The sequence below is a fragment of the Xiphophorus couchianus genome, chromosome 21 (assembly GCF_001444195.1).
Source record: "Xiphophorus couchianus chromosome 21, X_couchianus-1.0, whole genome shotgun sequence".
Classification (NCBI taxonomy): Eukaryota; Metazoa; Chordata; class Actinopteri; order Cyprinodontiformes; family Poeciliidae; genus Xiphophorus; species Xiphophorus couchianus.
The window spans coordinates 19,484,336-19,628,514 of record NC_040248.1 but is presented as its reverse complement, the minus strand read 5'-3'; the positions used below and the strand labels follow the sequence as shown (position 1 = coordinate 19,628,514).

Genomic DNA, 144,179 nt, shown 5'->3' with positions numbered 1-144,179 from the left:
CATTTACACATGTGAAAATGGCTCAAATTTAACCGTGCAATGCAAGAAGTGTTTGCCGGCTATCAAGAACTTGTCCACGTCGAAGCAATCTTTGTGAAACCTGAGGAAACATTTAGAGGTAAGTGCAACTCACTGATAGACGAAGCGTATTGTTTTACGAATATTTGACTGTTTGGTGTTGATGCATGACAAACGTTGGAATCTATTCTTTCCCATGAGACATTGTATGCAATGTGCTAGTGTTGTGTTTTTCATGATGAACATAAAGTAAACTAGAAAATTCCTGAAGAAATTTAACTGGGGCCAAAGTGTGCCCGTTGGTTTGGACCCAGCGTTCTGATGCTAAAAATTAGCATCAATGCTAAGCTTAGCTAAATAGTAGTCATTAGCTTGTGGTAGGGTGACCATATTTTACTGTGGGAAAACCCGGACAGTTTAGTGCTCTTTTAAGGTTCCCACTCAGTTCTCAAAAATTAAATGTTGAACATGGGTCAATACTCATTAAAACCTCAAAGTAATCAAAAAGTAATCAAAAGTAATTAGTTACATTACTTTTTCAAAGTAATCGAAAAAGTTACACTACAATTACATTTTAAACAAGGTAACTTGTAACTGTAACGGATTACATTTTTAAAGTAACTTACCCAACACTGGAAATTGACCACTCGTAGCTGACTTGCTGTCTAAGACGAGTTTTTGTTTTGTTTTGTCTTATTTCTTGAGAAGGAGCTTTTCGCATTATTTTTTTTCCTCACCCTGACTGTGTTCGGGATCATCTTTTGTGTGTTGTGAAACTGGACTTGGTGAGTTGGAAGTGTATTTTGTTCTTTTGTTTTTTTAGATAATGTAAACATTTATTTAATTTAAATGGAAAGCTGAAGCGGAGGCTGATCAGCGGAGGCGTTGGCTGTTGCTCTTGGTGCTAACAGCAAGCCAACTGAAAGTCAGCAGGAGTAACAGCTGATCCACTGAAGCTAACAGAAATTTAACGGCTTATCAGCAGAGGAGCGAACTGTTGCTAACTGTCGCTCTTTGTTGGCAACAGGCTTTTTTTGTTGTTGTTGTTGTTTTGGTTTTTTTCGTTCGGCTGGGATTTGGACTAAGGAGTCTCGGATCATCACTGAATTGGATCTTCCTAAGGAGAACGAGATGGCGAGCCAACCCGGGAGCTTAATGACCATCTAGTAGGAGCTACACCTTCTGCTGGACATTGCCAACCCCGCAACTTGGTATGACCTGCCTATGTTGTTGTGCGCATTAGCAGTGGGTCACTGAAACAGAATTAACTGTTGGATCATCGGAGGAAACAAGACATCAATCTGAAGCACAGTTTGACCTGTCCTTGCTGAATTGTTCTGCTGTGTTGTTGTTTTGCTGTTATTGTTTTTTTTTAACTCCTTAAGGGAACACCAAAGAACTAAAATAGATTAAACAGATTAGAACAAACTGTAAATTAAAACAGATAAATAGTATCAACTAGAACTTAAATAGAACTATAACCTAGGTAAAATAAATAGTATCCTTAATTTAGATTTATAAAATATTCTGAAAGAAACTGGAAACTATTTTCTTCTGGAAATTGTGTCATTTTGTGTTAATTGTATAACATTGTTGTTGTTTATTCTTTTATTGTTCTTTCAACAAATAATAAGCCAGCTGTTTTTTAACTTAATTTTTTGGGTCTGTGGTCATTAATTCAAAATACACTTCTCACTACTCCAGTAGCCGAACCTAGCTCTGGTTTTATTACGAGTTCATTAACTGTAAACACATAGTGAGTGTTACAGAAAGTGGTGAGCCAGCCAGGAGAAAATAGAAGCATAAAATTTATTTCTAACCCTGGTCAAAAAAAAAAAAAAAAAAAAAAGCCAAGTTCAGCAAGAATAGAAAATATGGAAATAGTCAACAGAGAAAACGTCAAGGTCCCGAACTCGGTCATTGTCTGCGGTATTGCCGATACGGAGGCTGATGAGGATGTCAACAGAATACGGATGCAGACGGTTTGTCTCACCGCCCACATCCTGAACCAGTAAATGATCTCGTCTCCCTGAAAGAACAGGAGCGAATTCGCCAATTTGTACAACATCACTTACCTGGCACAGATCCTTTCACTCATGTTCCTTCTTGTGCTGTAAATGCAATCTGTGAAAAACATCTAGTATTTCAGTCTTTTGATGCAGATCTTTATGATCTTACCTGTCCCCTTGTAACATCTCTGTCTATGACTGCTAACGCGGTCCCTGACAGTTTTGATCAGTGCAGCGTTTTTCCTGTCATCCCAAGCATGTCAGAAGAAGAATTGAGTCAAAGTCAAAGAAGCGATCCTGCTATCAATGAAATCATACATCAGCTGGAAACAGGTGAAACACCATCTCCTGTGGTGCGAGAAGAAATTCTACAACTTTCCATCTTTCTGCGTGAGCTGAACAAACTTGAGCTGCAGAATGGGATTTTGTACAGAAAAAGGCAAGTAGGTGAAGAAATCCAGTATCAACTTATTCTCCCTGAAAGCCTCAGATCTATGGTGTTGAAAAGCCTCCACGATGACATGGGTCATCTTGGCTTTGACCGAACCCTTGATTTGATCCGAACCAGATTTTTCTGGCCAAAAATGGCCTCAGATATTGATCAAAAAATCAAAACTTGTAGCCGGTGTGTTTGCAGAAAGACTCTGCCGGAGAAGGCAGCGCCTCTAGTAAACATTCAAGTAACCAGACCTCTCGAGTTACTGTGCATTGACTTTTTGACAATCGAACCAGATCGCAGCAATACTAAAGATGTCCTTGTTATCACTGATTTCTTTACAAAGTATGCTGTAGCAATTCCTACACCGAACCAAAAGGCTCGTACTGTAGCAAAAGCCCTGTGGGAAAACTTTATCATCCACTATGGCTTTCCAGAAAAATTGCACAGCGATCAAGGAGCAGACTTTGAATCAAAAACTATTAAAGAGCTATGTAACCTAGCCGGAATACAGAAAGTCAGAACATCACCCTACCACCCCAGGGGAAACCCAGTAGAGAGATTTAATAGAACCTTATTAAACATGCTGGGTACACTCACCGATGAGAAAAAAAAACATTGGCGTGACTTCGTGAAGCCCCTTGTACATGCGTACAACTGTACCAAACATGAAAGTACTGGGTTTACACCATACGAGTTAATGTTTGGTAGGCAGCCTAGATTACCCATAGACCTTGCTTTTAAGGTTACTTTGAGTCATCGCCAGCAACAATCCCACTCGCAGTATGTCCAACAAGGGCGTAGGTTTGGTCTACGTTTTGGTGGGACCTTACAACTTACTCACCAACTCACCAGCATTTAAAATGAATGCTACCACTGCGTAGTATATTGAAATATTAAACTAATCAATGTAGATTTTCGTTTATTTATTTTGTTTTTGTTAAAAAATACATATGTTCTTTTTTTTTATTTATATGGCAAAATTTGGTCGGGACTATTTTATATCCCTTGAATATTGCTCGTGACATGTCACGACCGTCCATACCCAAACCTACGCCCATGATGTCCAAGCTCTAAAATCTCACCTTCGAGAGAGTTACCAACTGGCTAGTAAAAATGCTGCTAAAGTGGCTGAACGGAACAAAATCAGATATGACCAACATGTAACCGAATCTGTCTTGGATGTTGGTGATCGTGTGTTGGTAAGGAATGTTAGGATTAGGGGTAAACACAAGTTATCAGACAGGTGGGAATCCGTTGTCCACGTAGTTGTAAATCAAAAAGACAACTTACCTGTATATACAGTTAAACCTGAGAACCAGGATGGTCCGACCAGAACTCTCCACAGAGACCTTTTGTTACCTTGCGGGTTCTTGCCAGCTGTCCCTGAGAATCCTGCTGTGGTCCAGGAGAATTCCAGCCGCTCAAAAACACACCAATACCACACTACTGATCATGATGAACCTGAAATTGAGTACAACTCAGAGGGGGAAGACAACTATCCTTTGTATAACACTCCCGGCCCTCTGCAAGAAATTTCTAGGGTGGTTGAAGAATACAAGGTTGTCGTTCGTTCTAAAACTTATCTGAAACCTGTTGTTGAGCAGCTTAAATCAGACCATACTCATGTCCCAGAACAAAACACATTACCTGATAATGTGTCAGCAGACAACAATATAAAAAAAATGGACAACTTACCTGAAATGGACAACTCGGTGGAAACACTGAGTGTATCTGAACCTAAAATAGTCAGGTTACCAGAAACTCACCTTGATGAGATGGGAAATGCTTCAGACCTTAGTCAAGATAATACTATGGAAGTGACTCAGACTGAAGTGAATGGGACCGAACCTATGACCAATGAGGACAAAGGACATGACCCTGAGACAGAGCAAGCTGCTAAAAGACCTTCCCAACAGAAAACAAAACCAAAATTCTTAACCTACCCAAAATTAGGGAAGACTCTTGTCAGTGTAGTTCAATCCCTGTTCCAAAGTTTAAGTGAAGCTGTCACAAGTTCTATTGAAATCCCTGAGATCCAGTTAGTTTAATTTGGATAGTATGCAAAACGGACTTGCATAGATTTAAGTGGGGAGGGTGTAACCCAGGTTGAAATAGCCTCTTCATAAAAATAATAGTAAATTAGATAAATAGGAAATAAATAAATAGGAGAATAAATAGGGAATTAATCGATCTTAAAATTGTTAAATATATTTATATATATATATATATATATATACATAAAAAGAGCAACAATTAGAGACATTAAAATTGCTGTATTTTGATTTTTTGATATTTTAATTGATTAGAGAAACTGTATAAACCAGTTTTGCTTTGTCAGCAACCTCTCTTATTCTGAAGGATTACATTTATGTGTAATCCATGTGACTAAATTCAGCCAATCGGGTTGCTGCGTTCTCTGACGTGAGAGAGAGAAGAAGCAGAGAGCGAAAAGCAAGCAGAGAGCGCAGAAGCAAACGGGATTGTGCTGGAAAAAAGAAAAAGAGAGACAGATAAGAGACCACTCGTAGCTGACTTGTCTAAGACGAGTTTTTGTTTTGTTTTGTCTTATTTCTTGAGAAGGAGCTTTTCGCATTATTTTTTTTCCTCACCCTGACTGTGTTCGGGATCATCTTTTGTGTGTTGTGAAACTGGACTTGGTGAGTTGGAAGTGTATTTTGTTCTTTTGTTTTTTTAGATAATGTAAACATTTATTTAATTTAAATGGAAAGCTGAAGCGGAGGCTGATCAGCGGAGGCGTTGGCTGTTGCTCTTGGTGCTAACAGCAAGCCAACTGAAAGTCAGCAGGAGTAACAGCTGATCCACTGAAGCTAACAGTCGCTCTTGTCAACCGAAATTTAACGGCTTATCAGCAGAGGAGCGAACTGTTGCTAACTGTCGCTCTTTGTTGGCAACAGGCTTTTTTTGTTGTTGTTGTTGTTGTTGTTTTGTTTTTTTATTTTTTTTTCATTCGACTGGGATTTGGACTAAGGAGTCTCGGATCATCACTGAATGATGATCCGATGATCTCCTTAGGATCTTCCTAAGGAGAACGAGATGGCGAGCCAACCCGGGAGCTTAATGACCATCTAGTAGGAGCTACACCTTCTGCTGGACATTGCCAACCCCGCAACTTGGTATGACCTGCCTATGTTGTTGTGCGCATTAGCAGTGGGTCACTGAAACAGAATTAACTGTTGGATCATCGGAGGAAACAAGACATCAATCTGAAGCACAGTTTGACCTGTCCTTGCTGAATTGTTCTGCTGTGTTGTTGTTTTGCTGTTATTGTTTTTTTTTAACTCCTTAAGGGAAACACCAAAGAACTAAAATAGATTAAACAGATGTAGCCCTCACTTAGGCAATATTAGTAAATAAGTGAGCTTTGGGTTCTTTACTTCAGTATACTCTCTACTATTTAATTTGAATCTCTCTAATACTTTTGGATCAATCAGCATTTGAACACTACTACAGTAAATTACACTACACACTGTGTAAAGTAGACTCAGTAACCCTTTTTTAATTAGGCAAAAATAATAATAAAATAAGGAAATGGCAGGTTTTTGGGTTCCAGGCAAAACAGAGCATTGTTCCAACAGTACAATGAATCTGCATATACAGTGTAAACACCAGTTATATAACCCACTATTGTAAAAACCTAACCTAATGCCGGCAGAAAATATACTCTACGTTGCAGGCCTGTTCAGATGCTCATGCATGTAGGAATCCCACCGACTCAACAGTGCAGAGCCTCTTCACTCAATGAGCAAAATATTAAAGTACAAATCAGTACCTTGTGTAATCGTGATTTTACACAGATGAATCCGGGCAATACGTCGTCCTTTGTTCAGAAGGACCTTAAAGCGATCCGAAGAAACAGCGGTTCAGGAAGGATACAGTTGTGTGGTTCCCATGTGCTCTCCACGTGCTCCAGATCTACTGGCCCTCAGTTCCCACGTTGCCAGAGGTACTCTGAGCGACGCGGGCGCTAAGAGTGACTGTCTAGAGTCCGGGTCCTCGTTTCCCACGTTGCCAGAGGTACTCTGAGCGACGCGGGCACTCAGAGTGACTATCTGGAGTCCGGCTCTCGTTATCCAATCCGGTAACGATCTTCTGCAAACCCTTAAGTTCCACTCTAGCAGCGAAACGGCAGCCTACAGTAGTCCATGTTAGCGAACAGCTAGGTTCTAATTTGCATACTGTATATTATAACTTCTCCTTACGACAAGTCTCAGCTTACTTACTTCGAAACCAGCTAACTGCTCCTCCTCCGCTATCACCTCTCTCGCTCAACCAACTCTCTCCTCTCCGCTCTTCTTCGCTGTTTTTTTCTCTTCACACCTGTGCTACCTTCACAGACCGTACTCCCGTAGGAAAATACAATTTTCACTGGCAATTCCCCACAAAGTAAAGATCACTTATTTTAAACAATGCAAACATATTTTTTATTAACTTTATATGAACTTTGAGATGTTACTTGAAACAAAAGGATATACTAAATGAACTTATCCTTGCTATTTATTATCTTATACATCTTTTATGTTTTTACTATCCAGGTTACACAGATTAGAACAAACTGTAAATTAAAACAGATAAATAGTATCAACTAGAACTTAAATAAAACTCTAACCTAGGTAAAATAAATAGTATCCTTAATTTAGATTTATAAAATATTCTGAAAGAAACTGGAAACTATTTTTTTTCTGGAAATTGTGTCATTTTGTGTTAATTGTGTAACATTGTTGTTGTTTATTCTTTTATTGTTCTTTCAACAAATAATAAGCCGGCTGTTTTTTAACTTAATTTTTTGGGTCTGTGGTCATTAATTCAAAATACACTTCTCACTACTCCAGTAGCCGAACCTAGCTCTGGTTTTATTACGAGTTCATTAACTGTAAACACATAGTGAGTGTTACAGTTGCACTGCGTTTTCCTTTTTAGTGTCTCAAAGTATACAAATGCTTGCCGACCTCTTATTTGTAGAACATTTTGCAACCTGCTACTTTCTGTTGGTTTATTATTCTATAAAATCACGATAAAATACATTAAAATGAGTGGTGGGAATGTAGGATTTTTTTTCTTCTTTAAGTTCAAGAGGTATAAATCCTGTTTCGAGGCACTGCAATACTCAGTTTAATCTCAAGCACAATAAATCCCAGATTTTGAATAATTGTTTGTTGGATCTCTTCTATTTTTGTATGAAACAGCCACAGCTTTCATCACGTTTGTATGGTTCAAAACCATTAAAAGATTAATGCGATCTTTTAATGCGATTTTTATAGTTTTCAATCAAGTTTTCTATTCGCTGCTTCTCCCAACACCTGTGTTTTGATATTCTGCTGCCCCCTGGTGACAAAGAATGATAACCGCAGCCTCATTTTCTATTCCCCCGCCTAACATCAGCAGGCTGGTACTCTGAGGAAGACAACATTAAGACATGACGTGCTTTTCATTCGTTGAATTTTATGCTGTAACAAGTTTTATTTTATGCTGTTAAATGCAACTTCTTTTAAAGTTGCTTTCTACTGACTACTAAAGCAGTCAGTATGTATATATATATATATATATATATATATATATATATATATATATATATAGGCTTGTCAGATTAATAGTACCTTTCGAAAATAACTTTTTAGCAGGTATTAAACATGCTATGAAATATAAATATGTTAAAACATCTAATTAATCATATAATGTCTTACTTGGTGATGGAACTACTAACAAAGAAACTTTTCAGTCATATTCTAATTTATGGAATGTGTATTTGCTGAGTATATTTGCTTTAATATAGCAAATATTAAAGACCCAAAAACCTTGTTTTATCTCTGGTTTGGGGCTGTCAGTGAGTAAAGTGACCATCGATGTTACTGGACTCTATAAAATGTGGCTTAAAGCTGAGATGCTGATGTTTGGACATGTAAAATGTATATATTCTCTCTGCATATGAATCTATAAATAGTTTGGTTTCTGTCAGTTCTGTAAAGATACAAGAGAGAACCAAAGCGAATTTCTCTTTTACATGACCAGTACTTTAATTTTACTTTGCTGTAAAAATAACCATTAAATGGTTTCAAATTTAACAAACTCTATGCTTTAGGAAATATTTCGCCCTATTTGATGTTTGATCTGAATTGATTAGCTACTTAAGCACCTGAACTTCTGATTATCTGTCAGAAAATGTGTGCAGTTCACCTTATTTTGTATTAATTGAACCGTCACTGCGTGTGACGTTAAGCTGACAGCTGACATAAAAAACACCCTGTTTTCACCTGGACAAATTGCATCATTTGTTCATAGAACGTGGCAATATTCAGATCAATCATCAAATAGGATGAAATATTTCATAAAGCATAAAGAGCCAAAGTTTGTTAAATTTTAAACCACGACTCCTGCTAAGTAAAATTAAATTATGGGCCATTATAAAGAGAAATTGGCTTTTTTCTCTCCTGTTTCTAGAGCTGACAGAAACCAAACTTTAGATTTATTAGCAGAGATAAAATATATTTTACATATCCAAACATCAGCATCTCAGCATTAAGCCACATTTTATAGAATCCAATAATAACTAAATAAAGAGTTAACTGCCCCAACCAGACCCAAAAAAGGTTTTGCGTCTTTATTATTTGCTATATTAAAGACACATCATATCTTAATTTATTGCATTCTCGTGTAAGTTTTGGCTTTATTCTTAGCACTAGAAAAGAAAAGGTCGTCCAGTGACTGTGGGTGCATCAGCACTCTAACCCCCCTTCATTCCCACCAACTTGCAACACAAAGTTACACCCTTAGCCTAAAAACTTCTTTTCCTGAATAGTCAAAATAATCGGGGCACCAAGAGAAAAACTTTGCATCCAATCCAATCATCAATCCATTCATCCAATTATCCAATTGATAGTTGTTACCGTCCCTCATCCTGAGCAGTCAAGTAGAGAGGAACAACTCCCTTTTAACAGGAAGACACTCCAGCTTAGAGAGACTGATCATATTCTATGACCTGTTCAAAATTAAGACGACTAAGAAAACAGAAAATATAGAAACATTAGGACTGGAAGCCATTTTATGAGGCCATGTAAGGAGTGTGTGCTAAAAAGAATCTGAACTAGATAAGTTCATATTCTTTGTATCTCTAACAGTCAGTGAGTGAGACACAGAGGTAAATTTAAAAGACACCAATTGACCTAATCACTTTTTCCCCGAAGGTAGAAGAAACCGGAGCACCCGGAGAAAACCTATGCATTGAGTTTAAAGTGTGTCCATTTAAAGAATGTCTCCAAATATTAGTGAGTGAGAGACTAAGGTAAATTTAAAAGAGACCAATTAGCCTAATCACTTTTTCCCCGAAGGTAGGAAAAACCGGAGCACCCGGAGAAAACCTTTGCATTTAAAGAGATGGGATGCATATCAGGAGGCATCCTAACCAGATTTTCCGGCTCAAGAACTCAATGGCCTTGGATTTGGAGGCACCGATCCTCATCCCGGCCACTTCGCACTCGGCTGCGAATCGCTCCAGTGAAAGCTGTAGATCACGACCTGATGAAGGCAGTAGGACCACATCTTCTGCAAAAAGCAGAGATCTGATCCTAAGGCCACCAAATCGGATCCCCTCAACACCTTGGCTGTGCCTAAAAATTCTGTCAATAAAAGTATTGAATAGAATTAGTGACAAAGATTAGCCTTGGCGGAGTCCAACTCTCACTGGAAACGAGCCCGAGGTACTGCCGGCAATGAGGACCGGACTCTGGTCTGTTCCTGAGCTTCTGTAGCTCAGGATCAGATCACCAAGGTCCCTACCTTCAGCTGCCATCCTTTTGACTCTGCACCCCACCAGTTTGTCTCCCCCAAAGGTGGTGAGCCTGTGTGAAGAGGGAATCATGTCTCCTCTTCGGCTGTGCCCGGCTGGGCTCCATGGGTTAAAGCCCAGCCCCAAAGTGTATACGCCTCTTCTATGTGATGCTCACAAATGCACCTCATAACATCTTGTTGCCTTTAACCTCTAATGAGGGAACTTTAACGTTCCCATCAACTGTGGCACGCCTGCCTGATTGACCACTATTTTTTCTCTGCTCAGGTTCCCTGAGGACAATCTTCCTGCCTGAACGTGTAAATGTTGGCATTTCAAGCTTCTTCTTGCTAGGGGGCATTGGGCTAAGGTTTAACTTATCTATCGTTATAAGCTTCTCTTCTTTCAGTTCTGGCTCTAACCTGCCTCCACCCAGAGGCAAGGTTCCTTTATAATGAACTGAGTTTCCATCAATGGATGGAAGAAATTTGGCTTCCTGATTGTTGGTCTGAGTTTTATTTTTGGGTATTTTCGCAGCAGCATTATCTTGTATCCTTGTCTGTTTGCTCTGTATCGATTCATTTAAATCCTTGTATTTCTTCTTCTCCCAGTAGTTCTTAGTTTTCATTGTATTAACTTGTTCAGTGAGATTCTTAATGCACTCTTGATCCCTATGTCTGTTTAAAGTTAGTGCCTGTATCTCACCATTTAAGGACTGAATTTTCTCCTTCAGCCTTTTCCAATCATATTCTGTGCGGTAAAAACTTCTTTCCTTACCCATGGCTTCTTGCTGTCGTCGTGAGTCTTCTTCCTGTAGTTTTACATTTTCTTGCTGTTGTGAGGCTGGGAGCGTTGAGTGGCTCTCGGCCTGCTTCTTCAAGGGTTTTCCCTCCTGGAGAGCTCTTGCCTTCTCATATGACTGATTCCTGTCGGACCTCTGGTTCTTTATCTCACTTTCTAACTTTGGGATTGTCTTATAGTTCAGGTTTTCGTTTTGTCTTTGAGACTCATCTAGCTGTTTCTTGAGTGAACCAATGTTCTGATTTAGATGCACAATTTCTTCCTGAGCTGCTTTCAACTCTTCCTCCACTGCGGTTCTACTCTGATGCTTCTTATCTATTTTTTTAAACCTTTGTATGAAATCCAGAATCAAAATGATCAATTCATCTCTACTCATTTGTTTAACTTCGCATTCTGTTAAATAATAAGTGTTAATTGGCAGCATTTTGGCTGTTCGACTGATGTATCACGAAAGCTACGAAAAAATGCACTGTTCAATCCAATATGGTAAACCCAACGTCCGAGCTGCTGCTGCTTGACTTCTGCAAGTTTGATTCAGACGCTGGATATTCAAGGCATCTGTTCCTTGTGATGTCATAAGGGACAGATGCCTTGTCCCTTATGACATCATAACACTTTGGCATCATCAGATTACATCAGTGGAATAATGTCATGTATGCTATGTTGCCAGGCAACAGCAAAGCCAGCTCACTTTCCACCATATTCCTGGGAGGCTTACTGTGTGAAACGATTCTAAAATTCATTAACTCTTATTTGAGGAATTGTTTAAGAGAAGTAGTACTGCTCAGCACGCCACGCTGCCAGAACTCTCTATTCCTGGGAGGCTTACTGTGGAAACGATTATGAGTCTTACTTCCGGCGCCCACCGGACGTAGCGGCATTTTACTGTAATTTGTAGGGTTTTTTGTTCATCTATATTCATGATAGAAGTTACATCTCTCTTTTCAGTTACTGTACAATGTTTGGTAAAACTTGTTCACGGAGACGCCGTCTGCCATCAGAGAGCTGCTCAGTTCAGAGGACAGTTTGTGAGTTTAATCACGGGGAGCGACAGGAACACAGCGTTAAGTTTGGTAATGGAGTGACGGTGAATTAGCAGCGCTGCTAGCAGCTCGTCTCTCTGAAGAACCGACTTTAACAAAGAGAAAAGCAGAGAAGCTGGTCAGAGTTCTGAGCTGCAGGTTTGTGCCAACAGTGTAAAACAGCAGAAATACATAATATTAGCTTGGTGTGATGTGAATTTGAGTTTTCATTTGGATTTAAAAAGTCATAAAATTCATGATCTGAATCTTTATCATTATGTTTGGGCCAGCAATACATTTCTATAGTACAAAAAAATATATATCTGGGTTTATTTAGTCCATCACAACCAGAACGTCGAGGTTCTCCGTTGCTGAGTGTCGCCTGCAAATAAGCGGAGAAAAGACCGCAGCTGTCCGTAACCCGGAGAATCTCCCCACTGGACCGGAACCGAACTGAACCGAACCGAACCACACATTAATCTGTTCTAGAGAACAACTTGCCACTAGAAAGGGCCGTAAGATGCCCCTGTGAAACTCGGGTAACTGCTGTGCTCTAATAATTAGACCAAACTTAATTTGTGGCAGCAACAGGTGTGTTTTGAACGAGCTCCCGAAACCAAAAAGACAGTGTTTCTGTGATAAGAGGTAGTTTTCATAGCCTACCGACAGATAAGGAAACAAAAAGAATTCGGCTAAAAATTCTAAACTTGGAGAGAGAACCCAAAATGCTTTATGTGCTCGTTTCATTGTGTGGACAAAAAGCCAATGGAAGAAAACCCGCATAGGCATCCGAAGCAATTGAGTCAGTGAAGTAGCTAGATATGCTAACATTGAGTGAAACAAATGAAATGTTCGTATTCAACATTATAAACAAACAAAAAAAAGCTCCTTGAATAGAAAAGAAAAAGAAAACTCAGTTAAACTGATTACCACAAAATGATGTTGAGCAGCAGGTCCTGTTACAAAGTCTACATCTCCACCTTAGTCAGTTTAGGTACCTTCCAGTCCGATTTGGCCTCCATCAGTAGGCCACCTTCCCGGCTCCCCTGGCTTGATCAATCTGCAGCCACAGACGATTTCCCTCCTCCCAGGTTTTTTTGGGTAGCATTTTAGCAAATCGTTAACGAAGGTTGTGTGTGAATTTGAACCCGTATGTATCATTGTAACCCTGTTTTGATTACAGAAAATTCCTAAAGAATTCAACTGGTGTGCTCAATTTTTGACTTACTTTCTTTTTTCTTCTTATAAAAGTTGCGTATTGACATTTAATCACTGCTCGGAGTAGGGACAATTTAAGTAAATCATTAAGAATAAAGCAATATATAGGATATTCATGTCCGTGCAGGAGTCCACGTTTATGTCCTGTACCAGGTTGATGGCTCCCCCGTGTGTCAGGATCTGGCAGTACATCCAAATTTAGTTACATACATTGTAACCTAGTAAAAACAAAACACTTTTAGTATGGGGTGCCAAGAGGAAGATTTGAATGCAAAAAAATGTTATCAGATTTTTTTTTTTTTTAAATGTTTAGTTTACTTTTCTCTCATTTAGCTCACTTTAATAACATTTTAAATGGAAATGTCTAAATAAAAACAGTCATTGACAAACTATTAGCAAATCTAAATATTACATCTAAATTTAAACATTAAATATGTTAAATGTATCTCTAAATGTATGTCTTTGTCTCGGTGTTAAATCTATAAATTCTATATCTAAATGTTAATTGTAAATATCAAATTGCTGTCTAAATGCTCAAATCTAAATCTAAAATTTCAATCTAAATCCTAAATATATCTATATGCTAAAAAAAACAACACTTTCTGCTAAATCTTTTGCATTTAAATTTTACATTTCGCAGCCCTTATATTTATGAAGTGGGATCCATTGTGCGCTAATACACAGAATTCACCTGGAGCTTTTCTAGTCACACCCACCTGTCAGTGCTTTACACTACGGCCATAGTTGTCTGACCTCCCACACAAAAACACACACATCCGCGTGGATTAGTTCCATAGCAACACTAGATAGTAATGGCAATAGAAACTGCTTCTCTCTAATATGTAACTTTCAGCACTATCTGCAACATTGAAGGGACAGTCCGCCAATTTTACACGTCAAAGTCCTTTTATTAGAGGCCGCGAGGAGAACAGCCTGGTTATTTGGCTCTGAAGACTGAAACAAAAACGTTTAAATGTAGTGTTTAAAAAAAACAACCCACAACCCTACATCACTGATCATTCATCACGCTAGATTGTTCTGCTCAATATTCATCCATTACCATCCCTGTGACATCATATCCATCACGGCGCGCGGGCGGGGCTGTTTTGTTGGGTGGGAGGTTCGCTCAGCACGCCGGTACCGGGCCGAATCTGGGAAAACAGCCGGCGCTTCGGATGAAAGCAGTCAACCCACCACCCACCACCCACCCGCTTTTATGTCCACGTCAGTCAGTCAGAGGGGAAACTAAAGGGACACTGTGTTCCACTCCTGCTGGGTTTTTGGTGGATGCGGTGGAGGAGGCAGCGGGGGGTTCGGTGTGACTAAACCACAGAGAGCGGGCCACTTATTTAATCAGCGCTCGCTCCCAAAATGATCCCATTTTTATCCATATATATATATATATATATATATATATATATATATATATATATATATATATATATATATATATATATATATATATATATATATAAACACCAAAACAAACAAACAAAAAAAAAAAACCCATCGTGATCTATACGCAGGATTAATCACGCTTTATGTTCTGGATGTTCTGCTTGGATCAAACTCGGATGACCCACTCGACACGTCGCACAGGAACTATAACGTTTCGTCCTGACGGGGCTTTTTTTAAAAAAAAAACAAAAAAAAAAACGACGGCAGTTTTATTCACCAACATCCGGTGTCAATAAGAGCTTAAAAAGTCCGACACTGAACTAAATGGCTTCCATGTTCTTTGTATACAAAAGTACGGCGAATATTTCACTTTCACTTACTCATTTTGACACAAATTGGCAAAAAAAAAGTATCCACGCCATGGAAACTACGCATATGACAACCGTAAACGTGAAAATATTTTACACGATATTTACCCCAACAGAGTGTTATATAACGGTGTAATGGATGGACAATAATAAATACTTTTCAAACTTATTTGGTGATCTGAATTTTTTAAAACCAAATCCACCTGCGTGTAATTTCCTCTCAGTGGAGCCTCAGAGGGAAGAAGGAACTCAGGTTGAAGGAAGTCCAAACGCTACAAGATGGCGGTGACCGCATCACAAGGTGGGCGGATTGATAAAAAAAAAAATCGATTAAGAAGTCAGTATCAGAATCAGATTGATACTTTAAGTTATTTAGTTTTGCATTGCAGTTTCTCAACTCTACCTCAAATAAACTTTTATTTTGATTTCGCCTCAAATGATTGGTATTTGCACTTTATTTAGGAAAAACACAAACCTATGTTAAAATGTTATGAAAGTGTGGTAGATGCACCTAAACGTCTATATTCTGTGTAAGAATGTTGACTTTACTCAAACTAAAGATTGGATTTCCCAGATTTTTCAGTTTGAGGTTGTTTTCCTCAATCAACAATTTTCTTTTTTGTTTTGAGGTATTTTAAATTGTATTTATTTATTCTTTTTTTTTTAAACCAAGAGTTCCAATAAGTTAATTTGGAAACTTCTTTAAGGAAATGTTTATTATGTATTTACAGTTGCGTGACTTAGTATCATGCAACCTCAAGTCATTCCAATTAATTTAGACCATCTTCACTTTAACTCTTAATGCAAAAGTTCAGTTCAGTCAAGTGACAAGTCAGAATTGGACCTTTTGGAGAAAAGGCTGTGCTGTGCTGGTTTCACCACTAGATGGAGACACACGGTTGTGCCAGAGTTGTTACACTTGGAGTAAAAAGGCAAAAAAAAAAAAAAAAAAAAACAAGCCACAGGAGCCAATTTCTTTGAGTCAGAACCAAAAGTTTTTAAAGAAATCCACAAAAGATGAGTAAAATTACTCCAACCTATTAGTTTTCTGTACAAAACTCTTTTTGATAGCCCTTTTGTGCTCTAGAGAAGAAGTATTTCTTGCCTGATGTCGTTTCTGTAAGGTTTACACGGCTGATTTATGCAGCAAACAGATGCACATCTGTGCTGAACCCAATGGAAGTTAAATTTTACTGTGCGAGTGTAAAGGAACCGAGTCAAAGCGAAGCCCCAAACTATAAAAAAAGAAAAAGAAAAAAACCCTCCTGTGACCACCAAGCGTCAAATCAAAGGCAATGCTCCGTGGGGTTACAGTGTATCATCCCATGCCAGCACATTGGGTTAATTGGGACCAAACCAGATACATTTGTAGCAAAAATTTAAAAAAGAGCCTTGATTAAGGGCCCCTAAAGATGTGAGATCATGTGAACAGACCACCTGTGGGGCTTTCTTTGCTATTTCAGCATCATTCATGTCAAGGCCCCTGCACTCACTGACACAGCTTGAGCCGAGAGAGAGAGAAGATGTTTCAATTGAGCCGCTGTAAGGGAAACGACACAAGAAGCAGGGGCTCTGGCAGGTTTCAGCTCCCACAAATACCTCCCCTCTCTGGAAAAAGAAGAAGAAGGGGTTTCAAAAAAACAAACAAAAAAACGCTCTCAATTGTAAGACGTCCATCAAAGCGTCCAAATGGGGACGTTTAGGGGGAACCTTGGGCTACATCAGACAGACACTTCTAATGCTCTCCACCTTTATTCCAGGCTGTTAAAGAAAAGAAAGATCAAAGTTTCTGCAGATGAAAAGGGTCCGTTCCCTGCATTTATACCCCCCTTACCCTCTGCCACCCACCACCATTCACCCAACTCCCTCCCTCCTTTACTAAACTAAGAAAGCAGGCTTCAGCAAGCATGTGAAGAGGACTTTTAACAATTATGGAGATGCTCCAACTCAACCCCTGCCTCTAATTACCAGCCTCTGATGGTTAGAAAGGGCTTCCCTTTTCTTTAGCTCCCAGGAAGCTGCCACCCTCGACAAGGAGTGACCATCAAATATTCCTGCAAAGCAGCGCGGGATGCAGAGGGTTCCTAAATGTCCTGGGTTAATGGGGCAGGGGGGTGAGGACCACCGATAACTTTGGTTTTTAAGACGTTTTACGAAGTTGTAGTACTTTTAGGGACGCAAACCAAGAATCAGCTATGGATGTTGGAATGTAGAACGCCACAAAGTTCCACCCCTTAACTGTCACCCTTAAAACTTTTGGATTTTTAAGGGTGGGTGAACAATGGATCCATGACAAGGATGGCGTTCAAAACAAACGCATGAATGCTGTAGTGTGCTTCTTTACATTGATTTTTAGGTAAACAAAATTTAATACTCAAAACTTCAGCACTTCGCTCAAGTACGGTGGGAAAAACAGCGCAAGCTTGACATTTATCCAATGTTTTATTGTCAAAATAAAAGTCATATTTGCTTTGTCAGGAAAAAAAAACAAGAGGCATCTCTACACTTTGTACACATTTACAATATCTTATAAAGGTTTCCTTTATACACAAATATACACAGTTGTATTTTACATTAGCTTTATATAAATACATTTCAAATTACAAAATAAAGGACCCGTAAAAAAAAAAAGAAAAAAATACTTGGGCACGATTAAGGCTTTAATTTACCCCCCTCCCCTACTTTTTCCTCTCTCTCTCTCTGTGTGATTGAATTCTGCATTTTTATCTGCCAGAAAGTAGATAAAATCGTTGTAAAAAAAATTGCTTACACTCAATAAGTAATGCCCTGTTTTCTCAGTCTGTACCTCTACCAGAGCCGACCCAAGGTATATGCAAACCAGGACCGCCGCCCTTCCCCCAAAGAGCACTTGACTATACACAGAACCAGCTTGCAAACACTTTAATAATTTAACCAGTTTCATATTTTAATTAATTTCTGCAACTTCAACCTTTCTGTGACTTTTTGTCCGTACGTCTACCTTTCTTTATAGTTTGGGATCGAAACTTTAAACTTTACCCCAAGTCGCTCCAACTCACTCAAGTGCATAATAGTTGTGATAAATGTGATGGAGCCCCCACTGCCCCCATCCTCATCCTCGAAATGAAATTCTGCCTTGGGCCTCACATAACCTTGGACCGGCCCTGTCTAATACATATAAACAGAAGGGAATTAGCTTGGTGTGAATGCCAGGTACAGCTCAGCAGCAGTTCATTACAATGCAAATTGTTTCAGAACACCATGTGATGGGTTATCTCCCAAACAATTAGCAGTCCTCCATAAGCCGCTTTTACACCCCCCAAGCCCCTCACCATGCTACCCCCTCCCCCTCCCCACATTCAGACCTGGGACAGCGGCATCTGCTTGGGGCAGGACACGGAGCTGGCCGTGCCCGATCTCCACGTCAGTCCCGTGCTGACGTCGCTGTACATGGAGCCCCCCGTGCCCTTACTGCCCCAGCAGCAGCGGGTGCAGAAAGTCCTCCAGGAGTCCACGGTCTTCCCGGACCAGATCCACACGCCGGACGTGATGCCAACCAGAAGGCACATGAAGTACTTGAGCATGAACACCGCGTAGTCCGGGCTGCGGCGGTCCCGCTCCAGCAGGCAGTTGGAGCAGTTGTGCGTAATCTCCCAGCTCTGCCGGTTGTGCTGCTCGTAAAAGTAGCAGGCGACGATCACGGTCGCCGGCACCGTGTAGAGCACCGTGAAGATCCCGATCCGGATCATCAGCTTCTCCAGCTTGTCGGTCTTGGTGCCGCCTTGCTTGATGACGCTGCGGATCCGGAACAGCGACACGAATCCGGCCAGGAGGAACATGGTCCCGATGAATAAATAAATCACCAAAGGCGCCAGGACGAAGCCGCGCAGGTTGTCCAAGTTCTGGTTCCCGACGTAGCAGATCCCGGCCACGGAGTCTCCGTCCACGGAGCTGAGCGCCAGCACCGCGATGGACTTCATGCTGGGGATGAGCCAGGCGGCCAGGTGGAAGTACTGGGAGTAGCTGGCGATCGCCTCGTTGCCCCACTTCATCCCGGCCGCAAGGAACCAGGTGAGGGACAGGATGACCCACCAGATGGAGCTGGCCATGCCGAAGAAGTAGATGAGCAGGAAGACGACGGTGCAGAGCGCGGGGCCGGTGGTCTGGTAGTGGATGTGCTCCAGCTCGAACTCCCGGTTGCACGCCACCTTCTCGTGCCCAGCGATCAGCCGTACGATGTAGCCCGCCGACACGAACATATAGCAGGCGGACAGGAAGATGATCGGCCTCTCCGGGTACTTGAAGCGCTCCATGTCGATGAGGAACGTGGCCACGGTGGCGAAAGTCGACACGAAGCACAACACGGACCAGAGTCCGATCCAGAAGGCGGTGAACGCCCGCTCGTCGTGCGTAAAGTACGGGTTGTGGCACGGCATGGCGCAGTTGGTGATCTGGCCGGTTTTGACTCGGTTGTACAGCGGGTGGCGGTCGGTGTTCACCGGCACCATGGGCTCCAGACACTTGCAGCCCGGCTCGCACGGAGCGTTGGGCGGCTTGTACTTCCCGAGTCTGCCGGGCTTGCTTTTAGCCGGGCTAGACCCTTTCCCCGGGTGGTTGGTGGGCTTCGACAGCACGGGGGAGACCGTGGTGGAGTCCGTCCGGTTGTAGTCCATGCACAAGGTGTCCGGGTTCCCCTGCACCGGCAGCAGGTCGCACTTCATCCTGTCCGGCCAGGGGAAGCCGTACTGCCTCATGAGCGGCGCGCAGCCGGCCCGGGCTCTCTCGCACACGCTCCGGCACGGCGGAAGGGGCTTTTTGTAGTCCTCCAGGCAGATCGGGGTGTACATGCTGCAGAGGAAGAACTTCAGGTCCGGCGAGCACTGGATCTCCACCAGAGGCCAGAACTGGTGCACCTCCAGACCGGCCTCGTCCTGCGTGTCGTGGTTGAACTGATTGGGCATGTAGGTGTAGTTGTAGCCGATCCCCTTGCACAGGGGCACGACTATTTCCTGGCAGGTGATCTCCTTCGCCGCGGTGCCGCTGGATCGGGGAAGGAGAGCGAGGCAGAGGAGCAGGTAGATCCCGAGCAGGTCCATGACTCCGGCGAGTCGCGTCCCCTCCCCTGTGCGGCTCGGATGGGAGCGAATCGGGTCAGATGTCGCGCGCCGAGCCCATCTCGTCTGCCTCGGGATCCTGCATGGAGTTGCACGCGACGTGCAAGCCGTGTTTACTTTGAGCCGAGGAGGAGCAGCAGCAGGAGGAGGAGGAGGGAGAGGGGTGGGGGTGGGGGGTAGTCAAAGATGGCTGAGATGAGATTTCAGTTCCACAGCAGCTGCTGTCAGTATCCAGTTAGTCCTCCAAAAATAAACATAATTAAAAAAAATAAAAATAAAAGAAAGAGATAAGGGAGAGAGAAAAAAACACAGCAACCAGGGCGCGCGGCTGCCCGGACGACGTAAAACAGAAACGTGGCGGCCTCCTTTTCTTCCCGTCCAAAAACACGATGACTGCATTCAGTCTGCTCCCCCCCGCCACAACGTCGCGCGGCGCTTCCATACAAATCATGAGCTCCACGACGGAGCGTCGCTCGTTTATACTGGAGCCTGGCTGGACACGCCCCCCGGCGCGACTCGGCGAATCGCAGAGCGGCAGAGGCGGAGCTTGCCCCTCCAGTCACTCACTGTTTACATACTCAAGCCGTAATGATACACAATTTCAGCTCTACTCCCATACATCTGCTAAGAAGAATATATTCTCTGTGGTTAAATAAGCGCTTTCTAAACATACACATCATGATGAAAAATATATAGCTATATATATATAGCTGGAATTATGAAATCCTTTCTTATTAAAGGGGGTATTGTGTAATTTTATAGCATAATTAAGTAACTGTTCAGATGTTATAAAAATGCTCTCTATATAAAAAATGACAAATAAATAGGAGTTTGCAATGTAACGCTTTGAAATAGGGTCTCTCTCCCTTTAAGAAGTTGCTCATTTGCCGTTAGTGTATCATCACTTTCTCCAGTAAGGCTTTAACTATGTTCTTACCAGCGTTGCACTCACAAGTAGTTCATATGAGAAGCCCAGCAGATATTCAGTTCCGTCAGGTGTTTGCTAATTGCTATTGCCACTGGTCTGAAGGAACTGCGTCACGGGAGATTAAAGGATTTCTCCAGCATGCATGAAAAAAAAAAGAAATCTAGGCAACACGTGACTTATGTTATTGATGATGGAGTAACATTATAACATGACGTAAAGCTTAAAAAGTTTTACATAATACTGCTCCTTTAATTAATTAAGGAAAAGTGCTGAGAGCAATGCCATTCTGTAAGAAGTCTAATAATAAGTCTTGTTTACAATGAACAATTTCCTGGCTATTTCATAGCTGCAAAGCCACGACGTAGCTATTGCGTAATTATAACTCAATTGATATATTTATATCTCAGTCAACTTCACTTTAAATCTCTGTTCGAAACAGGTTTCCGTACTGAGGACCGTTTCTATGAGAGAGAGAGAGAGAGAGAGAGAGAGAGAGAGAGAGACTCTGCCGGTTTGGTAAATTGGCTAATTTGCGCATGATAAGCCTGCCCAGGGAGCTGTCTGTCCCCGTGAAACGCTGTTTTTAAGATTTTAAATGAGGTGCTAATGTTTCGTTTAACGCTTGTATGGAGCTCCGCGGGAGGCGTAATTGCGCGAGGCAAAGCCCAAGCGGCAGTGCGCGCGGACACGGCGGCAGAGCCCTGATAACAGCGCGAGCACGCTGGCAGAGCCTGACAAGGATCTCGGCTGTGAAGTGACAGTAATCCCACTGTAGTGAATGCCTCGCCCTCCCCTCCCTACTCGGCCCCATCTCTTCATCCAACCTACTTTAGCTTTTAAAAACAAATAAATCAAATGACTTCCTCCAGAAGCTCCGCAGCTCAACTCGGACTCTTGATTCTACGATGTCTGAAATAACCGCGTCATAAATCTAGACACAGCTGGTTACGTTCTTTATTCTCAGCATGTGCGCCTTTTTTTTTTTGAGTCGTTTCAACAATGGTGGAATGTTTTTACTTACAGCGCAGTGATACTTTTAGCCACTGGACCCAGAACTGGATAAGAACCCAGAGTTTGGATAAGAACCCAGAGTTTGGATAAGAACCCAGAGTTTGGATAAGAACCCAGAGTTTGGATAAGAACCCAGAGTTATCTTGCCGCCACACAATGAGCAGGATGGTAAGGAAGTTAAAAACAAACAGCTGTGTAACTAACTTTTCATTTTTTCCAATCTATTCTTCTATTTTTCACCTATACATTTCCATCTGTAAACAAACTTGTTCTTCAGCCAAGACATAGTCTGTTTATTTTTTTTAATTAATCATAAAATACATAATTTTTCATATATAATCTAATTCAGCTGTATATTATTATTATTATCTTAAAGCTATCACTATCCGTTTCATATTTATTTTGGTTCTGACTTCTGCTTAAGCCTGAAGGCATGAGTAAAGTATGAGAACTTGCGACCCCCTCACCAAAACTAAAAATAACTCTCCCATCATTCTGCTGAAAGTAATGGCTGAACGTTTTCTCATTTTGCAGTGTGACAATACGCTGCTGCAATAAAATTAGAGTTTATGTTAAGACTTTATTTCACGCATCTTCTCCAGAGGTGTTCACAAGGCAGATTGTTTTCAGTTGGCACATCCTCGTAGTCGCAGCTCAGCATTTCAGACAAAAGACACATCAAAATAATACCATCCCGTCATCAGCTGTGGACATGGACGTATGTATCAGATATGGGGATGAGAAAGCAGCATCACATTCTCTAGATAATTAAGTTCAACAAGTGCTAAAGTCTTGAAAAAACAATTGACTCTTAACATTAGAAATAATTATTTCTAGTTGTCATCCAAAAGTTTAGCCTAGAATGCGATTGAGACATTATTTCAATTGACTTTCATGGGATGATTTAATCTGATATTAGAATATAGCTTCCCCCTCGCCAGTAAGCTCAACAGGTGTGTAAATATGATTCGATCGTTGTGTAGTTTTTGTCATTTTAAAAGAATATTTACAAAATACCGTCCGTCAGATAAAATAAGAAAATGAAAGCCGACACATGACACATGTTATACCAGCGATTCCCAAACGTTTCATTGCAAGTTCCACCTTGGTGAACGCTATCGCTTCCTCGTATAACTGTGATAACAGCAGCACTTTTTCTTATTTGATGTACCATGTCATAAAAACTAAAAATACAACAACAGTGAAAAAGCAGTTCTTATCCATGGACTTTGTTTATATGGTCAAAGGGTGTGATTTCAGAGGAATGCTTTAATTTGTATTCAAAAGTTGGTATTTGCAAAGTAACCCCCGCTCCCCCCCCAAAAAACTGATAAAAATCCCTCTGAAGCCAGGATTTCACATGATAAAGTTAGAGGGTTCTCCATAAAGTAGCAACAAGTTCCAATATGGCTGACTCAAGTTAAAAACATAGTTGTAGTTGCAATAAATTCTGCTGGTTTGTATCTTCATGAAGTCAGGGATTGGAACAATTTATGCGACTGACGTGTTGCTAAAGTGTCAGAATGTACAAAAATGCATTATTAGCTTGTGTGCTAGTAGTAGCTAGCCTTGTATCTGAGCACAGACACTATCTAACCTCTGCTAGATCAATATATGTGTAATTTTATCCATTACGTTTTTTCGAGTCATGAAGCAACAAGGCATCTCAATACTATATCTGACTACTGGTAGTTCCACTTTTAACCTGTCAGTCCAAACAACATATTTTCCCAAAGTATTGGAGGATCATCAGGACGCTATTGTTTAAAGTGAGATTGGCTTTGTTCCTGGTTCTCTGACCTCTGGGTCAGTAACTGCTGTTAGTTTTTAAAAATATTCTCCACTGCACTTCATGTAAGAATAGCTTTTGATTGAAACAAATATCAGTGTTCTGTAAGAATTAATCTGTTGGCTGCTGCAGCTTATTAACTCACAGGTTAGCTTGCAGTTTAAAGTTTACCTAGTATTAACCTTGCCGACGCCATAATGTCACACAAAAGCCAGCCCGAGTGCCTCCGGCAGTATTTATGGCACAGTTTGAGAACTAATACACTTAATTATGCTAAAAGGGGGATAAAAAGCAGATGGTGTAGTCTTGTATTATGGCGTGGAGTTGATAGTTTTCTAGTTAAAGTTTAGTTATCTTTATCATGTGAGGCAGCTTTTCTGTGTTTTCCCAGGAGAACATAAATTGATTAAGTGGCTTGCCAGCATGAGATAACAAGGAAGGAGCTCTGTTAATCGGTGTTTGCTTTTGATTAGGAAACAAGAACTGGAGATGCCAGGGCCATGGAGGTATGCGAGTGAGTGTTTGTGCACAGGATGGATATTTTTCCAGATGTGTGTGAAACTCGCGACTCAAAATGAAGGGAGTTGGGAGAGTACGGTGCTGGTCAGAGTGTGGGAGAGAGGCTGTTGGGTCTGTTCAATCATTTACTCAGAGGAACTGCACTCATCTCTCGCACCGCTGCGAGAACATCCCTCCCCAAGGTTGAGGTCTTAAAGAATCCGTCTGTGACCAATGAATAAAATCCGCCAGCATGTCAAGATCCCAAGTTAATGTGTTCAATTTAAAGCCCTTTTACAGAATCAAGTGGCGGCGCTGAAGAAAGGAAGCGCACAAGTGCGACCGCTTGCCAAGGTCCTGGACTCACCTCAAAGATCGCGGAGACAGAGATATGCTAATGCAACTTTATCTTGTAAAAGAAAGCTTGGAAGAGATTTGGCCAATCTGCTGGACACAATTCCAAGAGCCTCGATGGCATTTAGTGGGCTCACGCTAACCCGGGGGCTGCTTGTTAAGACTTCATTAGCTGTGTTTGCACAGGCCTCTCCTCTCCAAAAAGCGGCGGAGGAGGTTCTCCCGGGGCTCCAGCCTCGGCCCCAACCGCAGCCCGTCCATATGGGGCTTGTTTGCTCATGGCTGGCCTGGTAATCACTTTCAGGTGGAGCTGGAGGAGACGGAACAAGGCTGAGGGGATTTTGGACAGACAACCGTCCCCTCCCCCGCCTTGAGTCCCAGGCCCCCACCATCAGCTCCCTTTTACACGGGGGTTACTCCCGAGGTGACAAAGCGTACATCATGTAGCCTGTGAATCAGCTCACCTAGGCCCCATTACCTTAACAAACAAAGCCAGCCCTTCCAATCAGCCTACTGCTGGGAGGACAGAGGCCCCCAGTAAATCCTTCCTCACAGCCAACATCCATCTCTGTGAGTGTGGAGTGAGAGGTATGAACTCAGAGGGAAGAAGGTAACAAAAGAAGTAGAAGGGAATGAAAAGTAATAGTAAAAAAAACACAATCTGAGTTTATACGGCAGAACATTAAGGGCATGCTATGACGCTAAAAATAAAGTTCCAAAGGGAAAGTCTAGTATTCTGAGAATGTAGCAAGCCCCAACCAAATATTACAAAAATAAAGTCGTAGTACTAAGAGAATATATTCGAAATATTACGAGTACAAAGTTGTGTGAGAAGAAAGTCAAAATAATACGAGAATAAAGTTGTACAAGATTAAAGTCAAGATAATAAGAATACGGTGGCTTGAAAAGGTCAATCATTATTTGCGAAAAAAGTTGTGAATCATAATTTTCTCTCTACTTCACAACTGTATAACACTTTATGTTGGTCTTTCACGTAAAATTCCAATGAAACATATTTATGTTTGTGGTTACCATGTGACAAAATATGGAAAAGTTCTAGGATTATGAATACTTTTACAAGCCACCGTATAAGACTTGGAACTCTATTTGCAGTGAAAGGCGATTCCCAAACGTTTATTTTGTCAGGGAGGGTGAATTCAGACTTTTATTTGTGAAAGAATGAAATAAAACACATGTTATCTTAATATTGGAATGAGGGAATATTTGGCAGGACTCTGTATCTCCTTAGCTGCTGATCAATGACGAGAAAAGCTCTCTCTATCTCCATAATCCAAAGCGTCATAAGAACACACCAAAGTACACTGAAAACAATCTCAAACGTATGTCAAGAAGTTTGTTTGTCGCTGCTAATCAATCTGTTTGGTGCTTGGCGAGAAAGACACAGCATATTTTCAGCCATTTTAAACGGCCTACTTTCAGTAGACCGTTCACCTATTCATTTTGAAGTATTTTCGTCCCGACTGGTATTGGCGTCTGCCTTTATAGAAACTTGGTGGGGGAATCAGGCCCCTGAACAGCACTAAGTTTTATGTAAACGACTTGCTCGACTCGACTTTAAATGCACGAAAATGGCAGGCAATCTCTTGGAAAATCGGTAATTTAAAACTAATGTTTAGTTCTTAAACATCTGTGGAAGCCTGTAAAATCCAATAAGGTAGGTATACTTCAGGCTTAACCAATTAAAAACAAAAATCACATTATCTTCATGGAGGGGTTCTGGCTGACTCTCCTGCAGCCAAGAAGCAGACTGTTGTTGGCAGGAACTCCCCGTTTCCCTGAGCCAAGTTGCTAGTGTGTGTGTATGTGTTGCTTTGTGATTGTTTGCTGCTCTTCAGACATCTGATGCGACAGGAATCTGGCCGACCCTGCGCTTGGCCGCCGTGTCTCCAGATATTTGACAGTTAGATTTACCTTCCCTCCTGTTCGACATCGAGCAACTTGTTCTCTTCATCCAGAGAGGCAAGCAGGCCTGCAGAGAGTTCTTCTGCTCAGGACGCGTACACACACTTGTTTACTTTAGCAGCACAAAGTAATGGTTTTTGCTGCATCTAAAAACATGATTTGGAACATGGCAAGTAAAAAATGGCTCTAATATTGACGGGTTTGAAAGTCTTCTCTTTTGGCTTTGACCAAACAGAAGACTTTGGTCAGAGCCAAAGACCAAAGGGCAAAGTCTTTGGTCCAAAGAACGAGACATGACAATGTCTTTGGACCAAAGACATTGCCAACTTCTATCATGAACTATATTCATGATAGAAGTTACATCGCTCTTTTCGGTTATAATACAATATTTAGTAAAACTTGTTTACCCACACACCATCTGCTATCTGAGAGATGCTCAGTACAGAGGATTGTAATAGTGAGTTTAATCACGGGGAGCGACAGGAACCCAGCGTTGAGTTTTGTAACGGAATGACCATCAATTAGCAGCGCTGCTAGCAGCTCTTTTCTCTGAAGAGCTGACAGTAATAAGGAAGAGAGAAGCAGAGAAGTTCTGAGCTGCAGGTTTGTGCCGACAGTAAAAAACAGCAGAATTACATAATATTAGCTGGTGTGATGTGGATTTGACTTTTTGTTTGGATTTTTAAAAATTATAAAGTTCATCAAGTGGCTGCAGCAAGTGTGGTTTATCATTATGTTTGGGCCAGCAATACATTTCTATAAGACAAAATAAAATATCTGGGCTTATTTAGTCCACAAGAACCAGAACCTCGAGGTTCTCCGTTGATGAGTGATGCTGCAAATCAGCGGAGAAAAGACCCCAGCTGCTGCGCTTCAGACCGTAATCCGGAGAATCTCCCCACTGGGCTAGCACCGAACCGAACCACACATTAACCTGTTATAGAGGCCAACTTGCCACTAGAAAGTGTCATAAGATGCCCTTGTGGAGCTCGGGTAACTGCTGTGCTGTCCGTGGCTGTACTCTAATAATCAGACCAAGTTTAATTTGTGGCAGCAACAGCAAATGTGTTTTGAACGTGCTCCCGAAAAAGACAGTGTTTCTATGATATGCGTTAGTTTTCATCGCCTACCGACAGACAAGGAAACAAAAGGAATTTGGCTAAAAATTCTAAACTTGAACAGAAAACTCAAAATGCTTTATGTGTTCGTTTCATTGTGTGGATAAAAAGCCAAAGGAAGAAAACCCGCATCTGCATCCGAAGCAACTGAGTCAGTGAAGTAGCTAGATATGCTAGTGCGGGTTATTTGCGGCCATTTCTTCAAGTTGCCATCCCTCCCCTCTATAGCTGTAGGTTGGGGTAAAACAATCCTGCCACATTTAAGCTGCGATAGCTGGAGTTCTCCCATATTTTATAGCCTAAATCCTCGGACGAAAGCCGGTTGGCGAGTAGCTAACACGTAAACAAATGGCGGTTCCGGTTTGTGGCGGAAGTCGCGCCCATAAATTACGCAAAGCCTCATGGGGGCTTGGAATAAGGTGGCTAATCCTGAAGGTAAAAGGATTACAGGTCATCCTTTGATAGCCTATGCAAAGGAGTCTCCTTACCAAGGTGTCGCACAAGATGGGTGAAACCAAGAGATTGCAACTACCACTAGCAAGCAAGCAAAAAGAAATGGAAAACTTTTTTTAGGTAGGAAAACTGTCACAATTTGTCTGCTGTCTCAGAAAAAAAACCTCACCAGGATGAAGACTGTCAGCATCTTCTCCATATTTGCCTCTCGCTATTATGTTTGTCTTTAACTCTCCTTCCCCGTCGCCCGTCTGCCTCCGTCTCCGTGTGTGGCGTGCTGCGAGACAGATGGCTGGGGCAGGGTTGACCGCCAGACAGAAGGAAGCAGGGAGCGACAGGCAGAAAACGACAAGGTAGAGAAGTGGGAAGCCATATCCAGAAGGTGAGAGACGGAAGAAGCGGCGAGGCAGCAGATGTGTAAAACACAAAACGACCTTGCGGAGAACGCAACTCGCTCTTGGCGGGCTTCGATCAAACCTGCCGGTGGCTCTTGGGGAGCACATCAGAAGCCGAGCGATGGCCCTCGCGAGGTACCCTGAGCACTCCATACTGCTCATTAGCGGTCTAATTAAGAAGTGTTTATTTATGTAAATGTGCTCTGTATTTACAGTAATAATCTAGACTTCACGACGGTTTTACAAGAGAAAACCGTCGGTCAGATTTTTTATTAGAGAAGCTGTTCCTGGCAGGAAGTACATGATGAGAAGCATCACCAGACTTCGGTGAGTCAGGCGTGGGTGTGAGTGTGTTATTTGCGTGCGTGCGGCGGTGATGGTGTCTGTCTAAATATCTAAAGCATAATGGTAGACCACTGATGACCTTATCTGCTCCCAGCTCTCTAATCGAGGCGTTCCTCGTCTATGTGAAGTTCTTACTTCAACAAGTTTCAACCCACCATTCCACATTAGCACTCTGAGACAGCGCTTCCACCTGGTTAATCCATTTGAATTGATGATGAACAACAAGCCATAGATAAATACAGAAGGAGTTCACCCAGTGTCCCAGACACTAGAGGTTTCATCAATCGACGCAAAACTCTATAAATGTTATACCTTCCCTGATTTTTGTTTTATGACACCATATGAAATTTTGACCATAAATCAACATATAAGGTAACTCTCTAAACCTTTGTCTTTGGAGGCTACATCTTCATATGCAAACACTCACACACTAGGAACAAATGAAAGCCTCCAATTATTTAACCTAACTTGGATGTTTTGGAGAAAATCCGAATACCCACAGCATCATAGGAGCTTGCATGCCCCAGCAGATGTTGGGGATCATTGTGAAGGCAGCCGTGATCATGCCGCACTCTTCGCACTTCCTCCCGGCTATTTTTCCGTCTCTTGTGTCCCCACCACATTGTACAAAGCTGGCACCGTCCTACAGTGACTCCACCATGTATGCCTACAGTCACAGCAAATATCCTGGGGAGATGTGGTGGCACAACTCTCTAAACTGTGCACTAGAAAGTTACTCCAGCTGCTAGCATTAGCTAGCCCATTCCCCAAGTATTACATCTACTCTACAGCTTCAAAGAGAGGAAATTGCTTCACTCCAGCCATTTATCAGAGGTGCCAGTGGTTCAAATAAGAACACGTTCGAAACAGATTGTTTAATATCATGTCTTGCAGCAACGGTTTTTGACCAGACACCACTGGACCAGTTTTAAAAAGTGGGGAAAAAGGAAAGAATTTTCAAGGCATGTCTTGTCCTGTTGCCCTTTAGACAACTTGATTAGTTTATTCCAAGTTTTTTCATTCCTACTTGAACTTAAAATTGTAAAGCCCCTTGTTTCGTGACAACTTGGTCAGTGATTACCTCTAACCAACGCAGAGCTACAGTATGTAGCTCTGAGAAACTAGTTTCTCAGCCAGATTGCCAGAAAACAGGAAGCACTTTCACACCACAGACTGATTTACATGATGTAATTTACCTCATCAACTTTGAAGTACAAATCTTCTATGCCCACTACACTTCCATTATCTTAACTGGTCAACTGTTGCATAGAGAAATTGAAAATGTCATGGTTAATATGCTCTCTCTATTGGACCTAATGCCTGCACAGCCAATCTAACTGTGCAATGTGCAACAAAAGCAATAGATTAAAGCTCACTCCTGACACTCTCCTCTACCTTTAACCTTATTGCTTCTACTGCAAATGCTGATTGGATCAATTGAAATCACAATGCTGCTGAAATAATCCAAACAGACAACAGGATCTAGACTCTCATTCAAGGAGCTTTGTTTTACGCCCAGAGACTGCATGAGGACAGTGAGGAACTTGTAATAATAATGGTTCAATTTTTCAGCTGATGATGTTGTCTCTCCTACATAGGCGAAACACATCTTCATCAGCTAGCGACGTAAAGATTGGGATCTTCAGACGATGCAAATGTACTTAGATGGCTGCCAGGCTAAAAGTTGCTCTACGGAAAGGGGCAGCTGTGTTTCCTTTACAAATGTGTGCAAAACTTTGTCGACATTCTGCTAATGTCGCAAAACCGCAGTTTGACAATTGCGGCGTTTCCATTTAAAAAATAAATACAGTTAAAAATCACCCGTGAAGGGGCGTGCCGTTGTGGCGTAGCGGTTAGCGCGACCCGTATTTGGAGGCCTTGAGTCCTCGACGCGGCCGTCGCGGGTTCGACTCCCGGACCTGACGACATTTGCCGCATGTCTTCCCCCCTCTCCTTCCCCATTTCCTGTCAGCCTGCTGTCATATAAGGGATACTAGAGCCCACAAAAAGACCCCCTGGAGGGGTAAAAAAAAAAATCACCCGTGATTAAGTTTGATTTCCGTGATAAGTTATTAAAAGCCGTCATCCTCCTGCCACTTCCTGTTATCTTCTTGGTCTTTTCCGGTTGTTGGTCCCGTGACTCGTGTGGTGCGAAGAAAGCGTTTCCTTTGCAGTTTTGTAAATTACTCTAATTTTGTTATGGCCGGAAAAACCCCGTCTCATCCTACCACAAAAACATTTTTCAAAAATCATGTTTTTTTTCCCCCAAAATTTCTGTTTCCATTAAGCAAATTTATTTTTGTAATTCCAATTTGTACAATTTTGAGGCCGATGAAAACGCCACTAATGACAAGTTTTGTAACCACAAGATTGATTGGTAATCTTCTTAGAGATAACTGATACACATAACGGATACCACAGAACCAATAAAATAGTTTGATATGCAAATCCAACAATAAAAAGGAAAGAAAAAAAAAAAGCAAGGAAGCAGAACTCTGGATTACTCAGAGTACATATTAAAATGCCATGAAAGACATGGCTGTGCCTAAAGCATTATGGGATGAGGAGAGAGGCCAGCGAAATAGAAGGTCGAGCTTCCCCTGAGCTACGCTGTATCACGTCTGATTGACAGCCTACACGCTAAGTTCACCTGAGCCCCTGACCTCCTGTTTCACATCTCGCTGCGCCTCTCCTCCTCCCTCCTTTTTCTTCTTCGCCCCCACGTATTTTTCCGAGAGCTGGGGTGGAAACCTGAGGAGGGCCTGATCCAGGGTGGAATCGCTTCAGGCTGTGACCTGCTCTAAAGGGGATCGGGGTGCCGGGGGGCAGTGGGGTCACAAGAGAAACAAAGGCCATTCAGGTAAAGCGCTCTGAGCTGGCCAAAGCTCCCTGCGCAGATAACACTGTGGCTAATGTACCAGAGTTTGCACAGTTAACGACACCGGAGTCAGTGATCGGGGTGGGGTGAGGTGTGTGTGTGTGTGTGTGTGTGTTTTGGTTCTGTGAAAGAAAAGGAAAAACAGACTGACAGGTGGGTAAACACGACGCACTAAAAGCCCCTCTGAACATTCCAGAAATTTCTATGCTAGTGTTGAAAATATTCCAGGCAAAAAGCAGTAATCCTCTTTACTCAGACTAATCTCGGGCAAATTCGAAACTTAAAAACCCCGTAAGAGAGCTTTCCCCACACTTGTTTGCCCTAACAAGCACTTGTGGACCATGTGAGTATTTTTATTATTTTTTTTTAGACAACCTGTTAGCTAAAATGATAGTGAGAGATTGTTTAAATGAGCCTCTGTTGAGCAGTTAATTCAGTTATTTATACAGGAAACGAAGGCGGGAGTTGGTACGCTACCAATAATCATCCGGTATAAAACATACCCACAATGCAATGTGTAAACAAATGTCTGATTTAAAAAAAGAAAAAGCAATGTCCTATTAAATAAAATGGCATTTTTAATTTTTCATTTTTTGCTACAGCCTGCTGACTAAAAATGCTTTACTGGACTCTTAGTACGTGTTTCTCAGCTGATGTTTTGTTTGGTTGTTCACATTTATAAACGTATGCAACGTTTTTGTGATCTCCCATGTGAACAGCAAACAACCCAAAAGAGTCAGTAACATCACACGTAGTGGTGTTACTGCTCAGCGTTTGAGAAAGTAAACATGGATGGTAATGGTGGGTTTTAAAGTTGTTGGTCAACCGGAGCCAGCACTTTGACAACTTAATCCGGACTATCGTCCGCCATAGGTGATTGACACCAAATTTGTTTGGCATGGGGGTCAGGGGTTTTAGGGGCTGGATGACCTTTCATGACCTGTGGAAACATTTATTAATATTTCTTGAAATCATAGCAGCACAAACAGAAATGTTTGCTGTACAAACGTCTGACACCAATCAATCAATCAATCAATCAATCAATCAATCAATCAATCAATCAATCAATCAAGTTTATTTTTTAGAGCACTTCAACAGTCCAGCTCAAAGTGCTTTACAACATAAAAACACAAAAATACAAAGCCACAAAAACATGACACAGTCACCAACTGAGAAACCAGTAACAAACATTGCACTTTGTCTAGTTCCATCATCAGAATCATCGACTCGTATCAAACATGTTGGTCAAAGTTCCATTTATCATGGTTCTAAAGCAGGTGGGATTTTAGTCTCGATCTAAAGGAACTCCGTGTCTCAGCTGTCTTGCTTAGCATCGGTTTGTTCTGCTCTCCCAATGAGGAAACCTTATCCAGAACCAAACTCACTCACGTTCTCCTCCCCCCTGCCTCCCTTGTCCATTCTTTCCGTCTCCCTCCTCCTCTTCCTCGTTCCTCTGAGCAGGTCTCACTCTTGTGCCCGTCATTCTTCTGCCTTTTGTATCAGTCAGCCTTTTCGCTATTGAATGCTGCTTTCTCCGCCACCCCCACACCGCTCTCTGCTCTCCTTCTCCTACATCCTCTCCTGCTCATTCATTCACTCTAGGGCCTAATTATGAGCTAGCTTCGAATAAATACATGTATTTTTTTCTCTCTCTCTCTCTCCAGAGAAGAAGTGGGGGGTTGGGGAGTTGTGTTCCACTTTTTCCTTTCTCTTGTTTTTTTTTTTTTTTTTTTTGACAGGAGGCTTAAGGAGGTTTTACTCAGCGAGGTCTCTCCGCCGATCGGAGCGGTCACCGGGACGAGAAATTCTATTTTTTTTCCTTTTTCCCCTGGTGCAATAATTGTGTCTCATTAATTCTTACTGTAATGCCAGGTAGCTGAACAGGCTACGCAATTAGGGGGCTGAGCCCTGAATGGGGCGGCTAATCAGGGGACAAAAGCTGCAGCTCAGAGGCCATTAGGCCCGGAGGAAGTGCTCCTTTTGTGAAGAGTGGTCGGCGATGCCTTCATCTCCCTCCAGCCGAGACCTTAAAGGAAATCTGTTCTATTTGTAACGACACCTACCGCTTTTTTTCCCTCTCTCTCTCTCTCTCTTTTTTTTTTAACAGACTGCGTCTTTCTCCAGATTAATGCAGACTCAAAAGTGAATTTCTGCCTACAGGGTCAAATTTACATCTCCGTTTCCCCTACCCGGACCAAGTCAGACCCACTACCGGCCACCTTTATGTGTGTGAAAACTTCAGCATTAACGCCTTTTTTAATGAGAATATCTCAACCGGCTGCTCGCACGGACATCAAGTGCATCCCGAGACTGTCTTCTCTCCCCCGGCTCCCCTGCTGTCCCTTCTCCGTCTCATCCCTCTCCACCATGACAGCCCCAAACGCTCCTCCAAACTGTCGATTCAGGAGTCTTGCAAGACCTTCCTGTCATCTGGGAAAGGTGGAGGAAGGAGGAGTAAAGAGAATCCCAACAGTATCTATCTGCCTATCCCTTCCCCCAGGCCCCCTGCCCCCATGGCGAGTTTTATCTTCCAACCCTGTTTAATCACATTGTGAGGCAGCCGGGCAACCCAGACGGCGGATAAATGAACTCGCCTGGTCATTAAAATTAAGCGCTGAATTATTGACATGCAATTAGCCGGTCTTTTCATAGAAAGACGTTGGAAACTTTATCGTTGGAGATTAAAATAATGCGACCGGTGTGGTTATCTGAACCACCAACAACCAAAATAACGGCTATAGAGTGAATATAAGATGCAACAACAACAGCAAAAAAAAAATTCTAAGAAAATCCTGTTTATCACTTAACAAGAGCAGCAAGCCGGCTCCTTCTAATTTGCCTGTCGGTTTTATTCCCATAAGGAATGGCGTCCTCCACTCGTTATCTCCAGATTTTCCTGTAGAACGTTCCAGAGTCACATGGACGCATTAGTGTGTCTTCCTCCTCTACTTCCTGTATCAACCAAACTCGCATGTTTTAGTTTCACTGAATTCAGAGGGAACTCTTACCAAAACAAACTGTGCTTAATTCACCACGTCTTAAAGTAACAGTTCGGGATTTCAAATGGGATAAAGCATTCCGATCTCTAAATGTCAAAGGCGTGAATACAAGTAATGTTAAATGGACCTTTAGGCTGTGATCACATTGGCGCTGGGAGATTATTTGCAAAGTATAAAATGATTGTTTACAGGAAGTAGAAGTTGGAGGCTGTGCACTGTGAAAAATCTTCCTCTGTGAAACATATGCTGAGAAAGTGCTTAAAGTAACAGAATGGTGGCTCATGTCTAAGTACCATGGAGTAAATAAAAATTATATTGTTACAACAGTTTAACTGAACAAAATTTTACTTAATTTTAAACTTTTTTTGAGCAAAAATCCTATTGCTACTCCATGTTTCATGCGGGACTATTACTGGTGGTGCACCACCTCCAACCTTCATTTTATTATGTGTAAATAATGATCATGTTCTATGTTAATACTGAAAATCTGTAGATTCTCTCAACGTTGATGAACTTTAATTTCCATAAGACGTTTTTACCTGGTGGCGTTTTATTATGGTAAAAGTCTGCTTTAAGTTATGGCTAGCCGTTAGCTTCAGCCTTTCGTACCTTTAGGACTTTTAGGCCTGGTGCGCACATAATGATTGTTTTTTTTTCTCCAGTCTGATCTTGTTTCTGGTCTTTCTAAAAGTGTGATATTTTTTAACATGTCTACAAATGAAAAATTTAGAGAAATCTAAAAGTTCCCATCCCACGAATTATAATCTTCAAATAGTTGCTTAGCTGTCTGACTCTGTTGCTGTACTATCGTTTCTTGAAGAGGATACTTATGGGCATCTGTGATGATCTTCCACCCATCCATTGTCTTCTGCTTATCCTGTTTCCCAGCCAGATACCCGGGCCACCTCAACCAATTTGTTCTTCCTTTCCTAAAACATCCTTTATTGAACAATCATCTTCATCACTGCAAAAACACAAAATCTTATCAAGTATTTGTCTCTAGTTTCTAGTCCAAATCTCTTAATACACTTGAAATAAGGCAAATCTCACTTATAGGTAACTTTTCAGCAAGATATAGCAACTTTTTTTAAGTTAATGAATCTCTAATTTTGATGAAAAACTACCTGTTCCATTGGCAGATTATTTCACTTATGGAAAAAATGTCTTGTTATAAGGGAAATGATCTGTCAACAAGAACATTTTAATCAGTATTAAGAAATTGACTTAAAACAAGCTCTTATATCTTGCTGAAAATTTACGTCGAAGCAAGTTTTGTCTTATTTCAAGTACACTAAGATATCTTCACCAGAAACGAGACCAAAATTATTTGGTATGATTTTGGATTTTTACAGACTTATAAGTGTTCTTAGGAAACATATTAAATAGCAAGCTCAAAAAACATTGATTTAATTTTAAAAAAAGAAAAAGGAAATAAAATACAATTTTGGGCCCCCAGAAAGCCTAACTCTAAATTCTGTTCCTGTGTGGTACCACCAGCTAATCTGGATTTATGCTAAATGAAGACACCCAGGGAGTTTCAGCCTTCATGTACGGTATTAATCACTTTTAACCTTTTAACAGAACCCCATTTATAAAAATCCTAAACCATTCCTGTAAGACAACAACAGACGGAAAAAGAAAATAAATTTCGGGGGAAAAGAAAAGATAAAGCGTTCCCCTTTCACACCAACTTCCAGCTGCTGTAACAGTTGCCTTGGTAATTTCATGAATATCAAGAAACACTTACTGCGCCCGTTAGTCCAATACACACTCTGCCGCCTTTTCACAGCAGCCGAGCAGAAGTCTGACAAGCTGTTTACGCTAAGCCTGAGTAAATCAAATTCAGAGTTTGCCTTCCCTCCCCGCTAATCTCATTTTGTTTACCGCTAGCGCTAAGTGCATTAGCATCTGCAAGGCCTGTCTGTATTTACTCTACTTGCCCTTACTCTACTGGCTCTAAGCCAAACAGGGACTAATATGTTAGAAATTGCGGGTAACCAGCTGTATATTCATGAACGACTCGCTCCCTAATCTGACAACGAGGTAGGGGATCGGGAGCAGGCAGAGCCGCCAAACTGACAGAAGATGTAGTTTTTGCATAAGAGAGCGAAATATTAAATGGTCTTCAGCTCTGCAGCGTTTTGACTCCTCTGCCTTTGGGTGCTTATTTTGGGGGAAAGTGAGGCATGACCGAAGGGGGGAAGTATAGAACGGCTTCTCTTCAGGAAGCTAAAAGATACACAAAAGGACGCAACTGTTGTTTGGGTTATATCATTCCGGAGCAGGGTTCACGTAGGAAGTGGAGGTAATTTGAACTTTTGTAGTGAAAAGGGAAAGGCAACAGAGTGAGAGCGTATTGTGTGTCCCCGTCCTTGTGGCGTTGTCTCTTCAGGCCCTACAGAGTAAAATGGGCTGGGGTCGGATTTCATTTGTTTCCTGATTCCTCTTGTTTGTCCGCCGTTCCAGGGTTTGACCACAGCCTGGGTTCCCATAACCTGTGGCCTCCACACCTTGGCAAACATTAACTCTGGCTGAATAGCAAAAAGCCAGTTCCGTTTACAATGACACCTAACGAGATGTCAAACCTATGCAGTTTTTTTTTCACTTTTATTATCCCAATGGTCAAGCAGAAAATGACAAACTTTACAAATAAAATGAAGGGAGAAAGGGGATTCTTTTGCTCTATTCGGCAGGCACAGGGACTTAACATAATTTGTTGGGATGATTTATAACAGACAAACACAAACTAGTGCTTATTTGGGCTGGATATCTGAGCAATTTGTTTTATTACCCCAAAACAAAATCCAGTTTAAGCAACTACCTTCAGAAGTCAGTTTATTCGAAATCTGGTCCGGCCAGAGATTAACCTAGATGATTTAGATCACAGTATACATTTGTGTGTTTGATTAGTGTAGTTAAAGTCCAGATGTAATTTCTATTGACAGTCTTTGAGATACTATTTTTTTTCTGCTCTGGGAGTGAAATCTGGTTTCATCAGCAGTCGTTTGCCTGTCCATGACTATTAAAAGAAAATCCAGAAAAACGCAAAACTTGAAGCATTTCATTAGTGCCCTCTGTCTTGTAGGCTCACGAGTTACATTCCCTGTAAAGGGAAATCAAAATATCAGTGCTTAGCTGTGGTAAAGATCTTAAACTTGATGAATTGGTGTTTTTTTTCCCCCCTCATTAGTTCTGAAATCTTCAAATCTCTTTCAATATTCAGGACAAACCTGAACATTTACAGACACGCACAGACACAGATATCTACACCTGCAACAATCAGTGGCACACATGTGGAAACACGCGTCGAATGGAAAATGAGGGAAACCTCCTGAGAGCAGTGTGTGTTACATTTATAGGAGCTTTTACCAACTCTAAACAAGGCCGGTCTTAAAAACATCTGAGCAGTTTATGGAAATTTCACTTTTAACCATTGCCATGTTTGCTCTAGCCAGTCACTTACAGAGAAGCTTGTGGTTATTTATTCAGGAAATGGATTTAGGAAGTGGTGCGCTACCAAATATCTTCCTCTGTGAAACGCAGACTGAGAAAAGGACCGTTACTGAAACGCAAAGAGACATAAAAAGTAAAAAAAAAATGCAGAGTGGTTAAGGTGAACAGAGGAACCATGTTGTGATGATTTCCTGAAGGCAGAGTTTCAGAAAGAACAGCAGTTTTAAAGAGACAGAGTCCCAATTTCAATATGTCAAAATACAAAGTCAAACTTCTTTTAAGTCATATTTGACATATACGGCATTTTTTGTAATAAGAACTGAAAGTAACATAGTTACTTGACTGTGCTATAAATCTGCACTATGTTCCTGGAAAATACGTAATACTGCTCCTTTAAAGAAAACTTGGATAGTAAAATGGAATTTATTGAAAAATGATCATATTAGAAAAAATCTAAACTGAAATATAGTTTTAAAAATCAAATAGCCATATATTACCCTGTCATTTGTTTTGGCAAATCCTTAATTGGACAGCAGTTAAGTCTCAGTCCCAGTGTGTCAAATGGGACACACCGGGACCTATTGCAAATGCTTTCAACCGACTGTGAATAGATAAGTCTCTATGAGGATAACTCAGCCAATAAGAATCCAAGAAGCCAATAAGAACCTGAGTCTGCATGCAGTACAGGTCAGTTGTGTTGAGTTGGCAGTAAAAAAACCAAAAAACTAAAAAAGTAAAAAAATGTATTTTTAGCTGAAAAGCATGAACAAGTGCATACCTCCTTAGGCCATTGACTCAAACATTCTTTGCCCATTTTATATTTCAAAATAAAAGTAGAATTTTTTTTTTTTATAAGCAGACAGAAATATCAAGTCAGAATCTATTGGAGCCAGAAATCCCCATCCTGCTCCAGTGTTTTTACATCAGTCTTTTCATTAAGTCGTGGCAAGTGTCTTCGTAAGCAGCGCTATGTACACATGTTCATCTCAAAAGGGATGAAAGCTTAGAGGAATTCAGCACTTCATGCCTGAGCTTGATTCTTTTTTCTTTTTTTTCCCCTTCTCCTTTCCTACTTCACGGGGATCAAACGCAGCACGACTGCGGCCGCCTCGCGAGCCACATCCATCTCGACGCAGAGCTGCCGAGAAGTTCTGGTGATGGGAGACTTTTAGCCCCGGGGGCAACGCAATCTCTGTATCCCAATGTAATTACGAGGATAAGGCAGTCTTCCTCTGGATTGAAGGCCAAGGCTTTTGCTGCCACGGCACGCGGAGATTTGATTTGATTTAAAAGGCGCTACTTGCTCGGCACGTCCTCGGAGGGCTCCGGGGGGCATTAAAAGCTCCCGTGTCCGTGGACAATAACTGTTAAATGCGTGACTAGTTTCTCTTTCTCTGAATTTCTGCGGCGCCGAATTTTCTTGAGAAGGAACTGGGAGTTCAATCAATTCTCCTGTCCAGGTTTTTATCCTGCTCCGTATCTTCAGGGGGTAGGAAGTGAGAGACGAGCCGTCTATTCCACCCCGCCCCCGGTTTGGGTCGTCTGCTGCTTGTCGCAGGGTCAACGGCGAGGCGGCAGCTGGGTTGGGTACGTCATTGCGTCTACTTGAGGTATTTAACTTCTGTGCTCCAAAATAACAAATGTGTGTAAAAACAAAAACCTAACAAGGAAGGAATGAGTGTCAGCCAAACATTTTCTGGTTCATTAGCCACACAGAAAATAAACCACAAATCAATGGAGCTGCATGATTTAATTTAAAGGGGCAGTATTATGTGTTTTCCAGCCATATAAAATCATTTATAGAACAATCAAGTAACTATGTTACCCTTGAAATTGGGCCTCTGTCTCTTTCAGAAACTCCACCTTCAGGAAGTCATCACAACATAGCTTCTCCATTAACCCTTTAACAATGCTTTTACCAGCATTGCACTGAGAAGTAGCTCCTATAATGACCTCAGCAGGAACAACGTTCCACCAGGTATTTGCGAATTGCTGCTGGCTAGTCTGAAGGAGCTGAGTGGAGGAGCCGCTTGGAAACTGTATCTCTGAGGTGGAGCTTTGTCCTCGGAGGCGGTGGTATGTCCACTAAGGCATTTTGCACAGCTGCTTCCAGAGTTCTGTGAGCAGCTGTCTCCACATAACTCCCCAACTCTGCTGAGCTCATTATATGAGCTACTTCTCAGTGCAACGCTGGTAAAATGCCGTTAAAGGGTTAATAGAGGAGCCATGTTGTGATGACGTCCTGAAGGCGGCGTTTCAGAAAGAGACAGTGGCCCAATTTCAAGGCGTTAAATAATGAAGTCAAGCTTCTTTTAAGTCATATTTGATACGTATGCAGCCTTTCTGTAACATCTGAAGGTTTCTTGATCGTGCTCTAAAATGGCCCTATGTGGTCATCACCTCAACCCCAACCGTTCAATGTTTGGATAAAAATAAGAACTGGATTTGAATTACCACAGACTGACAAGTATTTCAAACTTTTGAACTTAGTTGCACTCTTCAGAATTTAGATCTGAAGGTTCTAATATCATTCCACCTCTGGCCCCAAACGAAGATAAATTACCCCAATGATCAAATATAAACTTTCAACAGGCACTACATGTAATGTAATATTTTGTTGGACTACCCTTAGCTTTGATTTCGAGCCGCATTCACTGTTGCATCATTCTGATATCCAACCAGAGTTGCATTCATTTTTCACCAAGACTGTATCAAATTCTTCTCCGGCACACGATGGGAGCATCGCTTCCACTCTCTTTCTTCTTATCCTGTCAAACTCGTCATTCTGGAACAAAATGGTGAATCTGGACTTATCAGACCACACGACCTTCCTCCATTGGCTCAGAACCCAATCTTTGGTAGTTGATGCAAACCTTTGAGTTCCCATCGCTTTGTGCACGTGGAAAAACTCTTGCTTTCACATTTTTTCCCATAGATGAAGGTTCCCCACTTTCCTTCCAGTTTCTACTAAGGCTTTGGATGATTCTTAACCCAGTTTCAGTAGGAATCTCCATAGAGAGCTGCCAAATAACTGAAATATCAGAATTCATCCATTGCGAGGCTCTTATATCCACATCAGCAGACAATAACAATGGCTAACTCTACCACAAGTTCATTTGGTCGTTTGAATTCTCAGCCATTTCCTGTCTTAACTCAAAACTCTGCCTACAGAAAACAGCTTCTAAAAACAACGTCATAGATTGTGTTACTTTTACACCAATGTTCTTTGTTAAATACGCAACAAATATCACATCCCTTTACCTGTAGTTGTGTCTGGTTGCTTCCATGATTCCCTCCTCTTCTCCCTCTCTCTCTCTCTCCTCGTTCTCTGCTGCGGACTTTGATGCCCGCGCTGCCACTTAATTGCTATTGCTGTCGAGCTTCTCCAAGTGTGAAACAACAGAGCGTCACACCTCAAACACGGCATTTATTCATTATTTTTGCATGCAGTTGTCTGTCAGCAGGAAGCCTTATTAGGTGAGCTAATTTATAGGGTGACGAGCAATCCAATTAGACCTAATTGGGGGCTGATAGAAAAGCCTTTGGTGGTAACCTGCGCCGACTCCGGCCACCACTGCGTACTCGCACTCCTTCCTCCTCCTCCCGTGAATATGGAGACTGCATCACTGTGGTTGGCTTACACAGCCAGCGTCCTGTAGTCACGTTATGAAGGGACTGTGGTGTCGTGTTATGTAACAATACCGATACATTTACGGTAGAAAGCTGACATTTTGGTAAAGCTTTTATTTTGCTCAGAGGAAGTGATAGCGCGTACTTTTAAAATTTGAGATCTAAAACGCGATTGCAACACATTTGTCACGTTTTCTCTGTTCCTGCCGCGTTCGTGCTTCCTCTGTGTGGTCTTGCGAGTGAAACGATCCCAAGTAAACAGACATTCTTCCTTCTTTTCTCAAGCACTGTACGCTAATAAAAAGATCTTCGCGATCAATGAGATTTCTGGGAAAATATATCGATTTATAAGAGAAAAAGGTCAAGCAGATAGTTTTTGTGGAGGCTGTTTCTTTTGTGTTCTTGTTTATCTTGACAATGTCGCTTTTAAGGGTGCATGCTCACCAGATCTGCTAGCTCGCTTTAATCGAACTCTAATGCGCCCGCACATGTGGATGCGAGCGCACCAGAGGCCGCCCCAGAAGCAGGAAGTGGACTGTAGAGCAGGGCATTCTGGGTAAACACAACCAAAACAAACACATGAGTCTAGCACTAGCGGGAGAAATGGCAAAAGATGACAAAGCAGAAACCCTACAGCCACTAAAATCTGATGCCACTCCATTTTTGTTCACATTTTGCGAAGACGGAAGTTGCGCTCGTGTCTTCTTTGGAGGTCTTCGTGTTGTTTCCTCCAGTAGTTCTCACCGCAGGCGAGGGGCGGGAACAGTTCATTTGACACAGTGCAATGTGAAAGAGAACCACACCAGCTGAAAATGTAGCAGATGTTACAATTTTGGTCCCCAATCAAACCCCAGTCTACCAGACTATGAGGTGTGAAAACAGCCTAAAAAGACGGCTCGGGTAAAATTGTCCGATATATTCAAAAATATCATCACTCATCAAACATCAAACGTGTAAATTTATGTCCAAATTCTGGCATTGTGAAGACTAAAATGAAAACAAAGCAAATAACATGGTTACAAAATAAGATTACGACAGAAGAAACACTTTGCCAAGTCTTTCTACTTTAACTTTGCCTGTATCTGTGTCTGTATCTCACGCATTGTTAGTTTTTTCTTCATTTAGTGAAGTTACTCACAGTGGACAGAGTATCCAGAAATCTCCATTTAAGAGTAACTATAGTGTTCATAAAGTATTTTAGCAAAAGTAAGAAAAGGACAACCTCCTAAAACTTCAGTCTTATCCAAAAGGTCACTCAAGTGAATGTAACTGAGTAACGTGTAAGTGGTTATTACCCACCTCTGAGTATAAATAAGTGTAACGTAAGCAGAGCACAAGGAGAAAAACCATGACGCGTCCCGATGGGTGGAAATCAGCTCCTGTCTGACGCGGTTTACGTGAACTGGGAAGACATAAACCTGCCGTGATTTGTTGCTGTCGGACAGGACAGAGTTATGTAGCAGCTGTTTGTGATTTTACTGCCACTGTTCGAACGTTACACATCTTTAAGCTATTTCTCACTGCTTGGGGGAGGAGATGCAGCTACACGTCCGGGGAGCCGCCACGTTCGTTTCTACTCGGCCTGTTGACATGTTTATTGTTTGTTTCTCTCCTAACCGTCGACTCCAAATTAAATGTAGGTGTAACAATTAAATCAAGAGCAAACGTCATTTTCCCACCGTGAGTTTAGACGAATGAAAACAACACGGTGTGGCTCTTCTCTCAAGCTTTTTTTTTGGTTTGTTTGTTTTTGGATCTGCTCTTTTGACAAAACACGTAATAAACTACTATGATCACTGTTGGGAGCCGTGACAGATTCCTCTCCCGCTTTGATATTCAGGCGAGACATCAAAGATCCCACCCCGCCCCCAGCATGCTGGAGCCAAATGCATATGAGGAACAAGAGCAAATCAACTTGGCTCTCAGGCAGAGGCCCCGCCGGAGCCTGATAATGTTTCCTCTTTAGGGACCATCCAGTGTGTGTACACAGCGAGCCTGGGAGATCAACAGGCTAACGAGTGGAGCTCTTCCCGTATCCGATTGGCCCCCGCCCGGCTTTTGGAACGCGATGCGAGCGATCACAGGTTCTCTTGGAAAGGCCCTAACGCGTCATTTTGTGATTTGAAGTATCTCGCTGTGCATTTCTCATTCCAACAGGGATACGAGCGTGTGCCGCTGAGTGTGATGGATTCTTATGCCGACAAATAAGCTGAGCTTGAACACGTGAACGTCCAAGCTGTGCAGGGGAAAAAAGAGAGCTTTAAAAATGCATTTGTCAAGTTGTGATCAATATGTATGGAAGATGAAGAAAATGTTTTGACTTTAATCTCAGGATTCAGACTTTTTTTCCTCAGAATCCTGACTTTAATCTTCTGAGAACAAAGTCGGAATTCTGGACTTAAAGTCGGAATTTTGAGGGAAAAGGTGGAATTCTGCCGTATGCCGGAATGCTGAAAAAACAAAGTCGGAATTTTGAGTTTCAAGTCAGAATTCTGAGTAAAAAGTCGAAACTCCGAGAAAGAAAAATCAGAATTTTGAGTTTAAAGCCGAAACTCTGAATTTAGAGTCAGAATTCTTAAAATTCTGAGAAAATAAATCTTTTTGCTTTTTTTCCCCATACTGGATGGTGAGTGTCTACAAACATCACATTCCTAGTATTCTAACCTAAGGCTGTGTGGAATATTCTCTAATGCAGTGTTTTATATTCCATCCAGTTCCCAGTTATGTGGTTCTCTGTGTTGGACCCAATGAAACACATTGAATTATGTGGTTTTAATGCTACACAATGTCAAGAAATCTTTTGGAATAGACTTTTTATTATTATTATTATTATTGTTGTTGTAGTTATTATTATTATTATTATTATTACTATCATCATTGTGTATTTCAGTACTTTTGCACTGTGTGTGAAAAAGGACACAAGTTTTTCACCTCCGGCCAGCGCCCATGGACAGAGACAGGAGTTCGAGTAAAACTCTTGCCCAGCAAGAAATCTTCACCAAATCTCTGCTTCCGAGTTATTTTCTTCCTAAAACCTTATCAGAATGTACAGGAATATTGAACTGAAAAAAAAAAAGAAATGCCCAGTAACACAGGCTTGTCTTGACTAGCGGGACAGGAATGCAGATTTGGACTGTTTAGCTTCATTAAACCGGCGTCTGGAAACGCCAGCTAGCCCTCGGCCGCGCCTCATCGGAATTCCTGCAGCGTCGGTGTGAGTGGCCCCCCCACCTGCCCGCGCTCCGGCGGACAGACAGGCTGTCAGAATCGTTATCGTCTTGACTTCATCTCGTTAATTTGCTAGATGGGAGCGCGGGTATTTGCCCTGTGGAAACTAAACACACTCACAGGGTTTTTTTTTTTTTTTATTTCTCTGAGCATCCATTCCCTCCCTCCTCTCCCACCACCACCACCACCTTCCTTCACGTCTGATTCACAGAGCAACCAGCGAGGCAGCCTGGGTGCGCGCATAGCCTGCGGTCATATCACACCCGACAGCCTGGCTGGAGTCAATTTGACCGCAGGCGGAAAAGTAGTGCTTGGAGCTCGGTCCCCCTCAGCCTGAGACCTGGCGTGGACGCTCCGTCCCTCCCAGCCCCACACACTGGCCTCCAATCAACACCCATCACCACCTCTCGTAACAAGTTCGTGGCTCCAATTTGACCTCTCGTTTTTTTTTTGTTGTTGTTGTTGTTGCAAGCTGTACATGATATCTTTTTTATGGTTTTATGAAGGCAAATGTTGAAGGTGTAAATGTGGAGGCTTCAGCGTTTCGACATCTAGATTTGATTTGACAGCAGCTGTCTCTCTCTTTTTGTTTTTCCTCATCCTCTCTTTCCTCTCTCTGCTGTCCGGAAGGTGGAAAGGGTTGGAAAAGAGGTGGAGCGGTTATTTTCTCCTCTGCTTCCGAGTGCACCCGTCACGCTGAATCTGTCGTGTTTTCGCTCTTCGCTCGGATGATGAGGATTTATTTGCAGGGATTTTGGGAACGATGAGGACAGCTGCCGAGGGAAGTCCGATCGCAGGGCACGAACACACCTTAAACTTTTTAACACTCTTTCACCTTTTAGATACTAACATTGCCATAGCGAAAATGTGAACTAAACAGCACCATGAAGACTAAGTAGAACAGAGAGTTAAGTTAGAAAACAATGTGCCCATCTTTAAGCATTTTATGGATATTTCCTCTCTCAATTATCTTTAGCCCTATTTAAAGACAACCAAGTCATGTCCTTTACCAAGGAAGAGCAACCTATACTTTGCACTTCTTTGTATTGGTCCATCACATGAAAACCCCATTAGGATTCCTCTTATAAATGTCAAAAAATTCCAAATACATCCGGGGGTATGAATGCTTTTTCAAGACATTGTATCATGTGTTCACTAGAAATGATCACACAGCACTTAAGCATATGTGAAATAATACTAAGTTGCCGTAAATGTCAAGAAATTTTATTATGTCCACAGCCTGCATGTGATGTTAAATTATTCAGCTGTATGAGCCATTATTTTGAAAGGGTCGTCCGTGGGGTCAATCAGAATCCCATCCTAAATTACATATCTGCCGGTATTATTATTATTCATTTGTCTGCTGAATATTTATGACTAAAGCACACATTCCAGGCAAAGCTGCACAAACGCTCCCCTCGTTGGGCCCCGCACAGACATCTCAAAAGAGAATATGCGAACAGAAACTGCTTTATAGACGTGCGCGCGCGCGCGTGTGTGTGTGTGTGTGGGGGGGGGGGGGTGCGCGCGCGTTTGAGAGTTCTGTCAAACGTCTGTTTACCATCTCACGTTCCCAGAGGCACAAACCTCTTGACAGAGGCTACATCTACTTCACCAGCAGAGCGATGTCTTTAAAACAAGAGCGTTTTGCTGCCTCTAAGTTAAAAGGTGGGAACAATGTCAGTCTCACAATCTTAGAGGACAAATTATTGTCAAAGAAACTTGCCTTTCTGAAGGCTGTGTGTGTGTGCTTTAGCGTTTCACGCCTTGTAAGGCGCATTTTCCCAACAAAACACTACGTTGTGAGGACCCACCGTTCCTTATGGGGCCCAAAATCCCAGGCCCTATTAGAAAAAGTGCTGTTTTGGGGGCTAGCGGTCAGGGTTAAGGACTGAGGTATGAATTGAGCGTAGGTTAGGCTTAGTGTTAAGGGTGTGCTGGTATTGGTTAGGTTAAGGTTTAAAGGTCAACGTTGGGCTGTACAAAGGAATGAAAACTGAATGGAAGTTAATGCAAAAGTCCCCATATTTAAAGCAAAATTAGTACAATGCTTTTTTTTTTTGTCAAAACCAGGGGAGGAAAGAGAATGTGTAATGCGAACAAATGCCAGAGTTCAAGGGAAACAATAGGTGCAGGAGAACATCCAACAATTAATAACCAACTCTCACTTTATTTACATTGCCTACATTAGAAGTAGTGGTAGGGCATTTTTAATCGAGTTAATTGCAGGGTCATTTTTGCTTTTTAATTGAAAACATTAAATAAGCATTTTCAATTCAAAAACCGCTTTCGCTGGTAAATTATTGAATAAATGTACAGCTGAGCGCAACGGCAAAGATATTTATTGTTTTTATTGTTATTTCAGTTCTTCAACCATCAGAGTGGAGCAAATTACTGATGAAATTTTTTTTCCTTTGGAAAAAAAAAATACTTCTTTAGAAATGTGGACTGTGGACGCTGACAGTTTGGGCGTTTGGGGAAGTCTGTCTCATGTTTAGCACTGAGATGCTAATTTAGCCTCGAATAGCTTCGCTGTTAGGCAAACTCCTTTTATCTCAACTTGAACACAACAATAACCTTCTCCAGCGTCCATTCACATCGTTTGTTGAATCAGAAATGAACTGCCAGTGGGCTGAGAGAAAGAGAGCTTAGTTATCTGATGCGGTTGTTTCCATATATCGCATGTGCGTGAGGTTAACGGGTGTACCAGAAACACAACATACAAAGGTTCCGGCTCAGAAACTTTCTCTGTAAAAAACCCCCCCAAAAAACAACAATGTAGTTTTAACTGTAATTTTAACATTAACTGCACTCAAATTTTTAACGCGTTACAATCTATGTAACTAAGTAATTGAAATGAAGATAATCAGACACACTATGTAGGTATGAGGATATATTTCAACTGGGTGTTAATGGGCCAGTATTATGTATTTTCCAGGCACATAGTGGCATTTTATAGGATAATGAAGTAACTATGTTAACTTCAGTTGTTATAAAAATGCTGGATATATCACGTATGACTAAAAAGAAATTTCACTTCCTCATTTAACACCTTGAAATTGGGCCTACATCTCTTTCAGAAACTCTTTCTGAAACTCCGCCTTCAGGAAGTCATCACATCACTCCTCCTTTAACCCTTCAGCAACATTTTTTTTTTTACCAGAGATGTACTCGCTCCTATAATGAGCTCAGCAGATGGACAGTTCCATCAGGTGTTTGCTATTTGCTGCTGGCTAGTCTGAAGGAGCTGAGTGAGGGAGTCACAGGGGAGGAGAAGCTTGGCAGCTTGGAAACTGCAGCTCCCAGGTGGATTTCTCAAAAATGCACAACAGAATCAAGGCAACACTCCATATACATTTTTGATGAGGGAATAAATGATAACATTATGCAAATCTTAAACAAAAGTACTTTTTTTAACATAATACTGCACCTTTAACATGAGCGATTATGTAATGTTCAAGTACTGGCTCTGGCAACAGTGAGACATCTGAACTGACATATGATGGCAAAGAAGGTATATAATATATAACAGGCACTGGAAATATGTAAAAAGAGTAGGAATCCACTGAAAAACATTAAAAATAGTGCGTCCTTTTCTTAAATGACAGAGATCCTACACAGTTTTCAGTACATTCCAGGTTTTGATAAACAAGAAAAAGCCAATAAGAGCACAGAAAACTATGATTAATTTCTTCTCATGCTGTCTAAATGTCGAGTCTGTCATTCCCCTTTCCTTATGTTTCCCCCTAATTCCTTCCTTCCAGTTTCTGTTTGTTTTTTTTCTTTTGCTGTGGAAATATCTGCGATAAATTCCAAGATAAATAGGAAAAAGCATGGAGCCCTGAAAATACACGTTTATTTTTTTTTTTTCTTCTGTTTTGTTTTCAGATCCACGGCTCAGCAACACAAATATAGATTTCACTGCCGTCCTTAAGCATGCAAATGATCCGTCTGTGCGGACGGACGGCTTATGGCGGCATTCCAGGTTCCCTCGGTGTAATATCCCAGCTGACGTTGCACTCTTCAGCCCTTTTTGTCGCCCCCCCCTGCGCCGAGCCTCTCGGCAGCCAAGAAAATAATAATAATAATAATAATTAAAAAAAAAAAACAGTCAGTCATTCAGCAGCAATTGATGCAACAAGCATTTTGTGAAGGAAGGGAAGATTTCTATGGAAACACTCCTCAGGAGTATTTTCATTTTCTGCATCAAATGAGTAAAAAAGACAAAAAAAAAAAAAAAAAACAAACAAACAAAAAAAAACGTTGCCGTGATAATTAGCACTGTGTGCGTAGAGTAATGTGTGTGCTGAAGCAGCTTTAAAGGACTTCAAAAAGCCTGCAGGAAAAAAAAGAAAAAAACAAAAAGAAAAAACAGTTCAGTGTTTTTTCACATCTCACCGCCCGCTCCGCTGTCAGTCAGCATTAAGGCCCGCGTTCGCCTCTTGTATTTTTCTTTTGTAATCTAAAAGCGCCGCGGTTTTAAAACAACTCTGCTAATTACTTTATTTAATCAGCGGCCGGCCGAGGAATTATTTCTGCAGCCCGGAGCTAAATTTGAACCTGCAACAATAGCTTTAATATCAGTTTATGATAAAAAAAAAAAAAAAAAAAAAAAAAAAGCTTCAATATTTAATTCCGGAACCGGTTACAATGATTCGCCGTTTCATGTGGACCCTTTAAGATTTCGAGGACTTTGATAAGGTCGTGTTTCACCTGAGGATAGTGCAGAAACCGGTACGATTAGCGCAACCGAGCGGGGAGGAGGATTAGAGCGGTTTAGGACTGCATCCGGGATATGACGTACGACAAAAACCACGTCATCCGCCTTTCTAGCCACACCTGTTCCCCTTCTGAGCGAGTCGGAATTGCAGAACCAAAGCGCTGGGCAGCAAATGGTGTTTGAAAGACTTAAAGAAAAAAAAAAAAAAAAAAAAACAGAGAGAAAAAAAGAAGACAAGGTTGCGGGGTGAAAGAAACAGAAAGGGACAGAGAGGAAAAAAAAAAAAGAAATCAAAGCGAAATCGGCAGAATGCGGGACTTTGAGAAGCCGCAGCACAGTTGAACTAAGAAGGCCCGAGTCCTGCTGAAAAGGAGTCGGGAGACAGGCTGAATGCAAATTAAATCCTCCTCATTCCTGCAAATATTGTCTTAGCCATTAGTGCGGGGCTCGACTAGAAAGGAGTGGTCCCAGTCATTGTCGCTCGGCCAGGGAGAAGTCAGGGGAAGAATTCCATTCAGCGGCCGTCTTGGGGGCTTGGTGCACTTGGGCGCTTGTTTGGTACCATTCAAACACCACAGACCGTGGCAACAAAGAGAGCTTTCAGCATATACCTCACTGTAAAAGCATGTGAAAAAAAAGAAGAAGAAGAAGAAGAAGAAGAAGAAAGGAGGTGGGAACGGGATCAGGGGAGGCAGGAAAGAGGGGGTAAAAGAAAGGGGGAGACTGCTGTGGGGCGAGGAGGGAGAGTGGAAAAGTTTAGGTGTGGGTTCCTGAATGGAACTGTGGGTTGCTTTAATCGTGGGGTTTATTTTTCTGCAGCCTGAGGCGTCTCCTTACCCCACTGGGCGAGGAGATGGCAAACACATAAGTTGTTTATGTGTTTCCATTACAAATGTGCACAAATCTTTTGAGTATTTCCTTTTAATATCGAAAAAATATTAAATTGCAATGTCGCAATTGGGGTGTTTCCGTTACATAAGAAATGAAATTGAAACCACATGCAAATAAGCTGGTTCACGTGGTAAGTTGTTAAAAGTCATGGCAGCGACAGAAGTAACCAGTTACATGATATGTATTCATAACTCAGCCATGGCGCTAGCGCTCATCATCCATCTCTATGAGTTTAGACGTCGGCGTCTTATTCAGGTTTTGGAGCAAGAAGCCCCGCCAATTTAGGAGCAACTACGTAAACGGCACTTTGGAGAACTTGCAGTCTGAGATTTTGCAAAAGAGCGGTGGATTCATCGTTTGAACGACACATAACTTTTTATTAACTTTTTCATTGCTGTAAAAACAAACCGTCATCCCTCCTACCGCTCCCTGGCGTCTTCTTTGACGTTTTTGCCAGTAGTAAACATCCGGCTGTTGATAATGTGACTTGTGTGATGTGAAAAGTGTTTCCATTCTAGTTTTGCTAAGAAGATCTATTTCCATAACACAGAAAAAACACCTCATCCACTTTTTTTATCTAAATTTTTTTTCTGAAATTGTCATGTTCATGTCAAGCAAATTTATTTTCGCAATTGTAATTTTATGGTCAGACCCGTTCACCTGGTCTTGAAAAAGTATTTATTTCAATTTTATGTGATACGCCAATGCAAAGGATAACTTTTTTATTTATTATTTATTTATTTTTACAACAAACACAAATTTGGAAAGTGTGTATCAAACTAATATGAATATCAACTTAGTATTGATATTATTGATATTTTTGGAGCAATCTCTACTGCAAATACAGCTGCTGGCTTTTTGGGATATGCCTCTATATGTCAATTTTTGAGTTTTCAAGTCATCAGCCAGATTTGCCTGTACAGCAAACAGAAGCTGGTTTAATGGTGCTCTGGAATAACAGCAGTTTTCAAAATGGCGGCCCTTCCACCAGTCCACCTTCATACAAGTCAAAGCCCACCATCTCAATTTAATTCGGCTACCACAGCCTTCCAGAGTGGGGGAGAAAAAAACAAAACCAGGTTGACTTTATTTATGAATAATAAAATATCAGTCCAATTACCAAGTCATTTTGTTCTTTTACACCCTTTCAGCTTCAACCAATCAAACTCCAGCTCTTATCGCCTCACTTCCTGTAAAGGAGCTGGGTTTGAGGTGGGCTTCCTCTTTAGCAGGGACCCAAGATGGCTGCCGCAGAAGACACACCCAAATGGTAATAAACATTTCATCAATGCATTTCCATACTCGGGAACTAAATAAAAGACAAAATGTCAAAGAAAACCTTCTTACCAAACCTTTTTGACTTTGTGCCATAAGCTAGCAAAGCTTTAAACTTCTCCCCCTTTCACTGTGACCTTTAAAATGTTTGTTCACCTCTATTTGCTTAGCAATTAGCTGATTCCTGAAGGTAAGTGCATCTTTTTTAATTTATTTTTTAGTTCCGTCAGAGTCCTGGGGGATGAATTTTAGACTTTCACTTGTTAAGCTGCTTTTAACCTTTCACTTAAAATCCCAAAAAATATACACAAAATATTTGGCAAAGCACTGTATGAAGGTAATACCAGAAAAAAACACGAGACTATCTCGAAATACCTCGTAATTTTTATACCTTTAACAGACGTTTAAAAAGACTCACCTTTCCATACCAGAACCTTCTGCTCAAGCAATCGGGTTTTTTTATTTTATTTTATTTTTTTTAAACGATTGATTGAGCGGTCGCAATCGTTTTTTATTTTATTTTTTTAAACGACTGTTCACCGGAGGATTATTTCCTAGCTTGTGAAGTGGGTGAGGTTCCGTAGGGGCGAGAGCTACAAAAGACAATTTACAGGACACGAATGCAGGTCCGCAGGTTCGTGGACCGAGGTGTGTGTGGAAAAAGCACCTCGGCATCTCGATTTGTTTTGACTGTTTGCGTTTTACAGCTGCCGCCTAGGATGACCAAGGAATGGCCTGGCCAAAAGCGAAACAACCACATTCTTACTTTTCGTCTTCTTCTCCTCCTTTCGCTGCTCGCCCTCTGATGTCTTTTGGAGACATGGCTCCCGGCCAGCCAGCTGTACAACCAAGCCCTCCAGTTCCACCATTGACAGATGCTACTCCTGGCCTTACTTGTTGGAGGTAAGGTTTGTTTTTGAACCTCTGTGAAAGATTGAGTTACACAGCGGGGTGATGTATATGCTTCAGAATGCTTTTAATGCCTGGAATACAGCTGCATGCGAGAACTGCAAAAATCCTAAAAACACCCTGGGACTGTAAAACAAAGACAACGTGCAAGGAAAAACATTCATGTTTCAATTTATTTTATTTTTTTACCCAGTGATTTATGAAGATCCATACAATCTAAGAATATTTTTTTTACATAGAGCTATTCATGTTACAGATCCCAGAGGCATGAGAATTTTTTTTATGACTTTCATATTACTACGGCACATTAATTCATTGTCTTTTTGATTGAGATATATTGACAGAAGCAGAAATACGTGAACATCTGGTGAATTTCGTAGTAGTTAGATATGCTTTTTACATAGAAAATTATAAATTTTTGCTCTTTGGACCTTTTTTTGAAGTGACAATAAAACAACAAGCTGATATTTGCTGGTTGATTAGTGAGGGTATCTGCTCACGTATTGGGGCCATCTATTTAACTACATGCCAATTGCAGCTTGTAAATAGCAGTTTTAAGACTTAAAGCTGCAGTAAGTTCTGTAAGAAAAAGAAAAAAAGCTTCATACATTTTATTGTTTTATTTTTAAATCAAGACCTATACCTGCCTGCCTGTTTCCTTTATTTGTGTCCTCATTGGCCCTGACAGTAGCTATGTTTCCATTGACTGTATAAATGAGAAATTGGAATCATGAAAATAGATTTGCTTAATAGAAGTATGTGGATTTTGAAAAAAATTTACGTTTTTCAATTAAGTGAGGTGTTTTTTACAGCCGTATCAATATTTGCGTATTTTGCTAAACTGCAATGGAAACAATTTTTTCGAATCACACGAATCACGTGATGAAGAGCCAGATGTTGCTACTGGTGGAAATGACAAAGAAGACAACAGGAAGTGATGGGAGCATCATAATTTTCAACAGCTTATTGAATGAACAAAGTCATTCACATGTGATTTAAATAGTCTCTTATTTAATAGAAACACCTCAATTGCAAAATTGTGTTTTTTCGACATTAGCGGAATATCTCCAAAGTTCTCCGCACATTTGTAATGAAAACCCGGCTAGTTACTCCCAGGAATTCATCAGCATTCAGTCATTCAGCTCTGCAGAGGCCTCGGTAACGAGCCGTTTATTTGATTCAGGTGTGCATAATGTAAAACCGGAGGCACAGTTTAAACATTCAGTCGTGTTTCTCAACACTTTCTCATTTATTCTTTTGAAACTGCCTCTGAATTACCTATGTGCTGCCTCTTTCCCTGCGAACCCCCCCCCCCCCCCCCCCCCCCCCAAAAAAAAAAACAAAACAGCGAGAAGCCTCTGAATTACCACTTTCGCTGTTTTAGGCTTGATTCAGCTGAGCGCGGCACGGGATGCCAAGAAGACAACCTGAGACGGAGGAGATGGCAGGTTGGAGTCGGTGACAGATGGAATGGAGAGGCTGACTTCTTTATTTTAAGGACAGTATCTTCTGTCTCTTCCTGCCAGCCCTGTCGCGTCCTCCTTTCATCATTCCCTCTGTGTTGTTTACAGAGAGTGGCTCATCTATTCCCTTTTACCTCTGTGAGAGAGCAGGAGATGCATGTTAAACGCACAAACACTGAATAGTGAAAATAAAAACGCCCGATGTAAATTTCTAGATGCTACACAGCCTAAAGTTACGGTACGTGTTGCTGCTTTGACGGAATTGAACCAAGTGTTGATTCATGACCGATTAACCTTTTTTGTTCTTGTATTATAAGTACGAGCCAAAATTCAAATCTGTCCTTTTTATTATGGTTTGGGGAGCGATAAGGTTCATACGTTGAGGATTATTTTTTTTACACAAAAACAAAAAATGGCATTAAATCAGCATTTTTATATCACAGATTATTGATATCATGCCAGCATTTCATAAATTCTGACTGCTTTGCTGTAAACACATGCCCAGATAATTTCTAAGGTAATTTGAAGGACTGTGGTGGCATTGCAGACAATACTACCCTTACAACTTTTTACGTGTGAATGATGTGTGAAAGATGTGAATCACATGTGAAAGCACATATATATGTGTGATTTTGGAACGCTTTATGACAAAATCACATGTGATTCCCATGTGATGCACATGTAATACACATGTGATACACAGGTGCATCCCATGCATATCACATGTGCATTGCGTTTCATATGTGTATCACATGTGATACGCATTGATACATAAGATATGTGAAACCCATGTGGATCACATGGTATGCACATTTGCAACACATGCAACAGGTGTGAAACAGTTGAAAATATATACAATTATAAAATAATGGGGCCTCTTTGTTTAACATGAAAATGTCCAATTTCTTCATATTATTCACTTTTCACAATGAATATAAGGTCACATGTTAATCTCATGTAATTTTCTAAGACATGACTGCATACTAAAGTAAACTTGTAGCTATGAATCAAGATTTCCAAGACAAGTATATATGTACACAAAACAACAATGTATTTACTTCTGTTTGAAACTGCTGAGAACCAGAAACAACTTTTAACACCTGAGCATGACACCATACAGATTTGCCCCAAATTAGGCCCAGACATTAAGCGCACTGATACACAGCGACTTTATCGCATGTGGAGAATGGTCACCACATGTGGTCACATGTGAATTTCATGGGATTTTTTTGTAAGGGAACAGTTTCCATGACGAATGTGGCAAAACTTTGTCGAAATAAACACCATTTTGCATTTATGGTATTCCCATTAAATAAGAAATGTGCTTAAAGGCAATCACACGTAATTACATTTGTTCACGCGATAAGTCATTAAAAAACATGCTGTGCTGTGATCTTACAATTACTACTTGTGGTTTTCTTGTTTGTGGTTTCCGTCAGTGGCAACATCCAGTTGTTGATGTGAAAAAAAGAGTTTCCATTGCGGCTTTGAGAAATAAACCAGTTTTGATACATCAAAAAAAAAAAAAAAACAACAAAAGAAAACGCATCCTAGAGCAAAAACCTTTTTCAAAAAATAAAATTGTTGTTTTGATTAAGCAAATTTATTTTCCATGTCATATTGTGCTATCATACGATCAATGGAAACGCAGCTACTGGGAATCCATTCAGGTTGGCAAATATCAGCAGCATACAGTGTGAATGCACACCACATGGGATATGACAGCCAGCCAAATGTTGCAACCAAGCAGTCTTTTGTAATATTGGTATTCTAGTGATTAGGATTCTGTGGAAGTAAATATGTGATATCAGGATTTGAATTAAAAATGCTTCTGAAATTTTAATGTTTTATATTTGTACTTGTTCAGTGTTAAAATATATTCTGAATATATTCCAACATATTCGGAATATTTTTAAATTGAAATATTTTCAATTTTAATATATATTTTAATGCCGAAAAAGTAAGTACAGATATACAACATTCAAATTTCAGAGGCATTTTTAATTCAAATCCTGATGGCACATATTTACTTCCATAGGTTTCAATTTAAGCAGCTCTACTAGAAACTCTGCTCTGACTGAGTTTGCTGTTAAAAGACGCAATACACACGAGTAAGCAGCTAAACTAACTGTACTAGAACCAACTACAACGCTAAATTGAAATGCAACATACTGACTTTTAGCTATTAGATCTGATCTATGAATTTAACAAGCAACACAAAATCTATCAACAAAGTAATTTGATGACTAAATAATCTAAGTGCCTGTAATAAAATGCTAACCTGAAAAACTCTATTGATGCTTACTATTCCAACTCCTGACTCACCACCGGGCGTGGCGGTGTGACTGAGTGAGATGTTTTTATACCCGAATGCCGGGCTATGATGTAGTTGTAACAAGTTTTATTGCTGCAACCAATAGGAAACCTCAACTTGACCGAAGGATCCCAGCACCGAGACAGTTTGAGGCAAAAACGACACGAAACAAAACAACTTTACACGAAAATGTCAAAAGTTTGCACAGAAATGTCAAGATAGAACCCCAAATATCATATTTAGCAGTTTACCAGGGAGGAAAAGAAAAGTTGATTTGAGAGTTAGTTGCACTTTAAGCACCAAAGAGGGAAAAAGATCAATGTGAGACTCCAGTAAAAGCTTTGTTGACATCTGTGGTTTTCCACTTAAAGTCAAGTCAACCTCTGGCAGTAGACGGGAGCACCTCAAACCCACATCCACTATCCACAGCCACTGTGGCCGTTTGCTTTAAAAAAAAAAAAAAATAGCTGTGGTCTCTCAAAGTGCCAGCTAAAGAGGGTAATTTAGCATTTTTCTAAACGTCCCTTCCATACGGCAGTGAAGACGATCAGACCTGGACAGATACGTTTTATTGGTCTACTCCGTCCAGCCTCCGCTTCTGCCCCGCCGGCTGTTGCAGAATTTTATCTGACATGTTTAAGGAAGTGGATTTGGCAGCTGGTGTAGGAAACGAAGACTGGCACACGCACACGCACGTAATCCCGGTGGTACTTTTTACTCTGTAACCTTCTGCCAAGCTGACGTTAATCTGTGTTTTAGGAGGAAGAGAAAGATGAAGGGGGAAGCTGTTGAATTAACTCCGATATAAGTAAAGACATTACGGAGTGGCTTAGCAGGTGCGTTTTCATTACAAATGTACGCAAAACTTTCAGTATTCCGCTAATGTAGAAAAAACACTATTTCTCAATTACGGTGTTTCTGCTTAAATAAGAAACACAATATAAATCACACGTGAATAAGCTTGTTCCTGCGATAAGTTGTTAAAAGAACATGTGCCATCCTCCTCCTCCTACTTCCTGGTGTTTTTGTTTTTGTGGTTTGCGCCAGTGGCAACATCCGGTTGTTGACAACGTGACTCATGTGATGCAAAAAAAGCATTTCCATTCCAGTTTTGTGAAATAAAACAAAATTTTGATGCAGCTGAAAGACCACATCATCCTAGCGCCAAAACTTTTTTCTCCAAATTGGCATGTTTCCATCAAGCAAATTCATTTTTGAAACATCAAATTACGCAATTACTTGGTGAATGAAGACACAGCTACTGCTGTCCATAAATCGATGGTTTGTCGTTTGATTGGAGCAGGAATTTGAATGTGGCTCAGCAAAAACAAACGCAGCGACACATTTATGGTAGTGACGTGTTGAAGTTTCCTCAGTTTGATATAAAAAAACAAGACGAGTGATATGTTGAGAGGAAACATAGAATTAACTCAGACTTGCACAGTCCAGTCTACCCATCCGTATCCCCAATTTCACTCCCGAACAGCAAAAATGTACAAAATGACTTAATTGCCGAGGGAGTTTTCCAAATAATGACAAATCTGGTGTGTGTGGGAGCCTCACGTGGCAGTGTTCTTCTCAACAGCTGAAATCCTGAAAACAGCAGCGTGTAAATAAGGCAAAGCTTCAGAAATGCTGAATTGGAAGAAGGGAAACCTTCACAGGTTGAATCAGACAAATTCAAACAGTAATTGGAGTCAAATGTGACCAAAAAAAAAAGTATAGATCCAACAGACTGTGGTTTCAGACTTTTTTTTTTTTACCTCAGAGACGGAGAACAAATGGCAGGAAGTGGATGCCAGGATGCGCCGAGGGGCTCCTTACACCTGCTTTTAAGCTGACGTGCTTCAACATGTCGCCTCCGTCCGCCCTTCTCTCTCCTCCTCCCCCCGGAGGTTAGTTCCTCCCGCTGTTGATCCAGACAGGACTCTCTCTGTCTCCTTGCCCCGCTAGCTGACTATTTATCAAGTTTTGCGCCGGCTGTAAATCACCACCGTAAAAAGGAGCCTAAAAGAAGGTGGGCACGTTCAAAGAAGTTGAGAGACTTTGAAAGTGCTGGTTTGGTAGCAACAGGTGTTTTGATTTACGGCGTTTTGTTGCTTCGCCAGACTATTTCGTTAGACGAACATTGAAATACAGCGTGGTCCAGACAGAGTCCAAGACCAGGTCAAGGAAAAAAAGGGTTTTCAATTGAACATTATCGCCTCCAGGCTGTAGAGAGCGTCTCATAAATTCTGTAGAAATCAAGAGGATGGCAGATTATTGTACTTTTAACAAGACATTTTTCCTATAAGTAAAAACATCTGCCAATGGAACCAGTATGTTTAATATTAATGAATTGTTGATGAATTGTTGACTTAAAACAAGCTTGTATATCTTGCTGAATAGTTAATTGAGAGTTAGTTTTGTCTTATTTCAGGTGCATTAAGATATTTGCACTAGAAACCAGGCTAAAAATATAGTGTAAGACTTTGTGTTTTTGCAGTGAAGATAAGGTTTCTAAATGTGAACTTCTGGACCACAGTCTCTCCAGTCACAGTGATGACGTCACTGAGATTTTACTGGCGGTGGGACTCGAATCACATTTTAATCAAGCTACTCGCAGGGTCTGTAATAAATTTTTACTGAAAACCACATAACAAAATAAGCAACATTCCCAATTCTAAAACCAATTTCGCAGCTAAGTAATGGAAAACAAAATAGACATTTGAACTCAACAACAAACATATTTATTGTTTTTAATCTTCAATCCAAGTTATTCAACCATCAGATTGCTATTACACCCATTCAGCTTTCAAGTGTTTCAGGGACATCCGATCATTCGTGGAAACGATACTTCTTTGGAAATGAATACTCTTGATACTGACGTTAGTAATGGGGACGTCAACTGTTGCCGTTGGTTTGTTCATGATGTTTAGCATTGAGATGCTAACATATGAAAGCTTTGGTAATAAGCTAACTCCTTGTAGCACAACTTGAACACAATAATAGTCAAATTGAATTTTGAAGCAAAACTTAACTTCCAGTGGGTCAAGAGAAACAGATTTGTCATCCATCGCTGTTATTTGCAGACCTCGTCATCACCGACTGTGGAAACTTCACACCGGACCTCATGCAACTTCAAATGGAGTGTAAACTTTACTCCCATCTGAAACGTAAGATACTTTTGATCTTTGTTTCCGGTGTGGTTTAGCAGAACAGTTATATCCCGTGTCCACCACCATACGTGTGTATGTATTCGCTCTTGAGACTTTATTCCTCCTGAGAACTCCAAACATTTAATTGAACCTTGTGTCACCGTGTTCAGAGTGCAGAGCGTCAACGCATGTTTGACTGAACTGTTCAGTCTTATGTAACATTGTGGTTTCTTGATAAACTGGATTTAGGCTTTGGATTAGCTCTTTAAAATGAACAGAATTAAACTCCTTGCATTGCGCAATGAATTTATGTAACATGAATATCACATTTTGACTCAAGTTGCTTTTCTAGTAATGCTTTGTATATGATATCAGCTCAGTAAAAGAGGAGATACATTTTTCCTCTTTCAGCACACACGTGTAGGAAACATAACCTCTGTCCCATAATGCGTGGTTATAATATGAAGCTAGGAAGCAATAACCAACTTTAGCAGTCGTATTTCCTCTTTTTACGTTTTAAATATTTCCTCTCTGGTTTCTTGTGCCTGAGCAGCGCGCCATATAAAATAAAAACTAATTGCATACTCCGACAGCGAGCTGCGTTTTAATAGGGTGATCTTACTCTATTTTACGGCTGTTATTCTTGGCGGCCGTCTCTTGTTTTTTGATTTATTGCCTAATGGTAATAGATTGCGGTTCTGGTGGAGGCTGCAGCTGTTGGCTGTGGAAGTGTGTGTGTGTGTGCAGGCGTGCGTGGGCGTGTGTGTGTGTGTGTCCTGGATCCGCTCACCAGGCAATCTATTATAAGTCTCGCTTGTTTGAACAGAAGCTGCGGCTTCTTCATTTTGTGTTTTTTTTTTTTTTTTTCCCAACAGAACTCTGGTAGAGTTTTTTCTTTTTCTTCTTCTTCTTCTCCCTCTTTTTCTAAATATAATCCATTGCACCGCTACCTCATCTCGCTCTGTGCCATTGTTAACAACTGACCAGCCCAAACACGTGCGCTTTCGCTTTTCAACTTGCACGGGAGAAGGAAGCATTTGGAAACTTCTGTTGGACATTAGCGTCCATTTCAGTTCTTTAGATCCTTCCGCCGCAGAGAAAGTGGCGCAGTTCGTCTTCTAAAGGCCGTCTTTTCCTCAACTCTACCCGGTAACGTGTCACCGGCTCTGTTGACGAACTGGTAAACATGAAGGAAGCGACATCCGGACTGCTGTCTCTGCCGCACACGCCGAGCGTCTGTCATCAGCCGTCTGCATTGTTTCTGAACAATTGGTACTAATTTGCCATCTGGGCTGAGGGAGCCATTGTTGCGGCGGGGAGGGAAAGCATTATGTCGTTATCAATGGCGGCGTCCACTCGGGGAGCCACCAGTGGACGGAGACAGACAGGGAGACAATGCTCTTTATCTCGGCTCCGCTCTGGTTAACTTCAGCCGCCCGACTGTTTATCTTTATGCCTGCAAACTTGTGCAAATTTACTTTCAGGCACAGGCCTGACGTCATGTCATTGGTCTTTTGAAAATTCTACTGCCCATTTACTACGTTGGCTTTAATATTTTTACGTTTGGAAAATGGAAAAAAAAAAAAAAAATGGGGGTGAAGTTTTCTCCAATTATTAGAACCAGAAATGTTTGTGTATTTTTTTGGGATTTGATATGAAAGACCAAAAGTCTGCGAGGTTTACAGTCCAAAGAGACGTTTTTACACTCAGTCCAGCGAAATAAAACACGTTTAGGGTCACAAATGCTTTGACCTATTGAAAAAACAAACAAAAAAACAAGTCAGCAATAGGAATTTTAACTTTTTTATAAAACCACTTTTTAAATGTCTAATTTTAGGTTTTAAAGGAGACAAAGTCTTGGACATTTAAGTTAGAATAATTTCATTACCATCGCCAGTAAACAAGTTTACAGGCTAAAAAATTGCTTTCATAAAGGTGCAAAAAAAAAAAAAATATGAAAAAGATACAAATATATAATATGTATACACATAAAAATAGGATGAATTCATTTTCTTCTGTGTGTTATTTGTGGAAAGATTTCATCATAATTCTGGAAGAACTGTGCAATTTGTTGGTCTGCCACTTTAAATCCAAATAAAATACATAAAGCTTATTTTATTAACCCTTTATGTAACCAGATGAAAACCCATTAAGATCGATTAACGACTTATCACATGAACTGACTTCTTCACGTGTGATTTCAGATGCGTTTATCATTTAACAGAAAAACGCAGGAATTTTGCAATTGCTGCATTCCTTTTCCCAACCTTATATCCCAGCGGAATGTCGACAAAGTTTTTCGCAAATTTGTAATGGAAACGTGACTAACGCTAACCCCAGCCTCTCTCTGCAGCAGTGGCAGCACAGCTGACAAGAGCAACAAAACCCCCCCAAAAAACTCCCAATTCCCCCGTTGTGTTCACCAAACACCCTCTCCCTTTTCTCGCCCCCACAAACGCACACCTTCTCTAACTCTCTCCATCTTCCCCTGCTTGTGTGTGTGGGGGTGGGTGCTTGTGTGTGTGTGTGTGCGTGCGTGCGTGCGCGTATTCCTCCAACCAACCACCTTCGACATCATCCTCACCCCAATCCATTTTGCAGGCAGGCCAGGGGAAGATGAGAAGTGGAGCTCTGTGTCCATAAATCAATAGGCCTCATTCACCTTTGAGTCAGGCTGCATCTTCAACTGTATTCGGCTGTACAGTGTGTGCAGGGGGATAGCGAGGGGGGATGGAAGAAAGAGAGGCTGCTGCTGCTGCTAGTATTGGTGGTGGTGGGCCCAAGGGTCTTTGCCTGCCTGTCTAATGCATTATTGAGGAGAGCATCTCAGCCATCATTGCAGGTGTAGAGGCTGAAATAGTCTTATTAGCTGCTGCTGTAGATAGAAGTGTGCAGAGAGAAGAAAAAAATCGCACACATACACAAAGCTGACCACAGCCAAAATCCAGAAGCTGAAGGTAGAGAAGTCTGTGGTGATTTTTTTTTTTTTTTTGTAGAGGGAAGTTTTGACACGCGCAGGAAATGTGACAACCAGGACAAATCTGTGAAGGCAGAAACATTTTCGGTTTTATCAAAGTGATCAGAAATGAGACTCTGCTGTGATTTCATGACGTTTTGTTTCACATTTTCTGCTTGTGGGGCAAAAAAAATAAAGACAAAAAAAAAAATTCTACCTTGTTTGGATTCCAGCCCCTTTCTGAACGATATCTGCTTATTTCATAATGTGCTGCAGGCTCCATTAGCGATGGTCTGTTTTATTGAATTTCCAATAAACATCTCACTCCCAAAAGTTGTGCTCCCGGAAAAAAAATAAAATAAAAAATCCTCCTCAAAGCCCTGGGAGTATATGGACATCCAACAGCATACTTTATAGATTGGCCTACAATATTTGCGTCCAGAAAAAAAAAAAATCACAGAAAGCGAGTTTAATTTGGAGAGCTTTTCCACACTCCAGCGGGTCTGTAAATGGTATAAAAAACTAATGAGTGCCGACGTGTCATTTAAAATGCATGTGCCCGGTAGGAACATTTGATTCGCTCATCTACAGGCTGCAAACAAGCTTTGTGCTAAACGTCTGACATGTAACTTATTCATGCGGCGCTTTTAAATTTACTCGGATTTCATCAGGCTGCCATGAGAGAAGGCTTTGCTGCAGTGCTATATTAAAAAAAAGACAAAAAAACAAACAAAAGACGGTTTATATATACATCTCAGACATCTTCCTTCTATTTAAGCCTCCTGCTACTGTTAATATCCATGACTTCTTGACCAAACTGACACGCACAGTTTGTGAATGTTCCAATGACTGCATTGCATGAAAATAATCCCATTCTGTGTGTGTGTTGGGGTGTGTGAGTGTGTGTGTGCCCTGTCAGTTCAGTTTAATTGGTTTGGGAAGTCTGACAGCATTCAGCAAATGGCATTTCGCAGATCCAACGGCTGACATTCCTTGATAGATGATGAACAAAGCTAAATCTGTCGACGTGGAATGCTCCCTTTTGTCTGAGCTGGGGTTCAGACTTTTCTCGTTAAAACATGCAACTTTGAGCAACATTTAAAGGCCCACGTGTTGCTCTGTCAACTTCACCTGTACGGATACAAAGTGTGGCGAATGGTCCAAGTGTTTCATGCCTTGGCCACTTGCAGGCCGAGGCTCTGGTCAAAGATTATGTAGAACTGAGAAGAGTTGTTTATAAAAATCTTAATGAAAGCGGATTTGTAGCAATTTTCCTGTGGTTTAGTTCAATGTCTGCATAGAAGAGTTTTTTGGGTGGATTCACACCAGTCCGGTTTAGTCCGCTTTAATCGAACTCTAGTATGTTTGCCTATAAGTCCAGTTTGTTTGGGGAGGTGTGAATGCGCAATCAAACTCTGATTGGACCACAAAAGCCAGAGGCCATTCTGAAAACAGGCCTTCTGGATAATTACAACCAAAACAAATGCTTGTGTCTAGCGCTAGCAGGAGAAATGGCTCGTAGTCTTTTGCAAAAAACGTCTAAAATCAGTCGACACTCCATTTTGGTTTACATTTTGTGAAGAAGGAAGTTGCGCTTGTGTCGTCTTTGGAGGTTTTTGTGCTATTTCATTCAGTGGTTCTTGGTGCAGCGCCACCACAGGTCAGGAGGGGAACAGGTTTTTCAAATGATTTGTATCGTTTAACACAGTGCAGTGTGAAAGCCCTGCAATCCAATCAGGTCTACTGGACTATCAGATGTGTATTGGTTTTTTTTTCCCCATTCGGAACAGGCTGCACACTTCCTCTGTTATAGACGTAAATCAATTATATGTGATAAGAATTGTAGTTGGGCATTTTAACAGCTTAAGAAAGGTGTTTTCTAGACGTCTGGTTTGTCTGTTTGTTGTAAAAGTTGAATTTTCATTATACTAAAACCCCAGAATGGAAATACGACTCTGACTCTTTCATTTACCTATAAACAAAAAGCATTTTACAGCTTTAGAGACGATTTACTGCAGGTGAGAGCAAAAATGGCTCTTTGCATTAAAATGGCTGCTGACCCCTGATTTAGAGGAACCTCTCAGGTTTTGTGCGCATGGGAGCTGCTGTTTTGAGGTTTGTGAATTGGGAAGAGCAGGAGAGAAAAAAAACCCCAACTAATGTGGTTTTTGTACGGACGCAGACAAAACTGTTTTACTTAAATACCTTTAAATACCTGAAAGTGTAAGATAGCACTGTAATTACACCAGCTAGCTAGCCTCAGGATGTGCCCGCCAGACGCACCTATCTCACCATAGTCGAGTCAAGTCTGGGAAACCTCTCCCGAGATAATTACACGGCCCCTATCTGCCTCCCATTCTCAGTCTTAAAGTCTAAAAGCAGATAAACCCTTGTGAATATAAACCCAGACATACTTCCTGCTTTTGCTAGCTTGGTTTCTTCTGCGTTTTGAAGTCACAGACGTCACATCTCCACCATCTCTACCTCTCTGGCTCTATTCAGCACTTTTAGATGAACTGAAAGCTTCATATTGACATTTTAATCCTTTTTGTCAGATAACTACACAGTCAAACTATGGTTCCACTTGACAACCTCAAACGGTCGTCAAGTGGACGTACATCTTCTGATTTGACTGACCCTAGCTTTATAAGACAAGTTTAACTGACTCTTCATGTGAATGGGATCCTGGCAAATATTTACTTTTTGCTTAAGCTTAGCTGAGCTGTATGTCTGGGAGTTATGCTACTTTGATGGAAGCTGTGCAGGCACAATGTGGTGCGTTTGGTGTCTGGATTAAATAGAACTATGACTGCCCTGATGTAGCAACGCTGCTAACGTTTCAGAAAACATTTTCTTTTTGTTTCTACCCGGCTCATGATAAACACACAAGAATCAAGCTGTTGTTCACTCTAATATTAGCAGGCGCCAGTGCGCAGGCAGTGTCTAACCTTTCTGACTAGTTGGGCTGCATTGCTGCTTGCATTAGCTTGGCCATCCCAGCCCTAACAGGCCTGTCAGATCAAGTTATAGAGGATTGAAAATGAGTGAAGTACATCTGCAGTAACGGCCATCTTTCAACTCCACCAAACAAATTCCTATGAATTGACTCCCGTAGGAATTTTCACTTGTGTTCAAACATTACATACACACACATACGTACACCCCCATGTACACGCACACACTGCTGCTCCACTGAACTGTGCGTTCCCTAACAGGTTCTGAGTGCAAGCTAGGACGCTTCTTCTTAGTGACATAACAGGGCATAAAGAAGCTTTTGTTGACATCCAATGATGCTGAAACACTCATTCTGGCTCCTTCCATAAATACAAGAATCTCTGCAAAGCTGAACCTGCACATTTACATTACAGCAACAATCTTTATCATGGTATTATGCCCTCAGTAGGAGAATTTCTCCTGTAGCCACTTAAAGAAACACACTCACACAAACACCCCGTCGGTCAACAGTATCCAAACCAGTAAAGAAAACTCAAAGGAAGATAATTAAAGTGACACAGCAATCACATCCAGTCACATTTAAAATTTAGCTGAATAATGGCCTGAGTAGTGACGGAGCTTTTCCATCTTTCGGTCCTTGCTGTAGGCTGTCTGAATGTCTTTACAGGAGCTCAAATTTACCATGAACCGGCTGATTAGGGGAGTGGAGAACATCTTCTGCCTTTTGTGTATTTACTTTCTTTAAATATGTTTGTGTTAGATCATTTAGTAATTGGCACAAATAAAAAGTTTCATTCAGTTTTTGTCTCCTACTGATAAGTTTCTTAACCAAGTGGTAAAAGCAAACGTTCTTACAAATTCAAAGAGTTTTTGAAAATGGCCATCGACCTTTTACGTGTTCTAAGTTGCTCATGGATATATGTTAACAATACCAAACTTCAAAATGTGTCGTCCTGTAGTTAAAAACAGAGTTAGGTTATACTACCAAATCCCAGACCGTGGACATCTCAAGGCATTCGGTTCAATCCATCAAACTAAAGAGTTTGCCACAACCCAAACCATTTGAAACATATCTGTCCTAACTTGGGAAGCATTAGGCAGAGAAACAGACAAGAGGCCCATGAGTTACTTTGGAAGAGCTGCAGAGATCCACTTAGATCTCCGCAGCCCAGTCTAACATACAGCCCAGTCAGCTGTATGTCTGCAGTCCCCGAGATGCAGCTTTGACGGCCCAGTCAAAGTCCACTCCCAAATACAACAAAGAATCAATGCTTAGTAATGCTTTTAAGCTGCCCGTGGTCTTAAGAGACTCTGTCATTTGGACCCCACGAGTCTGTGGCGTCTGCACTTTCACAACAGTTTTGTGTGTGTGTGTGTGATTTCTGAAATTGATGATCTCATGGGACAATACCCCCGGTTCCCTGTTGTCCGACGGACTTTTTTCACACTCATTTTGAGCAATTCTCTAAGACAGAGGGAGAGTTAAAATGTAGATTTACAGATTTAAATCCAATCTTATTTATCTTGAGCTATTTTTATGAGGAATTGCAAAAATCTCTAGAAATGCAAACAATTCCCTCCAAAAATGGTAAAACAAATATTGTTTCAGGTAGGCAGAATTAAAATGCACTGGATTTTATCTTCACATCTTTGACTAAAAGGTGACCAGTTTACTTTATGCCATCCAGTGGTCTGATTTGTATTCCCTCCATCACATTCTTTTTGCTGTTCTCGGATTTTGTAGGAAACATGCAGAGAGGCGGCGATCTGCGCCTTGAGGCTGAACCTGGGGTGACCTGATAACCGTCTGCGAGGTTCAACAGGGAGAGAGTTTTTCCAGGAAATGGATAGTTGTCCTCTGCCCTGCTGACCCAGGACACTCATTGCACAGTCCTGTTTACACAACACTGTGCACAGTTACTGCACAGTCTTAAAAGAAAAAGTGCAGCAATGTCTGGAAACTACCAAGAATCAAAGGCAATTTATAAAAATTACTTAATAAGGAATGCAGGACTGTGGATGTCTGTTTTATATTAAAATGACACAGCGGGAAACATGCCAAACAGCCAAACGATTGATTGATCAGCGACATCTCTTTAAAAGTTTTTCTCTGTTCGCTCAGTAAACAGAGGCTATGAGCTGTTAATGATGTCCTCCCGGGTCAGCGCTTCCTTTTTCTAATCAAACATGGCTTAGTGGAAAAACAATATTTTTAGTGAGCTAGATTATGTTTCTTGAGCAATTAACCTGAAACACAATCCCTTTGCCAGAGTAGCTGCTGTTTGAAATCCTTGCATACTACGGGCGTAACAGCGGCTCATATTAAAACAGCACAATGTGTTGTCAGTGTAAAAGTATGTCTCAAAGCGCTACCTGGTTGCTGCCAGTGTGTGATTTTCTCCAGTGACCTAAGTTCAAGCTATTACATGCAATCACCAGACACTTGGTGATTACTAACATGATAACCAAATCACCCAATCGTGGAATCAACTCAACGCACTTTGGCATTTATATATGGTTACGATTATTTGGGGATTTGAGGATTTTAAGATTTGAGATATTTTGAACTGAGACTACATTTTTCACTAGTATACCAAATTTGGACAATAACACTTTGGGAAAAGGTTACCTGGTCTGACAGGTCTGCTACATTCAGGTTTTGGAGTCAGAAATTTGTGTTAGCGACACAAAACCATTAATCAGGGGTGTTCAACTCCAGTTCCCAAGAGCCAGTATGTTTAGACGTGTCACTACTTTAACACAACTGGTACACTTGATTCAAGTCCTACAGAGGCCTGGTAATGAACCATTCATTCTATTCAAGTTTGTTTAAGCAGGAAAATGTTTAAAGCACACAGCACACCAGATCTTGAGAGCTAGAAATAAACAACTCGGCCATTGATGCATGCTTCCTTGTAACAACAGTTCCGGCTTCTGCTAGTGGTGTAATGTTGTGGAGATTGTTTCCTTGACACACTTCATCAAAACTGTCAGTAACACGACTAATGTGCAATTGAACTTTGATATGGATCAAAAAACAAACTTTGGGCCCTCTTAAAACCAAGGTCTCATTTTGGTGGAAGTGAACTGTGGCACGGTTCAAATGCAGATGTGAACACTCCAAATATAGGAAGTGAACAACAGCACACGGCATTCTGGGTATATACAGAAAAAAAAAATTGCGAGTCTTGCACAAGTGAGAGAAATAACTTTTCTATTTTGTCTTTTACAAAGACGAGAGAGAAGTCCTACAACAGCTAAAATCTGGTGCTATTCTACTTTTGTTTACATTTTGTGAAGAAGGAAGTTGTGCTTAGGGTCTTCTTCACATGTTTTCATGCTGAAGAAATGAAAGCATGAAAACATGTTTTCCGTGGTTCTTGGGGCAGCGCCACCACAGGCCAGGAGGCAGATTTTTCAAAGTATTTTGTATGAATGACCCATTAGACTACTCAAAACTGTAATCCTAGCCTGAACGTTTTTTTCTAATTGTGAAAATTAAGGTATTTTAAATGTTTAACTTCATCAAAACTGTTTTAGTACAATCATAGTATATGGTTTATTAAACCTGGACTAGAATATTCTACACTTAAGATTTTTTATGCCCTCTGACATCGCACTATTTATGAAAGTGGATTGGTACCCCACACAAAATTCTAAATCTCCTCAATGCCTCTGATATTTTCACAAAATCTTAGGCTAGTTAGAAAGAGTTTGAGCCCATGTCTTACAAATTGTGGTTTAAGAAACTCTAAGAACTGTATAACCAGAGTTCTAAAATAACAGTTTTAGGAAACTGAAGGTGCAAGTCTTTCCTTCTCTACATGGTGGTCTCTTCTGTGAACACTAAGCAGGCTTGTGTGTAGCTTCCATCCCCAAAAGGGGCCCATTCAATCAATCTGTATCACACAAATGTAAATAAACCTATGCGATGGTAGCGTAGGATGGCTGGGTAGCATTCACAGTGCGGGTGACTGCAGTCCTTTGGGGAACCGGAGCAAGAAAAAGTAAGCAAGCCGTGACCCGGAGTGATTTGTACCTCCAGAGTAACTTCACCAGGACCCTTGGTGTGCGGCACAATGCAGTGTATATTAGATTTGTTTACACCTCACTTGGCCTCAAAGGCCACCACGACGGGTGGTGGTAGAGGGGAGGGTCAACCCGAGGGATCGAGGCTCCATTTGCAGACTGAGTGAAAGCCCACTTCTCTTTTTAGAGCACAAGCCCAGGGTCAGCATGCTCTGATTTTGATTATGTATGCTCCTGATGGGAGGACAAGCTAATAACTGTTGTAGGATCAGAAAGAGATGAATGCAGCTCTCTGGGCAGATGGAACACATGCAGAGACTGGAGACAGGACTTTGATTCGTGAATCACATTAATCCCATCAGCGTGGCTTAAATCGTAAATTGGTGTTAGTCTTCCTGGGCGCAATCTTTATGCAAATGGAGAATGTCTAAGTAGAAATGGAGCTGGCATTTAGAACACTGTAATAGACTGAAGGATCAGGCATGCTGAGGTTTAAACAGGAGGCTTAAGGGTGCATCACACCAGTCATGTTTAGTCTGCTTTAATCAAACTCTAGTTTGTCTAGAAGGTCTGGTTTGCTTGGGGAATTGAACTCTTATGCAGGCCGAAAATCAAGGTTTCAGTTCGGGTGACGTGAACTCTGGTGCAGTTTAAATTCATCTGTGGATGCAAGTGAACCATAGACCACTCCAATTGCAGGATGTGAACTACTGTATAGTTCAGGGCATTCTCTGTAAATGCAACCAAAACAAACGTGAGAGTCTAGCGCTAGAGGGAGAAGTGGTTTGTGGTCTTTTACCAAAGACAAAAGAGAAATTGTACAACTGCTAAAACACTCCATTTTTTGTTGACATTTTCCAAAGGAAGTTGCGTTTGTATCTTCTTCTGAGATTTTTGTGTCATTTCCTTCGGTAGTTCTGGATGAGAGAGAACGAATAGGTTTTTCAAAGGTTTTAGTACATTTGACACAGTACAGTGTGAAAGTGGAATGCGCCAGTTGAAAATGTAGCAAATGTTGCCATTCTCGTCCGGACTACCAGGTGTGAAAACATTTAGGGTGTTCTTCCTGGTGGCATGTCCACTGCCATCTTGCATGCTCATTTGTAAAGTTCATTGGCTTGTGCATTCTGACGGACAAAACATCTTAAATTAATAAGTTATTCCCTTTGAGTAAGAGTTTTCAAAGCCATGACTGAAATGTCTAACAATGTCTGTATGGAAAAGTCTTGGGAGTTGGGGCCGGTGCGTTGCTGAAGGGATGTGTGTGTGAGTTGCTGTGTGGGTGCGCAGGGCCAGGGAAACCGGGACACAGCCTGCCAGCACAAATGCAGCTGCAGGGCTTAAGGAGCCAGAGGCCCGGCTGTATGAATGCATCAAGTGGATGTTAATTGGCAGCCCCCACTTTCTGCCACTAGTTGAACTCCTCCTCCTCTCCTCCCTCCCTCTCATTCTTCTTCCCTTGCTCCCTGTTTTTAAGAACAAATGCCACATTCCTCCCATCAGTTATCTACTTTGCTGACAGCCTCAGTGGCCCGTGGAGGACTCCCTCCCGCTGCAACCTGTCCACTCCAGGAGGAGGCCTGTTTACACAGTGTTGATTGGGAGTGCCCCGCGTTGCCCTCCTGACCTCTCCTTCCCCCTCGCTCCCTCACTTTTTTCTTCCCCTCTTCTTTCTTTTCTACACTCCTATTTTGCCACAGGCCCCTTCAGATTTACTCCTCCCTCCTCAGTTGTTTCTGCTCCCGCACAACTTCGGCCACAGTACAATGTACAGTGGTTCGCTGGAGCACCCGCTATGGGATATGAGGGTCGCCGCTGTTTTACGGAAGCCTGGGCGGCTATGATGTAAATCAGATTTTACCGGCCTTCCTTTAGTGAGCCTAAGGGACGCAGTCAGTCTTGGCAGAAGTTGGCCCAGATTTGCCACTTTTGTGACTTTTGTCCCTTTAAGCTCAGCTTCAAAATTCCATGTGAAACAACTTCAGAGCCTGGCTGTTTCCATTTTATTGATGTGGAAGCGGTTACTCCTAAAATGGGTCTTGAGATTTGGTCAAGCAAGTTCAGAATTGCAGTATATCTAAAAAAAAAAATCTTCTTCTGCCTTACACTGAACACAATGTACAATATTGCTAAATACACTGCAAAGCAACCAACTGCCTTCAGAAGTTCAAGATGGATGTTCACACTTAAATCTTGAAAAATTGTGATCGCCCAATACTTATTTTTACCCATTGTCAATCCTAATAAAGTACAACAAACTTCACTGCTTCTGCAAGGCAGTGCACATCAAACGAGTCATTTTAAACAACAATCAAGTCTACAGGCAGCATCTAATTGATAAAGGGCACAATCAGTATCGATGTATTTTCTGGTCAAATGATCGTGTACAAGCCTAAACAATGCAGCCAATAAAATGTAATCTGTCTCCAGTGGTCTCTACAGTAAATAAGCTGTTTTTCTTGCTGCAAAAGAATATATATATATATATATATATATATATATATATATATATATATGGAAGACAGGAAAAAAGAGGGGGAAAATCCCAGAGATATAACTGTAAACTGGCATGGTTAATGCTGAGGGGCTCTGAAGGCTGGGGCCCCTGAGATTCCAGCTGCGTGAAGGCTTTTCACTGGAGCTTGCCGTCAGACTGAGAGGAGGCTGCTCGGGGGCTATAAATATCCTGCAACGGCAAATTTAATCCAGAGGCTATACAGCCCTGACCTAAAGAAAGAAATGGGAATACAAGCTGTAGTTACAAATAAGCAAAGGCGAATTTAAAAGCCTTGCATTAAGAGCCAACAAACAATCTTTGAATGAATTCTTTTTGATTGTTCTGTCAGGAAGGAAATGTAAATGTGAAGAACGATTTCTTCCATTGCAGTTTTAGAGATTTCTTTTCACTTGTTTGGTGATCCTGTACACAGGTGTGCCTGCTGCTTCATCCGGCTTATTAAAGCCAGATGTGCCCTGATGTCTCCTGGAGACTGACAGTTCGTTCTGGAGCTTTGCTTGCACTTGTTCTTGGTTTCATAAGAAAGCAATATGAAGTTATTGTATATGCCTCTGTAGTGATGGGTCCGGCAACACCAATGCGTCGGCGCATGTGTCAAGCTCATAGACCAAAACCCGCGTCGGTGCGCGTATTGTTTTCAGCAAGTCACGTGACCGATACAGGAACTGTTTCGAAATGACACTGGTCCGCCAAACTGTGTATATATGGAAGCGAATCTGTCAACGGGATGTATTTGCCAAAATAATTCTTGATCTTTTATGGTACAGCGTCAACTATGGAGTCTCAAGGCAAACAAAAGGTTTCATAGTTTGGGACCATTTTGATCTTATGTCAGAAAATAAGGTATTGGTTGTCACTTCGTAGTTGTTTCATCCGGTTCTTTTCAGTTTCTACTCGATCTATCTGAATCCAAATTCAGCTGAAATTGACTCTTAGTTTACTTTCATATTATGTTCTGCAGGTTAAGTTTTGCATATGTTTCTCCTTTGAAATTATACATTTCATAATTTTATTCTTAAGTTACCCTCCATAAATAAAAATCTTTAGGCAGAAAAAAGGAAAATAAAGACAATCCCGCTATAAATAAATAAATACAAAAAAGACATTTCCAGCAAAACACATCCATAAAGATCTGCTTACAAAATATAAAAGAAAAAATGTAAGTTATGTGAACAATATACAGTGTCACTAAAATCTGTTTTATTTAAATAAATTCACCTCCTCAATGCTGAGGCATAGGGCATCAGAATGAAGTCGCAGATACACCTGGATAAACTCAGGTATACAGCCATTCTACAAATTACTCAGTTGCTTTTTATGAATTATTTCATATAAATGTATTGTTTACTTCATTTTTTTCTACAGCAGGAGAAGTTGTGTCAAAAAAAAGAACAGACTAAATTTCAAAATATTAGAAAAACATTTTTTTTAATGAAAATTTGTGAAAACAAAAAAAAAGACCCAGTCCACAAGCATCCTCATTGGTACATGTTCACATTATTTATTGACTGTATCGAAGAATATCAAATATATTTTGATTTTAACTGAAGATATGACATAATACAATATATAATATACAATAAAATAAAATGACTTAAATCTTATTGTAGAGACTAAGTCATCAAATCAGTCTGTGACCTGCTTTGCCTGTAGGGATTTTTAATGTCCAGCAGGTGTCAGTATTCAGTGACACAGTATTGATGCAGTATCAATACAGTTTTGCTACGGGTCGAAACGATACAGGACGTCTCATTTACCCATCACTATGCCTCTGCATATACAATAACTACAAAAGTTTTGAAAACTTTCCATTTTGGAAAGTTGGACATTAACGTACATTCCAAGACCACTCGCTCACATTAGTTACTCTTTTTTTTTTTTTTTAAAGCCATAAAGTGAAAACCAGAGAGCGATAAAGGTAAAGGAATGCCATCCATTACTGGTTATACATCCATTTTCTTTACACCCTTGTCCCTAGCGGGGTCAGAATAGGTGCTGGTGCCTATTTCCAGCGAGAGTCAGGGTTCACCCTGGACAGGTCGCCAGTCTGTCGCAGGGTAACACAGAGACGGACAGGACAAACAACCATCCACACACACTCACACCTCAGGAGAATTTAGAGAGACCAATTTACCCGACAGTCCTGTTTTTGGACTGTGGGAGGAAGCCAGAGAGAACCCACGCATGCACAGGGAGCACATGCAAACTCCATGCAGAAAGAACCTGGACTGGAAATCGAACCCAGGACCTTCTTGCTGCAAGGCAACAGTTCTACCAACAGTGCCACTGTGCAGCCCTGGTAGTAGCCTTTTTTAGTACTGGTAATAATTGGCATACCAATGAACAACAGTTGGTATGCTCTCAGAATCCCAGACTACACGTTGGCTAACAGCTAACAGAGCTGGCTATCTAAAGGGTTTCAGCTTGCTAAACTTTTACTTTCTAGAGCTTTTGTTACTGAAGCTATGGTGTGGAAAATGTGGACTAATTTTGCCGAATTTGACATATACACTTGATGTACAAAATCTCCAAATACCAATGTGTCATACAACATAGAATGCTAATTGGCAGTGGCAAGTTGTGGTGCATCTTTTGACCTCTTAAACGTCAGCTAAATCGATTAGATCTATATCAACATCACAAATGTTCTCAAAGGGCCATTTGTAGCCGAATGTATTGATAAAAAATACTTGTTAACAGACTTAATAATAATAAATAGCGGCCACTGCGACCGATGAGAACTTCTTGAAATAAAACAATGTTGAACGTGCTTTTACAATGATGTAATTTGACAGTATACAGATAAAAACTGCCCTGATATGATTGATAAAATGATGGTTAAGCAGCCAACAACTGTTGTCTTGAAAGGTAATAACAGATTTTAGCTATTCGCAGGCAGCTGTACTCCCTAACCCCTTCACTGTACATAGAAGATATTGATATGCAACATAACTATTGATCTTCATGGGTTATGACTGTAGTTGAATAGAAATAAATGTAAAAAAAAAAAATCAAATTTTTGGTAAAGTTTATAGGTATAAAATAGTTTGTTTATAGGTAAAAATAAGTAGCATGAGGCAAAATGGGAATGCCTGGGTGTGAAATAGGAGTAGGGGAATGCACAAAATGACCAGGAGCCTTTTGTCTGCTATTTTTTTTTCTCCTCTGACCTCCCAGTCCACGTGTCAAGGAAACCCTTTGAAATCGTATGAACTAAGAAAATCAGAATTTATGTTGGTGAAACTGAACTACAGCAACATCTATAAAGTGTAATGGTCAACCAGTGTAGAAAAATACTACAATAAATATTTAATGAATATTATTACCTTTAAACACTGTAAGCATACAGTGTCTGCTTACTTAAAGTTTGTAATGGCATCGCTGCAGCTGTTGTTGTCATCTCTTTGAGGATGGATTAAAGACATTGTTTCAGATAGATTCATCAGTTCTGTGTGAACCCACTTAATCATCGTACTAAAAATCATAATTTAGCACTCTACTGATGGGATCACCCTGGAATAATGTCCGGAATAGAAATGGTTTGCAATGTTACAACCAAGCAGAGTCAGGAATGTATCAACAGCTGTCGGTTGTTATGTTTTTTTTTCTGTTTCCTGTTGTAGCAAATACTTTATAGCGGGTGAGCGAGAGGACACGCCGAATATGGTCGTAAAGTGAATAGAGTATGATGGGGAAACTGCATGGGAAATAAGAGACACTTTAAGAAATATTTGTGGTAGGGCCAGAGGGGGGAAATAACTGGATAATAGACGAACCATCTGTCTACCTGCTAAGACCGTTGGTAATTCAATTCTTGCTCAAGTCACGAGGGAGAAAAGCAAAAATCACCTAACAGCCGAAAGAACGCCTCGACAAGCTGTGTTTTCATTTGCCTGTCAGGAAAATTTGACATAAAGTTTTGAAAGAGTTGCTTTAATAAAAGATGCCATCAGGAGTAATTTGAAAAAACAAAAAAGCCTTGTGCTTCACAGTTTCAACAAGTACAACCTATTAGGGGTGTAAGTAGATCTGTTGTCAGAAGATCTCACAATATTAAGTTGTCCTTCTTGCAATCAATCAATCAATCAATCCGTCAATCACATTTCGGCAACATGACAATTCAAAGTGCTTTACATCATGAAAACTTGAAAAAACATCAAAAACGCATCATAAAATCAACAGCTGAAAAAAGAAAACGGTAAAAGACATAACATTTTGTCAAGTGCCATTGTTGAAATCATCAATACACTGACGACATGTGGCTTCATTTCATGCAGGCATTGTAAATTATGCTGATGCAATGATGTGTGTTTTTGTTAACCTGTTGCATGAATGTATGAGAGTATTTTGAAGTAAAAAATTTAGTTGATTTTGAGTTTTTCTGCTATGTTGATAGGACTAATAATTACTGCCTGTTTCTGTAGTTAGGAAGATCTGCTTATAAAAGCATTAAAGAAGCATCTGCGACTTTTGTTCACATCTTTTTAGGTAGGTGAGTTAGTACTTAAATATCTGACAGCATTTTGGGTTTTCGGTGGGGGGAAAAGCTGTTAGAGTCATAGATGAATGATTTGTACTGCGAGAATAACGAGACTGTCTAAACAGTCGGTTCTTGTAAGACTGTGAAAACAAAAAAATGGGTATCATTCATTCTTCTTTTTCGACAGAAATCATCTCTCGTCTTGTGAACCCAAATCAAGTACGGACTTGTCTTAAGAGCTAGATAAATGGTTAAAATCCTAATGGCAATATTTTTCTATCAAAGTGGGAAGAGCTGAAATGTGCTCTGTAAGGTGAGTAAAATCTTTAGACTATCAAAAAAAAAGTGACTTAAAAACTTTTACATCTTAGAGAGTTTACTTAAAGTTCAACATAATTTGGGGGCCTAGCTCAGCTTTAGCCATGCTCAGGCTCTATTTATTTGAGTTTTGATGCAAATGTCAAAAGTATCACCACCTGCTGGTACGGCATACCAGCAGGTGTCAAAGCATGTTTTTATGTTTTTTGCAATGCCCCCCCTACAAAAACACATACGAGGAGTTGTATGAAGTCTTAAAAATAGAGGCAAAATATTAACAATGTTCATCTGGTTGCCTCAAAATTGTAAAAGAATGATCAGAGGGTCGTTGGCATTCTAAAGCAATACATTTAACAAGGGTATCGATGCAATATTTTTGATCCTGAAGGGTACCTAAGGACAAAGACAGAAGGGGGGTTAGGTTAGGGGTTTTTGGTGGGGTGGAGGATAGAGGGCGGGTGACTTTGTAAGCAGTGACCCAAAGCGAGTCCAAAGTCACAGCCTGAATTCCTGAGTGTCTCCAGCCGTTGGTCAGCCTCCTCAGCACACAAACAGCATGGCCCACTTCCCATTTAGCAAGTCTGTTACAAAACCTGATTTTATGTGGTATAAAGTAAACGTACTGCCACTGACTTGAGAAATCACTCACTCACTCACTCACCCCACTCCACCCCCCACACACACACATGCTGAAGACGTGTTTGGAGCCTCGCAGATTGAGCTTTGGGCAACTGATTCACGAAGAGCTTTCTAATTTAAGCAGCAATTTACACTATTGGCTTGTCTGTCTTTAAATTTGCCTGAATGGGATGCGAGTCATTATAATTTACTGTGTTCTGTGGTTGCAGAAAAGAAAGGAGAGAAAACAATTATTGGAATAAAGCAGACATTGCTTTCATGTGGTTTGGCCTTTGAAAGTTCCTGTAAACTAGAGAGACGTCTACGCTTACACTGAGCAGAACAAACAATACCTGGAGTGTTTAGATAAACCGTGGAGGCTCAAAATCTGGTCGTGAAATCCAGGTTCTTGGAAAGTACTCGTACCGGCGGAGCACTGCCATGTTTTGTCACTGCATAATCCCCAGATTTCAGCGTATTTCATGAGGATGGTATATGATAGACCGACTTGTGTGGAAGGGAAGTGCCCCATTTTCCTTTGTCTTTAATGTTGTGAAAAGCGTGATGTGCATTGAAACTTTTACACAAAGTCTGATTTAGTTTTACGACTGAACCAACTGGGCCACTGAGACGCATTACATAGCATTCTTCTAAAGAATAATTGTAAAATCGCTTCAATACTTAATCTGATGCATCAAAATAAGCTTTTGTTGACTTAGTTGTATGATAAAAATTGTCATTTAATTTATAGGGAGGTGTTAGCCTCCCCTTCTCGATACCAGGCCTGAGTGTCTGGTTTGTTGTGTGATTGGTCAGAAATTTGAGGCCGTTTATCTACAGGTTGCCTGTGCTGTGTATGAAAATCGTGTTTATCACACGCAGGTCTGATGAATATAAAGTTTTTGCTTTGGAGTGAGAAATGTGTGAGGAGTAAAGTTAGCATAATACTTTATGTGCAATATGAAGGTCTATATGGCAGGCAGACAACAGATACAATGCCTAGGGGGAATCAAATGTGAAGAATTTTCCTTAAAGGGACAGTATTATGTATTTTCCAGGCACAGTGTGAGATTTTACAGCACAATCAAGTAACTGTTACCTTCAGTTGTTACAAAAATACTTATATATATATTTATAAATGACTTCATAGTTTAACTCCTGTTCTTTCTGAAACGCCGCTTTCAGTTAGTTATCATAACATGGCTCAACTATTAACCTTTTGACAATGTTTTTACCAGAGTTGCACTGAGAAGTAGCTTGTATGAGCTCAGCAGTTCTTAACTAACTGCTGGCTAGTCTGAAGAGACTGAGTGAGGATGTTGCAGGGGAGGGCTGCTCTGTGAAATGGAAGCTAGGAAGCTTAGAAACTGCAACTCTGAGGAGGAGGAGCTTTGTCCTTGAAGGTCGATGCAGGCGTTTTGCTCCATGTCCATGTGGCAATTGGGATTTGACATCCTAATTGCCACATGGAGGACATTAAAGGATTTCTCAAACATGCAGGAAAGGCAACACTCCAAGTATGTTTTTGATGAGGGAATAACATTACATGACTCCTGTTGGAGTCTGTGAACATACCTGACATAATTAGGCTCTACATTCCAAGAAAAGCAAAACCAAATCTGGGCAGGAGTGATGCGTCCTGTGGTAGGGTAGGGCCAAACGTCGGTGTCACGATGTAAAAAAAAAAGCCATGTGATTAGGGATGAGGGCTTCGGTCGTGCTCCATTGTCTGGGTGAGGCCTAAAGGTCGGGCAGAGATAAAGGTCTGACTGACAGTAAGGACGGAGCCTAGTGTCGGCGAGGTCATGGGTCAGACCTCCGTTCAATCCCTCCTGATTTATGGCTCCTCTGACCGCCGGGTCACGGAACTCGGCATTGTTACGGAATGTGATAATTTCCATAAGACTATCAATGTGTGTATGTGGAATATATATATATATATATATATATATATATACAGTATATATATATAAACCTCTCTGAGCAGCTCCAGAGTTAGTATAATCATTGGGAGATCAGGACGGCTGTGAAGGGAGAGAGGTTGGAGGCAGAGACTGCTGTGTCTGGAAATAGCAGCGAGGAGGCTCGCTCTGCTGTTTGCCTTCCCAAAGTTTTGATTTGACATCCTAATTGCCACATGGAGGAACAAAATACTCTGAGGTTCCCCAAAGTGAAAGCTGATGTCGAACCAGGCAGGCTATGTTTAGCGGCATTGGCTATCTGCAGAGGGCCTACATTAACTGTCTCTTGCTCTTCCTTTCTCTGCCTCTGTTTCTGTATGGGTTTTTTCTTCTTCTTCTTCCTCCTCCTCCTGTGTCTTTTCCTGAAGAAAGGAAATATGGAGACAGAAACGGAGAGAGAGAGAGGAGGAGGAGGAGAGGAGATTGACTGGAGGGGTGCTGGCACCAGAGAAAAGTAGGTAGAAAGAGAGTTAAAGATAGAGAAAGAGAGAGAGAAAAAAAGGACGAGCAGCAGAGACAAATTGGAAGATCACTGCTTTTTATGCACCCCTCCAGTGAAACTCCCCATCCCGGCCGAGCGCACATGAACACACACACACACACACACACACACAAAACTCTTCCTGTCTTCATTCCTCCATCTCCCCTCCTTGTTTTCTCTCTCTCTCTCTCAATACACCCTCAAGCGGCAGCAGCATGCAGCCCAGCCAGGTAGCTGACAGGCAAAGTGAAGCCTGGCAGACTGGAATAATTACATGTGGCTGTCTGTGTGGAACATGACGCCTCTACTTTCAATTAAGCCTACAGAACGCATTCTTATCACCCCACAGAGGGCCCCCAGGGACCCTCCCACCGGTCCCGCCGGTCTCTTCTGTCCGGCCGTAGAGTGCCGTTCCACCACATCGACGGCGACTTCAATACGGCCTCCCTCAGATTTTACGAATAAATGATAAAAACTGTGCAGCAGAGAGCATTTCCATGCTCATAGAAAATAATAATTAAATGATAATGGCAAAGAGAGGGCGGGGGGGAGAATCCAAAGTAACAGAGTAGCAACTAAAAAAAAAAGTCCCCGATAATTAAACTGTAAGGAGACCGTACCCTGTGACGCTGCCACCGAGAAGGAGCTATCAAAAGCTGACATTCCTGTGATGATGATGAGCGCTAACAACAGAAGCTAACTGCTGAGACAGGGGGGTTGTTTCCCGCTAATAGTTAGCTAACACACACACTGTTTGCGCAGTTATAACAGAGACTCACTGGGCCGCGACAGAGCAAATGTTAGGAGATTAATTTGAGTATAATGTAGAGTTTCAATGTGGCCACTGCTGTACATGGATCCTGGTAAACTTTCCTTTAAAGCTACGAAGCATTGTTTGTAATAGATTAAGGGTGTTTTCACACCTGATAGGCTGGTAGACTCTGTTCGATTGGGGACCAAAATTATAACATGTGCTACATTTTCATCTGCTGCGGTTCATGTTCACACTTTACTGTTTCAAATGAACCAAATCCTTTGAAAAAGCTGTTCTGCCCCTCACCTGTGGTGGCGCTGCGCCAAGAACCATTGATGGGGATGAACTAAAAACCTCTGAAGAAGACACTGAGCACAACTTTCTGCGTCACAAAATGTAAACAAAAATGGAGTGGCATCAGATTTTAGAGGTTGTGGGATTTTTTTGTTGTTGTTGGTAAAAGACCACAAGGCATTTCTCCTGCTTGCTAGCGCTAGACTTGTGCATTTGTTTTGGTTGTATTTACCCAGAATGCCGCGCGCTGTCGTCCGCGTCCCAGTTTTGGTGCGGTTTCCGGTTCGCTTGGCATTCTCATATGCGTTCGAACCGCACCAGAGTTCACTTCCACCGAACTGAGGCCTACCTTTTCTTATGTGGACCAGAGTTTGCTTTTTTATAGTGGAAGGAAAATCATACGTTGTTTTCAAAATTACTGTGACATGCATTTATATTCAGGAAGTCTGAGGCACTGTCCACACACAGCATGGTTTTCATAAGTGCTTTTATCCAAAAAGAAACACTAAATGTTAACTGTACTGCCCCATACCTGGAAGTAACGCTAAACATGAAGTATGGAACATTTGCGTCTCCACATGCGGTTCATGGTAAATATAACAAGAAAACAAGAATGCCAAAAAACAAAGCGCGATGAAGTCTTTTTCGTAGAGTGATGACAAAGTTGAACTTCGGCTCCGCATCAGGTTGGATTATAGCATGCAATCCGCCATTGTTTTTGTTATGTATGATGAGTTTGGAGTTATAGGTCAGGTTAAAAGTTGTGTTTTCAGGAAGTAGAAATTTTCACTTTGGAACCTGTAAAAAAAAAACAACACTTTGTTTCCCTAAAATGCAGTTTCCGTATGGATAGGTGGCACATATTTCCTAAAACCTTCTGATTTTAGGAAATATGTGTAGTGTGTTTGTGGCCATTGTCCTGCTGAATGGCAGACCTCGCCTCAAATCTCAAGTTTGGTTATTTTTCCCCATTCATTTTCTCATCAACTGCCACTGCCATGGTTTAAAGTTGAGCTTAAATAAAAACATGTTAATCTTCCAAACTCATATTTGTGGAATATTTTGAAAGTTGTACATCATTTTCCTCCCTCACAAAAAAATGATGTGCTACTTTGCATGAGCTCATTGTTGTTCTTCACAATAAGCACGGTGTTTTCTAGGTGATGTGCAAGGGTTCGCTTTCTGCCACGCACAGCATTCTGCACGAATGGCAAAAGGTAAAACGCTGTTTTCATCTAACATAGAGCCTTGTTCTGCATATTTGTGGTTTCCACAGAACTGTGATTACTGTATGCTGACATTAGTTCTGAAGACAGCTATTATCTACAGGGAATGCTAATTTGAAAGACAAGTGTTTCCAATGGACTTCATAAAAAGTCCAGAAAAACTACATCAAAGACTATCAAAGTGTTAATTGAAAATGAGCAGGAAAAAAAGATTTTCAAACTGCCATTTCTTTTTCCAAGTGTTATGGAATGATGTCTGGGCCAAAAGTGGCAGCCAGATGTAGGACAAGGGCAAAAATGTGAAGAGGAAAACAAACCAAAAACACTAGTGTTGTATCGGCCTGTAAACAGGCAGTCTTGCCTCCGCTATGCCACTTGGGAGTGGGGTGTATAGATTGAGCACCAAGGTCAAGGAGGTCTGAATTATTGGCACGGATAATCAGCGGCTTTTACTCAGGCTGCTCTTCACAAGCTCTCTCCCCTGCCGTGTAACCTCAGCAGCCCCTGGCGTACTCCAGGCTCCCATGGCAGCAGGGGTAAATGTGTGTGTAACACACTTCTCTGCTGTCCTTATGCAGAAGTGGACATATTCGTAAACACATACAGGACGGATACAAATGTTCAAGCAGTTTGAAAGTTCGAGAAGTCAAGAATTTTTTATTGTCATACCAGGTTTGTTTGTGGTATGAAATTCGGCATCAGGTCCCAGATTAAGAAAACTAATAAATAAATAAATAAATAAGTAGTTATTTATAATGTATATATGAATAAAAGTGTATGTGTACGTTTAAAAAGTGAGGTGAAACTGAAGGTGTAGCTCTCACGATCGAGCCACAAACTTTCATTGTATTTGTATTTGTCAATACCGATACTGATACTTTTTATCTAATTTTGATGTGTCCAACTACTGACATTTAGGTGTTTTTTGTGTTTTTTCCTTTGAATTATTTTGTTAAAACCTTAGAAGAAATTCTAACTTTGAATACGGCCCCTACATCATACATGAATTTTGGTGTACAGTATGGCATTTAGGAAAATCTGGTACCTTTGGGTAAAATCCCAAACACTAGATGGGATCAGTGACTGAAGTACAATTGCTTGGTATGTGTAGAATATGCATCAACAGGCATTTATGGTGTTCAAAAGGCAGTTTGATGAACAGAAATAAAAACAGAAATAATAGAACAAAAACAAATTTGTGTTCCCCTCTTTCCCAAATAACCAAAAATAAATAAATTAAAGCAAAAGAGAAAATTAAAGCAAAAAATATGCTACAACAGAAAAACAAAGTAAAATTTTAAAAGGCAATCTTAAACTAAAATAATGATTTTACTACACTAGGTTCAATATAATAATGACTTGGCATTGATATTATCAATATTATGGATTTGGACCTCTACTTTCCACCCAATCCCAAAGTAAAATAGGGAAAAAAGCACTTTTTGTGGTAGAATTTAGTCAGGAGCGTCAGATTAGACTGGACTAAATGCATACAAACTCCAAATTTAACTTGTTAAAAACTTTTTAAAACCAGGTATCCTTTTCAATTTGTGCAATATTGCAGTTTTGGATTAAGTGACAAAGTTTGAGAGGAATAAGTATTTCTGCAAGGCACTGTATGTGTAGAGGACTAGCTTACAGGCAAGCATATAATAGAAAAAAGGGAAGTGAAATTTTAATAAAGACATGTCTGGTAAAACACACTAAGACCAATGAGACACATCAGCTGGGTAGATATATAAAAGGTTGCTGCTGACAGTTCCTGGCGTTCTCTTTGTGGCTGGCGCCAAATGACAGGCCTGTGGAGAAAGGCGCGTTTGATAATACATCCAGTAAATATCCAGCAGCATTCCCTTCAGTCTATTTATATTTCCTTTCGCGTCGCGCTCTGCACTTTACCTCGATTCGAAGCATCTGCCGCTGTTCTACAAGCCCGCACCTGAGACGCACTTTGTTTCCGTTTGTGGGTTACGAGTTTTGTTGCCTTTTTTTTTTTTAAAGTAACACATCGTCAACTTTTGGCAAACCGAAAAGTGACAAAAGTTTGCCAGCTAAAAGTGTGCAATATTTTCCTTTTTAAATTTTTTTCCCTCGTTTTAAGCTGTGACCAGTTCGTGTGACGGATAATTAGGAAGCGGCGGGTGAATGGGCGTTTTGCAACTCGGTGTGGCCAGCGTGTTGCATTCGGGCTTCCTGAGTGGAGAGGACAATGACGAGCTCCACAGTGTCCCTATTAAAGCGGCAGCCTCCAGGCTTGCGGATTAGCCTGAATAGCCTGCGCTCCCCAGGTACAGGATTTGGTTTACATTAGCCGGCTTTGCCCTTGGCTGCTAACTGCTTACTCCTGCTCAGGTCACTTAGCTCTGGCTCACCATGCAGGGCACCCGCTTTTTGTAAGGTAATTAGGAATATAAGCTTAGCGGTCCACTGCTTTTGTACCACAAATATGGTCTCTATTGTTTTTTTTTTTGTTGTTTTCCCCCCCAAGAAATGCTGGTGGTTGCTCAGAAAGCTACAGTTTTGTGTTCATGCCTGTGAGGAGGGCATGTTGCCGGAGGCTTGTTGGACCACTTTGAATTTTCGACACAATTTAAACTTTACCTTGTTCTGATGCTGTACGACCGCGTCGAGGGTCCAGATGCATTCTGGACCCTCGATGGAAGATGGATCAAGTTAAATTGAAGGCAAACCTGGAAGAAAACTTCCTAGATGTTTGTCATTGGTTAGAGTCTGCATCTCTATTCTGTCTGTGTATTCTCTAAAACAGCTGCAGCAAAAGGTGCTTTCAGGAAGTAATAAATCAGGAGGAATAAAATCAAACCCTTTCCAGTTTCACTTGTAAACAAAGAAAATTAATAACGTCCTTTTTGCCCTGTGACGAAGTCGTGGGTCCAGAATACATCAGATTGACAGCATGAAAACATAATGTTGAGTAAATGCTCGGCACTGCTGGATCGAAACATTGATTAGCAAGCGGGCGCACCGCAGCTTTACATTCTTGTTTCATGCATATTTCATTGCAGCTCTGACAGCGGTCGGCTCTGCCGTCAGGGGACTGTGACAGATGTCCGGTTCTTGAACCGGTGACCGGCAAAGGGAGGTTCTAGTAACCTGTGCCACTCCAGATATAGATTCCCCCATCTGGCCTGGCTGCTTCTTTCCTTTTTCACCCCGCCCCAAGATGCTTCCAATTCCAATTATTAACTGAAAAAGTGGTAATATTGCATGTATTGCGCTTCTTTATAGACAGATAAGGTGTATAGCTACTAGAAAATCTTTGCAACATTAAAGGTGGTTGAACGTAAAGCTAAGTATTCACAGCTGATGGTTCAGTAGCTGTGATTGTTTATGTCAATCATAGAATTGCGCAAATTGAAATTACAAAAATACATTCACTTAATCGAAACACGGCGGTCTCAAAAGTTTCGGTAAATTTTTATTGTGCTAGGATGAGGTGGTTTTTCAGCCGTATCGACATAAATGTGTTTTATAAACTGCAACAGAAACACTTTTTTCAAAACCACACGAGTCACGTGATCAACAGCAGGATGTTGCTACTGGCGAAAACGACAAAGAGGACGACAGGAAGTGGTTTTTGTCAGACAACGTGAAGCTCACAGCATCGCACACTTCACAAAAAGTTGACAAATATTTGCGAACATTTGTAGTGGAAACACAGATGTTGTCTTTCTTTCAAAATCAGCCTTATCAAGACTTACATGGAATATTGATTGTGATTTAGGAATAAAATCAAAACTAAGAAAAGGGCTTCGGACAAGGAAAAACTTGACAGTTGATCTAAACTTTAAAAGGTGTTTTATTTTTCTGAAAAAACATCTTCAAGGTTGCTTGCTAATGTCCATATAATAGTGGAGTTCAAGTGACTGACCGTGTCGGAGATGTTGCAGAAATTATATCATAACTCTTTGTGGCTCAGCTGAAACCCTACTCCAATATGCCCAGGTCTTTATTAATGTGTAAAGCTGGAAACCGTAACCTGATTGCTCATGGTGGATTTTATTGCCAGGTGTGAATTGTTGCTGTTTGCCTTGCCTACTTGCTCTTATAAATCACACTGAAAGACCTGGTTAGTTTTAAGGCGTTAGAAATAATTGCATCTCCCCACAGCAGAGCAAATTAAAAGGCATTCCTCTTAACGTTGATAAAAAAATGCAATAAACCCACTGAGAAAGCTGGGATATTATTTTGCTCAAGCAACCACCTGAGTAAGCAGGTGAGACGTCTCCTCCTGCTGAAGGGCACAGTCAAACCTAACAATCAGGTTTTACTAAGTAGATTTTCTGCTGTTAATTTCTACCATGCGTGAGGAAAAGCAGATTTTTCAACACTTTTCCACATGGAGACTTGAAGCTTTTGGTGTGTACATTTAAAAGAGGCAAATATATTTTAAAGAAAGATAAAGGAGCAGTCTTATTTGTATATGTAAAAAAAATACTGAAGCATGTTTGTTTTAATGTTTTTTTTTCTTCTTCTTACATATGTCTTACTTTGTATTCACTCTGTTTCCAATTACCTTCAAACCTGCGTTGTAAAAGTCAACTTATTGCTGCCTGAATTAATTTACGACTTTACAAAAACCAAAGTATTTGTATATTTGCTGTTGAATAGATTCGGTAAGGCACTTAGCCAAATTAGATACATTTGGGCAAAACTCTAACCATTAGTTAGCAGAAAGGTGCTTCCAATAACATGCTTGGTATGTGTAGAATATGCATCAGCAGGCACTTGTGATGTTTATACGCCACCTTGGCTGAATTAGGGACAATGGTCTAAAAGAGGGTACTGAGTGAAAACAGTGACGAAAACATAAGCTTCATTTGTTTGTTGCACTGCCTTAAACATCTTCGGGAACTTCTTTCAGATGAAAATGAAATCAGACGTATTATGTACATTCGGCTAATGTTTTCCAATAAATAAGAAACGCAATTAAAATCACACATGAAAAGTGTTTTCATAGCAGTTTTTCTCTAAAAGGTTTTTGTGCAACAATGACACAGGTTTTCAGCCATATCAGTTTTTTTTTTTAGTTTTTTTTTTTTAAATTTTCGTTTTTCCATTAAATTTATTTTTCTAATTCCAATTTGCACAATTATATGGTCAATGGAATTTTGGTACATTTACAGGAATTCCAACACTGGACTATTTAAAAAAGAAAACTAAAGACGAGAAAAAATGTTGGATTGGAAAAGAAACAAACAAGAGCAGCTGACTGTAGAAGATTCAGTTTTGATGTGTTTTTAGGCTTCCCCACCGAACTGTAGCTTCATCAAATGTTTTTAAGTGCTTGTGGCTTAATAAAGCTATTCCAGATCAGTTATTCAGCTTCCACCAAAACAATGGTGCACATCGTGTTCCACTGCTAACTGCTTGAATCGACTAGGTAAAACAAACAACCCTTCTTTTGTGTTTTGCACACCTGGCTTCCGGGGGTGTTTTCATGTGAAAGATCTTTTTCTCAACATGTTGTTTTGGGAATATGATGCATCGTGCACAAGGCAAGTTGCTGGATCCAGGCAAATGTAACTTTTTTCCCTGCATGATCTTTACTTTTTCTGTTTGCCTGTCACTGGCTATCACATTGACCAGCTTTGGCAGCAACTCCTCTAAACAACCCAACAAGCCAGATATATCATCAGAAACTAATATGAGCCTTTGAGATTTGCATTCACACGTAGTTTATTGACCAACCAACCAACAATTCCTGGCCGGTTTAATGTGTGGAACCTTCAACATTCATTTGTTAACAAATGAGCATGTGCTAGCTTGTTTTGAAGCTAACACAGAATTGTCATATTAGCTTGTTTCATATAAAATCTCTGAACAGATGTCTTAGCTAGGGCTGTTGAAATTAATGCATTTTTTTTAATTTGACGCACAAAAAAAAATTAATGCAACAGTTAATTTGAAAAGAGCCCCCTTCGCTCAGTCAAGCTAGGTGAATTTAATCACTACCGAAGCATTTCATCACTTACCAGCAAAATAATTTTTTATTGCTAAAAATAATGTTGGCCTGTAAATATTGTTGAGGAGGCAGGACACGAGGGATGTGATTCAGGGAGAAGGCACAGATCTTTTTTTTTTTTTAAATTATGTAAAGCATCTTGGACCGCCTTGCTGCTGAAATCTGGTTCCAAAGCAAAACAGAAATGTTGTGAAAGGTTCAAAACTATAGCTCACACTGATTAATACTATGCTTGTCATATTTGTGACTTAATTTAAGACGGAATAAACCTTTATTATCAGGTTTCTTTGAAAAGTGATTTACCGCAATCAATCGCTATTAGTATTTTAACGTATTTGCGATTAATTCATTTCTGTTAATCGATTAACTGCCTTAGTTTTAAACACATAATGAGAACCAGAAACAGAAAGTCCACCACGCTTTAGGTTTCTGTAGTTTTGCCTGACCCTAAAGAAATGAGGCACTGATTGGTGATATTTCCCCTGAGGAGAAACTTTCCATGGTGGTCTTGACATTGAGGGCAACAAGGCAAATAAAAAGGCCTAAAAACACAAATAGTCTGAATCAGATACTCCTGTGGGAGGTCATATAGTCTGCACCAGCAACACAAACTGCTTATCACACTGCAAACTTCAAGCACCTTGAATTATTTATAAATTTAGAACATGACTGTGCAAAAGCTTTCCGCAGTTTTCTTTTTCATACATAGCTGCTGATAGATGGAGCCGGTTTTACTACACAGGGCTGCAGGATGTGTTGTTGTGGTTTTTGGGAGGTGTGTGTGTGCACGGCAGCCTAAACTTATTCACGACTTCCCTCTCCAAGTGCATCCACCGAGACGGTAATGTGCATCTTCCACCAAAGCTATAATTTTATCCTTCGCTGAAACGCTGTCATTCAGAGATTGAAGGGTTCACCCGGCTCCGCGAGCATCATTTATACAACCTGGCATTTTGGCTGTCTGGTGACATGCATATGTCTGTTTCACTGACATGTGCTAAAGCAGTGATTTAAGAATAATACATATGTAGGACGGGGTGTGGAAAAGTGCCAGGAGCGATCACAGTGACCAAATTTTTATTTTTATCCATACTGGTCTGTAACTTGCTGAACGTATAGTCGCCCTCAACACGGCACACACCCCTGTTTGGGAGGTGAAAAAATGAGACTTTGATAAAAAAACAAATTAAAAACTTTTCCATGACGGAAATTACATATATTTTGTAGAATTCAAGTAAAACAACAAATTCATAAAGTCCAATGCGTTTGCCAGAGGTGTGAACGCGCAATCGAACTCCATTTTTGACTTTCTTCAAAGGTTTATGTGTTTCCTTCACTATTTCTTGGTGTAGCGCCAACACAGGTGAAAGCGGCTTTTCAATTAGTTTGGTTTGCTTGACACAGTACAGCGTGAAAGTGAACAGTGCCAGCTGAAAATGTAACAAATGCAACAATTTTGGTCAGAGTCTACTGGACTATTGGGTGTAGGAAACACTCTCATACATGGAAAAATGACAATGCACATTACCCTAAAAACACATTTCTAACAATAAAACATGGGAGCATCAGCGTTATGTTGTGGAGAAGCTTTTTTTCAGCAGCTGCAGGGACTAGTTAATGGAAGATGGATCAAGTTAAATTGAAGGCAAACCTGGAAGAAAACTTCCTAGATGTTTGTCATTGGTTAGAGTCTGCATCTCTATTCTGTCTGTGTATTCTCTAAAACAGCTGCAGCAAAAGGTGCTTTCAGGAAGTAATAAATCAGGAGGAATGGAATCAAACCCTTTCCAGTTTCACTTGTAAACAAAGAAAATTAATAACGTCCTTTTTGCCCTGTGACGAAGCGCTTCTGTCTGTCTGCCCGTCACATAAAATCGCGTAATGTTTGGGCTTGTGACGTGACTGGATGTGGAAAGGTTCAAGTGGTACGAAGAGTTCAGCAAAGCGTCGTAATTGACTCTGTTTTAAACTGAGTATGTTGCGTGTCAGAAAACAATGTGACGCGTCTAATGATCTCCTCAGCATTTTCCGGTTCAAAAGGCAGCTTTAGACACACGGATTCCCTCTGCAGGGTATGTGCTTTTTACACGAGGAAAAATGCAATTTGTCAGGTGAAGACGGGAGGAGAAAAAAAAAATGAGGTCAGCATATGGGCCCTCTGAATATATGTGTGTGTGTGTGTGTGCCTCAGAGAGAGAGAGAGATGGAGAGTTTTTCTTGTCTTTATTTTGGGGAACTAGAGTGTCGTTCCAGCGTTTCGCTATTCCCCACTAATCAGGTGCTGCCAACCTGCCAGCCAAGGCGGAATGCGAGGCCTTTCAAAACCACTCTGCTAATTAACAAGCCCCCAATGCATCCCTTTTGCTTTTACAGCGCTAGCACATCTGCCATAGAAACTCCAGAGAAGAAGAATAAAACGACATTATCTTCAGCCCGTGTGGATCCTCTCGCCTCGTACACATCCTCAGTAGATGTTTGTTGTGCTGTGTGTGTGCATCAGTCGAAAAAGGTGCGCAGTAAGTTTTTCACTGCTTTTTTTCTGTAAAAGTGTTGATGCCGTTATGCTGGAGAACAGCTTGTGTAGACATTGGCAAAGCGTCCTGCATCTATCAAGCAGCTGAAAGGCATGAATAGGGCTCCCCACTGTCTTAATGACTGTTTACATGCACCCAGAGCAGATTAAAAGATGTTTCTGGGGTTGCCTGGGGGTGTTGCAGCAACACAACATCAATAATCTGCAAGAATTATGAGAATTAAAGGGGCAGTATTATGTAATTTCCAGGGCACATAGTGACATTTTATAGCACAAGTAACTGTGTTACCTTCAGTTGTTATAAAATTGTTACATATATCAAATATGACTCAAAATAGATTTGACTTCTTAATTTAGCGCCTTAAAATTGGGCATCTGTCTATTTAAGAAATTCCTGCTCTTTCTGAAACTCCACCTTCAGGAAGTCATCACAACATGGCTCCTCTATTAACTCTAACAACGTTTTGACCAGTGTGGCATTGAGAAGTAGCTCATATAATGAGCTCAGTAGATGCGCAGTTCCACCAGGTGTTTGCTATTTGTTGTTGGCTAGTCTGAAGGAGCTGAATGGGGACGTTGTGTGGGACTCCTCCTCTGTAAAGTGGAAGCTCAGAAACTTGGAAATTGCGGCTCTGAGGAGGAGCTTCGTCCTCGAAAGTGGAGCTAGGTCCACCCAGGATTTTTGCACAGCTGAATGGTTGCTATGGGAGATGAAAATATTTCTCAAACATGCATAAAAGAATCAAGGCAACAGAAACAGGTATACATCATCATGACATGATGTAAAGCTCAAAAAAGTAGATTTTACATGATTCTGTCCCTTTTCAGACAGATTTAATTAGATTTTTCCAGCTTTCACTTGTGTTGCTTAAAACGTGACATTAAGGCCCACATGAAGGACTGATTGGAAAGCAATTCTTTAAAAAAGTCTTCTAAATCCAAATGATACATGCTAATAAATCCAGTGGTGCTAAATTGTGCTTACACAAACAGAAATGATTAACAGATTCACCATTACTAGCTGGGAGGGCCAGGGAAAAAAAAAAAGACATTTAAAATACGGACTGTAATTTACGCAGGGCATTAAGAAGTCTCGGACAGCCTCAGGAAAATTTGACAAAGTAGTTAAACTGATGGTGTTTACTTTTGTAAGCGCTGCCAAGCCTTTAAGAGGTGCATACGTTCACAGCAGCACCAGAGTTATGGCTTTTTCCAGACCTGAAATTCCATCACCTCCATCGTTTGCCAACCGAGAGTTGAGGGAGGCCCTGGAGACCATGTCAGCTTATTTCCTCTTATGTCAGAAAGCCGCAGTGAACTTACTCTGCCTATAATGACGGACACTACCTCTAATGGAGACTACTGCTAATTTGCTAAGCCTCTGCCACCCTTCCCATCAGCACTTGTCGAAACGGTCTCCAAGCAACTCAAAAATATGCTTTTGGAGGTCAAATGCCTCACAAAAGACACATTGCAGCTTCACACTGAATATTAATCTGTGCTTGGAAATAATTATGACATATTACCTCACAGACATTCACAGAATATAGAAGGTTACATAATAAATGTATTTTCTCAATTTGTATTGCCAAACATATACCATCTTCCTTCGCACGTAACGAAAAATTTACTAAGAACAGCACAGAACGTATCATACGTTTACCATTAAATATTCATTGTTTCCTGAAAGACAGGTAACATTTGAACTGCTACTGGCTTTAAGACAAGAAGGAAGGCATATCATAAACTGCCTTTCCATTGACCTTAAAATTATTCATGGAAACACAACAATACAAAAAATCTCTGGTTTTGCCGTGCACCAGTTTTGGTACAGCTGTAAAATCGCCTCATTGTAGCACCAAAACATTTTTTTAAAGTAAAAAGCTGCAATGGAAACACTTATTTCGCATTACACGAGTCACATGATCCAAAACCAGATGATACTGTTGGCGCAAGCCACAAAGAAGACGACCACAGGAAATGGTTGCCGGGTGATGTCGTGCCATGTTTTTCAATGACTTATAACGTGAACAAACTTCTTCACGTATGATTTAAATTAGAAACACTGCAATTGAAAATGGATTATTCTTGAACATTAATGGAATATCGACAAAGTCTTAAGTACATTTGTAATGGAAACGCAGCCACTGTCTAATTTTACAGTTTGTTTTTTCCACACTTAACTAACCATCTTGGGATGAATCTTTGACTCCGTTACTAATCAAACAAAACAATGTTTGACTAAATTAAGCAGAATGTAGGTCAGACTGCTGTTGGTTGGAGCCACTCCAAGCACTAAATATCACCCGTCGTGTAAATCTTCATTGGTTTGAGCCAATGAAGATTGGTTCAGACCAATTCATCTGCTTCACCGTTATATTGGTAGAATGTTTGATTAGCATCTGCGTGTATTCCGTAGCAGTAACCCATATGCCGTCATATTGTGTCCTAAACACAGTGCTGAATTTTTGGACATGTCCAAAAACACTTCATGGCAGCCTTGCTTCAGCTGGTTGATCAAATTGAGTTTCCCTCTCTATCAGCTGCTAAAGAAGCTGATGTTGAAGCACCATTCATCTGAATCAGCACGTCTTCCTGCATCATTGAAATCTAATCGTATTTGTTTTTGCAGCCTTACTTTATGTAGATACCACTTTAATAACACAGCCTGCAAAACACTGTCTGCAAAGTAAAAGCAAGAGCCTTCTAGGTGAATCCTCAGCCTAAGTGTTGTAGACAGACAGCAATGTTTTGGGAGGGGTATGGTTAGTGGATGTTTATGCCTTTACCTACACGAAAAAGGCTCTGACAGAAAAATGCCAATCAGGAGGTAAGTGGGAGTTCCGGGCTCCGTCTTTTCTGCCTAGAACACCTTCGCTTTCCATTTGCCTCACTATGCAAACCAGGCTGTTTGGGTAGGATGAGGGGAAAGGTGACTAATGAGCTGCCTGCATCGAGTCTGTGGGAAAAAAAAAAAAAAGGAGGAACCCTCTTCGTAAACCGCTCAAGAGAACTCCTCCTCTGGGCATGCCCACAAACAGCAAAACAACAACAACCACAACTGTGCAGCCACGGCAACACAAATTGACGTGATTTAGCGGCAGGGATGACAGTTATTGTGAGGCGAGCAAGATGCGGTGCGGGCACAATGGGAATGCATGAGTTTGCAAGCAGATAAAAAGTGTGCGGCAGCAAAATTTGGGACAGGGAAGAGATGCAGTTGTAAGATTTCAGTTGGTAGAGCACATGCGTGAGAATGCTGTCTGTCAAGGCTATTTTTTAAAATTATTTCCAGTTTGTTGTATTGAATGCTTAACTGCTAACTGAATGAAGATCTAAAGAAAAACAAATACGTTGGCGTTCATATCTAGAGACTGTTGCACGTTCTGAACCGATAACCTCTCTAAGAATATGAATGCAGCCAATTAGTTATTTGTATTTGCCAGAAAGCACATTTACACCTTATGTACAAATATAGCATATGCACGATCATAAGTTTCAACTCTCTAGGCTCCATCTCTTGACTAAAATAATTCAAATCGGACACCTCATTTTTAGGCCTAATGCATAAAAGCAATTGGTCGGGTTGCTCAAAATGGCACATACTATACAGTGAATCATAAAGCCATTCAGTCCCTATAATCTTGCTATGGGTTTCCTAGTTATTAAAAGCTATGTAGGAGACACAACAAACACGTAGAAGAAAGAACTTGGGATAGAAGAAACCAAAATCAATCATTCTACACAGTGACAGATAAAATTGGCTGCGTCATAATGTGGGTAGTATTGTGGACTGAGGTTCACAGTTACTCTGTCCAATCTGACTGACCTTGAATTAGTTTGCTAAGAAGAAATCCAAAATTAGCATCTCCTGATTCTAATTTAAAAAGTAGCATCTTTAAAAAGATGTTAATTTAATGTAGCTTCTGAAGATGCTAAATCTAAAATGAGCTAAACCCAATATTAGCATCAACATCTTTAGATGTTGGCATCTAAAGATTTTGTTCGTTGTTAGATGCTAACGTCTAAAGATGGAGATGTTAACATCGCCATTTTTAGGATGCTAGCATCCTAAAAATGATGGCCTCTTAAGGAGACTTTAGCATCTTTAGATGCTAATGTTGAATGCTAATATTTGGGTTTGGATATTAGATTGAAGTTTGTGGTTGAGTTCAGTGTTTTGTCTCCACCCAGTGCATTCTTGTTTTGGTTGGTGTGAAAATCCAAACTAAAAAAAAAAAATGTGGGAAGTTCACATGGCATTGTCATTCACCCCTTAACACAGTAATTATTCACACAAGCTTTCCATGTACACACAATATGGGTCTTTCTTGCCTTTGGTGCAGATGGCATCGTAAAAAAAAAAAAAAGTAGATCCCTTCTCTGTAAACACAGAGAGCTATCACACAAACAGTGGTGACCCTCTGCTCCTCAATCCATCTTTTCCTCCTGTTGTGCGCTTATTGTCTCAGGAAGATCAAGGCATTTACTCTGAACTGATGTTTTCATGCTGCTGTGCACGCTCATTTTGGGAAGCTGTTGAGATGTAAATGGCTGCTATGTGTCCCGGTTCATCACGCTTTTGTTTCGGTGACGTAGGTGGGCATCGAGGGTCTTAAAAAGGCCTTTAATGTACAGTAATATACTGTTCCACATTTGTTTCTGTCAGCCATTCACAAACCTGCTAATTGAAGCTCCGACTTCGTTTAGAGAGAGAATCAGGATTTGGTGAATAGCCAGCATTTGGATGACAATACAGGACGAGTCGCTCGGCTCCATTCGCTGTAAGGCAAATTGGCTAACCTTTTGGACTGGCTACTGCTAAGACCTAGTGTCTACTCCAAGAGCTGCGGGTGTCTTGTGTATTGCCCTTCAGTAACACAGATGTCCCATCTTCTGTATGCGGGGATGTTTTCCTTAGGCTTTTTAACTGGATGCTGGCATGGCGACAGCAAAGACATTTCCCAACAATTCGGAGGCACTTTAGTAATGCAGCTGTGCCTCAACATCTGTCAAGTCCCGTCATCTGGAGCAGAAATGAGGCCGAAGAGTTTTGTCCTTGACCAAGTCATGCTGAAGCAGAGCCCAATGCAGAACATCACATATTTGTGCATGTTCACACGCATACTGAAGTGTGTACTTATGAGAGTGCAAATTTAAGTGTTAAGAGTTGATGTATTATTGCGAGTACTCGATGAAAATTAAGGAACTTAAACTATTATCAAGATGACTCTATGAAATTTAAAGGATATATTTCTTTACAACTGCTACTTTTCGGTTATGTTCAGATTTGGAGCATATTATTAAGTTTGTGCCATAAGGAAGATAGATAGGAATGTAGATAGGAAGGAAGAAAGGAAGAAATGTAGATAGGTAGGAGGAACCTAAGCTATGTAGGAAGGAAGCAATGTAGGAATGAAGCAGAGAAGGAAGGAGGGTCTGTAGGAGTGATAGAATCTAGGAAGGAAGAAAGCAAAAAAGGAAGGAGCCTGGATAGGAAGTAAGCTAGGTAGAAAGGAAGCAATGGAAATAAATTAGGAAGGAAGGGCCCTAGATAGGAAGGAAATTAGGAAGAGAGGAAGTAAGAAAAGAAGCTGAGAAGAAAGGACCATAGATAGGAAAGAAGCCAGGAAGGAAGGACCTTAGATAGGAAAGAAGAAAGGAAGTACAAAAAGAAGCTAGGAAGGATGGACCCTAGATAGGAAGTATGCTAAGAAGGAGGGAAGCTAGGTAGCTCCAGAGAGGACACAGAACTCATTTCAATGTTAAATGTTTCAAATTATCAAACAGTTTTTAACATGAGACAAAGATCAACTGCAAATTCAACATGCAGTTTGTCTGGGATGTTTTCCAAAAGAGTTGTGGGTTTTCCAACTGAATGCGTTTCCATGTGCGTGGTCTGAGAGCCACTCCTTCTGTAAAAGAACGATGGAATACTCCATTTTTACAACCATCAACCCTAATTTACACGTTGGTGGGTAAAATGGCAGCAATGCTTAAATATTCCTGTGGAGGTTAACATCATCTCTTGGCATTAGATCTCACGTCATTGTAACTATATTCAAGAAACTTTATCAAGAGCCTCCAAACATTATTCCAACACGGTGGACTTAGTTTATCTATCTTTGTTACCTTTTATTTATACTTATTTGAAAGTTGAATCTAAAAAAAAAAGTTAACTTTTATTTTAGAATGGGAAAGACCGTCTGGAAGCAAACTTCGGTCTACTCTTATCCAAACCTGGATTATCCTTAAATGTTTTTCCATGCTGTTTTAAGCCTGCATAAGCAGCCTGGACCAGCTTGAGTCCCTTTAATTATACCTCAGCCCAAACCCTGAGACGATTTATGAAGTGTGAGCCGGTGTCTTTATAGGGACTAATTGACTGGGTTTATGATCTCACACTGCTTAAATTGACTCTGGAGAGTTGTGTTGACACACACACAAAAATACACACACACAAAGTATCTTGTTCTATCTTCACAAGGACTTTGCATTGACTTCCCTTCATTTCTCAGTCATTTCTACAGCCTAACCCTAAACCTAACCATCACCAGTACATGCTTAACTGTAATACTAACCTAGACTCAATTCATGCCTTAATATTAAACACACCCACATCAGCTGTTATTCTTTCCTTTTGGCCTTATAAGAAGCAGTGGTCCTCATAAAATAGTACATTTTGAAAACTGGGACATACACGGTGAAAAATGCTAAAACACACATACGTCTGTGTGTGTGTGACCTGCTAAGTGTTTCTTTTCCTGTATTTTCTTAAAGACAATTGTCCCAGACACAGAGGTTAAGAAAATGAGTTTACGAAGAAAAAAAAAGAGACCATATCATTTCCTGTTAATCAAGCAATTCCTTGTTTCCTTTGAAAGTCTGACCGCTTTAGGCTGAGCGGTAAACGTAGCAAATTCTACTTGAACTTTTCAACCTTGCGATTGAAAACTGATTGAGAATCTCATCTTAGTTACGCAAAGGTTATTATTTGATGTGGTTATCTCAGTGACTGAAAATGTTAGATAAAGGAAATTCAGGAAGTAAAGGATATGACGGAGTATTAGGGCGACAGTAGAGTAAATTTGTCTGTTAAAAAGGTCAAATATTTTCTTGAAACAATTTTAGATTAATCTCAGGAAATTTCTAGAAAAAACGTGGAAACTTCTGAGTTTCAAAAGTCAAAAATGTTTGACTTTTGGAATTTTTTAGAGTTTGAAACTTTTGTGTTTTTTTTCCCTCTTGAATTTCCGACTTTTTTTTTGTTTTCCCTCTCTACAGTGGCCCCTACACGCTATCATGACAGTAAAACCCGAGCAATCGGATCTGCATGTAAACCCCTTGTACATATTCTCTTAACTCCCCCCCCACACAAATGTTTGCATTCTATTTATTTTCTCCAGGAATATATACTGTATATATATATATATTTTTTTTCCTCCCACTGCTTTAGGCTGGGACGACGATCCGGCACCTTGTTGACTTCTTTTGCAGTCCGTCGAAGTTTCATAAATGATTAAAAACACCGGGCCGCAAGCTGCTCATAAATAAACACCAGGACTGAACAGCCTTCTCACGGACAGGAAAATCTGACATGCTGTCAAATAATACCACTGAGTGGAGGCTAATCCAGCGTAAAAGCATTTTTATTCAGGAGCAGCCTGATTGGAAATCATGCATATGTGCTACGGGTTAGAGAGAGAAACAACTCCCTTCCTTTTTCTTTATTATTCTTCCTACCTGTGAACACAGAAGGAATAAAAATGAGTGTTTGCCTGAAACCATGCAGCCGTTTTCAGTGAGATAAATGTCACCCGCACGGTCAGCGGACAGCAAAAACCAGAGCTCAACAGCAAAATGCTCCCAGTTCTCTCATTACCTTGAGGCGATGTTATGATTGGAGGCCTTCGGTCGGTCCCTGAGCGAGTTGAGAGGTCACGCCATCCACATGTGGACCCTATTTTTTTTTTCTTTTTCTTCCCAGACGTTCACCCCCAAATGAGAGCCGAGGTGCCACCGGACGACCCTCCATCTCTATCTCGCGGCCTAATGAAAAGTTCGAGGCCAGCCGCCCCTGCACATGCTGAACTTTTGGCTTCGGGAATCGCATCTCGGCCAATTTGCTCCCTCGCTCGTATTCTGCTCCGCGCTCCTGCCCCCAAAAACCCCAGAGGTCAAGGGCTTGGAAGCGGTTTGCTGCTTCAAACCACATCACTAATGGCTAGAAATAACGGCGATGTTTTCCGTAAGAGTTGCAGGTTTGCTAATTGTATGCATTTTTTTCTTATGAATGGCCAGAGAGGTACATTTTTGAAAGAAAAAAGGAAAAACATCATGGTTAAATGCCCTTTGCAGTTAAGATTTTTTCATCACAAAACAATTAAGATGAACACATGTTGGAAAAGTTTTAATAGTTTGGACGATGGGTTAGAGAGAGGGGTGCAAAACACATGGTTAAGATGCTCTCCATAATCATCTATGGAAAACGATGTTACATAAAGATAAAACCTTCTTTGAAAGCACGGTAGCTAACCTTAAAATTGCGCAAATTGAAATTACGAAAATAAATTTGCTTACTGGAATCATGGTAATTTCAAAAAATCTCATTGTATTGAAATAGATGTAGTTCCCAGAATGGAAATGCAAGGACTTTTTAGCATCAAGCTAGCCATATGATCAACAGTCAGATGTCAGTAGGAAAACCCACGAAGAAGACGACGGGACGTAGTCTTTGTGGTTTGTAGTTTGTGTTTTTTGGACAACATGCAGTTGGCTCCCCTCGCATCGTTCATAAAAGGTTTTGTGTCATTGCAACGTGTTGAGTCCATAACTCTTCTGTAAAATCTCTGACTACACTTTCTCCAACATGCTGCATACGTAGCCACTCCCAAGTACAAGCGGTTTGTCGCTCCACCTGAATAGGATGCTAACGTTTCCTCAGATGACTGATATACGATTAGCGCTAGCGCCATGCATGGATACATTTTCAATATATCTCATGTAATTGTTTATATTAGTGGCTGCCATGATTTTAATGACTTGTCGCATGAAAAAGCTTATTCACGTGTGATTTTACTTTCATTACTTAATTAGTGGAAACACTGCAAGTGCAAAATTTTGTTTTTTTGGCATTAGCAGAATACAGACGAAGGCATGCACATATTTGTAATGGAAATGCAGCTAGTGAGACATCTGGAGTTTTTCAGTACTATCAATAAAAAAAGTATACATTTCTTTTAGTTTCCTTACGAGTTTTGTTGGTAAAGCTCCGGTTTCGTCTTTATGTTGTTTCCTTGTGTATTGCTCAGGTATAATGAGCAGGAATTTCCATCGTTGTCCTCTTCCTTGTGGCTGGCCGCTGTAACCTGACATTCTCTTTTTCCTCGTTTTGATTGACCGTATCACTTTAACCAGACTTGCGACACAAATTGGGATATTATGACAATGACCACAAGGGGTGAGCGCAATGTTTAAACACTGGCTGGTTTCCCCCCCGCTCATCCGTCCTGCCCTTCCTCCACTCCTTTGTTTTTTGGGGACTTTTTTTTGACCCATTGTGCCACGGCCCCGAACCAGCTGAACACATTTCTAAATGACAACTCTGAGCATCTCTCTTAAGGGGGAACACAGAATTGTGGATTTTTCTCACTTAACGTGGCATTACTTGGCAGCCAAGTGGAGTGCAGGGAGATAGGTGGGGTCCAGAGAACAACAATGGGGGTTTGTCTGGGTCAAAAATCAGATTGTGTAGGACATTAGCAGTCAGCGGATTGATACCGGACCATTGATTCCTGGCTCCTGTTTTCCTTTCTTCCAAACACAATCTGCATTGCAAATGCCAGCCCTGTCGCCTCGGCCTTTTCTGGAGTCAAGAAAAGATCGGAGGGGAGAAGGGGTGGATGGAGCAGGAGGGGGAATCAGGAGTTCCCACAACACACAAGTCCCTGCTACACTCTGTAACCTCACACTGCTCTCCAATAAAAAAGAGAAAAAAAAAAACCCAATGCACCACTCCGCCTTCCTCGAGTCGTAGCCCTTGTCCCAGGATCCCACCACAGCTGCCTTCGCCGTCTCCTAGGACCGCTCTTCGCCATTGAGCGAAAGCACAACAGGCTCATTGTTCGGAGGGGAGGAGGCTTTGGACAACTCCACCGCTGCTAGGTGTATTGTTTCACCTAACAAGCCCCAGAAGATCTAAGAGGGAACCGCTCCAACCAAGTGGGGAAAGTTTAGTCTTGTTTTTTAAAAACCTGAGTAATGAGGCTGCTCCTTTTTGGTTCCTGTAGAGCTGCTAAAGTCACACTCACTCACACCCATTTTGTTTTCTCCTTCAAAATTATCACGTAACCATCTGGTTGAATTTGTTCTCCTTCTACTTGGTTCTTAACAACTTACTGTTTTCCAAACAGCATGAGTCTCACTTCATGGGTTACCTGTGAAGGGGAATTTTTGCCAAATCAAGAATAAAGTCATTCCGTTTGAGTCCATCATTTTTCCAAGGCCTTCCAGCTGATTTTGTTTGATCTTACGACGGCGTATTAGTCATTAGGAAAAAAGATAAAGGAGGAGTACATTTTTGGCAGAAAACTCAAAAATGTTGGGAATTTCAGAAATGTCGTAGAAAATCAAGGAAATTTCTGAGCGTCAAAAGTTAGTGAGAAAATATCTGAAATTTTGACACTGTGTTCAGAAAGTTTCTAGAAAAAACATCAAATTACTGCACCCCAAAAGTGGAAAATTTGTAGAATAAAACTTTTGAGATTTATTTCAGAAGTTTTGTGGAAAAAATAAGAACATTTTTGAGCTTCAAAAATTTTGCGAGAAAAAACTCAGGAAGTTTTAGAAATTTTCTAGAAAAACAGGAAAATCTTTGCACCCCAAAGGTAAAAGAAGATGCAGAAAAAAACTCCGAAATTTTAGATTAATCTCAAAATTTTCTAGAAATTTTTTTTAGAATTCCAAAAGTTGAAAATTTTCTTTTCAAACCCAGAATATTTCTAGAGGGTTTTTTTCTGAATAGTTTGTAAGATTAACCTCAAAATTTGGTTGAGTTTTTTGTGGAAATATGCTCCCCTTTTTTCTATCTTCAAAGGTCCTAAAACATCACTCTACGACTTTAAACATCGCCAGACACATCTAATATTTACCTGAGTACATTTCTCTGCTTTGATTAATTTCTGAAAGAACAAAATCATGAGGAAAGCCCCACATTTTGATCCATTCCGGTTCAGAGATGGAGCTGTATAGACATACTGACAACACGATTTAGACCAAAAGTCTCACAAATTGAAGGCATAGTAAATAAATTCAGGATGAGCCGACCATGAACATCACGAGCGTTCCAGTTAATAACGTTCCACCTCCTCACAGAGACAGTGGAAGTGATATGCAAATGGCTCTTCACACACACCGAGCGTGTCCCCCAATTACAGGCTCTCATGTCGCTACTGGCCACCTCTGCGCAATTAGGCCCCCCTGTGCACTCCGCCGCCGAGATGCGTTAGCGCCGTCCAGAGGCGTGTTAACATTGCAAATCAAACGAGGCGACGTTTCCAGGGGTGTCATTATAAATTAGTGTTGCATGATCGCCACAAATTGCCATTCCCTCTCAAACCTGAATCCCCCAGATGAGTTGGCTTATTCCCGAGGAAATACTATTTATTTCAGCAAGCGGCAGCAGTCAGAGCGGGTAGACCCATGCATGACAAGTATTTGTCTAGCAGGCACACGGGTACATGGGAGTCAAAGAAACTATTTAAATTTTGGTCCAAAAGAAACAGCCTGTGTGCAAATAAGATTTGTCACATTTGGCTCTTCTTATGCGTTATCAACCCTTCTTTGCCAGCACTCTTTTTCAAATGTCATACTCCACCTGGAGCTATGAAATGGAAATCGGCAAACCCTGGGACTGCTTAATCTTGGTTTCAGTTAACTACAGGGGTTTGGTTGAGAGTGTACAGCTGTCAGGGGCTAACCAGCTGAAATCTAGCACTAGCTTTGCTACCTTAGCTGTGTTTCCATTACCAATGTGCATAAAACTTTGTCTATTTTCCAATAATGTCAAAAGAACACAATTTTGTAATTTTGTTTCCATTAACTAAGAAACGCAATTAAAATCATACATGAATACGTTTGTTTGCAATAAGTCATGAAAAAACATACTTCTACCACTTCCTGTTATCGTCTTCTTTGTGGTTTGCGCCTGTGGCAACATCCCGCTTTTGACCAATTGGGAAAGAAAGTGTTTCTATTGCAGTTTTGCTAAATGAACCAATTTCAATATGGCGAATGGTGATCTTGGCATCAAAACCTTTCATCGAAAAGCTTGTTTTTTTTTAGATTGGCATGATTCCATTAAGCATATTTGTTTTTGAAATGTCAAATTGCGCAAATATATGGTCAACGCAAAGACAAGTAATGACCACTACTACGATCTCTTTTTACCATAAAAAAATGAATAATTATATAAGTGGTTGTGCAAACAGCCCATGAGGAAACAGAGAAGGCCGAGGAAGCAAGACAAAACCATAATCCCTGCGGCTGTAATAGATGTCCAGATACATAAAGCAACGGTCAGAGGCACAGGCGGAGATACAACCAGAGAAACCAGAGGGCCGGCAAAGATGCTGGTCAAGATTCAGGAAACGGGTCAGGTACAAGATCAAAATATCAGACATGAACATTTAAAAACAGTCAGAGGTGGATGACAATCTTTTTCAATGTAATTTTAGTGTCTTTTAAACAAAGTCCAACCAATGACTGGGCTTGCAAATTAGCCTGTCGCTAGAAAGCCTACGTACAAAAGAGTTGCTTTGTTTTTAACATGCAATATTGTTTGCTATGGAGTTCTTGATGACATAAACAGGAATTGAACCACCAACTGTGGTTCTGTTGACCATAAAGTTGCACAAATTGGAATGCTGAAAATAAGTTCACTTATGGAAACACAGTGATTTAAAAAAAAAAAGAAAACAGCGAAATAGCGATTTTTATGACGTCAATGGAATATCGTTTTGTAATGGAAACGCTGCTGCTATGTGTAAAGCAGAAGTCAATGAAGGTCATCTGCTGTCCAAAATGAAAACTGACCAAACTATTGGTTCAACTTTAAATATCTAACGAGTGTTTGGATGATGGTAGCATATTTGACTCCGTTAGTCCTTAGTTATACTAACTATGGGCTTTTTGCTGTGTCCACATTTCTGTTTAGCTAGTTTCTAGGTCTATTCTTGAAGTGTCTGATGTTTGCCTTCTTAATCAAAAGCTTTGTCTCAGTGAAGACTTAACTCTAACCTTGACGCTGCCGATCTCAAGGCCACTGCAATGGATTTCGAAGCTGTGTTTGCAGCAAACACTGATTTAAATTCATTAACCCTCCCACAAACACTCCCAAAGTTTGTCTCTGGGGCCAGGCGCTGCAACTGAAGGAGAGAGCTGGACAATGAGTCACACAGAACTAAATGGAAATCCCTGTTTTTATAGATAATTGGAGCGCTGGTGCCTAGGGGAAGCAGGCTCACCTTAACTATGTAAGAGGGTAGAAACCCGATGTCAGCTTGACTGTTTTTTTTTTTTTTAGTTTTTGATTTTTACTCATGCTGTTTGATTCAGGTGTCTGTGTTAAAAAGGATGCTGTTTATAAAGAATCAGGTTCTATAGTACATATTCATGGAACACATTGTCACCTTCCTAATATTTTTTGGCAAAGCTCCCCGCCCGCACATTTTTTACTAAAGTGATTTTTTTTTTTTTTTTTGGCAAAATCACTTATGATAAAAAAAAAAAAAAATACTTTGGCCATTATTTTAGGAAGGTGACTACTAACTTGAAGTGTTCCTGCTGACGCTTAACAAGTACTTTTTTTAAGCTTATGATTTAATTTATTTTCCTCCGCTAAAATAAGGGGTACTATTTGTAATTTCGAAATGTGATCAGCATTTATTATTTATATCTAGAAACAGTGTGCAATCATCGTGACAAAATTTTATTCTGGCGTTACATGTTTTGTATGTATCTACAAAATATTTTAACAACTAGTTATCCCTAGTTAAGTTAGGGATAACTTAATTTGCTTCCTTTACATTCCTGGCCGTTGCCTCGATACGAAATTCTCCGGTTCAATGTCAACCGGGTCAGTCAGCGAACAGAAGAAGTTGTGAACAACGGCGTTGACGTTCTGCGCTGTTTTAGAATTGTCTGCTTATATAGACCCTCTGCATGTTATTGTTGATATCCGGAAATTTTGCGCATGCACACAACGCTGGAGGACAAAAAGACTACTCTTTTACAGGCCATCTTATTTATTTTGGATATTTTAAATGTCTTCCACTTCCAGTGCTAAACGTTCATTAGAATGTGTTCTTGCATTGTTATGCCACTACCATTAAGTTGCCCCAAATTACAGTGTTATCGTTTATCACAATAACTCCTTGGACAATTTATCGTCCAGTAAATTTAATTGTCATGACAGGCCTAAGCTACTTATGCTTTTCTTCTTATGAATTAGTTACCTAATGAAAAATGTGATAATTACAGCTGCGTATCGGAGTAGAATCCAGGATTTAGTCCTGAGAACCAGAGTGAAAAGTTCCTGCCCTGAATCCCAGCAAAAGTCAACAACGTTGTTCACAGCGCTAACCACTTTAAGAGACGAAACGCAGCGAGAGAAGAACAAAGATGCACTGACATGAAGACGTCAGGAGACGGGCGCTTTTGAATCCGAGGCAGAATGAGCACGAGGGTGGTGACACGCATGAACGACACTGCTAAGGGAGGAAGAAAAGACGAGATAAAGAGAGACGTAGCGAGCAGTGGCAAGCGTAGCTTCTAAGCCTGGAGTTGCATTATGCCAGCTCACTGGGGCACCGCTGCCAATGAAAACGGCTCCATCTCGCCGTCCTCTGGGAGCCATATCTAGGGGAGCCGGAGAAGAGCCGCTCCCCATACACACACACACACACCTCCTCCCACTTTAAGGCCTGTCAGAGTCTTTGACGGCAGGGCGTGAATTTAATCCTCAGACCTGCTGGGATGCAGAGGAGAGCAGCAGGAAAAGTCTTTCCTACTTCAAGGACCTTGGCTGGCTCAAGGATAGCCTGCCAAAAAAGCTTTAGACCTGATGACAAATTTATTTGTGCAGCTGAATCCCCCCCCACCCACTTCCCCACTCCCCCAACTCTCCCTTCCCACTCCACCCTCTGGTCCACCATGGAAATTCGGGGTAAATCAAACCTCTGCAAACACAATTTAAAGTATGTGAAATAGGTTTTTCAACTTGAGACAGAACTGAAGACATCTGCGTGCTTTGCCCTTTTTTCTTTCTCAGTAGATGAACGGTAAATATATTCTATTTCTGATTTCCCCCTATCTCGCCGGAACGGATGGACATTTTTTTCCCCCATCGGTAGCGTGTCACCAATCCTCCACTCGAGGCTGGAGTGGAGCGGCCGGTGGCGCTGTGGGAGTTCGTCTAGGTGCGGAGGGATTTTCTTTTTCGTTTTTGATGTAAGTTGATTATTTGAAGAGACACTTCCTGAGATGCCAAAGCGGCAGAGGAAAATGATTTTTACATCCATGCAAAGAGGCTGGTGTAGAGCAACAGCAGGGGGGCTGAAGGCATGCAGAGAGGAAGATTTATGAATATGTTTGTCTCAGACTCTTCCCTCTCCTCTTATTTTTGAGACCTAGGTTACAGACGTCTGGGAGAGGGAAGAGAAGTTTTCCACGTAGATATTTTTCAGAATATTTAAAGTGGACACGCCGTATTGGCTGAGAAGAAAACCGTCTAATGGTGGAGAAAAGTTGTTTCTCTGTCAGACGCGTGTCACACAATCACCGGCCAAAGAGATATTTGAGGAGTTTCTCTGATCGATCTCATAACTCTAAAGAGTTGAAGTTGCTTGCAGATGTAATCTTCATATGATATGTATTCTCTGATACATTCTTTATAAGACTTTGACACCTGGTCCTTCTGAGCTTTGGGGAGTTTTGGGAGTTTTGGGTATTGGCTTGTTGAAGCCATAGAAAGGAAGGAAGAATGTGAGGTGAAAAACAGAGTTGGAATCTGGGGAAATTTGTGCGTGCAATCACAAAAGATAGGTCAGTACAATGTACAGTGTCTTGCAAATTTATTCATACTCTTAAAGCAATGGAAGCTGTTGTGGATTGCATGTTTTCCATAAAGGTTTGAATGCAGAGGTTCTAATTTAGCTAAAACATTTAGGTCCTGTAAGGAACTTAATTAAGACCTCTTAACGGGGTTTAGACACATTTAAATTAAATTTAAACATCAGTATCCTGACTCCCTTCCAAACATCTTGTTAGCTTTAGCTTATGTTTAAGGGCCGATTGATCAGTAGCTGTGTTTACATTAGAGATATCTGCAAATTTTCTTGATATACTACTGATTTAAAAAAGCTACACAGCGACACCATTGTCTGAAAACCCCCCCAAAAACAAACCATCATCCTCCTACCACTTCGTGTCGTCTTCTTCGTTGTTTCCACCACTAGTAACATCTGTCTGTTGATCAATGTCACTTGTGAAATGTGAAAAAAGTGTTTCCATTGCACTTTTGCAAAATGCATCTGCTTCGGTACAGCCGAAAAGCGCAAAACCTTTTTGTGGAAAAGCGAGAGTTTTTCGAAAGTGCCGTGTTTCTGTTGAGCAAATTTATTTCTGTACTTTAAAATTGTGCAATTTTTGGTTAATGGAAATGCAGCTAGAGTTAGTTTTATAGCTAACTCTATAAAACTGAACGTTTGATTGGTTCGTTGAAATAATGATTTGACAGATATTGTGGTTGCTGTTAAGTAAGACTTGGACTGATTATGTGGAAAAGCTTTCTGGAACACAGACATCAGTCCAGGCGGGAAATATGTTTAATGTTTTTAGCAAGATGGCGTTGCAAACAACACAGTATTTAAACCCTTAAAGAAATCCTACTTTACTTTAAGGAGACAACTTGAAATTCTCCTCATTGTTCTCTTTCTTGCTGATCATCAGAGAATACCTGCATAGAATGGAAGAAAGAAAGAAAAAATGAATACCAAAAATAAATTTAATCAGCAAGTCAAAATTGTTGTCATAAATGGATAAAAATAACCTGTGCTTTCATTTTCCTGAAAAGAACTCCTGCAGTGCTTTAGATTATACCAGATGTCTCAGACGCAAAGGTGGAATGATCACAATACAGACGGAAAGAAAGTTTAGAGGCATTATTTAGTAGAAAGAGAAAACAATTACACATAAGTTAACCTGAGGTAAAATCCTCAGACTTAAAAGCACAACAGCAACAAAAGTAGAGATGAACTCAGACAAAACAGTTCTGGTGCGTTCTAACTTCAGCACATGCACGGCACAGGTAACATATTTGTTCAGAAATCGTTTATTACACAATACCGCTCCATGTGAAAAATTGTAAATAGGAAAGTGTCAAAAACTGAATGCCATTTTGACACTTTATTAAATACAGGGTCAACGTGTCATAATTAACAATCAATTAGTTATGATTGCGCTCCCCTTAAGCTACCAATGACCTGCCAGCTGCTGCTGTCTCCTACAAGCTAACTGTTGGTTATCAACACTAACTCTGATGGCAGTTTGTCACCAACAACACACAGCGTCATTGTTTATTACTAAGCACACACAGTTTTAGTGTTCGCTTAACTCACATTTTGCATGTGTCTTCCCGAGAACTTTGTTGAAGTGGTTAGCTAATGTTGGCGTGGGAAATGCTAACATTAGCCAATGAGAAACCAGGAGATGATTGCAGTTTGCTTCGAGGTAGAGGGCATATTCATCAAAGTAATAGTACCTCCTTTAAGTCTGGAGTGGAAACACTGTAAGACTACACTGGGGGGTTTTCATCAAGTGTAAAAGTATAACTAACAAATATAATCACAAAACAGTATCCAGGCTTTAACATTCCCAAGCCCAGGTTCAGTTACACTTAGCAATGCATGAATAACTGAATAAACAATTTCTATGGAGCTGTCTAACATCTTTATACCGTTATCTAGGCCAGATATGTTGTCTTACTTCATATTTGTTTGCATAACTGTATATTCCCCAGACTGTCATCTCAACAGACACGGTGTTTTGCACAGATGGTTTGAATACTTGGATAAAACAACAAATAACTTTCCAGCACAAGTAAATATGTCGGTAATTTACAATTTTGAATGATAAACAGTCTTATTATCATTTTACTGTTCCTGTGTTTAAATGACGTCTACTGATTTAATAGACATTGATAAGTTAAGAGCACATTGAAAAAATTATTCTGGCCCTTTTTCTCCTAATCACATCATGGGTGCTGCCATATGGCATTCTTTGTAACAGATTTACATTGATTTTTTATTATTTTAATGTTAAAGCTGCAGTATGTAGCTTTTATGAAAAATAGATTTTTTTACATATTTGTTGAAACTGTCATTGTGTTGTGACAGTGTAGTATGAGACAGATAATCTGTCAAAAAGTCAAGCTCCTCTGCCTTCTCCCAGTGCTCCCAGTGCTAACTGCAGAAATACACGGCTCCCGGTCAGAAGCAACCAATCAGAGCCAGGAGGAGGATTTTGGCGCTGTCAATCACCCTACAATTTCTTCCTGAAAGCATAGCCTGTTGGGAATGCTAAGGTAGTTAGCATTAAACAGTTTTCCTGTAACGGTAAGTTCTTTCCCCACCACTGGCACATTTAGCAGCGAGTACATGAGGATGATTGACAGCCCTAAGACCCGCCTCCTGGCTCTGATTGGTTGTTTCTGGTTGGAAGTGGCGCATTTCTTCAGACAGCAATACTAGCTCAGGGTGAAGGTGGAGGAGATCAATCTTTTCAGATTTTCTGTCTTTTGTTATGGCATCACAACATAGTGGCAGTCTTAACAAGAATTAAAAAAAGACATTTTTCATAAAAAATTACATACTTCAGCTTTATCACTGTTTGTTGGAATTTTATAAATCTCAGTTAAGCATCAGTGAGCAGTAAGGAGTGCCTGATTTATTTATTTATTTTTAAATAATTACTGCATGAAGCAAGCTGGGTCAATCAAGACATTTCACTTCCAACTGTAGGTATGCGGAGTATTGCTGAGTTATTGTGGTGCAGTTGGAGGTTTTATTTTCATGGCAGGGGCATGCAGTCTAAAGATGTGCCTACTATCCCTTCTGTCAATCATTCCAGCAGAAAAACACCAGAGCAAATCTACAATTCAACTACATGGGAGCTCATACAATTCATAAGGGCTGCTGTTTTCTTATGTTTTCCACCTCTTTCTCTCTTTCCTGACCACCCATTATACCCTCTTCTCAGTATCGCAGACCACAATCCAATTATCATCGGCTTACCGAAAGTTAGGAAAAATAATTGACAGACGGAAAGAGACTGCGCCGAGCTGTCCTCAAATTTTCCTGCCGTCCTTACATTTTTTACATTTTCAGAAACGGTAAACGACGAGTTTTCCTGAGATATTAGGCAAACCGGTGATGTTGGTGCCCTGGTGCTGAAAAAGATGCAACGGGAAGTAGAACTGAGAGACGGGACTGAAAAGCCACATGTTGATTTGGATTTTTTCTTGGAGCATAGCTAAAAAAAACAATGCAGCATGGGTAGCGGTCTGAAATACCTAGCGGAAATGCTAGGTCTTGATAAGTGGCAAATCTGGAAGTGTCATTTATTTTCCATTGGCGAGTCAGAGCGGAGTTTAGGAAGCCCGTCAGGCATTAGCTTCTGTAGCAGGACCAAAACTGCTTCTACTATGCATATTAATAATGTATATTAAGATATGTATGGTGTTCAACATATTTGAACAGGCAGTTGTACATGTTTTAAGAGCGAGGTCTCTAATATTCATGGATAGTTGTCGTCCACAAAACCAGCAAAAACGATGGGTCCGCTGTATATCCACAAGAAAATAATACGTAGGTCAGTGTTCAAATCAAAATTAAAAATACAATATGCTCAGGTTGTTTGAGTTGTTCAAAGAGAACGCAGTGTTGAGCATTATTTTGATGAAATATTGCTCGAGGGTGGAGAAGATGGTGGAAGGAGTAAAAGTTGATCTGTAGCTCTGCAAAAACAAAAAACTTCTACAAGTTATAATCTTTATTTGATGACATGAATTGCAAAGCAAGAAATGTGGTCAAGCAGTAGGCTGTGAAGCCAATGTGTTAAAGAGCATTTAGATAAACACGGACTATATTTTATATTTTACAGCAGCCTAGCTTCTCCCCCCCGCAAAAAAAGTTATTTTGCTTTACCAAATATAGCATAAGGAGCTTTTTCCTGTTGGTCTTACCGTTTTAAATTTCATTGGGGTTCTGCCGGTTAGGTGTGACACGATGCCACGACCACACACTTTGCTTTCTAAACAGTAGGCTCTTCTCTCCCTCGCTCGCCCACTTTCTCCCCTTCTGCTCTTCAGAGCCAGCGAAATGAAGGACTTCCAACCGAATTACAGGAAAATGCCTCCAAGTACCGGCCGCAGGAGTTATTTTTAAAGCCAAAAACCAGTGCTCTAATATCATCTCACACAACCATAAGAATGAAAACAGCCTCTAGCCGAAGGCTAAGAGATGAGCTGAAAGTCTTTGCCCATGTTCTGGCACATATGTTTGCATAAGTAAAATGGGAGCTGTGCTGTATAAGAGCATCTACAAAAATACTTTTGGAAAATGTTCAATACAACCTGAGTCCCACAAGATGCTAATTAGACATAAAGTATGACGCAAAAATATTAATTCTCTTAAGCTTTTTCACTTTTTATCATTTTTTTAAGTCTTACCACAGATTTTCAATTGGACTTGGATCTGGACTTTGAGACACTCTAATACGTGACAATACTTTGCTCAGTTTGCTCTGCCCCATTGTAGGATATGTCTAATTTCATTAATATTCTGGAGATGAAAGAAGGAAATCCTAGCAACTTGTTTAATGGGATTTAATTGACATGTCCTGATATAACTTTCACAAGTGTTGTTTCAGTGCTGTGATAGGTTTTTAAACCTGAAATTCTTCAAATTGGTCAATATGTTTTAGATGCTCACACACTTAATTAGCTACTATTTTTTTCAATAAATTTAGACAGGAAGACAGGTAGATTAGATACAAACACAGTGTGACATCACATATGCAAGATCTGTCCCCATGCTGGAGGGCAAATAAACTGCTCACCGACAACTACCATTGGTTTTAGCCATCAGGTTGTTAACATAACGTGCTAAATCTTAAATGCATGAATGATAAAGGGATGCACTGCTTTGCTAGTAATTGTCAACATTACGACAACTAGATAACAAGGTCAGGAAAAAGTTTTAATAAAAAATAGCAAGGGAGAAGGGAATAGGTCATTTATGCTAGCTTGACTATGACAACCTTAACATGTAGATGTGCTGTGGAATTCTGTGCGCTTCGACTCGGGTGACACACACCAACATTCTGTCAGATCATCAGAGCAGGTGTTTAAATTAGATTAAGCTACCAAATGCTGTGTTCAGACAATCACTTACTTATAATCGCAAAATAAACATCAAACCTGAATACATAATACTGTAACTGTAACCTTTCTCTTTTTTTGTGTGGGAACTGTCAGAATGTTCCTTGGTATTTCATCCCGATACATTAGTGGAGCTGTCAGTTGCTGTGGCAACAGGACCCTGTGTACGTAGGCTAGCCGACACGGAGAGAGAGAGAGAAAAAAAAACGTGTTGTTTTGAGTTGTTCAACTGTTTTTCTGCATTATTTTTTCCTTTATTGTGGAACACTACAAAAAATTAAATACCTACATCTCCTGTTTTTATTTTAATGGAATTGTTCTACTACTGCCGTGCGACTAAGCTACCACCCCTTAGCTGCTCTGCCAAGCTACTAGTAAAAGAATCTTCTTTTTTGCCCTCCAGCGTTGTGTGCAAGTGTGAAAATTCAAGATGTAAATGATAACATGCAACATGTCTGTGGGTCTGTAATTTATGAAGCCATGCTGATCGAGAGGTTTCGCAAGTAAAGGTTTGAAGACGACTACCTCAGAAGCCTGTGGTACATTTTAATCTACATAGGATAGATCAATTTCTCCAAATGCCATCTAAAAAGGTAGACAGGAAAGACAAATACCAGGCCTTTAGATGTGGCTTCCACGCACAAAGGAGAAAAGCAGGTGCCAGGTGTGATTTGGATGGTATGCACTGGAGCTAAACCTGTTGAACTCTACCTTTATGAAGAGCTCTGCACTCACGTAGGCAATGTGGGCGAGTTCCCCAAAGGTCCTCCACTCTCTAACGCCATTAGAAGGCTGTAGATTCTTTTTGAATCAATCGAACAGAAGTCCACACTCAGAAGTTGCTACACTGTACATTAATTCACCGTCACTTGTTACTCACAGGTTATGGTTGACCCGCTTCTTCAGATTTTTATCACATGCAGAACTAATTTGGCTTCCCCTTTCTCCATGCCTGCGCCGTTTTGAAGGAAAACACGCCCAAAAGTTTGACGAAGCCAAAACAAGTAGCGGTGTTCTAGCAAACCATGTAAACTCCGAATGCGTTTATCCAAACAAAGTCTGCTCCAACGCCGTCACTCTGTGGCTTCTGGATGGGTTTTCGCCATCATCCACCTCGATCCCTACAATAACACCGGGAGCCTTGGGGCCTATTTTCAGATTTCCCAGATTTGCTGGTAAGGATGCAACACTTAGTGGTTGCGAGCAGCCTCTAACTCAGCTGTGTTTGTTTATGCAGGTAACATCTGCTCAAAATATGGCTGCTTAATGCTAAGATTAGACATGGTACACTGCAAATTTGCAGCTTTTATCCATTTAAAGATTTTATTTTATTTTTTTGTAAAGAAATTCTAGAGCATATTTTATATGAAATAGCTAACGGTTGACTTTTAACATGACAGGAGACTGCTAATAGATTAGATCGTCTTTTAGCTTCAGAACTGCATGAAGGGTCTAGATCAAACAAGATGTTTAAACTAGAGGTGGGCAGATTGATCCAAAATACCAATAATGTCAATACTAATGTATCTATCATAGTGGTGATATCAATACTTTAGTTTCAGATTTCCTCTAAGTTTTCTTTTATACTTTTATCATGTGACTTTGAGCCGCCTGTGTTGGCCAGTTAAAATTTGTACAACTCTGAAACTCTGTTAAAATTCCAAGCGAGTAAACTGTAGGCTGTATATTTTATTTAGGCTTGTTGTCCCATAAGAATAAAAAATATGAACCCAAAGAGGTCAAAAAGTTACATTTTTGTCTCATCCATTGTCCATATGTTGCTGTATTCCATACATACTACATACAACTACAAATGGGACTTCTATCTTTTTTTCTACAATGACAGAATAAAATGTACGCCACATTTTGAAGATTTTTGTATTAAAGGGGCAGTATTATGTGTTTTTCAGGCACAGAGCCATTTTATAGCACAAACAAGTAACCATGTTACCTTGAGTTGTTGTAAAACTGCCGTTTATATCAAATATGACTTAAAAGAAATTTGAATTTGTGATTTAAAGCCTGGGCTGCATAGTGGTGCAGTTGGTAGCACTGTTGCCTTGCAGCAAGAAGGTCCTGGGTTCAAATCCCTACCCGGGATCTTCTGCATAGAGTTTGCATGTGCATGCGTTGGTTCTCTCCGGGTACTCCAGCTTCCTCCCAGATTTCGAAAACATGACTGTGTGGTTGATTGTCTATAAATTCTCCCTAGGTGTACTGGCAACCTGTCCATGGACTGCTGGAGATAGGCACCAGCACCCCTCACAACCTCACTAGGGATAAGCATGTTGAATAATGGATGGATGGATTTTAACGCCTTTAAGAAACTCCTACTCTTTCTGAAACTCCACCTTCAGGAAGTCATCACATCGCTCCTCTATTAACCCTTTAACAACATTTTTACCAGCGTTGCACTAAGTAGCTTGTAAAATGGGCTCAGTTCCACCAGAGGTTTGCTAATTGCTCCTGGCTAGTCTGAAGGAGCTGCTCTGTGAGGCAGAAGCTCCAAAGCTTGGAAACTGCAACTCCAAGGAGGAGCTTTGTCCCCAATGGTGGAGCTAGATCCATCCTGGTGTTTTGCACAGTTGGACAGTTGCCATGGAGATTCAAGGATTTCTCAGATATGCACAAAAGAATAAAAGCAACACACCTTATATGTTTTTGATGAGGGAATGACATTACAACATGACATAAAGCTCAAAAAAGTTGATTTTACAGAATACTGCCCCTTTAAAATAAATTTAAATGACACTGATTGCCCCCCAAATACTTTTGTTTTGTGTGAAAAGTTTTCAGTATGTTTTGTGAAGAACTGTAACTTGTTGTTGTGTGCGTTTATGGAGCGGTTCTAACCTCCAGTATCAGTTTGACAAAACCGTTGCATATGTCTGACGAAATTGTTTCCTTTTTCTCCGGTCCTTCTTGCTCAGTCTAGGATTTCTTTTCTTTTTCCTGCCTATTGTAGGCACACTAAGAAAAAAAAGTGAAGAAAAAACTTGAAAGAGGAGCCTGTTGCTCTGTCCAGCCTCCATCACCCAGGTGTGCCAACAAAAGCTCCCAACAGATCCCACCCGGTGACCCTCGCGAAAGGTCATGTAAGAACTCCAATCTAAATTCCTTGCTTGACAAAACCCTTGAAAGGCTTCTTGAATGGGGCTGTCCATCCACGCCACGGCGCCAAAATAAAAAAAAAAAAAAAAAAAAAAGGACTCTTCAGCCGAGACGTGCAGAATGTTTCAATCGTTTTCGGACGAGGCGGGAGCTAAAGCGGGTTAAAGTTTGGAAAACGAACCGCCGCCTCAGCCTGCTTTAGGTAGTTAACTGGCTTTGCTAACTGGCTTTGCATGGCGCCGCCATCGAGGCCTCGGCACCAGGCTGTGAGAGGAAGCCCCGAGCGGAGGTATTATGCTGGGCCGCACTCTGGCATCCACAGCCTGTCCCTCACAATTATTCCTAGAGCGACAGCAACAGCACCGTCTGGTATATCAGTGAAACGCAGACCCCGGTTCCGTCCCTCTTCCTCCTTGTGTCGCCTTTAGCGGGTTTTCACCGAATGCAGAACGGAGGAGCCGGCCAGAAGGTGTTTTATTTTTTCCAAGGGCTTGATCCCCCCTTTCAGCCCTTTGACAGGCATGGCTGTGAAAATGTGGAAGCCGCAACCTTGGCAACCGCTCGGTTTCAAACCGGGACGAGGAAACGCCGGCACCCTCTCCCCCCTCAGTCACGTTTAATACATCAAAATAAAAATAAAAAAAAAAGCTGGAAATGAAACTCTGAGAGATATTAAAAGATAATAACAACGTCCCGAGAGGCGTCGTCATTATGCGTAGAACGAAAGTGACGGGTAGGAGGGATTTGGAGCTTTAAAGCGAATGTGCCATGCAGGACCTGAAGAGATTTGTGGCCTCCAATCTGGTTGTAAAGATTTATCAAGGTGTACTGAGTTCAAAATTAATTCTCACAGATCTGTGCATGAGAGGGTTTGTGTGTCCTGCACTAAAGAGTATAAAACAAAACAGTGCTGACAGTGCCTCTCTGTTCCCCCCAGCAGCAGAATTGAGTAACACTGGCATAAGCAGCCTCTCTCTCCTCGTCTTCCTCCCTCACTCTATTGACTCTGTGGATAATCTTGACTCCCCAGAAAAAGAAAAAAAAAATCCTTAAGCAGCTGGCCACAAACCTTGTGCTTGAGTGCACATGCATACAATATCTTCCCTCCAACCCCGGGGCTGTTTTTCACCCCTCTTTCTCTCTCTCTCTCCCTCCTTCCTCTTCTTCTTTTTCTTCTTCTTTCCCGGTTCTCCAGTGAGTTCCCGAGCCAACTCGTCTGGAGAAAAAAAAAAAGAGAAAAAAAAAGCAGGATTTGTTGGTTGGGTCTGGGAGCGTGTGCCAAAATCAACACGGCTTCCTTCTCCTCAGGGAAACCTGCAGCAAATTGGACTGGAGCTGGCTTTTCACTTTGTCCAGAGGATGCGGGCTTCCTCTGGTAGTGAAACCGTAGACACCGGTGTCCATTTTTGTCATGAATAAATAAAAAAAATAGAAGCAAGCCACGAGAAAAGTGAGCAGCAAATTGGACGTAGTACAAATAGATTGATGTCCTGTGTAAACGGGTAATCCAATGGAGAGCTGCTTTTGATTTGTGAGCAGCTGGAATAGTGGTTTCCTTCCCTCTGCTGCAGTCAAAAACTGTAACTATGATGTTGATATGCATTAAATGCTTTGGAACAATATAAATACCTTTTTTCCCCCCTTTTTTTTATTATATCACATTTTGTCAAATTACTACAACAAAGGTTATTATTTCAGTGGGGATGTCATGTGCGCAAATCAAAGTAGCGCACAACAGTGCGGTGGAAGTAAATAGATTTTCTTTATTGTGAGTTGATTGTTACTATTTGAAGCTTTGTTCGTTCTTGCTGTGACACTTGACTTTCCCATGATGGATTAATAATATTTAGCTACCTACCTTGATTCCTACCTACCTACCACACTACCTTCCTACCTAGCTATCTTCCTTCCAACCTTCCCACCTAACTACCTATCTACCTACCGCTAAAATCTGACGCTACTCCATTTTTGTCTACATTTCGTAAGGAATGAAGTTGTGCTCATCGCTCATGTCTTCTTCAAAGGATTTTGCTTCATTTACCTCAGTGGTTCTTGTTGCAGCGCCGTCGAAGAGGTTTTTCAGAGTTTTGTTGACAGTGCCGTGTGAAAGCGAATGGCACCAGCTGAATATGTAACATGTTGCAATTTTGGTCCCCAATCTAACCAAGTCTACTGGTCCATAGCGTGTGAAAACACCCGAAGAGGAAGCTTGTTCCAAAGTTCGGGGTCTACAGCACTCTTGGGAATATCTGAAAGCTCCAAGAGTTCTGACTTCAAACTTTTTTCTAGTTACAAACTTGTGTAAAACCTCTGAGAGATAAGGAGGTCCATCTAAACATTGAAAACTCAAAAAATAATATCTTGACCGAAATCCTAAAAAGTACAGGCAACCAGTGGAGGGAGGACGACATGTGGGGTGAAAAAAAAAGAGTACCATCATGCTTCTTCCAATTCACATTTGTGCTCCACTGTGTGTTGGTCTCTCACATTCAGGTACATTTAATTTCATGAATGTTTGAGGCTGGAAAGTAACACAGTGCAAAAAAAACAACAAAAAAGGCTCAGAGGGTATGAAAACATTACAGCTCAGCGAGACAATAAACTGCAGTTTGAAGGTGGACATGGCAAGCAAATTAAAACGGCATGATTAAGAGACGGAGCTGGAAGGCGTTCGCTGTCAGTCGGATTCGTTTCTAGATATTGTATTGTGGGGAATCAGAGGAGGGAGGCAGGCAATCACGGTATCAGTGCAGCCTTTGTCTCTTTACACTACTTCATATCAAACCCAAATGGACTGCAGCAGATGACACCTTGTTTGAAGGAGCGAGATGTTTGATCGAGGATGTGTTTGATGCAGAAGGAATAAAAAGTAACACCTTAGCTGTTCGAGCTCGGCTGCGGCTGTTTGAAGTGTTAGAGCAGGAAAGCCCCGGTATTCGTTCTCATCCGCCGAGTTTCGATGTGAGGCGAGGGAGAGGGAAAAAGAAAAAAGAAAAGAAGCAGGAATCGGGAATGTGGTGTTAAAACAAGTACTTTGGAAACAAAGGATGAAGTGTGGCGAGTTGAGCTTAGAAAGCGGCGTATGCAAAGGAAAAATAAAACAATATAGTGATTCTGAATGTGATGATGATGATTTAAATTCGTACAGTGCGCTTCATACAGCGTACTGAACTTTGATTTCCCATGAATACAACGAGACACATATTTAAATATCAAGATGACTCAAATGAAGGAGAAAAAAATGAGATAATTTTGACACCCTTTAAAAGACTAAATGAAAACTGATTTCTACAAAAATTATGATGTTTAAATGTGAACTCAACATAAGTGACTGCATACGTTTTTATCCACTTTTAAGGTGACTGACCAAAATCAACAGAGGTCCAGCTATTGCACAGAAATGGGCAAGAATGTAGCAACTGGCTAGCAGTTAGCCGCTAGCAGCTAATGTTGTTGCCTGCTGCATTTGGTCGTCTCTAGTTCAGACTCTAAAATAGGTTGATTAGACCTGATCTGGATGATTCTAGACTGAGCAGAGACTCTTTAGAAACAGGTCTGTGATTTATGACACCTTCATTCAATTTATTATAAGACAAAATGATCATTTTTGACTTTTTAGCAAATTGTTCTATACAAAAATCTAATTGTTCTATAATGAAAAACAATGAATCTAGTCTTACGATAGTGAGTGAAATGAATCATAGTACCTGCTAGTGCTAGTATAAGAATTTGTACAAGGTTTCACAAGGGCATTTTGATTCTTAACATAAGACCAGAATCATTTCAATTTAAGACATAGATGAATCTAGAAAGATAATTAAAGCTCACAGAGCAAAACTCCTCTGCTACTCCCCCATGCAACTCCTTCAGACTAGCCAACAGAAATTAGCAAACACTTCTGAATGAAACGTTGGTAAAATCTTTGCTAAAGGGTTAATAGAGGAGCCATGTTGTGATGTCTTCCTGGAGGTGGAGTTTCAGAAAGAGCAGTGGTTTTTAAAGCAACAGAGGCCCAATTTCAAAGTGTTAATTTACAAAGTCAAATTTCAAAGTCATATTTGATATATATAGCATTTTTTACAATTGAAGTTAACATAGTTACGTGATTATACTATAAAATGACAATAAATGGCATAATATAACCTTTGCTGCATCTTATTTTGTTACCCTGAAAAACACATAATACTGCCACTTTAAGCCTTTATAGCAGTTAATAACAGATTTTCTTTTTCCAAACTGCATTTTTTTCAAGTCGGACTACTTTAAATGTGTAATGTTTGCATCTTTGTCACATCTTAATTCCCTAACGGGAGAATAAGATACAGTGGAAAAATGAAATGTAAGACACACCTTGAACAAGAATCAAAAGCTATGATGGAAAACCTGGATTGTTTTCAGGCCTAAAAAAATTCTGATCTTAAAATTTAAGCCACTTTATGACTTTACCAGAACCTTGAGAGGCTTTTCCATTATTAAAGCACAGCCAGTCTAAGTACCTGACTTTGTCCCACCCTCCAACGCATCCCCACTTTTGCAGCCTTACCCTATTTTAATCTAGTCCAATCTTTCAAAATCAGCAAAAACCATTCTTCTCCCCTGATTGAGGAATGGGCAGGGAGAGAGAGAGGGGGGGGAGGGTTGCGTTTCGCATGTCAACTAGTGGTTAACCTCAGGAAAGAAAAAAAAAACTTTCCCCGTCAATCTCGGACGAGCATCTGAGCTTATTATTGAGGAAAAGCTAATGAAAAATCAGTTAACATCTCTGCAAATACCTTTTTCTGCTTGTAGGGAAAAAAAAGAGATTGGGGTAGAGGGAAGGAAAAAAAAGTCACCTGAATAGGATCACTGTTCTTAGCTGTAACCGAAAAGACCCTGTGACTGCACCTAATCTGCAAATTATATAACTCACAGGGCCATTTCCCTATGTAATACTGCAGGAAACAAAAGGACAGTTATTTCTGGGGGAGCAGTTTTTTTTTTTCCAACACAGCGTTGGCATGGGCTCCCCTCTCTCTCTCTCTCTGTCTCTCTGTCTCTCTCTCTCTCTCTCTCTCTCTCTCTCTCTCTCTCTCTCTCTCTCTCAGCACCATGAAATGAAAATTTACATTCGCTTAGTGGCGATGTGGCGCTCGGTGGAAGACGGCTGTATTTTTAATGAGAGCTGGGAGATTTAATTACCTCTGTTTTAGCAGGCGAGATTTCGGCGGCGCAATGACAAGGGAGACGCGGCGCGGGGAAGAGGTGGCACGCAAAAAAAAAAAAATTCCTCTGCTCACATCCCAGCGGTCACCGAGCTGAGAGAAAGCTAGCAGGCACCGGGGCTGCAATTAATCCAAATTTATTCCACCACCACCACCATGGTGTAACCGCTGATCTGAAGGAGGAGGCCATGGAAGTAGTCAGTCAGCCTCCAAATGTGAAAGTTAAAAAAAATAAATAAATAAATACAGGGTTTCAAAAAAATAACTGTATTCCCCAGTTGTTTTGAAGTGTTTTTAAAAATGTGATTACTAATGTTGTGAATTCTCCCCAAAGGCCCCGTTTTTCTAGCTTATGCAAAACTGCTACGAGGCTACATCTGACATCTTCATGCTTATTTATTTTGTTGTTTTTTTGGTGTGTTTTTTTTTTCTGCTTCAGATTTCACGCCATCTCCACACCGGCGATGACAGGATGTCGGATGCAATTACCGACGTGGCAACACTTTAACGAATAGCCAGATAAAACGCCTTCCTCTGCAAACCGATTCCTATTTTTAGCGCAGATATAGTACGTTGCAAAAAGGATTTATTGTCTTGAAACTTGCCTAAATCATCTTTTGGAAAGAAAGAAGGGGTGATATATACTGTATATATACAGTATATATTTTTCTTCCCAAAATCACTTTCGTTATTTGAAATGCTGGGAATTAATTTCAACAAGCATTTAAAAAAAAAGAAACTGATTTAAAGGAGCAGTGTTATGTAAAATGATCTTTTCTGAGCTTTACATCATGTTATAGGAGATTAAAGGATTTCTGAAACATGCATCAAATAATCAAAGCAACACTCCAGGAATGTTTTTGATGAGGGAATGTCATTATGACAATCATTCAGCTGAGCACCTGGGTGGACCTAACTGAGCAAACCTTCCCCTACAACTCCGCCACTCAGTTCCTTCAGACTAGCCAGCAGCAATTAGCAAACAACTGGTGGACCAGCAAGCCTACTGAGTTCATTATATGAGCTACTTGTCATTGCAATGCTGGTGAAAATGTTAAGAAGTTAAAGGATGATGAACGATGATGTTGTGAAGACTTCCTGAAGGCGGAGTTTCAGAAAGAGCAGGAGGAGACTCTTAAAGAGACAAGGGACCAATTTCAAGGCGTTAAATCACAAAATAAAATTTCTTTTAAGTCATATTTCATACATGCTGCATTTTTATAATAAATGAACAACATAGTTACTTGATTGTGCTATAAAATGGCAGCATGTGCCCCTTTAAGTTATTTTCCCCTTTTAAATTAATACTACTTTTACATTGTCTTGTTGCCTTTTGAGAGATCCCTGTCTTATCTCCTATCAGAAACAAAATTCTTGGTTGGATGAAAATCACTTTGGTTCTTAAATGATGCCAAAGGTGTGTATTACTTTGAACTTAGCCCTGATTATGTACCTTCTGAAGTTAATTAGCTGCACTGGCTCTTGTCCAGGTAAGAGGTGGCAGAATACAAATGCACGGCATCCAAAACCAACTTTCATTACTAAAAAAAAAAAAATTAAAACCATGTGTCTTCTGTGTTTCAATAAAGCGTAAGCTGCTGTCAACAAATCCCAGTCAAATACATTGTAGTCTGTATAGTTGTTAACACAACATAATGTAAAAAAATAAATCAATGAGAGTTAACTATTTGGCAAGGCAGTCAAATAGAAACTCAGTTGAGGTGTTTTTTAAAATAGGACACACTCACACACACTGTCAGAAAGTTTGTTTCACAGAAAGACAGCATTTTAAGAGAGAAGAAGAGCGATGTTTTGGCTAGCATGATGAAGTAAATCCCACTAAAAGGCTGGGGAAATGCTGATTTCCGTCAGACCTGCTAAATGAGTGGAGGTCAAGCCGGGAACATATGTTTCTGTTGCTGGAAGCGCCAACAGAAGGTCATGTTCAAAATGCTAAACAATTTCCCTTTGACTGCGTTTACTCTGACCAGCAGTGGGGAACATAAACCAAATGCTTTTCAAAAGGAGAAACGTTTCTGTTATCTTTGCGTTATTCAGTCTATGAATCTTCTTCCTCATTCTAGATGTTTGTTGTGGATGTTTTATTCATGGTATTTCAGTTGTGTGTAAACATTACAGATAGTGAGAGAGCAATGTGAGCATATTTATGAACCATCAAAATCTTGACTTTAGGAAGTGTAAAACATTATCAAGGTCTGGTCAAATCGCACTGGTTCATCATATAAACTTTACATTTTATCTTTTCTTTTTGATTTACGTGTGAAAATTGAACAGATTTTTGCACGCAAATATTTACATTACCCAATTATTTCCATCCCTTTTTGACTTCAAAGTAACAACAATTACGGTGAAAATATTACTAATGATTATATGACGCACTGCAAAATCTTACCAAGAATTTTTGGTTTAGTGCAAATATCTTAGCACGGTTGAAATGAGGCAAAACTAACTTACAAGTAACTTTTCAGCGATATAGGAGTTTTTTAAATCAATATTATGTACCGTTTCACGGGTTAGGCCTTTGTCTCCTTTGGGGTCAGTCTTTCAATCATAAATGAAGTAATGCCACATGTAGCCATTACTGGAATCAGTTAAAACGAACAGTTTGAAACACCACTTCACAGGTTTTGCCTTCATATATTGTTTGAAGAAAACCCTGGCTTTGGAGGCGACCATCCTTTCATTTATGGTGATTTCTTGGCCTGGATGAAAATTCCAGCGACAAGCTTCTCTCATCTCCATATACAGAGGCTTCAGCTTTCCAAGGCGGTCATACTCAGCGGTTCCCTTTTCAGCTAGATTTGCAGCATCGTCTTCTTCACTGCTAGGATGTAGAGCTTGAAGAGTCTTGAGCCACTTCCGGCGAGATGTTACACTAGAGGGAAATGGTAGACTGTAGTGATTACTACGGCGCCAATAGTCTGTCAAGGATGAACACTTGACAGACTATGTACAAAACCACTGACAACAATTTTTTTAAAAGTCCTGCATGGTAATTTCAGTCCAGGGCTTTTCTTCAGTTGAGAAGTGTGACCGTCCATGCTGATTTGTGTTGGCCAAAATTGCTAGAATAGTAGATGTTGTGAGAAACATTTGAAAAAGCTCAACACAACTGTATGTAACTGTACTGATTAGCTGGAATCCAGGTGTGCGTGACGGACGGAAAATGGGCTGTGGTGGGATGATGTCAGGCTTAGTGGTGTCAGACCATCTGCCCTCACTTGAAAGTGATGCCTCACTTTTTTTCTTGTCTGCCTCCACTTCCAGCTCCTCTCCTGCTTCCCCTTGCTCTTCCGCTCGCTCCTCCTCTCGCTCTTCCTTCGGGGGCAGGCCGGTCCTCTTCTGTCTCACAGCTACTGGTGGTATTCTCAGTCCGAGAAGATTTTTGGACAGACTCCCAATCATCATCAGAACCATCGCTTGGTCTAAAACAATGAAGGAAGAAGAAGTCAGGTGTCAACCTCCACCTCTCTTGCTCTCGCTCTTCTTCGCTCTCTCAGACACACACATGTACACACACAGAGAGAGACGCAACCCCAAACATTAGCACCGCTATGCAAAAACAGCCCCACCTCACAATGCAAAACATTCAACACTACTTATTTATTTGACTATATATTTACATATTTAGTAATTATTTCAAAATAAGGCATAACTAGCACATACTTTTTCTAAATCAATCAAGTCCCACACAGAATAAACCCGTCTCTTTCAGACAAGCACACCCCTGCCCATCCCCTCACCGCGGCAGACAGGCCACACAAAAACATCTCCGAAACATAATTTGAGTTGAGAGAGGATATCCGTACAAAACAGATTTCACTTACTCATCAAGAAAAAGAGCTACACCTCGGATGATGGCATCTTCCTCCACAGTATCAAATTTGGACAGGTCACTTTCTTCTTCCGGTTTATCTTCATCCAAAACATCACTGTCCCTCATCATAACAATGTCCAATACCTCCTCCGAAGTGAATTCGGTCTTCTCTGTTCGCTTTGCCATGTTCTGATTCTCAAAATAGTCATTTACTCGAGACATACGCTGGAGCACCAATATTGCGCACAGTAACGCAGCGAACTGAACACCGTTGCGCTTCCAGTTCTACGAGTTCTTTTATACTCCACCCCCAGAAGTGATACATCTACATGACGGTCATTTCATTGGCTACACGTCGGTTGCCTTCAAATCAGTGTCCGATATGATTGGCAGGAGCAATGAGCCTGAAAGCAAGAGCAGGGACGATTTCAAGCTGTGATCCTTGGAAGATATAATCAGCTGTGGGGTCCTCATATATAGTCATATGGTTAATAAAGGTGTCAATCAAAGGAGGAGAGTCCAGACGGCCATTTTGAGGTCCCACTGTTTAAATATATTAACATAGAAACCGTGCAGGACGCTTTAAAGTGCAGCAGATGTAAAAATGTAACGCAGGCATTCCAGTGCGGGTTAAGAGATTATTGACTTAAAACTGCTTGTTCAAGTGGCAGATTATTTCACTTATAATGTGACCTTTTTCACATGTTATTAGTGTAATAATCTCCCAGTGGATTTTTTAGTTTCATCAAAATTAAGAAATTACTGACTTAAAACAAACTCTTATCTTGCTGAAAAGTTACTTTTATCTGATTTCAAGTTGCACCAGAAACTAAGCCAAAAATACTTGGTAAGATTTTGTGCTTTTACGTTGTGGACAAATTTCTGCACCTTGAACACAAATGATGGGCAGCGAAGTGAAACGCTACAAAAACAACAACAATCCTTTTCACATGTTTTAGCATCTTTAAGTTGGAACAGAAAATGAGAATGATGTTACGCCCCAGTTGAGCATAAGTTGCAAGTCTCAGACCCATTGAGAACTGTTATTATATTTATGTTGTGGTCAGTGACCACTTTTGTTAATACATGCCATTGACATTTTCTTATGAAAGACTGAAAGAGCAGCTTCAAAAAATCTGTGCGGTACTGCGAATGTAACGGATTTAATGGGAACAGTTTATTCTTGCAACTTTTACGATCTCTCATACATGTGGCGGGAGTATCGCAACTGAACTTGAAAACCAACTTTTCCAAATCAGATTTGGGACTTTATGGGTTGCTGTGTTGGGATTTTCTGACAGGAAATGTCCAACTGAAGCACAAATGAAACACAACTTTAATTGTCCGTACAGTAAAATGTCGAAATCAACACACCCTTTCAAGCTGGGTCCACTTCAGGTTGAGAAACTGCAAAAAGTACAGAAACAGATCAAATTGCCTTTGCACTTTCAATCCAAAACTTGGCTACTTTTACAAAGTGTTTTACAATGTGTTTCGTATTCTCTCTTTCTCACAAATTTGCCATTCAGAATCTTCAGGCCTTGTTCAGTTGAGGGTGGGCAGAGCTGAGGTGGTTGTTACGCCGCAATATATAACAATATAATGAAATCGGACTTTAAAATGCGACGAAACATAATCAGAACCGTATTGTGTAATAATCGACGCAAAACGTAATAAAATCCTTGAACATATTTTAAATAATTTTGTCTTAAATGAACCATACGTGTCTGAAAAGGCAACTAAAGGACCAAAAGTTCTGCATTTATTGACCAAGGTTGTTGAGTTAAATGCATATGGGATCTACAGCATGATCATTATTAGTAATATAATAATCAAGATGAACACAAACAGTTTTGTGATGGTTCATTACATAACATGCCACATTATTACATTGTCATTTCCAGAAGACCTTTTTTGTAATATTTGGTGTGAAATGTCATCTTATTACATGTGCGGTACACAGTACTGAAAAATGCGTTAAAGGATTTTATTCCATAATGCAGTTTTTATGATGTTTTATTTTATATTGAAGCCTGATTTTATTACATTATTACATAATGTGGCATTATAGACAGTTATTTTGACTAACTATTGCTGAATTAAACAAATTAACATGAAAATGTCACTTTGCACAAAAGCATAATGATAGCAACCTTAAAGGGCAATATTATGCGTTTTCCGGGAACATAGTGTAATTCTTTTTAGCACAATCAAGTAACTGTTACCTTCAGTTGTTCAGATGTTATAAATATACCAAATATAACTTAAAAGAAATTTGACTTTGTAATCCAACGCCTTGAAATTGGGCCTCTGTCTCTTTAAGAAACTCCTGCTCTTTGCAATGTTTCCATACAAACACATGTGAATAAGCTTATTCACGTGATAGCTCACTAAAACCCATGCCGCACAACCATCTAACTATGTGTTGTTGTCATCTTGTTTATGTTTTGCGCCAGTAGCAACATCTGGTTGTTTGATCATGTGACTAGTGTGATGCGAAAAAAAAAGGTTTCCTTTGTAGTTTTCGCTAAATAAACCAATTTCGATATGGTTAAAAAAACAAACAAAAAAAAACACACACACCTTAACCTAGTGCCAAAACATTTTATTGAAAAATTAGATTATTATTTTTTTTTTCAGATTGGCGTATTTCCATCAAGCACATTTCTTTTCAAAATGTCAAATTGGGTGATTATATGGTGAAGGGAATGATTCTAATGGACAAAGTCTGCAGTGACAGCGCAGATCTTTGCAGTCCAGAAAAAAAAAGAAAAGTACTCGCTGGTCACGTACAATTATTTTCATTTAGTGGCATGATTTAATCAGAAAAAAAAGTGATGGAAGTTAGCAGCAATAATGGAGCTGCCCAGGGATGCTGCCTGTATAGAATTCCTAATACCCAATTATTTTAATCCAAAAGTTCATTATTTATTAATTCAGTGGGTCTGCTGGGTTATAATTTAGCTCCCAGAAAGTGAAACTCAGCAATGTAGCAATTAAGGGGATGTTCAGCGCTGGATACCAAATTCACCTCCAGCTAATGTTTATAATATTCAGAACCCACCATGGGTTCCATTCCGCCGTATCATTATGAAGTCCTCCCTGCATGGCAACTTTGAGTCGAACATGAGAATTGTTGGAGGCAATGTGTTCCTTGGGGTTTAGTGGAAATTAAACTTTTAGAAATTGGTTCATGCCAATCAACGCGGCAAGGGAAAGGCGAAGAGGGAGGGGAAGGGAGAGATGCGGCAAGAGGAAAAAATAATGAGGCCAAGAGTGCAGGGAGGATGAACCGCCATGATGATTGGAGTGACAGTGACTGAGAGGAGGAAGGAGGAAGAGAGGAGAGACAATCAGAGGGTGTGTAGGGTGGGGGAGAGCCCAAACCAACTGAGTTCATCCTCAGCTCAATGTACCCAAAACTCCTCTGCAGCACTTGTCTCTTTACAAACTGCCAATCCACTCTTAAGTCTCCCTCCATTGCTCCGTCCTACCCTCCCTCACACACCACAAGCAATGCCACCATATTTTCCCCCTTTCTTCTGTTAACACATACACACACGCACGCCTTCCCTTACACACACTATTTGGATTTGGACATACTTGAGTTACCCCCCCCCCCCCTTCTCACCCACCTCCTTCTCCACCATTTTTCCCCTTCTTTGTCCCTCCGCCAGGCATGAATCACACTGAGGCCAGAGACCCAAAAGGCTGCCAGGCCCTTCTGATGACTCCCAGCCTGGCCATAACAAGTGGCTGACAGCTTTATTTACATAAGACCAGCAGGCAGCGTGAAGAACCGGCCCCAGACTAACTTACGCATACATACATAAACAGAGCAAAAAAAAGAAGAAAAAAAAGGCAGAGATATGTCATGGTAACGCTTGGTGTGGGTATGAATAAACGCCACGCTCCCAATAAATGCAGCAGAGGCTTCGTCAATGGGTTTTTTGGCCCTCGGGGTTGAGATCCAAGCGTTTGTTTTTTCTGAGTTTTTCCACATGAGTGCAGAGGATGATGGGACCCTGGGGACGGGGTTGGGGGGAGTGGAGGAGAGGGACTTTAGACCTCTATGTCCGCCCCCGTCATACATCTCTCATCAGCAGATAGTGAGCAGAGCGCAGCGAGGTGCGCCCCCGCTGATTGATGCGTAGCCATTATATTAGGGCTAATGTTGCCTCTTTGACCTTTCAACTGGACGTGAGCGATGACTTCTCTCGCAAAAATAAATAAATAAATAATAGTTTTTGTATGTGTTTCAAAACAAGGAAATTGTGCAAAGACTATGCGCCCAGATTCCAGACCGGCTAAGAATCCGGCATCTGTGTTGCACATCAGGCTTTAGCTTCCGATTCAACTCGAAGTGGCTCGCTCATTATTACTAGACTTTCCCGTGTTCATGTGAGGACAACAGATTTTGCAGGTGTGTTGTGGCTTATTTACCCCGATGGGTAGCTGGGAGGCAGAAGGTGGGCGGGGGGGGGAGCGAGTGCGATGTCTCTCAGACTGACAGCTGGGGAAGAAAGTTTATGAAATAAACATGGACCTGATGCAACGCACAGAACCCAGCGCTGCAGTGGCCTTGGAAGCCCCCCGTATCATCTCACCGTACCCCTCCTTTCCCTTCCTTTCTTTCATTCTTTCCGTCTCTCTGTAGCAGATACTGACTCACACACACATTCCCCAAAGCTAGGGAAACAAAGGTGCTCGCAGGCCTAATGGGGTCAAACAGACTCTAAATCAATTGTAAATCTGTCTCTCCAGAGTTTACTCAAGAGGACAGACTCTGTCAATGAAGTCTACCACACTTCGTCATACAAGGACCATACAAGATATCTAGAGTATAATTGTGAGGTAGATGGAAAATGCTAGGTGGTTTTCAACATTTGGTGCTAATAAAAATCTCAAAAGTAAGTCGTGCATTTGTATTCAACCCTATTTTTTCTGGTATCCCTTAAAAATGTCTAGTGCAACTGACTTCATTAGTCACTAAAAGAATGAAAAGACTTACTGTTAGCCTGAATAATAGCATGTTCCTTCAAATTGCAATCCTGATTTCCTCAGTGGGCTAAAGTGAAGACATTGTGGATGCAGAGCAGGAACAAAGGAGGAAGTTCAAACCAACACTTGCATCAATCATAAGGGGGAATGTAAAATGTATTGCAATAAAAATGGGTGACCTTGAACCACTGCTAAGACCTAGCCACAGTCTTGGGAATGCAGTGTCATGTCAAGTCAAGTTTATTTGTATAGCACATTTTGGTAAAAAGGCAGTTCAAAATGCTTTACATCATAAAAACATTATACAGGCAATAAACATAACATTTTGTCAAATGCCGTCATCGAAATCATCAAGTAAATACAATTCAAATATTTGAATTGTGAATTTATTTGAATTGATCAACATATGTTGATCAATGTTCCAGGTACTGCTAATCAAAGGCAACTCTAAACTACTCTTAGCCTTGATTTAATGGAACTTTTTCAGCATATTTTCAGTTTTCTGGAAGTTTGTTTCTTTAAGCCTGGAAATGTTCTTCAGACGATAGAAGACTGACTTTATGGGTCTCAGTCCTAGATTTGGGGCCCGATCACCAGTGTCTGGCTGTAATAACTGAAGCTGTGTGCTGACTATAGATCGTTCCTCTTTAGCTCCAAATATAATAAGTTCAAATTTGTTTCTGGTCAGCTGAAGGAAATTATGTCGCCTCCATGTATTGATTTGTTCTAAACATCTGTTCAATGCTCGGATGGGTTATGTGTAGCATATATACAGTAGCTGCAAGATCATATCCCTAACTCCAAAGTACTTCTTGGTCTTCAAATGAACAGACAGAGATTTGTAAAAGAGGCAGATTAGCAGGGATTTTCAACAAAAGATGGCATAATCCAGGACATGCTACTGTGCTATGTTATACCTGCTGTAAGGATATTTAACTGTAAGATCTATTTTATTTACCAAGAAAGATAACCAGTGCTGTCTTCACAACAGTATGCAGTATGTTCTAGCCATCAATTACCTTTGGAAATATCAGGAATGCATGCATCTTCTTTGCAAGACCCTCTCTTGGCAAAGCTAACCACAGACGACCTGTCACAACAAGAACTGAGGAGATAGTCACAGAGAGTTGAAGAAGTTCTGACAGTGTGTTTAGTGGCTACAGATTGGGATGCATTCTGCCAGCCCCATAAAGATTGTATAAAGGCCAAAAATAAGTGTGTGACAGCTCTAAGGTTTTGTGTAGACAACACCATTCCCACCAGATCAGTAAGATGATTTTCAAAAAGCAACCCTTGGATCCCCAATGATGGGGAAAATATTGAGTTATACATAAAACAATTTACAGTCAAGATTACAAAAAGAAAAAAAAATCACATACAGGAAAAAGCTAGAGGGGAAGCAAATACAAGGAGGTGGTGATCAAGGATAATAATCAGGTTTGAAGCAGAATGGGGAACAGATTGTTGGAAGAAGGGATAAAGTCAACGAACTGAACATGATCTTGAACAGGTTCAGGTTAGGAGTGAGCTCAGCATGCTTCTTTCCTGCCTGCAGCTAAATATACCTCCCACCCTCTTTGATCCACAGGTTTCCTTTCACACCTCACGTTTTATCTTCCGCCTCTGTCATGGATCCAGCTGATGCTTCATTGTTCTCTTCAACCAAATCAGGAAATGCTGGCGCTCCCTTCATCTCGCCCTCCCGCCTTTTATGTCTCAGCTGAAGAGGCATTTGGAGTTAACGAGGAACAAGGCCTTAGCTTCTCGAAGGCCTGTGTGGACCAGCTATGTGGGATCCTGCAGCATTTCTACTGCCTTAGTCTGATTCAGGAAAAGGTCCAAGTGCTGTGGAAGTATGTAGCTTTAAAAAATATATATGTTTCTTACACATGTTAAAACTTTCACTGTCAAATCAGAGCCAGGAGGATGGTTTTAGCGCTGTCAATCAACCTCGCGTATGCACTGCTCAATCTGCTAATGGTGGAGAAACAACTCACTGTTACAGGAGACTGTTTATCTGCCGTCATGGTGGGCCGTGCTAACTAGCCTTAGCATTCAAAACATGCTCTCAGTAAAAAGCAGAGGAAAAAATAGCTGGGAGCATAGGGGATAGGCGAGGCGCACACATGACAATGATTGGCAGCACTAAGAGTACGGTAAGAAGCCAGAGAAACTTGATATTTTTTCTTGAGATTATCTGTCTCATACCATACTGTCACAACAAAGTGACAGTTTAAAAAATATATATATATTTTTTTTATAAAAGTTACATACTGCAGCTTTAATGCGTTCTTCATGACCATAGGCCTGTGGCCTTCACATCATGCCGCGTAAGTCCTGGAAAATCTCTTGCTTGTAAGCAGACAAGTTCTTTTCAAGATTGAATGGTTATTAAAAATCACAAATCTGTTAGAATGGCCTCGTCAACGTTCACATTCAAATCCAATGGAGACTCTGTGGGAAGACTTGATGAATTAATGTTCAAAGACAACCTGAAACCAATCTGAGGATGATGTATCTTGCAAAAATCGAAGTCTCTAGATGGGCATAGCTGATAGAGAGATGCACCGCAAATGACTTTCTTGCTTCAAAAAGTGGTTCTACAAAACAGTGGCACAGACTTAAGAACTGTATGCCTCATTTTCACATTTTAATTTGTAAAAAAAAACAACCCAAAAAACAAACTTCAAAATCAAAACTTCGTTCTACATCAAAGTTATGCACTACTTTGTGTAGATCTATCAAACAACTTCCAACGAAATACGAAGGATGTTTGTCACTTTGTGAAAGAGTTCAAAAAGTGTTAAACTGAAGACAGCTGTGACAGACTGGGTTCTTGACCTGAAACTCATTGACCTTTTCTTATACTCTTCTGTATGATGCATTCTCACTCATCTTTGGACTAAATTGCATCCTGTCAGGAAACCATTTATCTCATTTATTTTGAAAGGGTATATTGTCCTCTGAGGGACATCATGCGCTGCTAAAAATAAAACATTTGCACTATGAACTTAAATTAATTTTAAAAAGACCCAGAGATGCACAAACAAATATTTGTCTGTAGAAACTCCCCACATTGTGCACGAGCATTCTTGTTTTTAAATAATGAAATCCATGTTTTTTACTGGCAGGCTTTCCCAGAACAATTAGACCATTTTTCATTTCACTGAAGGCAGCAACCTTGTGTACATCTGAACAGATGTAAGTTGTGAAGTTTGTCAAAAAATTATACAAATTCACAGTTTGCTTTTTACAAGGGCCAGGTCATAAGAAATTCACGGCCAATGTTGTTTTCTTGACAGTTTTATTGAGAAAGATAAATTCATTCTTTGTTAAATATAACTTAAGCTAAACATCTAGAAAATTCTATGAGAGCTGAATGTTTATTACAACTTATAGGATTTAAGCTAACTGTTAACACTAGCTGTTAACAGTTGGCCTTAGTAGTTAGCATCTAGCCTTAATAGTTAGCTTGGTGGACCGTTAACAGTTCGTGTTAACAATGACCTTTTATGCTAACTAACATTAGCTGTATATTCTGGCATCAGTTACTTATGGAAATGTCAGCAATTCGTACAAGACCCTCTCTTGGCAAAGCTGATCTTGGGCAGCTTTGCGTAAGATCAACTTGTTAGCATAACAAGCTAACTGCCTAACAGTTAGCGTAGCAAGCTAACTGTTAACATTCCTAGTCAAAGACTGTAAACTGTTAGATTAAGAGTTAAATGTTAAGGCTCAACAGTTAAGTGTTAGCTTGGCTAACTGTTAAGGCTAAGAGTTAGATTCAAAGACCAAACATGAATTTGACTGTGGTACAAACTGGGGATGTACAGTATGTAGGTGTTCCACACCTACTGGGACAAAGTCCAGTTCCTTTGCAGCCCATAACAGAATAGATTAAGTAAATAATAAATCCTTAAACACACACACAAAACTTTAATATGCATTCAAAATGGAAGTGCTCATAAAAAATGTTTTTATCACCAAAATGTTAAAAAATGATGCTGTTTTGCAGTTGGAACGGTCTGTGCTGACTGATCTGAAGTCCTGTTAAAAGCCTAATTATGGCTCTGCATGTTTTATTGAAATCAACCAATTAATTGATCTGTAGTTTCAATGTTTGTAGGTCGACAGAACCGAAGTTAAAAGTTCATATTTTTCATCGCATAAAAAGAACAAAGGGTTTGGTACCGCATACAAGATGTTAATTATGCATAAGAACACGTTGATATAGTAAAAAAAATAAAAAATGATGGCACAAAAAGCGTGGAGAACGGACCCTTTCAGCAACAAATCAATAGGGCAAAGCTCGTTTAAATCACGGCCTTGAGATGTTGTCCATAATAAATCACAAAGTATTGACTTAACCGGTTAATTTATTAAACTTCTGAATTCTTAAAGACTCAGTCCACCACCCTCACATTTAGCTCAGGGCTCAGTGCCTCACTTGGGTCCAAAACTCTGACTAATGCTCTGAGCAGCCTAGGCCGTTGCTAGGAATAACAGGCCTCGGTCACCGTGGAGCGTTGGCCTCCGTGAGCCATTATTTCCACAAACGACCAGAAAGGAAAGTCGCTTGCAGCAGTAACAGCTCCCTGGACAGGAGGCGGTCGTGCAGACTGCGAAAGCGACACAGGCCGGCCGTTTGGTCAAGGAGAGGAAAGTAGAACTTAAACACATCACTTGAGTTTACAGTACATGTGAGTGTATTAGCGAGGGGTTTGAGTAATGACAAAACCATGATGGAAGGTGGCCCTGGCTTGGCCTCAGCTTCACATTTCCCTGAGCAAGCAAAGTTCAACCAGTTCAAACATGACGCTCGACAATTATTAAGAGTTACAACTGTTGTTTTATGGTTTTACAGGAGAGTAATGAGGTCCCTGCTCTTTTTCTCCCTCCAGTAGAAGTTCGAAATGGATGTATTTGAAAAAGTAGAAGCCAGATGATAACCCAAACTGTAAGGGTAGATACAGTGCAACCTCTTAAGTAAATAACCTTTTCAAACAGCTGATGGAAAAAGTGTTCCCCACGTGTTGGCTTAATAAATCTGAATGTGTGAATAAATTTAAGAAAAAAGGTCAACCAACCTCAAGAAGTATCAAACTTGATTTTGAAGAAGTTTGTACCTCTACTTGCACATAATGTTGCAACCAGGATATTAACAGCAAAGAATAGTAGTCCCTAATAACAGATCGGTTTTTCAAATAAAATAATTAGATGGTGGTCTTGGTGCATTCTCAGATCATAAGGCTTGCATTAGAAAATCAAAGGGGCATGGTTTAAAATCTGAGACATTTAGATGAGCAATACGACATTTTTCTTCTTCTGCCATTTTCCATCTACCCCTTTCTGTCGTCTTCTTAGCAATTAGCAAACACCTGGTGGAACTGCGCAACGACCTACTTCTCAGAGCAACTTTGGTAAAAACATCGATATAGGGTCAATAGCCTTGTTGCAATGACTTCCTGAAGGCAGAGTTTCAGAAAGACCAGAAGTTTCTTAAAGAGACAGAGGCCCAATTTCAAGGTGTTAAAATACAAAGTCAAATTTCTTTTAAATCACATTTGATATAATTTAAGATTTTCATAACAACTGAAGTTAACAAAATTTCTTGATAACGGTATGTAATGCCACTAAACACATCAGTAGCCCCTTTAAAGAAAAGTCCTCCTTTCAAAGACCCTTTAATGAAGATTACTTTTTTGTAATTTACTGCCGTTATGACGTATGCATGTACAAGTCTCATGGGAAACGGGAAGCATGCTGTCATGTAACACAACCCTATCCAGGGTTTGTCACAGCTTGACTGGCCCCTGGCAAACTCTCCCGCTTTCAACCTTTTCACCTCCGCCTCAGCTTGATTGACACAAGGTGACAACGCTCATGTACGGATCCCACACTCCACAGCCCAAGACTTCTTACTGCACAACTGTCAGTCAGCATGCTGTAGTGTCACTCCCGATGATATCTCAACGTGAATGACTCAACCCACTGACACCGTTCACACGGGCTCCGCTGTGCGGCTAATTGGTTTGGAAGGGTCTCCTTCTTCCAGCTCGTGGTTCCCGGCTGAGAGATACAATGCATGCTCCTCGTACATCCCTGTCAGACCTAGACGAAATGAAGAATTTTGTATCTCATGGATACTGTCCTGCGGGCCATGACTTATTGAAAATGCACTTTTACTGTACTTCTGTAATAATCCGCTGCAGCGGTTCTCTTTGCACGGCATTGCATCAGTGGTATCATGAATTATGGGAGAGACAGATGGACACTTAGCTGGTGCATTCACTTCATTCATGTCATCTTCCTTTATCCTCATGTTGTCCAAACTCAAATAAATGAGTTAGAAATCACTGGAAAATGCATAACAATCACCTAAGGCAGTGGTTTCCAAATATTTACTGGGCCCCCCATATGGATTACAATAAAATCCCCCTCAAAAAAGAAAAAGAAATCAAGTGGGGACACACATCGTTCAACCAGACATAAACCTATACACATATTTTGTTTTCAAACTCCACTGAAGTTTATTTCACAAATCACGAATCCACAAAAACTGCTAAAGGGCAAAAGTTTGACAGTATATCAAACTTAAAAAGTATCGTTGATATGGCCGATATTTACTTGGTAAAGCTAGTTATCGTATTGTAGAATTAGGCATATATAGACCAGACATTCAGAGAGGAGGCAGCCAGCACCCTCGAGTGGAAGGATTGAAGCAAAAATGAACAGGGATTTAAGGCAAACCACTAATTTATTTGCAAAGTGGTTGAAGTGACCTGATCTCAATTCACGAGAAAATATGTAGGAGGAGTTAAAGAGGTGCGAGAACAACGTGACCAGCCAACCTGACTCAGTTACAATGTTTTTGTCTAGAGATTTATTCGGAGGAAAAACAAAAACACAAGTGATGTTACTTCAGAACTTCATTAAACCTCTGACTGTCATATGGTAGAACGCTTCCAGACGTAGACTGGATAGAGCTTCAGGTGGAATTTGTTAATAGTTGAGCTCTAGAAATGTGAGATGCTGCACTCGAAAACAAATGTTATGGTTACAAGTATGAAATAAGTTTTTCGCAAAACATCAATGGAAAATTTGTAAGTGCTTGAGTATGGCTCCCTCTAAACATCTATAACTTGGATCCAGTCTGATTAACTAAACCTAATTTTGAGACACACAGACTTGAATGTGGCTTGCAATCCTTTCATGCCACGGGGCAGAGTAGCTCTTTCTGGCACTGTTCCAATTACACCGCTGAAGCGACTCAACCTCTTACTGTAAAATTTGCATATTTCTCCCATAGGCCCAATGATACATGCACTGCAATGCTTCCTGCAAGCACCAACACAAGGGAATCTCTTAAAAAAGGGGAAAAACAGAAGCCAAGGAAGCTTAGTAGAAAATTTAGGCCAACTTTACATCAGTGTTTAGAAGATATGTGTAGGATGGCCACGTCCTGGATACTTATTAAGACCATTCTTGTAAAACATAAGAGACTTGTTATGTTGCTGGTCCTTCTACTGAAAGAAGAGCGAGATCAAAGATTCACTCTATACCTGAATCATGGCGTAAAAAATAAAGGAACTAAATTGTTTAATGATGCTGATTGATGCGCTTTCATTTTCTCTCTGTTTCTGCTCAGTTTTGTTCTTGGAGCAGGGAGCCTATCTCTACAGTCAGTGACTTAAAGGAGCAGTATTATGTGTATTCCAGGTATATAGTACCGTTTTATAGTACAATCAACTACTTATTTTGACTTCAGTTTATATATAAAAAAGCTACATGTATATAATATGACCAAAGAAATTTGACTTTGTAATTTAACGCCTTGAAAGTGGCCCTCTGTCTCCTTAAGAAACTCTTATTCTTTCTGAAGCTCCGCCTTCAGGACGTCATGACAATAAGCTCCTCTATTAGACCTTTAATGCGTTTACCATCGTTAACGAGCTCAGCAGATGCACAGTTCCACCAGGTGTTTGCTAATTGCTGCTGGCTAGTCTGCAGGAGGTGCTAGGTCCACCCAGGCATTTTGTAGAACTGAATGGTTGCCAAGGAGATTGAAGGATTTCTCAAACACGCATGAAAGACTCAAGGCAGCACTCCAGGTATGTTCACATCAGAACATGATGTGAAGCTTTAAAAACGTGCGATACACTGCCCCTTTAAGATTACCTTCTCCTCCGTGTGTCTCTGCATTTTTTGGGGAAAGCTTGAGACCAAATGCCTTCTGGAATCTTGCCACTTTTCCAAAAAAGGCCTTTTTTTTATGGACATGATGAGTACCGTAGAACCTTAGGTGTAAATTGAGATGCATTTCCTCTTGTCAGTTTAACTGGATGGTCATGTCTTGTTGTGAAACATTCTTTCCATTATTGGTTAATTGATTGTTTTATTAACCTAAATCTGCTTTAACCGCCCTGCGTTTTTTTTATTCCTGAAATCCTTGCAGTGTTTCTTGTCTTCATAATGCTGTTTGTTCACTCATCAGTATATACTGAGATGTCAAGCACACATGGAATCTATTTGCAAATTATGTGACTTTGGAAAGCATTTAGTTACATTGGATTTTGCCTAATTTGACATTTTCAGTTGCAAAATGTCCACTTCACGGTTAAGCTGTACTACTTTTTGGTTTATCAAGACAAATTACTGAGTAGTCTGCTTTAGGAAACAGCCTGGAAGTCCCACAGTGGGCAGTCTGAAGGGTGCAGCTTAGTTGCACACGGTTTCCTGAATGCTCCATAAGGCATCCTACAGACCCAAACATAAGTGATGCGGCTCACGTTGCGCAACCTCAGCGGAAACGCAAGGTCTGAGATAAGAGTCGGAGCAAACATTTCTGCACCTCACTGCTTGTGTAAGGGTTTATTTTCAGCGGTTTGCACGGAAGGTCATAGAGCACATTGGAGGATGTTGTGTCTCGGGGTTCTTCCAGACGTCTTCTGCTTACATAGAGCAGTGCAACCGTTCAAACACATCTCAGAAGCATGTGAGGTTTTATTAGTGCTGTCACTGAGTTTTAAAATATTAAATTAGATTAATCCCACTCTGTGATTAATAACAACCACTTTGCTCAACTTTGAAAGCTTGAAATTTGAAAACGCATGTCTTCAAAAAAAATGTCTTAAGAAAGTCTTTTGTCTCCCACTAAACATCTGTCTTCTAGGTTTTCATAATCAGTGAGCTTTGAAAAGAAGCTCTCCGAGACCTCAAGATGTAAGTAGCATTGTAAATAAAATGCATTTGTTTTGTTTCAAGCACAATTTGGAAAAGTTAACTACAAACTGGTTGTGCTGCAGTGGAAGGATAAGGTCAACATAGGTAATGAAATTAATCTACATTCTGTAATATTAACGCCTTAAATGTTTTAGATTAATCACAAGCACTAACTTTGACAGCCCTTGTTACACGCATTTATTCCAGTTTTTTAGGAATACTGATTTAAATATGTAAATGTGAGCCAACAGATTCATTTCATATCTTCCAGCTTAAAGTACAAACCTGACACATGTTTTGTAAAGGACATCACACGGAGATTCCCTCAACTGTTACCTTGTAACAGGAAGAGATCAGGTATTTTCCTTACAGAGCTCGGGGTAGAAGTATCAGAAACCTCTTCCGTAACCACTCGCTTCTTCTGCTGTCATGTTCTTGACAGAAAATAAAAACAGTCACTCTGATCCAGCTGAGTAACTGATGTGAAGTTTTACATGAGGTTTTCAGTTCCGACGCTCAATCAAATCGAGAATCACTGAAGAGTCAGATTACGAGGGATCGCTCAGCCGATTGGCCTTTATTTCCACCATCACGGGCACCTGGGTCAGGTGTCGGAAATCGTCAGCTGGGAGGTGTGCGGGAAAGGAGGGCCGAGTCTGAAACTGTATCTGAGACACACCTGCTCTCAGCAGGTCAGCTGCCTTGTGAAAATCAAGCCCCCTTTCAGCGCCATTGTTAAGAAAATCACACCATGCCCTTTTGCAAAAACAGGAGAGTGGATTTGGTCTTTTGACCCCGCTGTGTTTACCCTCTTAAGTTGTACGCAAGTGACTGTTTCCATAAAAGGAGAAAAGGGGGGGCAGGGGGGTCCTTTCAAGACACGCCCTTCCGTGGAAAGGCTCATGACGCGACACAGACGCAACTTGATCCACTCGGGGTCTATTGGAGACGCTGCCACGACCCCAACGCTCAGGAACAATGATCACGAAGCTCCTTTTGTCTTTTGCACTTGGCATGATAAAAGAGTGAGAGTTTCCATTTAGCTTTTTACGTCCCCGTTCCAATTCGGCTCGATTTAAAATTTTGCAAGAAGTTGTGAACGGTGACGTGTTTTTTTTTTCTGTGCCATTTAGAATTGCAGTCTGCCTGTAGTGTTAGCAGTGACAGCGGAGGAAGTGAACGAAGCTGTTCAGTTGCGTGTTGGCCACACCTCTAAATACTTAACATAAACAGCCGCCTTGTTCGGCTCGGCACTTCTCTCTACACGGTGGAGGATGGTGGTTTTACAGTGCAGGCAATTTGCGATAAGGTTTCACAGCGTCGAACTGGCGCATTACATATGTCATGGTCAAACATTAGCGATTGGGTAAAATTTGAAACTTAAACACGGTCCATGTTTTCAGCAAGCAAATGTTTCTCAAAAAGTAAGAGTCCAGACCATCTGAACACAGAAATTAGACATTGTCTCTTCAGGCAATCAGTCAGGTTAAAACCTAACCCAGTATGCTCTGTCAAACTCCAAACCCAGCCTTACAGCATTAATTCCACACCACATCCGGTTCGTATTTCATACGTGACTGGGGTAGATATGAATTGCACAGGATGTAACTTAGATAAAGCAAGTATCAACTTTCAAACAAGTCCGATCATGCGGGAAATCCTCAGGCAGCACAATGCCTCATCAGACGCAGCGTAAAAAAACAACCTGCGAACGCCGGTGAACCCTCCGATAAACCCGTCAAACCCCAAGCTGTCCCGCGGCAATGGGAACGCGCTCTGAAACAGGCCCAGACCAGCGCCGTCTCATCGCCTGGCCCGGCCGCGAGCCACATGATGATAATGAGTCTCTGTCAGTGGCATTCAGCAGTATTGAACCGCAGCTCGCGCGTCAGGGGAACAGCCTAGACAGAAGCCCGTCCCGTATCCCCTCTAAGCCCTGTCACTGGCTCACATTGAGGCTCGACTGATTAAAACTGATGGGATGACATGATTGTGACCGGTATGGATTTCTAACTCTTCCAGCCGCACTGCCCAAATACATGTGTCTTCCTTCCTTTTGACGAACCCACCTGGGAGCCCTCCGAACCGAGCTGCAGAATACATAATTTAGGAGGCAGCAGGCAATCGATAGCAAAAAAAAAAACAAAAAAACCCCCAGTAATGACAAGGGGAGGGAGAGAAAGAGATAAGAGTGAGGAACTGCAACATCCTGCTGTCCATCAGCACCAGCAGTGGTCAAATATTAACTTCTAATCCTACTGTGAATTCTTCATCCTGGCATAAATCCTCACCGAGACACAGCGATTCCCGTTCAGGAGTTCCTGCTGTGTTTAACATGATGCATTTACATCCTGTTACCTCTGTTTGACTCGTAACTCCAGCAACTTTGCAGTACAACGAACTGGCTCTGGATACACATTTACAGAGAGTGCAACTTTATTATTACATGCTTTACATCAATCTTTTCTCATTTTCCCTTTTTTGTGCAGAATGACGCGTTTACCTTCTACGATTGATTTCTCCTTTGCCCCGATGGACCTAGATTTTCTTCCGGTGATTTCTCAGTGTCACATGAATGAAGTTTAGCTTTGTTCAGTGATTAAAGGGCAGCTTTTTTGCTTGTCAAGTTTAAAAGCAAACTGTAAATCCGGAGGCCTAAAAAAACGCTGAAGGAAGACAATGACGCGATACCAACCATTGGGAGAGTTTAGACATTTGTGTTGCTGCTGTTGGTGGAATGGCTGCTGTAGAGCACAGATAAAATCCTTTATCCAGCGTGATACCACAGATTCAAATATATGACAATAGTTGCATTACCATTAGCCATAGAATTGCGCTAATTGAAATGGCAAAAATAAATGTGCTTAATGGAAACACGTCTATTAAAAAGCTTTTGCACTAGAGTGAGGTGGGTTTTCAGCTGCATCGAAACATCTATTTTGCAAAACTGCGATAGAAAAACTTTAACGCACCATACGAGTCACGTGATCGATGAAAACGTCTAAGAAAACGACAGGAAGTAGAAGCAGTTTTTTTTTGTTTTTTTCGAACAATGTGCCACTGGCTGCCATAACTTTTAATGACTTGTCATGAGTGATTTTAATTTAATTTCTTATTTAATGGAAACACCGCAATTTGGAAATTGTGTCTATCTTACATTAGAAGAGTATGGTCAGGGTGTGCTGTGGGTTAGCGCAACCCACGTTTGGAGGCCTTGAGTCCTTGACGCGGCCATCATGGGTTCGATTCCCGGACCCGGCGATATTTGCCGCATGTCTTCCCCCCTCTTGTTCCCCCTTTCCTGTCAGCCTACTTTCATATAAAGGACACTAGAGCCCACAAAAAGACCCCCTGGAGGGGTAACAAAAAGAAGAGTATGGTCAAAGATTTGCGCACATTTGTTAAGGAAATGCAGGAGAACTGTAGAGGATGGTGAAAGACATTTGACTTGTACTTCCTTAAAGTCTCAAAAAAAGAACTTATTAGGGACTTAATTTTAGGGTTTTTCAACTCTGCACAATGTAGTGGGCAGCACTTTGGGATCGTTTGAAACAATCAAACTAGAGAGATTTTGGTAGTGAATAGACTGAATGTGAAAAGGCTGTCTCTGCCTTGATTGACAGTCTAAATACGTGACATGACAGGAAGCTTAGGAGGAAAGCTTCTGCCTGGGGTTTTCCCGCTCTCTTGTTTTTAATTAACTGCGCCGAAACCTGTAACTAGAGCAGCGGCTTAAACAAATTTAATTGCAACATAATAGCTAGTTGAAAACAATTGTGAACCAATTAAGACGGGTATTTGTTGCCTGGCTGGCATAATAACGCGCTCAGTGATTTATACTTCCTCCCGTTTCCTGTTAACGGTATTTACTGCGAAGGGATTTCTCCCAGACGGCTGAGCGCAGCTGTGCCCCCTGAACGCAACATATGGATCTACGGATCCATAAAAAAAAAATAGGAAAACATACTCAGACATTCCCCAAATCCAGCAGACATATTAGAACTAATCATTGTGTCTTTCTCTTGGCGGCTGCTCGACTTCTACATATACCCGCAACATACAGGGTATGCCACTGGTATGTTATGGTGGAATATGTCTTCTGCTGATTTGAAGGACTCACTCTGCAGACATTTCCATTCAACATTTTGATTGCATGACATAGTGTCCCAGACTCGCAGCGCCATCAGGTGTATAACTGTCACGGTTGTCAAATGTCTCATTACCCCATGTCAACTCAAACGCGTCTTCATATTTATGTCTCGCCGGATATGCTGTATGGGGAAAAATGCCGGTACAAGCCATTATTTATTGAGGGGACAATGACAGGCATTGTACCTGAGGATGTTTGAAAGGACGGGGGAAAAAAAATAACATTCCTCTGCCTTAATAATGCTGTCTTGTCAAACATTTATGGGACAGAGGGAAAACAAGGGCAGAGGTGTACGCATATTGACATCTTGACTGGGCAAGGCTGTCACAGGATATCGGTATGGGAGTAACAGAGGAGGAGGGCAGGTGTGGGGGGGGGGACGTCAGGTATTGTGTTTGGAGGAAGTGCTTATCACTGAATTGCCCTGAGCTCTTCTGAAAAAGAGCAACAGCCTGTGCTTTCAAGGTGTTACCTTACGGTATTTGTGAGTGCGAGTGTCCTAACCCATATCTGTTATCAGGAAGGAGCAAATCTCCATTATGTGGAGTAAGAAAAAGAAATGACTTGTCATTCAAAGTGGCTGGTAACACTTCGAACAACAAAGTATTAAATATGCAACTTTTCTTACTGCTGTACGTATAAAAAGCATGGACAACAGTGGAGACATAAAATGTCAAATCTTTTTTTTTTTCACGCTGACTGATATTAAATCAGACTAAGCACCATCCTCTGCTAACTGGAGAGGATGGTGAAAGACATTTGACTTAGTGATGCAGAAAAAGTAAAGGCCACTATTAGCGTGATCTTGTACTTCCTTAAAGTCTAAAAAAAAGAACTTATTAGGAACCTAAAGTTTTTTTAGGTTAGTAAAAATTGCAAAAAATATTTCGCATTTAGCCAATGAGAGAGAATTTCTTCTTATTGTTATTCACTTTCTCTCAAGTCTGATCCATCCTTGGGTAAAAATTCCCAGATGCCTGAAGGTTCATCTGTTCGAACAGCATGGAACCAGCCAACCAACCAATCAGGAAGTGGAAGGCGCCACAAATCTGGGACAAACTTCCAGAAAACTGCAAAACTGCTGAAACACTGAATTCCTTTAAATCAAGAATAAGAATGTTTATAGTTGTTTTTGAACCACAATAAGTGGAGCATTGACCAACATATTTGATGCCTGTTGATGATTTTGATGATGGC

The 144,179-nt window shown here is 40.8% G+C and overlaps 1 protein-coding gene and 2 long non-coding RNA genes across 3 annotated transcripts in view; 1 reads left to right on the top strand and 2 right to left on the bottom strand.

Moving 5' to 3' along the window:
• Positions 1–1,553, bottom strand: part of LOC114137100 (uncharacterized) — a 1,770-nt gene extending 217 nt beyond the window's left edge. The window contains exon 1 of the long non-coding RNA XR_003593943.1: positions 645–1,553. This is a non-coding gene — a long non-coding RNA (uncharacterized LOC114137100). The remainder of the gene's footprint in view (positions 1–644) is intronic.
• Positions 1,554–17,476: 15,923 nt separating this feature from the next.
• Positions 17,477–20,603, bottom strand: fzd8a (frizzled class receptor 8a). Its single transcript, XM_028005616.1, has one exon. It carries the CDS (start codon positions 20,126–20,128, stop codon positions 18,392–18,394), a length of 1,737 nt encoding a protein of 578 aa, XP_027861417.1. The 5' UTR covers positions 20,129–20,603; the 3' UTR covers positions 17,477–18,391.
• A 31,331-nt stretch (positions 20,604–51,934) lies between these two features.
• LOC114136583 (uncharacterized) lies at positions 51,935–121,518 on the top strand. The gene is made up of 5 exons (XR_003593842.1): positions 51,935–52,029; positions 52,853–52,937; positions 58,489–58,615; positions 59,792–59,875; positions 121,211–121,518. It is a non-coding gene; the product is annotated as an uncharacterized LOC114136583 (long non-coding RNA).
• Positions 121,519–144,179: the final 22,661 nt, after the last annotated feature.

Bases quoted from the DNA above. Each gene is read 5' to 3' on its own strand.
- fzd8a (XM_028005616.1), bottom strand. From the start codon at position 20,128: ATGGACCTGCTCGGGATCTACCTGCTCCTCTGCCTCGCTCTCCTTCCC.